Source organism: Diabrotica virgifera, chromosome 5 (assembly GCF_917563875.1).
Source record: "Diabrotica virgifera virgifera chromosome 5, PGI_DIABVI_V3a".
NCBI classification, from domain to species: Eukaryota; Metazoa; Arthropoda; class Insecta; order Coleoptera; family Chrysomelidae; genus Diabrotica; species Diabrotica virgifera.
The window spans coordinates 229348050-229492228 of NC_065447.1; the positions used below are offsets into that span (position 1 = coordinate 229348050).

The window sequence follows — 144179 nt, forward strand, 5'->3', positions numbered from 1 at the left end:
ACTCAAAGTACCAATTTACTGAGTTGTAAAGCACGAGTCGATGTTATTAAAAGCCCTATACAATCAATAGCTCAAATGGCATCATTAATTTTCTTGGCTCGGTAACTTCTTTACGGGCTGTATTGCAATACGAAACCTTAACTGTCAGCCCGAAATGAAATATGTGACTTTTGCTTTCTTCTCTTTAATGAAATATTGAAATATATTGCATGTTCGTGCCTCTGCTGCACCATGTCACTTACAACTATATACAATGTGGATGTGCCAGACAAAACATTGCAGCTTTACTTTGCCTTAACGCTATTTAAGACAAAGACGTTAAATTTGTAACGCAGAAAAACAGTTTAACAAATAACGATTTGCATGTACGTATAGAGTTTCTTTAAAATGTATTTAAAAATATTGAAATTGAAGGTGACAACGTGCCAGAAGCATGGAAAAAGGGCTCGACTGAACAAACAACACTATTTAAACGGAAGACAAAACAAATTATTAATACTTTTTTTATTAAAAAAAGCACTTAAACGGTGCCTTGATTATTTAGTTGCAAAAGATTAAACTAACGAGCAAATTTTCTCTATTAACAATGTTTTGAAGAGGTGTTATTTCAGCTAAAACAGGACATATCGTAAATTTCAGTCCAAAGTAACGAAAGTCAAAAACACACGAAATTAGAGGTATTAAAATCTTAAAACTACTGCTTGTAAAACTACTAACCCAATGGTATTCCTCAATTTTTTTAATCGGCTTAAAAATAGAATACAACATGGAACATGCACAGGTCTTTTAGACATAAACTATTTTTACTAACTCACAAGGTTTTACAATAACTCGAAAGGCTTAATTCTTTTGAGTCTTCTCACTATTCCGTGCTGATCCAGTTGAATAGCCTCTAGGTTTGCATGGATATAAAGTCTGTTCTGCGCCCACTTCCACCCTAGGGCTCTGTGTAGATCCCTACTTCTTATATAGCCAGGGAGCATATACAAAGGTATAGGACGTTTTGCCGCGGACGTTTCGCCTCGGCCGTTTTGCCTCGATCCCGTTTTGCCGTGAGCCCGTTTCGCCGCCAGAACCTTACCAATTGAAGAAATGACTACCTACATAATGCTCACACATACAGGAAAGTTTGATAGTTATAATTAATACATGTAGTCATCAGTAGACGAAAGTAGTTATCCGATAATGTGCCTTAATTACCCGCTGTTGGTCATTAACCATTATTCAAGTATGTACTTGGTATTTTGTTTTGAATAGTAATAGAATAATGAGATGCCACAGTGGAAAGTAACCACCGGATTAGTAGGTGTACTTGATAATTCAATTCAGAGAATTAATTTATTCAAAGGTGAACAAATGTTTTTATGAAATGTGTAACAAACATCTTATATAGAAAACAAAAATAAAAATCAGGTACTACTGTGAAGCCAAACTATAATTAAGCATGGAAAAATTGTAAGTAGGTATTTTATACAGAAAAGTAAGGGTTGACATATATCTTCTTTACCGGGTTGATATCTTCTACCGGGACGCTATTTTTGAGGAACAAACATTTAGCACAAAATTGGCTCGCGGCGAAACGGGCTTGTGGCGAAACGTCCGCGGCAAAACGTCTCATTCCCATTTACAACGCCCTTCAGTAGTTTATTCTGAAAACTTTGAATAATTTTGATGTTGCTCGCACTGGTACATCTCCAACGCTGTATGCCCTATGGCTATACTCGCTTCACTTCTTGCTTATACAATATTACTATCATGAACATATTCTGTATTGGCATCTTCGATTTTCTTTTACCAGAAACCAGTGCAGTTTTCTACATTTGATTTTTAATTCTATTTAAAATCCATAAAAATTACCGCATATATATATTTTTTTTCAAAAATGAATAACCATTTTCAATTTCGTTGCAACACAAAACTACAGCCGCATCATTATTCCAGTTCAATCAGAGAGTGCAGCAAGCACCTCTACCGGTTTCGAAACTTATTAGTCTCTTATCAGGAGGCACATATGCTGCTCTCTCTGACCCAACTAGGACAAACCCCGGCGTGCAGTCACGGATTGCAAAAAACTAAGTTTTCAATCTAATAGCACATAAAACAACATCCAAAAATGTTACTCTACATCCTACTGTAGGGATTCTTTAAAGACAATCGTAATAAAAGTCAGTTTGATGTTTAACAGTTTTAATTAATAAAATAGATGACTAAATTATTGATACTATTAAATTGACGAAATGTAAAAGTGTTTGTGTAATTGCGACAAAAATTTTACGAGTTCTTACAAAAAGAAATGTATTTAGAGATAAGTAATGGCGTCTAAACAATATTATGACCGGCGTGGCTTGTCAAAATATTCGCCTTAAGTGTCTTATCCCCAATAACACGTCTGTCGTCGCTGTGATCTTAAAACCGACTGCCTATACAACCAAAACAGTCTCCTCTTCCCCTCTTTATGCTTAAAATCCGAAACTATTAAAATTCTACTGCAATAAATTTCGATCCCTATTAGTAATAAAATTTGGTTCACAGTGGCGAATGTTATTCTTACTTATAAAGTTAAAAGTAGTCCGCTACCGTCGTAATCCCCAATTCGTTCCACCCATCTGTGCCAACGTAGGTCCATATGTGTGAGACTCTTATCCCGTTCTCGTACTAATAATTAAGAAAAATGATATACAGGGGAATTTAAAATTTAAGGAAAACTATTTACAATTCTACACTACTATATTGAAAAGCTATCGTAGTTTATGTGCTATTAGATTGAAAACTTAGTTTTTTGCTAGCAGTTGCCGCTAGGGCATCCCTGCCATTTCGTTCGTTGCAATCCGTGACTGCACACCGGGGTTTGTCCTAGTTGGGTCAGAGAGAGAGCAGCATATTATGTGCCTCCTGATGAGAGACTAATAAGTTTCGAAACCGGTAGAGGTGCTTGCTGCACTCTCTGATTGAACTGTAATAATGATGCGGCTGTAGTTTCGTGTTGCAACGAAATTGAAAATGGTTATTCATTTTTTATGTACATGTTTATTCTGATTGGAGTACGAAGGGAACTATTCTCGTTGGAACTTTACCGCGCTGAGTAGATGGGACGTGAATTATAAATTGTAAAATTCCCTCATCTTCCTTAGTCTCAGCATCCGTTATGGCTTGCAAATTGTAGAAGTCTCGGAGGTGATACCAGAGAAGATTCCCATTGTTTTCAATCTGGTAGGATGTAGAGTAACATTTTTGGATGTTGTTTTATGTGCTATTAGATTGAAAATTTAGGCTTTTTTATGTTTGTTCCTCTATAGCTTTTTATATTTCATCAGTGATTATAAGGACCTGGTCTAGTGTTGCGTAGTTATTTATAGACCCACCGCTGAATGTTTAACTCATTTTGAAGTAGCTAGTGTCAATGCCCAACTAGTCCAGGGGGCAGATGGCTTAACGTACCTTCCGAAGTACGGTGAACGGCTCGTATCATTTTTCTCTCTGAACATATAATGTTTTTAATAATTCGAAGATATTCATTAGTCCAACTACTTCTTCTTCTTAGGAGCAGCCTTTCTAGCTTTTGGTGAACTTGCTGCAGCCTTGGCTGTTTTCGGCTTGGGTGCCTTTGGTTTTTTCGTAGGACTTCCTTTATTTGATTCCTTCGCCTTGGTTGGTGTTTTTGCTTTAGCCTCTGCGGAAGTCGGAACTACGGATGATGACGCAGTTTTTGGTAAGAACTTCTTTTCAACTTTTTTCGCCTTGGCTGGCTTCTTCTCTGCCTTTGATGCGGCATTTTTAGCATTAGACTCTTTCTTTACAGATTTTGCCTTTTCACCGGTAGCAAAACGTTTGGTAGCGGCGGCAGTTTTCTTCGGTTTAGCTGCTCCTCCAGCTTTCTTTTTTCTCCTGAACTAGGCTTGGTAGTTCCAGAAGACGACGAGGAGGTCGACGCTAACTTGAAAAATCCTGACGCTCCTTTTCCTTTTGTCTACACGTCTGCACCAACGATCCAGTAGCAACTGCAGCTTTTAAATATTTTTTGATGAACGAAGCAAATTTTTCCGCAACCACCTCTTTCTTGGAGACCTTTGATAGCATTGTTCACCATATCAGATGTTGGCGGATGGGAAGGTTTTGCCCGTGGATTTTTTGCCTTCTTTTCCTTTTTGGATGGTGAAGATGTTTGTGGCGTTCCAGAAGCCGACGTAGGCGAAGCAGCTGATGATTGGTTTTATGTATCTGCCATTGCGTTGGGAGATATAAAAAATCGTAAGTTAATATGCAGTATGTGTCGATTCACTGGCTGAAGAGCGAAAACTGAAGACGTTCTCCATCTGATTAAGTTCAGGATGTGCTCCACGAATTGACCTAATAGTATCAGTAGTAACAGTGACACGAGGTATGCAAAAGATGGGTATGTAAGACTGCAAAACTTTTTGTGACGAATAACTTTTTTTTCTTAAACTTAACAATAAAAAATTTTTCCACATATTTGCAACTTACTAATAAGTACATACTGTATAATGTGTGTTGCATGTATATGGTTAGTAGTCACTGATTATTAAAATATTTATAAAGGATAAAATTTAAAACACAACTAAAATTATTATTTTGTGAGAGAGACCATACGCTGAAATAATAACAAATTAGGCCAAAGAAAAATGTCCCGTGTTAATTGGAATTATTATGAAACGAATAATTATTATAATTTTTAGTATAGCAGTTGGCTTTTCCATAATTTATGCATCCCGAATAATTATATTGGCATTACAAAAGCTAAACAACATAAATAATAATCAATTCGCCAAAATAAATTTTATACAATTTTACATTTATTGCTTCGGTTATATTGAGATATTACTTTTATAATTTTGAATAATAAATGCGTAATAATTATTAATTGTTGTAATTGGCCAGTACGGCTGAAATTAACAAATACGATAAACCATCATCTATTTGATCTATGGGATTTGGAATAAAACAAAATTAAAATTGAAATTTATGACCAGTAATTCTACGGTTTATATTAAAAACGACGACAGGGGAAAGACAATAATATGTAGTTTTAGCTTTATATGTTTTTATTTGGCCATATATCAAAGCTTTTGACAACTACACAGTATATAATAGATTAGCTAAGTAAACTCAAAATAATGTCATTGATAGAGAGATTTATCAGGAACGGCTCCCAGAATGATTTTTATTGAACTGGAAGATGCAAAAAAGGATACAATTCAGAATATATTTGCTAGATATTAGTAATTTGTGCCTTTTGCTAACTCAATCCCAAATTCTTAATGCAAACTCATTATTATTCAAATTAAAGCAGCTGTTCAACCAAAACCATTCTCAGAGAAACTAGATGAACATCCATGGAGCCAGTCCTTACAAACTATGATACATGTGTGAAGGCAATCAAACTGGCGTGGCGTCAAGAATGGCCATCCCGATGGTACGTAGAACTAACTATATTCCTTGAATGACTGAAAACATTTGCAAACTCTACAAAAACTTCTGTTTTTAGTAGTACCGTCAGCCAGGACTTCCATTTTTCACGATATTTCCAGTCTCATTTCATCTATATACTGCAGAGCGTCTTTTTCCACTTTCATTCTTCTACTTATCTCTTCATTTAATATCCTCTAGTCTCTTCTGGTCAGGACACAGCATCTTCTCCAGTATTCCATTTCGGTAGCCAGAATGCTGTGTTTATGGTCCAAATTTATGCTGCATATGTCACGATACTTTGTACTATACAAGATGTTGTTTGTCCCATTCTATTTTTTATCACTTCTTCTGTTGTTGCGTTTTTCGACAATATAAAAGCCTAATATGGGGTCAAACACTTACGTCATAAATTCCAAATTTCCAGACACAATCAAACTGCTCAACGGCAGAGAAGAATCACTTTCGCATGGTCCCCATATCGAGCTATGTCAGACATCTTCAAGAGCAACATGCTAAATTATGTGAAAAAGAAGACGTTAGACCAATGTGAGCTTCCGATCATGATTTACAGTACCGTGATACTTTCCTTAACCCAGGCCACTGCAACCAAACTCAGAGTGGCCCAAAGAAGAATGCAACGGTCGTTACTTGGACTGACTCTCAGAGATAGGGGTAGATATGAGGAAGTAAAAAAAAGGACAGGTCTTACATATATCAGAGCTCATAGTATGGCTGAAGTGGGACAGGGGGGGCTATGTGGCCAGAATGAATGACGAGTGGTGAACCCAAAAAGTTACAGTGTAGACTATGAGCAGATAGAAAAAGCAGAAGTGGACTACCTACAGCACAGACAGAAGAAGGCAATATAATCGCTTGGAATTTGCTGTAGGTGCCTCAAGACTCAGACCGAAGAAATAAAGAGAAGAATAAGATTAGCCTGGGCATCATTCGGAAAACTGTCTTATATTCTAAAAAACAGAAAATACCCGCAATACCTAAAGACAAGAGTCTTCGATCAATGTATACTCCCTGTTCCAATATATGGCTCTCAGAAATGGACGTTTACAAAAGAAAATATGGAAAAAATAGCAAAGACAGAAAGATCCATGGAAAGACAAATGCTGAACATTAAACTATCAAAGAGGAAAAGAAACGAATGGATCCGTAACAAAACAAAAGTGAAAGATGTCTCTATCCAAGTAGCAAAGCTTAAATGGAAGTTCGCCGGACACACCCTACGGTAGAATAATGAAAGATGGACTAAGATGATTATACAATGGAGACCGTGGAACCACAAACGAAAAAGGGGAAGGGGCCACAGATGCGATGGTCACATGACCTGAAGAAACACACTGGGTCAAAATGGATGCAAATTGCCCAAGATAGAGAGGCACGGAAGAAGGAAGAGGAGGCCTATATCCAAGGATGGATGTTCAGGGCTGATTAGATAGATAGATAGACCTCAAGACTGTTACGATTGGATGACTGGAAGATTATGGTGGGGCTTATGTTCAACTTTGGGCGCAAAAAGGCCGAATGCGATGATGTTACTATTAAGCTGATATTTTTCGTAAAAAATATGGGTCAAAATAAATAAAGGCAGCGCAGCTATACGATCCTTAAACCCCTTTCCTGAAAAAAAGCCAAATAAAACACTCCATCTACAGTACGCAGATGTACTTTACCATAGGTAATAAAAAACTTGTGGTGTCAAAGGTAAATAGAGTACTTGAGATGAAACTGCAGTAATTAAGGCAGAAACGATTAATTAAACATTTAAAAAGCCAGAAACGATTAATTAAAAATAAAACCGAATATGTATTAATCGATATATAAAAAATAGTCTAAGTAATGAAGCTTAAAATAGGACAAAACCTCGTAATTTTTACAGAATGGATCGATTTCCTTGAAAATTTGAGAATGAGTAGTGGATAGTCTAAGGATCAAAATCTATATGATGCCAAAAGGCGCTTTTACCATGGGGGTGGTTGCCACCCAATTTTGGGGGTGGAAATTTTTTATTATATTTTGACCGAAATAGTTGGAAAAAACATTTATTATAAGCAAAAAACGTTCTATATATTTTTTTGATAAAATTAATAGTTTTCGATTTATTCGTTATCGAAAGTGTTAGTTTTATATCGAAAAATCAATGTTTTTAATCAGTTTTCTGCTAATAATTCAAAAACTATTCGTTTTATCAAAACAACTCTAATTAACAAAAATGTACCTTTTGAAAAAATAAACAAAACCGTTTTTTTTTTAATTTTCTTTAAGACCAATAGTAATCGAGCTATACTTTTTTATATGTCAGCTCTTCTTCGTCAAATTCTAAATATTGTAGTTTCAAAGTCAAAAGACGAGAAAACTATGCACTTTTCGAGGATAACTTGTTTAAACTAATTTAAAGTAATTAAAAATATCTATCTCCAGAAATAAAAAAGTCTCCAGCTCAAAAATTAAGTGACTTATAATGAAAAGAATGTCAGTCCCAATTTTTTTCAGCAAAAAGTGATCGGAAACAACTCCCTAATCACCACCCTAATGAAAAAATTAGTCATTTACGTGATTTGGTTTTATTTAATTATGTATTATTAATAGGTTCTAGAAGTTTGATTGGCTTAAAATGATAAGTTTAAAAAAATAAGTTAAAAGCGAATAAGGAGTTTTTGTAGTTTGGTAAAAAATGCCCCTTTCTTCAGAATAGAAAGATTAGCATCAGAGACACGAAAAAATATTTCAATATGAAATTGTCATTTATTTAATTCCCAAGAACTTGGTTTGCAAACATTTTTACTGCGGCAAAAATCGAGTGAGCTTTTGACAATTAAAACTTGTAATAACATGCAAAAACCACCTTTACCAACCCTTTCAGTGTCACCTCTTTTTGTCACTGAAGATTTTAAAAGCATTTAATATAAATAGACTTATATATCTTGTTAAAACCTACAAAATTCTTTTTTACCAAACTTTCTAAGATAGAAATTAAAAAATTACGGTTAAAAATCAATATATTTTTTTGAAAAAAAAAAGGAGAAATCAAATTGAAAGCATAATAATGTAAGTTAGCGGTGTCTTTAGTCATTGGCCTTATTCATTCTTCTTTATTTATGTATTATTAATAAATTCTAGAAGGTTGACTGGCTTAGATTGATTAGTTTTAAAAAAACTGGAGTATAAATTAAATAACGAATTTTTGTTATTCGGTAATAACAATTGGCCATTCTCTTCAGAATAGAAAAATTAGCATCAGAGATACGAAAAATGTTTAAATACGAAATTGTAGGTTATTTAATTCCCAAGAACATGGTTTGAAAAAAAAATTTCTACGGCAAAAATTGAGTGAATTGTAAATGAGTATACTATCGAAAAACATTTATTTTTTAGATACGAGATAACGAAGATAACGAACTTTCTAAGATAAAAATAAAAAAGTTACGGTTAAAAAATCAATACATTTTTTTGAAAAAAAAAGAAGAAATCCAATTGGAAGCATAATATTGTAAGTTAGCGGTGTTTTTAGACGTTGGCCTTATTTATTCTTCTTTATTTATGTATTATTAATAGATTCTAGAAGTTTGACTGGCTTAGAATGATAAGTTTTTAAAAAACTGAAGTTTAAAGCGAATAACGAATGTTTGCAATTTGGTAAAAAATGCCATTACCTTCCGAATACAAAGATTAGCGTCAGGGATACGAAAAATGTTTAAATATGAAATTGTAGGTAATAGGTAATTTAATTCCCAAGAACTTGGTTAGATAAAATTTGTTCTACGGCAAAGATTGAGTAAATCGTAAATGAATATACCATCGAAAAATATTTTATCAACTTTTGTGGTCAAAGTATAATAAAAAATTTCCATCCCCGAGATGGGGTGGCAACCATTTCCATCCCCATGGTAAAAGCGCCTTTCGGCATTATATAGATTTTGATCCTTGGTCTATCCACTACTTATTCTCAAATTTTCAAGCAAATCTATCCATTCTGTAAAAATTGCGAGGTGAAAAGATTCGGTTCCTGGACTAAAATGGGGATATCCAAAAACTTTACTTAAATTCCTCCAAGAAATTGTTTCATTTTTTGTAGAGCTTAATCGTATTTGTTTTTTCTATCCATCCACATCTTTTCTACATTTTTCAGCATTTTACAGTAGGTTGAATTTCCGTTGGTGTTAATATAGTAGTATGTTTATTGATTATTTAGTTGCTGTAATACATCATCTTTTTGTATCAAATTACTTCGATTTACATGTTGGTAAATATTTAACCATTCCACCCACCTGATTTTTACCTACATGTCATTGCTTAAGTAAATATTGATTGAGGCAAACCCATTTTCTCCTATTATTGCCTACCATGTTGGAAGTCAAATACAAAATTTAATTGCAGTATGTAAGTGAGAAGTGGTGATATTCGATATTTAACAAATAAAAATGTTTGGTGATAATTACATTAGCTTAAGCAGATGTATAATTGCGATATGGAATCTTTATGTTGACACATTTTGTGACCATATTATTTTCAGACTGCTGTTTTTTTGCACCGTATTTGTCTACCATCTTGTTAGGTAGATTTGACAATGCCTAGATTTATCTATAGAGATCAACTAAAAGTTATTTTTATATATATCTTTACTTTAGGATGTTTCCATTACTGCTCGTAACACATACCTAACATGTTTTCGAACGTTCATTTTTTGTTTCTCCAACCTGGCTATATCTTGAACCAGATATTTTTCCCTAATTTATACATTTCTTATACAAATTAGGTATTAGGTAATACATACCTAAATTACTTTATATAATTCAATCAAATTGGGTTTTGCTAGGAAAGTTTTGGGATAGTTCTGATTTCTGTCATTATACAGGGTGTAACAAAAATACAGGTCATAAATTAAACCACATATTCTGGGACTAAAAATAGTTCGATTGAACCTAACTTACTTTAGTACAAATATGCCTAAAAAAAAAGTTATAGTCCTTTGAAGTTACAAAATGAAAATTGATTTTTTCCAATATATCGAAAACTATTATAGATTTTTTATCGAAAATGGCCATGTGGCATTCTTATGGCAGGAACATCTTAAAAAGAAATTATAGTAAAATATGTGCACCCCATAAAAAATTTATGGGGGTTTTGTTCCATTAAACCCCCCCAAACTTTTATGTACGCTCCGATTAAATTATTGTTGTGGTACCATTAGTTAAACACAATGTTTTTAAAACTTTTTTGTCTCCTAGTATTTTTTTGATAAACTAGTTTTAATCGAGTTGTGGCTTCTTTTTTAATATATTTACATAAAAATTTTATGGGGGTTTTGTGCCTTTAAGTCCCCCAAATGTTTGTGTATGTTCCAATTAAACTATTATTGCGGTACCATTAGTTAAACACAATGTTTTTAAAACTTTTTTGCCTCCTAGTCTTTTTTCGATAAGACACCTCTTATCGATATATGGCTTCTATTCTAATATAGTTCAAATTATATCTCAAACTGTAATTTATAAATAAATTTTCATATTACTACCAGGTCTCTTGTCAGTATACAAATATGTGGTGGATTTGACAATTATTCAAAATATCTCGATAAAAACTAGCTTTTAGAAAAAGTACTGAGGGAAAAAAGTTTTAAAAATATTGTGTTTAGCTGATGGTGCCACCAAAATAATTTAATTGGAACGTACGCAAAAGTTTGAGGGGGTTCAAGGGAACAAAACCCCCATAAAATTTTTTTGGGGTTCACAAATTTCACTATAATTTCTTTTTAAGATGTTCCTGCCATAATAATACCACATGTCCATTTTCATTAAAAAATCTGTAATAGTTTTCAATATATCGGAAGAAATCGATTTTCATTTTGTAACTTCAAAGGGCTATAACTTTTTTTGTATGCATATTTGTACGTACTACGGTAAGTTAGGTTCAATTGAACTATTTTTGGTCCCAGAATATGTGATTTAATTTATGACCTGTATTTTTGTTACACCCTGTATATCTATTTTGGGCTGCTGAATCCGAATATGAGATTTGCGGACAAAATTTCGTAACGGAACATTGAGTACATCTTGAAAAAAGCGATAAATTTCTGATTTTTCCCGCTTTTTGCTTAAATCTCGAAAATTAATAACTTTTAGTAAATGGTCTGTCAACGGAAATTAAAGTACTTACAAATTAAACTAAAAGGGAAGTTCCCTAGGTTGGCTGTATACCATATAGTTAAAAAACTCTAACAAGAAGTAAAACCACTTCTATGTAAATTGGTATATTTATTAAAACTTAAAAATCCCAATGGATTGAATAAAATATGTCCAATTCAGAACGTTTTCAGACCTATCGGTCCATCGTCAGTGAATCTACAATAAAATAAGTAATCCCACCATTAGAATTGAAAGATGGTTGAAATTTTTAAAAAGCTAAAAATGTGGTTAGATTACTTACGTGCATACTTGCTAAATAGCCCCAGAACCAAACAATGGTTGAATTTAAAATTCGATTTACATTATTTAAAAATAATATTCAACAGGCTAAACGTCGATGTTACAGGATATTGCCTATGGGAACATGGTGAAACCCTACCAAAACCTCAATCAACCATCTTAGGCCAACTTTGACTATAAAGTGACACTAGTGTGTATGGAACTGTTTGAAGTGACATTGACAGTAGAGAAAAAGGTAGTCGATTTTAAAGTTAATTAACCAATAGGTCATGACCCACAACAAATGATAAAAATTTTAATATCTGAAAATGTCTAACATTTTAAATCTATTGGTTATTGAAAAGAACTTGTGATATACAAAATTAATTTAGAATATAAGATTATTTATATTGACTGCATACCATAACATTAGATTCATCAAATTGATAGAAAGAAAGTTGAGCTGCTGTCAATAATGATAAAAAGATAAAAATAGATGAAGGTGAGAGAAGAGAAAGAATCAGTATTAGTTGGAATGTTATTGTACAAAATGAATAAATTGGTAGGCAATTTAATCTAGTCTATATTGTATTGGTGGTTGTATATGTAAAAGGAAAATATTGTTATTTAAAAAATAAATGTAAATTTTTGTAAATAATGGATTTGAGTTAGGATACAGTCAAATAATTAAAAGTGTGTAATATGTGAATGAAAAAGAATTGTAATTATTATGAGATGTTTTTTTTTTTTTAATTTTATTTCAAAAGTTTTGAGAGAATTCTGAAAACGTTCTGAATTGGACATGTTTTATTCAATCCATTGGGATTTTTAAGTTTTAATAAATATACCAATTTACATAGAAGTGGTTTTACTTCTTGTTAGAGTTTTTTACTTACAAATTCTCTACAAATGTCACTTCACATTTACTTTTTTTCAGACGAACCTTTCGGTCTAAGGTGTAAGTTGAAAATTGCCAATTTTTAACGGTCTCTGCAAAACCCACTTTTTTACATTTAAAACTTTATTTTTTATTAGAATGCTGTCATTTGACAAAATTACATCTTCATCTTGTGGAGGATGCTATTTGTTCTTCCCGAGGTTGCAAGTATTTGTTCTTCTGCAGTTAAAGAAATTTCAGTTTCCCCTGATTAAACAATGCAGAAGTAGTATCACAACCACTCATTGCATGTAGGAATAAGATATGGTTCATTAGGATTTTCAGCAGCCAAATGAGGATTGTAGAAGATTTGCTAAACCTGTCCTTTTCCTGGTTTCAGAAAAAATACATTTTTTGTGTTAGGACTACACAAACACAGGCCAATAAAAATGACCAGAAGGCCGATATCTTCCCTTACCACTGTCACATGTTCATTTGACGATGACATCTCAAGAGCTGTTGTGATAATTAGGATATCAGCACCCACAAAAGTAGTTTACCGTGGGTTCTTATGCGAGCGACTGTGGCCGGCCACAGTCGTTCGTCTGTGATGCACGACGGTCATAGGAACCCAAAAGAACTCATAAGAACCCATAAGAGCCCACGGTCAATAATCGGAAACTACTTTTGTGGATCCACAGAGTGGCCGGCCACAGTCGCCCGTCTGTTATTGACGTTAGAACCGAAACAGACTAGCCACTCTGCAGCGCTACTGAGTGGATCCACAAAGTGGCTTAAACAGGCGATTTTGTAGCCCCAATGATTTTGTAATGGACGGTATAGTGGCGAAGATTGGCGATAGTGGCTGGCGACAGTGGCTGGCCACTGTGGCGTCCATTACAAAATCATTGGCGCTACAAAATCGCCTGTTTAAGCAACTTTGTGGATCCACAGAGTAGCGCTGCAGAGAGGTTCGTCTGTTTCTACGCTTAGATCTTCCGTAATCCAGACTCCTAAGTATTTCATTTCGTCCACTTGTTCAATATCTTCATTTTTTATCTGGATCCTTGTAATGATTTCGCCTCTGTTACTGATAACGATCCACTGTATATTAGATATATTTTGATTATATTTTAAGCTTAATTAATTCACTAAAACTAAATATCTGAGCTAAAGTAATGGTAGGGGAGCAAATTATGGTAAATGTGCAGTCACTCGAGCGCTTTGGGGACCTATTGGGTTGTGAAGAGTAGGTCCTAAAATAAAAAAAAATAAGTAAAGTTTTCCATTTTAGTGGGGACTTTCCATTTTTAATTTAATTTTCCATTTCCAATAATCATTTTTTTTAGATGATAGCGCCATCTATCCATAATTCGAAAAATGTCTCGAATAAAAGTTACTTATTTTTACGTAAGGAATCCAAATCTGCAATAAAAAGTGGGGGCTCCCATTTAAGATTTTAAAGTAACCCCCCAACACCCCTCCGTGGGGGGTCGTGTTTGGTGGCATTCGATAGAGTTTTCAAAAATATTGAATAAGTGGGATTATTACGGATTTTTTACGCGGGATTCGTATTTAAAATATTAAATTTACCCCCCACCCCTCTCCGTGGGAAGTCTTGTTTGGTATCATTTGATAGATTTTTGAAAAATATTGAGTACGTATTTTTTAGTTTTTCGATCTGTCATTCATTTCGCGAAATATTCGCTTTTTTCTTGTGAAACTTTGGGACTCACCCATTTCCTTAAGCCCCGCTCATATCGTCAGATTTTTGAAATATACACTGTTTTGCATGTACTTAACCTTATCTTAATCTGACGATTTCGAGTTTTTCGAAGGATAGATTTTTTTCGGCCCCCTTAACGAATTCCCCTGCATTACAGAGCCAATATATGGTAGAGGTACATTTTCAGGGCACAATATGCATGTTTCCCCATGTAATAATCTGACGCGCTCGAGTAACTGCAAAAATCCCCACTTGGGCTCCCCTGAAATAAGTTGAATACCAAAATAAAAGTAAGCAGGTTCTATCGACTAGATCTTTTCAGATTAATTACCTCAAACAAACATCAAAATAGTAGGAAACTCTTTTGTGATATTCTCATGGACATCACAATAAATCAATTTTACCCTTATACCACCCGATAATATCTCTCCGGATACTATCCAATTACCTCCTTGAATTTCAATACTAACAACTTTTAACCGGTGTACATACAAACGTGAATGAAAGGGCCTAAAAACATGATTAGCCCTCCCGATAACGTATGGGACAACATCACGTGCGCTCCAGTAATCTTCACCCTTTTAAAAAGAATACAATGGTTGTCAGGGTGACGCACGGTTCCCACCACTTATTTTTCATTGTGGCTTGACGGTGTGAAGTGCTGGAAGACATGTCCTTTGCAAACCCCAATCTAATAGATACAGCCCAGTAAATGCATGAATTTTAGTATAATGACGTAACAAGTTTACAGTACGCACATTGATGATATAGTGTATTAAAGAATAAATAATGTGTAGACTAGACACACAACTCCAAACTATGTAGGTACAAAAATAGTAATATCATTTAACAGTCTACACGAGGAAAATCTAAAATAAAATGTAATTTTTCAATTTACAAATATACCTACGTACTTTTCCATCTTTCCCAAATACAAGATCTTGAATTCTTGGGAAAGAAAAATCGTAGAAAGATATTTGGGTTGTGCTTGATGAAGCAACAGGGCAATATAGGATATCTATTGATCTAATCAGCCCTAAACATCCATCCTTGGATATAGGCCTCCTCTTCCTTCTTCCATGCCTCTCTATCTTGGGCAATTTGCATCCATTTTGACCCAGTGTGTTTTTTCAGGTCATCTGACCATCGCATCTGTGGCCTTCCCCTTTTTCGTTTGTGGTTCCACGGTCTCCAATGTATAATCATCTTAGTCCATCTTTCATCCTTCCGCCGTAGGGTGTTTCCGGCGAACTTCCATTTAAGCTTTGCTACTTGGGTAGAGACATCTTTCACTTTTGTTTTGTTACGGATCCATTCGTTTCTTTTCCTGTCTGATAGTTTAATGTTCAGCATTTTTCTTTCCATGGCTCTTTCTGTCTTTGCTATTTTTTTCATATTCTCTGTTGTAAACGTCCATGTCTGAGAGCCATATATTAAAACAGGGAGTATACATTGATTGAAGAATCTTGTTTTTAGGTATTGCGGGTATTTTTTTAAAGGATAAGAACTAACAAAAAGCTCGAAGACTTATATACAGACTCCAACATAATAAAAGAAATAAGGTCCAGAAGACTATAATGGGCACGATACCTCAGAAGACAGGGAAGAAGTCCCAACTGCAAGATAACCACGAGGACGCCCTCGACTACGGTGGCGAGATAATATAGCAGGAGACCTAAAAGCTATGGGTGTGGAGAATTGGATAAATATTGCTCAAGACAGAAAAGAGTGGAGGCATGTTGTCGAGTCGGCTAAAACCCAGGGGTTGTAACGCCACGGAGAAAGTAAGTGTTATACATTTAGTAGTTAAGATCTAAGGCTACTAATGTCTACCTTAGTTACTAATGTTTTTTTATGTTTCTAGAATAATATAATATTGTCACTGTCATTAATTATAAATGAATAAATACCAATGAACTGTCAATCCGTATTGACAGTTCATTGATAAATACTGTTAACATGTCCATTTCTTGTATATAAGATTGGCGACTAGGTTAGTAGAATGGACATTAAAAAGCCAAAAAAAGTACGAGCCTGTTTTCGAGGCACTCTGACAAAAACTGAAAACTGTTTACATGAAAGAGAAATCACAAACGAAGAAATTGAATCCAGATTACAGACGTTAGACGAAATCAATGCCATGCCGAAAAGAAATACAGTCAGATTGATAAGGAAGCGACTGCGATATACTGGGGTATAAATTTTCTTTTTCGTTTTTGCTATGGACGAAAATTTACTCTGATTACTGACCACAAACCGTTAACATCAATCTTTCATCCCCACCATAATCTACCAGAACTAAGTACAATGAGACTTTTTCATTATGCTCATTTTTTATCTGGATTTGATTATGATATATAGTACAGAACAAGCACAAAAAATGCTAACTCAGACTTTTTGTCGCGGTTTCCTGTTGAGAACACAAATACATATGAAGTATATCAACATGGCTTATACCAAATACAACAAATTCAGATATTAGAAATTAGCCCAGAATATAATCGCTAAGAAGACAGAAAATGATATCGAATTACAGAAAATAATTAAAGCACTAAGAACAGGTCAATCTCTGAAACAATATGGCTACAAAGACAATGAATTTACTTTACAAGATGACTGTATTTTAAGAGGAACAAGGGTCGTAATACCACATAAATTTCGTAAATTTATTCTTAACGAACTGCACGCGGGACATATTGGTATATTAAAGATGAAACAACTAGCACGCAGTCATGTCTACTGGAAAAATATTGATAAAGACATTGAAGAAATAGTGGAAGCATGTAGATCATGCCGTTTAGAACAAAATGAACCAGCAAAGACACATTTACATCACTGGGAAGAGCCCGCAGGTCCCTGGGAAAGAGTCCATATTGACTTCGCTGGACCAATTTGTGGTTCTCAACTATTCATTGTCGTAGATGCATATACAAAATGGGTGGAAATTATATCTACAAAAGTAACAACTAGCTCGTGGTCTATAGAAACGCTAAGACAAATATTTGCCACGTTCGGAAATCCATATGTGTTGGTATCTGACAACGGCCGACAATTTGTTTTAGCAGAATTTAACAAATTTCTATCCAATTGCGGTATCACCCATAGAACTATTGCTCCATATCACCCAGCAACGAACGGTCAAGCAGAACGATTTGTACAAACTATAAAAAGGACCCTGCGCAGCTTAGCGGGGGAGAGCAATAGCTTAACTGATAAACTACTTAGAGTACGAACACGTTTACGTCGTACACCAGGTGTTATAACGGTTTCACCCCGTATGAGCTTATGTTCGGACGAGAAATTAGAACGAATCTTCATGCAATGTTAAGAAAACCTTGTAAACACACAACTTCCTTTCCATCAGACAGACCTACACCTGTTAGGGAATTTGCCTTAGGAGACATAGTTCAGGCTAGAAAGTACTGCAGTGATCAACGATGGGTATTTGGTAATCAGACGCATAGGTTACTTATGCCTGGTTGCACCAACAGATCTTAAGCTCCAGCTTAGCTAAGCTCTACTTATAGATAGGGCCTCCTTGAGTATCACTTACGTTGCATCATAATTTTAGATTCTTACCTTATTATCAATTATATCTATTATTATATTATGGTATTCTTTTTGTTATATATTTATTATAATTATATTATATTAATTCTTATGATATTCTCGACTTAAGCTTAAGATCTGTTGGTGCAACCGGGCATTAGTTACTTAAATTATGAAATACGAACAGATGATGGTCTACTTTGGAAACGTCACTTAAATCAGCTGCTGTCAGCACCTCTAGTCTTGTAGTTGGGAATTGGGGCGGAGGACTGTTATATATTTAGTAGTTAAGATCTAAGGCTACTAATGTCTACCTTAGTTACTAATGTTTTTTTTCTAGGTTAATATAATATTGTCACTGTCATTAATTATAAATGAATAAATACTGTTAACATGTCCATTGCTTGTATATAAGAGGAAGTATATAAGTAAACCTTTCCATCTAATTTTATACCCCTAGCATTTTAGGAGATGGTCATGCCAATATGTTGTCAATGTCACGTATTGTGTGAATATTTTTAACGATCGTATGACTCTGTTTCAGAAGTAAATCGGCTTCGTGGGAACCGAACTGATATGCTGAGAGTCTTCAGAATAAGTCTCTCAAGATTTTGGACTTCGAGATCTTTTGTGCATACTTTAATCCAGTTAAACTCAAAACCAATACTTCTAAGGAAGTTGATTAGTCTCCCAGGTGCCTTGTTTCCTATGTCAGAGGGTGCTAGACTAACCTCTTCTATGAATTTTAGTCGTTTGCAAAACAGTGCTAAGCAGTTGCATCGTTATGTTCTGCCGTTCCATTTTAGTTGTTACGGAGAATCGACCGTTCTTACTATCTGATTTACCCATTTTTTTGAGATGATATCTCAGAGGGCAGTGACCAGTGAAAAGGCCATTGATTCGAGAAGGCGGTTTGTTGCAGTAAGCAACACTTTTATGCGCCTTTTTGTTTGCGTTTCTCCTGGTGTGTTAGACCAATATAGTTGTAGTTGATTGAGTTCCTAGGTCCGAAGATCCTCTCTGATATGTTTTCTCGGTAGTTCACAGAATAGTTCTGGACCTTGGAATGGGGTTCTCATATTTCGTTTGCGAGGTTATTAGTGTCCTTTTCTTCTTCTTCTTCTTCTTCTTCTTCTTCTTCTTCTTCTTCTTCTTCTTCTTCTTCTTCAGGTTCCTTCCCCTATCGGAGGTTGGAAATCATCATCGCTATTTTAATTTTATTGGCCGCACTTTTGAATAATTCAAATGAGCTGCAACCGAACCACTCTCTCAAATTTCTTAGCCAGGATATTTTGCGTCGTCCTGGGTTTCTCTTCCCTTGCATAATTAACCTAAGTAATACGTACTTCTTGTCCCTCATTATATGACCCAGATATTGAATCTTTCTAATTTTAACAGTTTTTATGACTTCACATTCTTTCTTCATTCTTTGTAACACATCTATATTAGTTACTTTTTCAGTCCACGATATTCTGTGGATTCTCCTGTAGCACCACGCACCACATCTCAAAGGAGTTTAATTTATTGATTTCAGACTGTTCTATTGTCCACGCTTCCATGCCGTATAGTAAAGTAGAAAAAACGTAACAACGTAGCATTCTTGTGCGGATCTCTAGATTAAGGTTACGGTTGCAAAGTAAGTTCTTCAATTTTATGAACGTGTTTCTTGCCATTTCTATTCTAGATCTGATTTCTTTTGTTTGATCTCCATCTTCGGTTAGCCACGTTCCTAAATATTTATATGTTGTTACTCTTTCGATCGTTGTGTTATTGATGATCAGGTTATCTACATTTTGGGGTTTTTTTTTTGAGAATATCATTGATTTCGGTTTCTTGAGATTCATTTGCAGTCTGTACCTTTCACATGCATTGTATACATGTTGTATTAGTATTATGTACCTACTGTAAATCTTCCATGTCACTTGCAAATATGACCGTATCGTCCGCATATCTAATATTATTAATGCTATTTCCGTTGACCAAAATACCTTCCACAATATCCAATAAAGCTTCTTGAAATATCACTTCACTGTAGACGTTGAATAAGAGTGGTGAAAGTATGCACCCTTGTCGAACTCCTCTAAGTATATTTACTTCCTCTGTCAGTTCTCCTTCGACTCTTACTCTTGCTTTCTGATTTTGATACAATCAGTGTCCTCATCAGTGTCCTCATTTTCTGCAATTCCCTTGTGACCAGGCACCCACATCAAAGTTATTTTGTTGCTTTCCGCCAGCTTCTTGAGGGATTGCTTACAGTCCCAAACCAACTTTGACTCACAAGTAAATGATTTTAGTGCCTTTAAGGCAATTTGGTTGTCTGATGAAATAAAGACCTTTGCCCTAAGAGTGTCTCGGTTGAGACATTCTTGTGCACTAATGTCTATATCATGTATTTCTGCCTGAAAGATAGTTGTGGCGTTTGCAAGAGATTTCGATAGCCTGAAATTGGGCCCAGTAACTCCCTTTCATCTATCTTAGTTCCATGCGTATACCATACGAGTGAATCTTCTTTCAGTTTCGGTTCAAATTCGTTACCCATTTGGTAGTTTTTTTTTGACCATTTTAAAGGGTGTCTCTCGCAGCTTTAAGGTGGTGATTGCTGCTGCCTCCCTCCTTATGCAGAACTGCATAAAGCTTAAGGAAGGAGGGTTCAGTATTGCCCAGTGGCGACGCGTGACTTTTTCTGAAGTGTTACCAAAACCAGATGCAAAAAATTATGGTTAAATGTATATATACACTCACCGGCACAAAATTCCGCCACCCAAAATTTTTGATTAAGGTTGACAATCTATAACTTTATTATTTGTACATCGATTTTAAAGATTCTTTCACCAGTTTGTAGATACATGTATTAGTATCAATTGTTATTATTCCGGTATCAAAAATTTTTTGCTTAGATGGCATTATACGGGGGTGAATATAAGTGTTGTTTTTTCTCATAACTTTAAAAAATTTTGTGGAAAAATTGGAGGGCTGATTTTATTTCATACTCCTTTTGTATTATCCTGGAGGTATCACTAAGGTCTTGTTTTTAGAATTATCTGAATATCTCTTTTCTTGTAAGAGCTGTAATTAAAAACACTGCTGTGAAGGTTTATTTAATTAAAAATATCAAACGCACTAAAATTAACAAAAAAAAAACAAATTTAACAACAAAACAAAACAATTCAATAGCGGTTCCTCTACCAGGGCCATTACTGTACCAAATTTTTCTGGAGGCCTAGGATGACGGTAAATAGCTTTTTTTATTCATCCCATAAATGCTCAATATCATCGAGATCTGGGCTGCATGCGGGCCATTCTAATCTTATCAATCCAACCTCAATTGTATGAGTCAATCAGTGTTTTTATTTACAAAAAATGGTATAGTACCCTCGGAGATCCGTGGAAAAAATTTACACCCAAAATAACAAAATTCAGTTTGGCAACACTGTGCGAATGTTGATACTAACATATCCTTTTTAAGATAAGCACAACGTTAATTTAGTCCAAACAAATTAATATATTTTTTTTTTGCCAACAAAAATGAGATTTTTCAACCAAATAATGTTTCAAATATGATGTGCAAAATAATTTTTAATTGGGTTCTGCTAATGGGCTTGCTTTTTTTGTCATTAAAATAAAAAAAACTAAATTTTACTCATTAAATCAATGTTGTCCGGTTATCGTCTTAATTATTTTAACTGTACTAATATCCGTTGAGTAATTATGAATGATTAATAGGTCGTTAAAACATTTTATCTATAGCGGCTTCTGGAATATCTTAAAAATATCGAATTTCATTGATAAAATGCGCATACACCGATCTTCGCTTCGACAATACAGCTCTTACAAGAAAAAAGATATTCGGATAATTCAAAAAACAAAATGTTGATCATGCCTCCGGGAAAATATGATAGGACTATGAAACAAAATCAGCTATTCCATTTTTCCACAGAATTTCTTAAAATTAGGAGAAAACACAACGCTTCCTTTCACCCCTGTACAATGACATGCAAGCAAAATTTTTTGTTACCGGAATATTACCAAACAATATGAATACATATGCCTACAAACTGGTGTAAGAATCTTGAAAATCGGAGCACAAATAATAAAGTTATAAATTGTCAAACTTAATCAAAAATTTTGAGTGGCGGAATTTTGTGCCGGTGAGTGTAGCTTCAATAATATCATTTTGTATATCACTTGAAACTCTCGAAAAAACAGATGTTGCTAGATGTTGACAAAATTTTTGATCTTTTTTGGCAATTAATGTTAACAATTCCCTGTAATTTCCTGGATTGTCAGAGTCGTCGCACTCAAAATGACCACGAAACGCTAGTTCTTGTTTGGCCCAAAAACATACAGTATCTATTATAAGTGTGCTAAGGATATACCTATCTATTTTTTTAACAAACTTATTATGTTTAGCAATATTTGCTTTAAAAGCTTGGTTTGGTTAAGAGAACTTTTGATTTTTGTTTTGCCAAACTGAATCAAATTGGGTATATATCTTACATGTAGGTAACGGAGAAATTTCATGTCTCCTTTTTAAAAATCTAACACTATTTAAATCGTGAACCTGGTCCACCCATTTTTCTGTAGAAACCAGAAGACATGGCCAACAATACAGTATATTTTTCTTGCAACCATAATATAACCAAGGATTTTCACTGTACCAACTAAATTTAAAATATCGAACTACTTTTGTTGATTCCTTTTTTAAATTGTTTAAAATAGGTCGTTCATTTTTAATCTTATTTTTTTCTTCAAAATTATACAAGGAGAATTACTTTTCACGTAGTTGATCGATTAAGAAGCGACACTCATCCATGGTTAACTGCACGCACACTTTTTATAGGTACTGTCACCAATTTTAAATCTGGTAACAGCGCTACTGATACACATCGCGCTTATGCCGTCGCTTCTTCAAAATTTTCAGTCACTAGCCGGTCCCGAGCGTCAGCGTGGGTATATAACCATTGTAACCAGAAATAACTCTGGTAACAGAGTATAATAAAGTGCAACTGAGTCACATAAACTCGCCAGTATTTTCGTGTCTACGAGTAGTTGGCTATTTAGTGCGAGTTAGGTACTATTACCACATACTATAATAATATATTTCTATTGGTAAAAATATTGGTAAATAGAATTATTCATCGTCATCAAATATTTATTTGCAAGATTTTAACTGTTACCAATGGTAACAGTGGTTAAATGAACGCTTCGCCAGTGGTATCGCCTCTTGAGCTGCAATAGGGCATGTGACATTGCCACTGTAATTCTCAGACAAGCTAGCCCCTTTTGCACTTTTTACCGATGATGGTAATCTGAGACTGTTTCTTTGTGTCATCTCATCTTTTTTTTAAATACCTTGTTAAAGATAAAACACAAATTATGAAACAAATGATTTAATTGAGCTTTCCGTTTACGTTTTATTATTGTTATAGTTATAGAGCCAAAATCAGAGCAAATTGTAACAAAAGGAAGTTGAAAACAATAAACACGTCACTACAATTTTCTAATCCACGGTACAAGTACAAATAACCATTATTCATTGGAATTCTTAACAAAGAACCATTCTCTGTATTTGAACGTCAATTTTTATCTTCGCAATGCCGGTGACGACTGGCCTATTATTACTCATTGTGGCCTCTGACGGTGTGAAGTGGCTTCAGACATGTCCTTTGCGATCCCTCTGCTAATAGATATGCTTTTTAGGAGTCCTTATTAAAATTTCCGAGCAGCTGGCAATGAATAGGATGCAAATTAGTCCTATTTCAAAGCCCTCTCTTCACTTATTTTTATATTCGAAGCAATCACCGCTAGGACGTGGTAGTTTTTTTGGTCTTCAGTCAACTGGTAATTGATTTTTGTCCTGTCGTAGAAATTAGCTATGTGACTGACGACTATTAGAACTTCATTCATATGAAAATTGACATGAATATAGAAATATTAATGACTCACACTCAATAAAGCAAATGTGCAGGTTTGAAATGAAAGAAAATTAAAAGGTTTCTTTAAAGATTGCTAAAGGAAAATGTTCTATTGACTATTTTTTAACGTGTACAAAAGAGGATACCTGTATGTAAAAACCAGTGGCGGCTCGTGATTTTTACAATAGGGGAGGCTATACCTGTAACTGTAAAATATCTAGACAAAAGGCCTAGCCGGGTAAGATGATGAAAAATGCCCCCAACTCGATTTGAATTCCATATAGGTCACCGTTTAGCACATAATATAGAGAAACTCACTTTCTGAAATTTTTAGCCCCCTAGGTGGTCACGTGACCCACCTAGAGCCTAATTAGGCTTTTATGTTTTTATTTTTTATCTCAGCCGCATCGAGAGCTAGCGAAAAATTTAAATAAAAAAATTGTAACTTTCAAAAAAGTGTCCGAAATGAGTATAAAAAAATAAGTAAGACATTCGTTTTCACGAAAAAAATTTATAACGTGTATTTTGGCATGATGTTTAACCCTGAATTTTTTCAGATTTTTAAAATTGGTGAAACGTACTTTTAAAAATAAAAAACCGCCTTTTTTGTTTTCTTTTCACTTCTTGATACAATTTTATAAATCTTGTTTAAAAAAAGGTAACACCGTCACTAGCATAGATAAAAAATTGAAAAATAATTGGGTTGCTTAGTAAAAAATTTTTGTAATGCCATCCATTTTCAATATACAGGGCGTTGAAGAAAACAAAATTTTACACATTTTTTACGATTTTGCCGAAACTACTGGCAGCATTGTAATAAAATTTGGCAGGTTTTAAGAGGTAGTTATTGTGCATTTTTTGACATACAATTAAGAATTTTATATTCATCATTTGCGAGTATAGGGGTAATGGTCTTAACTTTTTAAAGAAAAAAAGATAGTACGCCACTGACCTATTTCAAATTGACAATGATTTTTGAATTCTTCGTTGGATTTGTGACAAAAATATATCTTCCCGTTTTTTCATACAACGCGCCGTTTTCATGCAAAAAATAAAATATCTTAATACTTCCAAAGTATTGGAATTAAGTTTTTATAGTACGAGTTACGAGTATACTAGATGTATAGAAACTAGAAACTTAACATAGTAGTTCGAATACTTTGTAAGGGTTATACTCCGGTCAACTTACGCATCCGAGGCTACAAAAATTACCATCAAGCTGAAAATTGGCAGAATTGTTCAAAATAGCATCATAAATGAAATATAAAAAGTCCTCATAAATCCGACCCCTGCTAAAAATTTTACGCGGGGTCAAAGGTCACCAAATATGGTTTTTAGCGATTTTCAGCGAAACGGTAAGTTTTATCGTAAAATTAGTTCCAACAGAAAATGTAGATTAGATAATTATCTATAAAAAATGTCTTATTACTTTTTTTCCTAAGGGCCACCGTTTTTGAGAGATAACGATTCAAAAAGTGGTAATCGTCATAATATGCGGTCAGGTTTCCACACCACGTTTGAGGTAGTGTTCTTAGCGCGTTTTTTAACGTGGTTTCCCCAGTAGGCCTATTTCACGGATCTGTTACGATTCTGTTTAATTTAAAGCTATTTAATAATTGATATTGGCAAGGGTTAAAAATGATAAAAGGTATATAAAGCGGTATAAATAAAAAAAAGGGAAATTTATCAAACTGGTTCATAATTTTCTAATACTTCTGCTTTCCTTGTTCTTCTTCTCATTGTTCTTCTTCCTCTTCTTCATGTTCTAGTTCTTCTTCTTCTTCTTGTTCTTTTTCTTCTTCTTCTTCTTCTTGTTCATCCTGGGTGCAAGTAAATTGTCCCAATAATGACACATCGCATGGCTCCCCGATAGAATCAAGTGAATCCTCAATTGTTGGTGATTCACCATTGGAGCACGACCGGTTTTGAAAATTAGTGCATGCTACCGAACAAAATAGTCCAACTTGTTTGCAACCACAATTAGCGCTACATCCCTTTTTACAGTTGCAAAAAATTGTGTTCAGGAGTTTTTTCGGCGCAGGGGAATAAAGTTTGAATTGGTTCTAATAACTGTCGACTACTTTCCATCCCCAGTCTTTTGGATCTAGCTGATAACCAAGCCACACTTGAACTTGGTAATATACCCGAAAAAGATGTTGATGAGCAGCCGCTGAGGTTGGAGGAAGACAGGATAACTGCACTTGTTTTTTGTTTCGAGTACTTTTAAAAAAACATGCATATCGAAACTTATCTAAGTACTTAGTTTTCTTAGGCGCTCCATACATAGAGAGAAGAAATCTAATTCCGTTGGAAATAACTTCTTGTGGAGTTGAATTAGTTTTTTTAAAAACTTCAGCACGTTCAAGTAAATCTTGTTTTTCAAACATTTTAAAAACAGTCGTTTTATCCCTCCTGAAAAATGCAGATGTCGTATCACAACCAGTTATGGCGTGTAAAAATAGTATATGATTGTGACATTTTGCAAAAGTAGATAACCTTTTCGATGAATATATTTCCGATTGGTGTTGAGCTTTTCCAGGTTTTAAAAAAAGAGAATTTTTTCGATTGGAGTTCTACCAGTGAGTAATACTAGCAAGTCTACACCTTCACCTACAATAGTTGTATTTGTTAAATTGAATTGCTCTATGGCTGTTTCAATTATCATTACGTCAGCATCATTATTAGCTTGTTTTTCCGATATATTTTCAGCAATAAACTTATCTTTCAGCATTGAAATGAACCGAGATTTGTTGTAAGTATTTGCAAGAAATTTCTGTTGAGTGGTAGATACTGTACCGCCGTACATATCAATTTACTATTTTTGTTGGGATTAAGCCGTAAAATTCAAATAATTCTTATTATTTTGTTGGCACTGTAATATAATACAGCTTATATATTGCATCCCTCGGTAGACCGCAAGCTGCATAGTAGAAACATTATCATATTTATAATCTTATATTATTATGTGTAATATCAGTTAAGTTGACCGATAGAATATTATGTTTACTTGTATTACAGCTTCAGTGCTGTATATACCTGGTGTACTAATACATATTGTATATTATGACGATTAGAAGTCTTTCAACTCTTTGAATCGTTGTATCTCAAAAACAGTGGCTCTTAGGAAAAAAACTATTAAGATATTTTTTATAGATAATTATCTAACTTACATTTTTTGTTAGACCTAATTTTACGATAAAACTTACCGTTTCGCTGAAAATCGCTAAAAACCATATTTGGTGACCTTTGACCCCGCGTAAAATTTTTAGCAGGGGTCGGATTTATGAGGACTTTTTAGATTTCATTTATGATGGTATTTTGAACAATCCTGCCAATTTTCAGATTGATGGTAATTATTGTAGCCTCACTCCTATTTTTGAGTCTAACTAGACCGGTCTATTAAGATGTTTTATTTCTTGCATAAAAATGGCGCGTCGTATGAAAAAATGGAAAGATGGATTTTTTGTCACAAATGGAAGGAGGAATTCAAAACGATTGTTAATTTCAAATATGTCAGTGGCGTACTATCTTTTTTTCTTTAAAAAGTTCAGACCATTATCCGTATGCGCGCCAATGATGAATATAAAATTCTTAATTGTATGTCAAAAATGCACAATATCAATAAGTACCTCTTAAAACCTGCCAAATTTTATTACAATGTGGCCAGTAGTTTCGGCAAAATCGTAAAAAATGTGTAAAATTTTGATTTCTTCAACGCGCTGTATCTTGAAAATGGATGGCATTACAAAAATTTTTTATTAAACAAATCGCAATTATTTTTCAATTTTTTATCTATCCTATTGACGGTGTTCTTTTTTTAAACACCATGTATAAAATTGTATCAAAAAGCGAAAAAAAAAACAAAAAAATGCGGTTTTTGATTTTTAAAAGTACGTTTCATCAATTTTAAAAACTTGAAAAAATTAAGGGTGAAACATTATGCTAATATACACGTTATAAACTTTTTTCCTGAAAACGAATATCTTAGTTATTTTTTTATACTTATTTAAAATTTTAAAATCGTTCTAAAATTTAACTTTCCCGCCAAAAATTAAAAAAAAAACAGACTTATCTTTTTTTCGGACCGATCTTTTTTGAAACTTACAACTTTTTTATTTAAAGTTTTTCGATAGCTCTCGATGCGGCTGAGATAAAATATAAAAACATAAAAAGCCTAATTAGGCTCTAGGTCGGTCACAAACAAAGATAGAGGAACAGGAAGAAGACCAACTGGTCAACCGAGGCATTACACAGGTCGTCAAGATAGGCGCTTTAGACTCCTGGCTCTGCGAGACCGTTTTTCTACTATGCGTCAAATTGCTGACCAATGGTTTGGAGTAGAAGGTAGACTTGTTACTATACGTACCCCATACCGTAGCATTCGAGCCTTTGGACTGGTTTCATTCCGCCTACAAGTGCTTCCTTTGACTACGGATCATTGTTATCAACGTTTGAATTGGTGCAGAGAACGGCAACATTGGGTGGCAGATTGGCATAATGCAGCATTCAGTGATGAATCGCGATTTTATTTAGGTATGCATGATGGTCGTAAGATGATAAGACGCCGCCGTGGAGAGCGACGAGATATCGGGTTTGCTGTTGAGAGGTATCTACACAAGACAGTTGTAGTAGTGGTTTGGGAGGTTATTACCTATGCTAGCCGATCGCCACTTTTGTTTATTCGAGGCAGTATGACAGATGCACAGTATGTTTATGACATCTTACAAACCACTTCACTGTCTTATCTAGACGGCCGTCGAAACGTCATTTTTCAGGAAGAGAACGCACTACCCCATATTGCTCGTCAAACTATGGACTTTCTCCAAGAAGCTGGCGTTAATTTTTTGTCGTGGCTATCCCGTTCACTGGGTTTAAATCCTATCGAACATGTCTGGGATACAGTGATGCCAATCGCATTTCTCTAGATTATCCGATGATCGCTCGAAAAATATCCGATTCGTCACGAAAAGGTACGCTAGGTCAAAAATTATTCTGTTATTAAAATCAATGTTGCCAATGTTATTCTTGTAGTCCCCTTAACAACCATCAAATAACAAAATCCGTTGTTCGTACGCCAATCAGTTGATTGTAATCAATTATCATTATGATAATTAACGTAATTGATTGATTAATTAATTATTAATTATCAATTAACGTAACAAGGAGCGTTCAAGTATTACTTAACGCAATTTTTGAAGATTTTTGACTCCCCCCCCCCCCCCAACCTGTGTTACGTAATACTTGAACGCTCCCTTATTAACATAATTGACTAATTAATTAATTAATCTCATAATTGTAATCAATTATGTTTTCAGCAACCCAATCAAAGTTGACATTGACAGTAATTAAATATTTGATAATGATCAGTTGACTCCATTTCTGATTAGCGTTCGAACAACCGGCCCTTTAATCTACTGGATTCTCTATTTCACGTTTTAAAAATTTTCGTTTATAGATGAAAATCTCGTATCCTAGCTGATTATTACCTAATTCATATATGTAAATACTATTTACTGACTATTATTATATTATTCGTAATTTGTATTATCATAAGTGTTAAATTCTAAATAAATAAATAAATCTAAATATTTCATTATTTGGATCGTTATATTAATTTATTATAAGGTACATTCCATGTCAAATCACTCAGGCAAAAAATTTTGGATCTCCAATTTGTCTGAAAATTGGTATATAGCTTCTACGGGACGTAAAAATAAGATACCTATTTAAGGTCAAAAAATCTTCTTCTTCTTTTTTTCTCAAAATGTTATTTTATGCGATTTTACAGTGATTTGGTGTTTATTTAAACAAATTTGCATTTTCTGTCGTAAAGTATCGATGAAAAACATAATATTTTAATAGAAAGGACTCAAAAATGTCATTATATGGCATTATAACAAGTTATTTTAAATCAAAACAAGTTTTTGATCAAATTTTATAGTGTAAAAAACGTTAAAATACTCATTTTTGCATTTTCCTCCATTCCCAAAATACATTATCATCGATTTGGCTGAAAATTTGCCCACAGATTGCCAAAAGATAGGACTTTAAGTGGTTAGAAGGATTTGAATTATATTACAATACCAAAAAAGTTACATGCAGTAATATCAGACTCAAAAGTATATATTAGTCCAGTCGGGATAGCATTTGACCTTGAATGCCGAGCTGCCCAAAATTTTATTTTTCTGATCTTTAAGGGAGTCAATAGTAGCCTAAATTTAAAATCACGAATGAATTACTCCGTTACGTTAGCAGCCATCTTGATTTTAAAGGAGAACCTGTTTTACTCAATATCTCCGCCATTTTTAAATTTTCGACAAAAATGGTAAGAACTGAAATTGTTCCAAATAAATCGTATTTACAATTATTACAATTTTTTTTTAACAATTTTTGTCGTGAGGTCGATATTTTCGAGTTAATTGTACTTACAGTAGACGCCTATATTTTTGACTATAATATTGCATGTAACTTTTTTGGTATTGTAATGTAATTCAAATCCTTCTCACCACTTAAAGTCCTATGCATTGTCTATCTGTGGGCAAATTTTCAGCCAAATCGATTTTGATGTATTTTGGGAATGGAGAAAAATGTAAAAAACAGTATTTTAACGTTTTCTACACTATAAAATTTGATCAAAAGCTTGTTTTGAATCAAAGTAACTTGTTATCATGCCATATAATGACATTTTTGAGTCCCTTCTATTAAAATATTATGTTTTCCATTGATACTTTACGATAGAAAATGCAAATTTGTATAAATAAACACCAAATCACTGTAAAATCGCATAAAATAACATTTTGAGAAAAAAAGAAGAAGAAAATTGTTTGACCTTAAATATCTTATTTTTACGTCCCGTAGAAGCTATATAGGTACCAATTTTCAGACAAATCGGAGGTCCAAAATTTTTTTTGCTCCAAAATTGAGTGATTTGAAATGGAATGGCCCATAATTATTTAAGTAAAAAAAACAATTTTAAATATTATTTTATTAAAACGTAATAACTATTTAAAACTAGGTACTGGAAAAATAAATAATAAATAAATCAATACAAAATAAACTACAGCTTCATTAATAGCATAGGCGCAAAATTTCTGGTCAATGCTTTTAAAATGCATTATTTTTATCGAGTCATGAGTTACTTAAGCACTGCACTACATAAAATGAAAATAAAACTAAATCGTTCGTGAATTGGCTTTCATAAGTTTAAAGACTAAAAACTAAAAACTCATCGGACGGCAATAAACTCATACTCATCGAACTAATACTCATCAAAACAATAACATCGGACGGCAGACGGTTTTTGAAATTTGAATTGTATTAGTATGCCTTAATTGGATGCACTTGTGCATTTAAATTCTAAACAAAAGAATCGGCACATGTCCTTTTTGTCAAAAGATGAAAAGTATCGGATGTCACTAACATTCATTCAGTATAGGCTATTTATAAAAATTTGGACGGAACCAAACAAAATTAATGTGTTGTTGGTGTTGGGAATATATGGATGAGAAAGTTTTAGTCGATGGTAGATACACTGAAAAATATCCGCAAATATCCGATTTATTTAAAGATACGAAGAAGATACGACAACTCTCAAAAAGGTACGCAAATCGGATAATTATCCGCTGATTGGCAACACTGCTGGGATATGATGGGGACGAGACTGTCCACTTTGCACCATCCTCCACAGACTCTGGAACAGTTAATCCATGAAATTCAAGTTGCTTGGAACGAGGTTCCACAAGCAGACATCAATCATCTCATTTTGTCAATGCCTAGACGTGTACAGGAATGTATTCAGCTAGGGGGTCGCCAAACACATTATTAATTTTATTTTTAATTACATGTCAATAAAAAGTCTTGCCAATGTTATCGTTTCATTCTTGATGAAAATGTACCATGTTGCCAAAAAATAAAGTTCCGGAAATGATTTCTTCTGGGTGTAACACTTCTAATGTCACTGAGTATACAGGGTGTCCAGAAACTCTACCGACAAACGAAGACAGGAGATTCCTCAGGTAAATTTAAGATAATTTAACCCAATTCACTTAGTCCGAAAATGCTTCTTAAGGGAGCTAGAGCTCTTTGAAGTTGGCGTCTTGTAATTAGTTTTTCTTAAATACCTCCAGAACGCTTCTATTTAGAAAAACAAAAATTGGTACGCGTATTTATCTTCAAGATATAAATCTAATCCATACATTGCAAATTTCTAGTACCGATCATAGGTGTCCGTTTTGGGTAGGGCAACGGTTATTTTATCGCATAACTTTTTTATCTTTAACTTTTATGCATTTCTGACACTGGATTATTAAATTGTAAAGTATTCTAGTACTAAAAGGTACTCCTGTTTTAAATCGGTAGGACACACCGTTTTCTAGGAAAATTTTTCATTTTCTGAATTACAAAAAAAAAAATTTCAAAAAAAACTGTTTAGAAAGACGAAAACTGGTACATTTATTTATATTCCAGAGATAAATCGATTTCATTAATTGCGAATTTCTAGTACTGGTCATAGGCGTCCGTTTTGGGTAGGTCAACAGTTATTTTATAGCATAATGTTTTTGTCTTGAATTTTCGAACATTTTTGACACTAGATTATTAAATTATGAGGTATTCGAGTACTAAAAGTTACTCTTACTTTATGTTGGTAAAATACTTCGTTTTTTTGTTGAAAAGTTCTTTCAATTTTTTTTCAAATTCCAAAAACGAAAAATTTTCAAATCGATTTTTCTAGAAAACGGTGCATCCTACCGACTTAAAGCAAGAGTACCTTTTAGTACTAGAATACCTCACAATTTAATAATCCGGTGTCAAAAATGCATAAAAGTTAAGGACAAAAAAGTTATACGATAAAATACCCGTTGCTCTACCCAAAACGGATGCCTATGACCGGTACTACAAATTTGCAATCGATGGAGTCGATTCATATCTGAAAAGCAAATAAGCATACCAATTTTCGTTTTTCTAAATAGAAGCCTTCTGGAGGTATTTAAGAAAAACTAATTTCATGACGCCATCTTCAAAGAGCTCTAGCTCCCTTCAGAAGCATTTTCGAACTAGGTGAATTGGGTTAAATTGTGTTAAAATTATCTGAGGAATCTCCTGTCTTCGTTTGTCGGTAGAGTTTCTGGACACCCTGTATAAAGAATTTTTATGTAATAAAATGTATCTTCTGTCTGTACATGTCCCCCGTTAATAACCCCTAGTGGTTGACGCGGGTAAATTTTTGTAAATAATAAAGAAAAGGTACAAAGCCACTGATGATGCTTAATAAACCAAATGTACTATGCCATGTTTACTGCATTTTTCTTTTTGATATCTAAATATTTACTTAAATTGTTTGGCAAATCTGAAATAAAGTATCTAGCAGCTAATGTTAAGTAGAGACTACGGTCGGACTGTTTTAATCTAATTGAAAAAGGGACACAGCGTAGTATTTCAGCAATTACTTCTCCTTCCCCATCCCCAGCCAGCACATAACACATTTGTTTTAGTGAGCCGTAAAAAGTGAACGAACTGGGTGGCAGTAAATGTCAGGAGCACATTCAAGTTAAAAATTAAAACCCTGGCTGGTGCTCTGATTTCTCGGCCATTTACTGGCTGAATAACGGCTACGATGTGTCCTTTCTCGGTTAATGAAGATAAACCGACGCAGTTGCTTCCACCACATGTGGAAATATTAAATTTGTGTTTGGAACATGTCGCAGAATTACTCGCGAAATATCACTCGACGGTTCACAACATCCGAGGTATAAATTATATAATAAAAAGCCTGTTATCATTTTCCTCTGAATTGATAAATTTATTTCGGGCGCAGTGATGTTCGTCACGCAGTAAATTGGATAATATCGCTCTCAAATTTGAATGGATGATGTAGAAACCCGTAAAAATAAGCCGCAAAAGAATAACCGAACTCGCTTTTGTATGATTTTTTGTATAACTGGACATTTTTGTTTTTTATTCTCCTCTGTATTAAATTAAACAATCTAAACTGCGAATATATTTGATAAACTTTTAATTTTCATTTTTCGGATTCCGAAAGAGGCAGGTTAAAGTTAGGAAGCTTATTTGTAAGAAAAAAAAATGACAAATGGGAGAAAACATGCTCTAAAATAAATACATATCTAGGAGGTAGGACAAGTACAGAAAGTTGGAAAATTGTAAAAAATATGAGAAAAGATATTCATTACTGAAAGACTTTTTTCAAAAGTATATAAATAAATCGGAAGTCCCAGAAGAATGGAAATTATCCTATATATCAACAATACATAAGAAAGGAGATAAAAACAACTGTAACAATTACCAAAGAATTGCTGCAAAAAGTAGAATCTATGGCAAGATATTGTTAGGCGTTAAAAGTCGCTAAAGCAACTAGAAACGATTTTTATAAATCAGATTGTCATAAATTTTGGTTTATTGTCACAAGTACTGGCCTAAATAATTATAAAAATCAAGCTTCTATATTGTCTTGAATACTAGCTGCTATCAAGCCATTTTTAAGTCCGAAATCATATAGAAATCAGGCATGAAGTAGGCTTTAGGTATCAGTGGCGGCTGGTCCTATGAGGCAGGTGAGGCAGTGCCTCACCAGTATACCAATCGACTATTTACGTTATTTCGTTATTTCATCATCAATTCTTTAAATACAATTTAACTGTTTGAAATTTGCTAAATAACTTTATTTTCGTTATATCATCATCAATAATTCTTTAAATACAATTTAACTTTTTGAAAATTGCTAAATAATTTAATTTTTATTATAAAACTATTTTTATTAACTTTATTTTTATGATAAAAAAAATTAGTACGGCCCTGACCCGTTCTTCATAACACACCGATATACCTACTCTACAAGGTACCATTAGAGGCACTGCCTCTGATGGTACCTCGTCTAGCATATTACGAAGCCGACGGAGATCGGCCGGCAGCATGACTGAGAATAATTTTTGGAAGCGCAATTAAGTATCCTTTCAGAGGCAGGCAAAAATATGCCTCTAGCGTGGTTTTGCAGTTTTAGGTAGTTTGTTAGAGCAGTTTGTTCTAGTTACGTGTACTTACTATTAGTATAAGAGATACAATAGATGTTTAGAATATGTTATTATGCTCTGACTGGCTGAAAGTCATTTGCCAATGTCAATTAAATAAATAAATTAATAAAAAAATTAGAAATTATGATTTCTTTCATAATAATTCATTTACTTTTAAGTACGCTGTTTATAAAATAAATAAAAAACCAAAAAAATAAAATTTAACCCTTAGTTTATTTAACATAAAAAAACAATCTTATAATATAACCGTAATTTGCTTAGTTGCTTGTTTCTATTTGCATATATGCATTTACAATATAATAAAATTGGTTCTAAAATGAAATTATCACGTGTTTGCAGGTATATTGTTTGCGTACCATAATTTCATTTTGGCAAGTGATTAATAATAACAGAATCAGTCAACGGCCAAACCAGAATGATCCTAAGGGGGGCTACAACTGGTGGGTCTCTGGGGGTATGGATTTAAGGCTTTAAGGATTTAAGGCATTTAAGGCTTATAACCCCCAACCCCCCCAGTTACGCCACTGGAATCAGTTGTCCGTTGTTTTCATGTAGTATATAATGTAAATTTTGCTTAATATGGCTGTTCAAGTGTTCAACGCTGATGAGCCAACGACGAAACATCTGATTCATGCTGTTTTGATATGTGGTACCATATTAATTATTATTTTTAGCTAAAAAAACAGCTACTATGAGTATGAACCTGTTAGAGACTTAGAACTTTCGTAGCTATTCTTTTGCGAATAAAATTGTTATTTAATATCGTTTGCAAGCCTGAAAATAAATACGGTGCCGTTCTGTGACGTTATGACGTCACAAAATCGACCTTCCGGCTATTAAAGAAAATCAAACCATAATAATAATAATCCTCAAGTGTAGTGTGCCTCACCATCTTGTACTATCACGAGCCGCCCCTGTTAGGTATATATTGCTAAAGTCGGGTCCATAGATATTTCGCCCGTCGGCAAATTCAAACAGATAACATTTGTATTGATATGAAATTCGAGTAAACCGATGTCCCTTTGTGATAAGGCACACGCCGGTATTTTTACAACCGGGTTACTCATTGTAAATCAATCAGTTGAAACACTTGAAAATGTATACTTGGGCATTAGTACAGTTAAAATTGTTAGACGATTATATTTAGATGAAATATTAAGCAATAGAATTGAAACTTTTTTCTACTTTTAAGGACAAAAAGCAAGTTCATTAGCAGAACGTGATTCAAAATTATTCTGTAGATTATATTTGAAGCAATATTTGATTAAAACATCTCATTTTTGGTGGTAAAAATATATTAAATACATATATTAATTTGTCTGGACTAAAGGTGGTAAAATATGGTCTGGAATTATATTTTTGTTTGAATTTGCCGACGGGCGATAGATAGATGGTGTCAACTTTACCTGTCTAGTAAGTGTCATCTCTTTGTCTTTACCTGTCTAGTGTCATATCTTGCTCACTTTTGATTTACGCTTCATGAGGACAAGTGTTGTGGTATGAAACTCCTGGAGGATATTTAATCAGAAGTCATCCAGATAACTAATTAAGAAATATTCAATGTTATGAAGTTGAAGATGGTCTTGCTCAGCAAGGATTTAAAATTTCTGGATATTTAGGTCCTCAAGACCTTTCTTTTTGGCCACACGCTATCTTTAAGGCCAACAATTTTTTTTTCTCTCCAATTCATTTTGATGTTGTCAGTTTTTTTGAAATACCCTTGTCCAGGGTCGATATATACATATATAACCTGTATAACTGTGAAGTATCCAAGTATATAAATGCCGTACGACCTCGTCTACGTGCATAACATCGACAAAAAAAACATAAGGTAGGATCAAACCAATTATTCTCTAAAAAGAACGTTGTTTTTGCCTGTCTAAGCCACCACACCATACAGCAGTCTGACAAATATCTTGGTTTTGTTTTTTTTCTTGTAAATAGTACCTAAATATAATATTACAGAGTTTTAAGAATTTTAATATGGATGTACGCTGAAAAGAATATTCTTAGAGGCAAAAATAAACTTTATTTAAGCTTTTTACTTCTTTCTTTTGGTTTTTTTTTATATTTTCAATTGAGATTAATATGAATTTTATAGTTTTGGTTAATAAAAATAAATAGTTTATGATTCTCTGATTTTTTTGATTTCTTATTATTATTCTCTTTCGTTTGTTAGAAAATAAAAGTAGTTAATTACCTTCGCATACCTTATAGAAAAACTGGTAACATCGGCGAAGAGTAACAATATTAAAAAAGAGAATTGAAAAGGAATATAGTCAAATGGAGGCAGAAGAACAAGCCGGTTTTAGGGAGGAAAGATCAACCATAGACCACCTGTTTACACTAACCCAAATTATAGAGAAACAATTAGCGGGTCTAGGACATTTCGCCGTTGCCGTTTCGCCGTCACCATTTCGCCGTCGCCGTTTCGCCGTCGAGCCATTTCGCCGTCGCCGTTTCGCCGTCGAGCCATTTCGCCGTCGCCATTACTTGTATATAAGTTTTGAATGGTTTTCGAACGAATATATTTCGAACACTTTTGCATAATGAAGTTTTTTATTTTTGATACAGTAAAAACAATTGAAATTGAAATCCCTTTTCTCAATATTGTTTATTTCCGGGAATCTGATAATAGCCATATTTTTAATACTGTATATATTTTATTTTTTAGACGAAAACAATGTATAGTTGAATACGAAAATATAACTTGGTTTAACTACCAACATCAGCATTTTATTTACACTGACATTTAGTATAAAAAAAGTTAGTATGTTATCACGTTCTTGTAAACTTAACCAATGCCGGGATGGCGACGGCGAACTGGCTCGACGGCGAAACGGCCGACGGCGAAACGGCGACGGCGAAATGGCGACGGCGAAACGGCGACGGCGAAACGGCGACGGCGAAACGTCCCAGTCCGACAATTAGCATATAACCAAGAAACCCATATATTGTACGTTAACTTAAAGGCTTACGCCTACGATAGCGTTTGCTTAAGCAAATTCTGGGAGACTCTATAAAGCACTAATATCAATTAGTAATAAAAAAATCGAATTAATAAAAGCCGTAAAATAATTCTACAGTAATAGCAACAAGAATATAAAACCGCCAAACGACGTAAAAATGAGTGGCGCATACAATATTCCAGCTACAAAAGATCTGTTATGAATATTACGTGGCGCGAAAATGTATTTTCATTTTGATGCAAAACAAAATTCTAGTTTTATTTTAAAAAATGTTTCCATAATATTTGCTAAATTTGAAGTAAACGCGCCACAAAAGAGTAACTTTGATCCAGTTTGAATTTTGAAACTCTCTTGTGGCGCGTTTACTTAAAATTTAGCAAATATGGAAAAATCTTTTAAAATAGAACTAGAATTTTGTTTTGCATCAAAATGAAAATACATTTTCGCGCCACGTAATATTCATAACAGATCTTTTGTAGCTGGAATATTGTATGCGCCACTCATTTTTACGGCGTTTAGCGGTTTTTTATTCTTGTATCAGGAGTTTTTCAAAGTTATTTATAAATTAAATGTATGAAGTTGAATGCAATGTTCCTCTATTATACGTTAAGCTTTATAAATGGTCATCTTTGTTGGATTATCTCCCAAATGATCTAGTTTCCATCGAATTTACACTAGATTTTTTTCTATTCGAAATAGATTGAAAAAAAATATTGATATGGCCGGTAAATGAAGTCGGATTGCCCGTTGCCAGATCAAATTTAGCTTCGTAACCACTACAACTACATAAACCATTTCGGGAATAATCTTTAATTGGATTATACTTTTGTAGCTTAATAACTTCTAAACAGCTTAACCGATTTTGATCAGTAAACATGAGTTTGAAACGTATTGACTAGTAGTATCTGATGGATCTAAGGTCAGGTATGATAACTGAAGCTTTTACAGGAATTATTGAGCTTAAGAAACCGTTTTTCCCACAGGAAATAGATTTGATCATATTTATGAAGCCTATAACTTAAAAATTCGAATTTTCCCGGATATGAGGTATACACCGTTAGATTCGTCTAGAGTCCTTCTACAAACGCTCAGTTATTGGCGCAATTCGTAGGTTGAAATTTTGAGTAATTGTCGAAAAAAAAAATTTTTCAAAGTTTAGTGTTTCAGTTTTTCGAGATTTTACTGAGCCGTGTGTATGTCTGATCCTGACGGCTTAAACACCATTTGAAAGCTTAACTCAACACTATTGATTTGATGTATATGCGGTTCTTCTGCCTCTTCTTGATCCGAAGATATGTACCCCCAAAAAATATGCCGTTTTGTTTTTACCAAGTGCTATAGCTGGCTTATGGGTGGTCAAAAGTCACAAACTACACCGGTTCTGAATCGGCCCTGACCCCCTCTTCAAACACAGAAAAAAATTCAAATCGGTTTAACTTTTCCACACACATAGATACGTATCCACAAACATTTTCCCTTTTTTAAATAAAAATTGAGTCATAATTCTGAGCTCGGTAACTTTTGAATGGTATAACCTATTCTCAAAATTAAACATGCGTTGGAAAGGTAATGATTAGTACTATCAGAAGCCGCAAAGGCCGGACTTAAATTATTGAACTTTTTGGGAGTTTTGGGGACGAGAACGAAAAACAGACCCTAAATATAAAGGGCCGTAAAATCCACACCCTTGGACCAAAATGGATGGTTGACATATGAATGGGTAAGTCTTTTCTTGAACTTTAAGATGGGAGTTGGACCAATTTTCAATTCAGTCAGATTTAGAAAATTGAAAATTTCGTGTATATATTATAGTGTCGCATGTAGGGGGGTTTGGGTGTGCGCCACTGGCGAGAACTGCCGTTCTCTGTAAATCGCAAATCAAAATGGGACATAGCGTAACAATAGGATTCGGCATAACAATAGATCTAAAACGGGGATGCTGTCTGTCACCAACGTTGTTCAAAATATACTTAGAGCGGACGCTAGCGACCTGGAAACCGAAATGCCAAAACATGGGCATACCTCTAGGTGTTGATACAATATTATATACACTAATTTGCAGACTACCAAATTAGTATAGCACAAAACATAGACGATATAGAATTTATGACACGCAAAGATGTAGAGGAATACACTATTTGGGGCCTAGAAATGAACGTAGAGAAACAGAATACATGTTTATTATGGGAACACAACCAGGTTTACAACTATCAAATGATCCTAACCTAATTTAATTTTTTAACCTTCTATACGACCTGCTAGACAGAGTTAGTTCGTGTGTTTAGAGAATAAATGAAAATATTATTTACTGTTCGGGGTACATTTTGATGATTAACTATAAAAATATAAAATACGATCCACTATAACCTGTCACAAAACCATTGGAAGTCATAACTGCGAATATATCTCAAAATATTCAAACATACGGGCACCGAGATATAAATTATGTAATAAAAGGCTGTTATCATTTTCGTGTGAATTGGCATATATTTTACATTTATGATTCCATTCGGTCAGGTTTAATGGAATTTCATTCATTTTTCATCGCGAAGCGCATTGAAATTAAAGATTCATTAATGTCTGATGGGACACATCCGAATATTCGACGAAATTCTGTATTTAGCTTCTGTTCAATCTAGATATTTATATTTTATGATGTGTTAAAAAAATACTCTAAATTGAAAGGTTTATAAAAATTTCAAATGAAAGATTTACAATTCTGACAAGTGTTTAAGTGCTTTTTTTAAATATGTATTTTGAAAATATGCATCAACACCAGAAAGTTAAATCTGAAGCTACTTTATATTAAAGACAAACAGAGGGACACTCAGCACCCAGGAATTTTGTAGAAAAAAAGGAATAAATCATAAATCAATTAGCATATTTCTGAGTAACTGAGTATTCCTACCCATTCATTAACAAATATCTTTTCTCTCAGAGTTATGGTCCTTATTTAATAATACTATCAACAACACAATTCTGGCTACTCCTGCACTTGGGACTCCATCTGCCCATTACTGCTCTCCTTAGTTTCCACCATACTTTCCTCAGGTTACTGAAAAACTTATTAAACTTTATAAACACAATCATATTCCTGTCAAAAATTGCAGTTAAGAATGCCAAGACTGTCAAAAATTTGTTTTCTAAAACCAAAACACCCTTGTCCCCTTTGGAACAAGTTAATGTGATCTATTACATACCTTGTGCTGAATGTGACTCATGCTATATCGGCCAAACTGGACGCTCTCTAAAAGAGCGCCTAACCTCCCATTAAAGTGACATCAACTTATCTAAGCATACATTTGCCCTTGCTCAGCATGCAATCAATGAATACAAAACATAAGGTGGACTTTAACGAAGTCAGGATCCTCTGTAATGAACGCTATCTTTCCGAAAGACAATTTTTAGAAATGTGGTATATGCACATTTCTAACATGTATCTGCACATTTTTCAACATGTTATCATTTTCTACTTCATTCATTTTTTGTTTCATTATGCAATTAAAGATTCATTAATGTCTGATGGGACACATCCGAATGTTCGAAGAAATTCTGTATTTAGCTTCTGTTCAATGTAGATATTTATATTTTATGATGAAAATATGCATTAACACCAGAAAGTTGAATCTGAAGCTAGTATGTATTAAAGACAAACAGGGAGACACTCAGCACCTAAGAATTTTGAATAAAAAAGAATGTGTGTGTACTTTGTACGCACGTAAGAAGATATTCTTCTATTATATAATAGGTAATTTAAACGAAGTAAATATACTTAAAAGGTTATTTGTACTTATTTTATTTAAAAATCAAACTAACTTTCTTATCTACCACTTTCAAAAAAGAAGAATATCTTCAAAAATTATATAATAATATACTTACAATCATAAAATCTATAAAAAAATAAAAAAATAATAACTTGCTTGGGGCTTGAACCCACTTCACGTCTACCGCGCCGTATGAAAGTTGACGCCATTTCAAACTGCACCAAACTCTCGTATACGTCATGTGGGAATATACACAAACTAAACGTTTACACTATAAATTTATATGAATTTAATAAAATTATTAGTTTGATTTTTGTCGAAATAAAATACAACAAAATATAGAGTAAGAAAACAATATATGAGATGAAGATTTGTAGAAAGTTTGTTCGTAATCAGATTATGTATATTAAAGCATTGCCTACTAATAGGTAACTACATTATTTTGTTTACATTTTCCAAATAGATAGGTATTGAAACTATTAGGTATTTCCAACTGAAACATTTAGAATTACGTTTGATTTTATTTCTGTCCACACATCAATAAAAACTAATATACAATATTTTTGTTTACCGATAACCTCCATGTTGAACAATTATTGACAGATCATTTCAAAATTTCAACACCCAATCAGAGCCCGTATAACAACTAATACCATACTGTCGGTGTGCGCACGCGCGCGGATCAATCAAATTTTACCCTCAATCGATTCGCCGCTAAAGAAGAATGTCTTCAAAAAAGGAAATAAATCATAAATCAATATGTTTCTGATTAACTCAGAATTTCTACGCATCTTCTTTCATTATCAAATATCTCTTCTCTCAGAGTTTGGTTCTACTTTAAATGACATATCCCAGGGTGACCAACTCAGAGTAATATCTAAACATACTATCAACAACACAATTCTGCCTACACCGAGAGAGAAAAATTCTTGACATAAAGAAACTTTATTAATATTTAAGAAAGATCGACTTGGCATATTGCCTAAGAAATATATCTTTGTATGTAAGATATAATTTTCTAAAATATTTCAAATAAATTCTACTATAGCCAAAGAAATATATCTTAAACATGATTGAACTATCACTTTCTGGCAAACTTCAAACCCATTTACCAGAAAGAAATTACAGTTGATGTTAATTAATTTTATTAGTCATAAAAATATATTTTCTACACATTAGAAAACTATTCTTTCTGAGCAATAATATTTCTTAGTAAGGAATATTATTATTTTAATTTTAATAATTAATTTATTTAATGTTAAGAAATATATTTCGCAGAGATAAACGTATATTTAGAGTTAAGTTAATATTTCTTGAAAATAAAGTGATATTACATACGGCGAAATAAATCATTGTGTTAAGGTAAAATCATTATTTATTAATAAAATAAGATATAAAACGTTATTATTACATACAAATATTTTCTCCACTCTTAAACCACTGGCGTCTACACAATAATAAAAGGATGGAGAGGCAAATCCAACTTCCTCAAATTTTCCTTCTTTTGTTAATAGCACTTTGTATATCAGCAATTCACTAAAACAAAATCGTTATGTAGAAAGAGTAAACTTACTTTTCAAATTTTTTTTATAAAGATATAGATATTTATTTTGACAAATTTAGGAAATACAAAAAAAAAACAAATACACGGCCCTACATAAGAACTATTAATACTAATAATAATCAATCATATTTAGTTCAAACATGGCATTATTTAACCTACATATCTTTGTTTATTTTTTTCTTTTTGTTAATGAAATATTAATTATTTATCTGTATAATATTAAGTCACACAATAAACATTGTTTAGCTAAAACAAGAGGGAAAATACAACCAATGTGAAACATTGAATCAGACATAATAATATGTAATTTTCTTAATGTTTATAATCTAAAAGAGACAGCAAACCTAATCATTAAGAAATTTTATTATGGAAAAGTATTATTAGTTTACATCTAAGTCATTTAATACATATTAACTAATTCACGGTTTTCGGCAATAACATTCCTTAACCATAAACATATATTTCTTTTAGACTAACTGATTTCTTTATCTCAAATAAATTAACAGAAAAAATCCTCAGCGTTGCACCCGCCATGTTTGATATAGCGTTGTATTGTATATTTTTATAGAAGACGATACATTCAAGAAACCTATTATAGTTGATACATAAGTATACAAATTTTTAAAAAGGTACTTACATGTATGAAGTTCTACCATTTCTGGAAGGCCCCGCAGTTGGTTAATAACTCCTTTCTTAATATTGTTCTGAAGCTATATATTATATCATTCTGTCCCAGCTTTAAATTGTGGCATATTTCCCAGTTAGAATAATAAGCTCCTTTATTTCAGAGTCGTCCATCATTATACCTAAAAAGATACTATTATGTTTCTTTTTTAACCATTCGGATACGCAACAATATTATTATTACATCTTAAATTACTCAATTTACTTTTATGTAATGCCTATATATGTACGTACCTTCAAAATATCCATTAATTTTTAAAGTACACCCATAAATCCAACATCCATCTATATGAACATGAACATATCACGCCATCTTGACAAACAATGACGACTAAATCATAAATAGTTAATCTGCGCAATTCTTTTGTGGAAGAAAATCTCTTTGCAAGTAACATTTTGGCATTAATGACAAAGTTTTTATTTTATAACCACAGTTACTACAGAGGGTATTTCTGAAGAATTATTTCTTGTGGTTTAAAATATTTATTTGATTGCAAGAAAATTTATTGTTCACAAATATAAATATGGATTAACTTAACATTATATTTCTAATACTGCAAAATATTTGTAGTTTTCAATTTAAGAAATAAAAACTTTAGGATAAGAAAATTAAATGTAACCATTAATGCATTTCTAAGTATTGAAGAAATTATCTGTAAGAAATTATTGAGTTGTGTTTAAAAAACTCGTTTCTTTATATGTGAACCGGTATGTTTAAGTTAATAGGATATGTTAACTTTTAAGAAATATTGCTCAAAGAAATCGGTGTTTTAGGAGAAAAGAAATTGTTCTCTCGGTGTACTATTTACTTGGGACTCCATCTACCCATTACTGTTCTTTGTAATAACTTTGTAATCACAATAATATTTCTGTATAAAATGATATTAAAAGAATACCAAGAATGTCAAAAATTTGTTTTTTAAAAACCAAAACACCTTTGTAACCTTTGGAACAAGTTATTGTCATCTATCACATACTGTGTGCTTAATGTGACTCATGCTATATCGGCCAAATTGGACGCTCCCCAAAAGGGCGCCTAACGTCTCATCGGAGTGAGATCAACTTATATAAGCATACAATATGTGCCCTTGTTCAGCATGCAATCAATATGAAATAAAAGGTGGACTTTAACGAAATCTGTTCTTCTGATCAATCTAGATATTTATATTTTATGATGTGTTAAAAAATACTCTTAATTGAAAGGTTTATAAAAATTTTAAGTAAAAGATTTACAATTCTGATAACTGTTTTAGTGCTTTTTTAAATATGTATTTTGAAAATATGCATCAACAAAAGAAAGTTAAATCTGAAGTTACAATGTATTAAAGACAAACAGAGAGACACTCAGCAACATTGTATAACTATTCAATTAATGTGGAGGGAATAATTTTGTAGCAAAAAAGGAATTAAAATAAAAAAATTTCGTTTTTGTAAAGACACAAAATGCTCATCATATTAAAAGACCAAATAAAATAATAGCTGGAAAATAGTACCTATTTATTTAGGTTTAACCTAACTTTTAGGTTAACGTTTAACAGTCCTCCTCTAACGTTTAAGGTTTAACGTCCTCCTCTAACTTTTCTCCTTAGTAAGGATGTAGTGATGTAGTGTAATTTCTTTGACTATTTCTGGTCAATTATCTCTCTCCTCTGTGTGTCGTTTTGCTTCGGAGAATGAGTAACCAGTCACGTCCTTTATTTGGTCCGACCATCGTGCTGGAGCTGGAGACCTTCCTCTGGATCTTTCACCCACTACGTTGTCTTCAACTATCATTCGTTCCATGCCTCATCCTCTTGTTCTAGTTATATGTCCAAAATATCTTGGTGTATTTTGGTTAATAATTGTGGTAAGTCTAGTTTTAATGTTCTTCTAGTATTGCATTATTCGTGCGCTGTATGATTCATGGTATGCGCAACATTTTACGGCAGACCCACATTTCAAATGTCATTTTACGTTTCAAATCACCTTTTTTCATGGTCCAAGATTTTGAAACGAAGGTGGCGATAGGAAATAAAAATGCTGGAACAAGATGCAATTTTGTGTTTTTTGTAAGACCAGGTGTTCTTCCACTTATGACCACTTCGTGACCTGCCATATTTCTTATCTCTGTTTGGTTGCTTTTGTTTTGATCGATGACCAATACTTTGTTATTTTTTGTTAATTTGCCATTGTCAAATGAGCTAAAAATGCTTCTTGCTGTTGCTTGAAGTTTGCTTGAATTCAAAATTATGACTTATGTCCGTTTCACACAAATTCTCTCTTATATAGTAGTTCGCCTCTGCTGGAAAACAGTAGAATATTCAAGAGCGTTGATACCTGTTATTAACGGGTGTATCTGCTTCTGGAGTGATCTCGTGCCAGGTAGGCGAGACTTATCGAATGTTCGCAATCCTAGGTAACGGTAAACAAGTCTCGTCGGGCCTGCACATTTACAGGGACTGACATAACGTTACCCCCTCCTTAAAAGATGGTTCACCCTGGAACTGGATGCTGGTATCGGCAACTGGACCCACTTTTACAACTTCCAGTTGTATAAAAGTGGCAAGGGATGGTTTTCGCTTCGAACCATTGTACTATGCGGATTGCAACAGACTAGCACCTGGATGTCGGTGTCTTGGACTGGAACCCTGGACTGCATTGTGCTCTAGCCAAAAAAGATTAAAATATTTCTTCCACCGTATTTCGGACAACACTCCAATCCATTTGACGACACTTTAGCTTTGGCATGGTACACGTTGGACTCAAACATGTGGTCTCTCAATTAAAGTAATGCCTTCCATACATCTTGGTGTGTAGGTTGGTCATGGGTTGCTTTCGTGAATAAATCTTACGCCATTGAAAGGTAACCGACTTATGCATAATTAAATGCTTTGAAATATTTTCCTTTTAAATTGAATAGGTAATAATTTTTGCTACTTATTGGTTTTATATTTATATTTACTACTGTTCTTTTCAACTAGGTATTTAATTTAGGTAGCGGTATGAAATATGTATTCCAAAATAAATATTCCACGAAAAAATTTCTGCACATGAATCAAAGCAGTTATAAAAATAATTTTTTCTGCACGTCTCTGCTTCTCTGCCAGGATAATTTACAGCTTGGAATGCAATAAAAGGATCAGGCCACATATCGCTTATTTTTACACTCCTTAATTTAACGTCTTCTTTTCTTTTCTGTGTGTCATAATATTTTTTCATATTAATGGTACAGAGAATGTAGATGAATTTATTTATCTACGTATGGTGAACATAGATAACAATAATGCTTCTGAAATAAACATAAGATTACTACCCTTCCATTAATCCTATCATCGGCTGACTTTACTGCTCAGGTCAAAATATATCAGTAGAAATACGTCTACGTCTTTCTTTAATTTAGCAAACTGTTTTTCATCAATGTTGCTTCTTATGTTGTTAGAATATTATGATTTCATTGCTCCTCTTCTCTTCTACCTACTATTACTATATGAGAACTACTTCCTGTCATTTGAGTAATGTATCTGTCCTTCCATCTTCATCTTACATTGACTGATTTATGTTGTCTATCCTGCGGGAGAGATTGGAGGAGATTGAATGACCTCCTTGGTCACCAGATTTGTCTCCTCTGGATTTTTATGGGGACACCTAAAAAGTAAAATATATAGAACACCACCCATATCATCATATCTTTAGATGATTCAAGTCAACGAAGTGTCAATATTTTAGGTATTGAACGAAACTATGTATTCTTATTCTTACATAAATATTCCACGAAGAGAAATTTCTGAACATGAATCAAAGCAGTTATAAAAATAATTTAGCTCAGTCGAACAGTCGAAGTAAAAATATGGAAAAGTTATTCGATTGAATAAAAAACACATACATTGTTAGATGCGAAATAGAGATAGATTTTCCAGAAAGTTCTCCCTCAAGTGTTTTTAACCTCCCGAACATCTCTTATTTTCCGTCGTAATTCTTTTCTGCACGTCTCCGCTTCTCTGCCAGGATAATTTACAGCTTGGAAAGCAATAAAAGGATCAGGCCACATATCGCTTATTTTTACACTCCATAATTTAACGTCTTCTTTTCTTTTCTGTGTGCCATAAACGTGGACGCCTATCTAAATCTTAATGCGGGATATGTGGCGGAAAATTTGAAAATGCTACGGCGATAAGTTTCTGCTAAATGAATTATGATTCCATTTGTTGTGGAGTAAGAGCGATAAATTTTTTCGAGGAAATATATGATGCTGATACAGTGTCATTTTTGGGTACAAAATGATCTGAAGCATGTAACAGTTTCCCATTTAAAGTGATAAATGTATCGACTGAACCTTGGACTGCATTGTGCTCTGGCCAAAAAAGATTCACGCTCTTGTTGAATTTTATATTATGATACGAGGGTAGGGTAAGAACAGTTTTATTTCTTAAAATATTATTACGTTTGTTGAAAACGCCCAAAATAGATATTTATTTAGTGTAAAAGACAATATACAGAGCGTTAAAAAATAAGTATGACAAACTTTGAGGGTTAATTCTAGATGAAAAAATAATGACAGTTTGCTCTATAAACGTATGTCCACAAATGCTTCCTTTCCGAGATATGGGGTGTTGAAATTTTTATTTCAAACTGTTAATTTATTTATTGCTCGATGAGCAATGAAAATGAAATTTTGTGGGTTTTAAGAGGTCGTTATTACGCATTTTTCGACATACAATTAAGAATTTTGTATTCATCATTGGCGCGCCTACGGGTAGTGGTCTGAATTTTTTAATGAAAAAACTAGTGCGCCACTGGGATATTTAAAATTTAAAATTATTTTTCCACATTTAAAAAACCTTTCTTGACCTTTTTTATATGGTGTACCGTATTTATGCAAAAAATTAAAACATCTTCAGCCGTATTTTTCATTTTTCAATATATTATCAAGAACTCTTCAATATAATAAGACTAAACTAGAACAATAACAGAAAATATTACTAACAAGATTTTAGGTGCAAAGATACAACAAATGTTTAAAATGACCTTCTTTAGAGATGACAGAAGAATTATATAATTCATCATTGGCGCACGTACGAGTAATGGTCTGATTTTTTAAAGAAAAAAACAGTACGCTACTGAGATATGTCTAATTAAAAATAATTTTTGAATTCCTCGTATAATTTGTGACAAAAAATATATGTTGCCTCTTTTTCATATGAGGCGCTATTTTTATACAAAAAAATAAAACATCTTAACGCTTACAGAGCATTCGGGGTGGTTTCCATCTGGATAGAAACTTATAGTCGGAGATATAGAAGCGGATTTTCCTCGTGATAAGTAAAATGGAAAAACTATACGGGGATATTGTTGAATCAGTTGTGTACATGACTTTCCCCTATGGAAGGAAACCAGAGTGGGGGACGAGGTTAGTTATAAGGGGTCAAAATCGAGGTTTTTATTTTTTTTGTAACTCATAATCGAGATAGTGCACCAAAACTTGGGAATAAGTAGGTCATGGCGTAACTAAGTAAAATCTCCTGGGGCGGAACGCTGCGTGGTCGACAAAGGGGTGGCGACCAAGTTGAATATAAAAATGATAAGGTTTCCGCCTGTTGGGGAAAGCCATGTACACAACTAATTCAACATGTCCCCGTATAGTTCTTCCATATTACTTATCACGAGCAAAATCCGCTCCCAGCTCTTGGTCTATTATTTCAAGTACTTTGTAAACGTTAAGATGCTTAATTTTTCTGCATAAAAACGGCATCTCATATGAAAAAAGACAAGAAAGATTTTTTGTTGTAAATTGAACGAGAAAGTCAAAAATGATTTTTAATTCGGCATGTATCAGTGGTGTACTATTTTTTTTTTCTTTATAAAAATTCAGACCATTACCCGTACGCGTGCCAATGATGAATATAAAATTCTTCTGTCATCTCTAATGTAGATCATTTCGAACATTTCTTGTAGCTTTGCACCTATTTAAAATTTTATTAGTAATATTTTCTGTTATTGTTCTAGTTCAGTATGATTATATTGGCTAGTTGTTGATAATATATTAAAACTTGAAAAATACGCGCCAAGATGTTTTATCTTTTGCATAAAAACGGCGCCTCATATGAAAAAAAGGCAACAAAGATTTTTGTCGTAAATTGAGAGATGAATTCAAAAATGATTTTATTTACTCTATGTCATTTTTATGTATAAGTTTTTAGTTTGTGAAAACTGTCATTATAGATAGCAGTGCGTGAAGTGTTTAAAGTGTGCGTGAAGTAACAATGTATGTATTTTAAATGGGACTTACTTTTTCGCACTGTTTTTGACACACTTTCATATAATCGAATATCTTTAACTTTGGCGTTGTCATGGTGATGACATAATGAGCAATAAATTACGATAAAAGTTTTGACAGTTTTGTGGTTTGAAAGAAGTTAGAATTTTTTAATGTCAATGTCAAAAAATTGTAGAATAGAAATAAATTCCAGTGACGAAGAGTTACAGTTTTTTATTTGTTCATCATAGATAAAATATTGTATGAAACTGTGAGTGAAGTACTTTTTGCGAACTTACGCGATGTATAGCACTCGCTCCGATGTCGCTCGTGCTCTAAACATCGGGTGCGTTCACAAAAAGCATACTTCACGAAGTGTTTCATAAATAACTATTTAATTCGACTATATATGTTTATGCGTTATTTTATTTTTTTTATAACTGTGGAAAAGATTCTTGCTATTGAAGGCTTGATCCCTCTATAGTCATTCGGTGATGTGTTTTTAACCTTTTTTTGATAATGGTGGACATGTAATATAGATTCCACTTCCATTTTTATGTTATCTGACCTGGTAGTTTGTTGTTTTTGTTGATTTCGGCTTCCTCCGTTATTATTCTCTTGTGAGATATACTCCAGTCTATTCTCCTGCAACAATTTTATGTAATGCTTTGTCCAGCCCTTTGTTGTAATTATCTGTATGAGATATTTATTTCGTTTATTATTTCTGATGTTTCTTATTTTTTCCATGCTTCCGTTGATTTGTTATACTATATCCTGTTGTCTATGTCTGCACATTCTCCCCCAGTATTCGTTATTTTCGAGTTTTATCCTTTACTTCCCTTGTTGTCTGAGGGTTACATATTCTTCTCGTGTTCTTGGAGTTCTATTGTTTAGCCATTTATGAAACGTCCTATCTCTCTAACGTCGACACTGTATTTCTCCAAATATTTATTCTCGTATTGTTCAATACTCAGTACTTCGTGCGTCTCTTTGTTTATGTTTTTCTTTAAGTATTGACACATTTGTGTTGCTACATTCGTCGTTCATCTGTAGCATATTCTGTAGTATATTCTGATATAGTGTTCAAATACTAAATTGTTGTTCTACTTTATGCCTCGTATTTGAGACTTTCTTGCATGTCCTCATCTCTCTGGATAATCTCTTTTTGTCGTCTTCCCGTGTATATAAATTTTCCTAATACTAATGGGTGGTTACTTGCACATTCTGCTTGTCTGTATACTCTTACATCGTGTGTTACTGTTTTGCTAGCTTCTCGAACTATTATTAAATCAATTGATCTTTGGTTTCTGCTAAGTTCCTCCCATGTGTGTCTAAGTATATTTTTATGCTGACATAGTGTTGGCTATGGCCAAACCGTAGGTATTCTCGACATATTTCATTTAGTCTACTTCCATAGTCGTTTCTAATTTCGTCTTCTCAGAATTGTCCCACTATAGCACTATACCTTCCTCTTCCAAATCCAAATTAAAAGAATATCTTATATTCTTTTATTCTCGCATTGTCATTCATTGCATATACTCCAACAGTTATTGTTGGTTGTCCAAATATGTTCATCTTAATTTCCAATAAACGGACGTACTTACTGGAGTCAGACAGGGATGTGTGCTTTCTCCGTTTCTGTTTAACATAGCTCTGGACTATGTTCTCTCCAAACTAGACTTCGACACAAAAGGGATACAATGGACGTTAACCACACGCCTAAGTGATCTGGAATACGCCGACGATATCTGCCTGTTAGGACAAAGGTTCCAGGATGTGGCCGACCAATTGCAAACACTATCCACTGAGGCCAATAAAATAGGTTTAAAAATCAATATTGGTAAAACCAAGTCGATGAGAATAAATGCAAGGAACAACACGCTATTTAATATCGACAACAAGCAGATTGAAAATGTGGAGAACTTCACGTACCTTGGAAGTGTCATAACAGAAAACGGAGGTACAGAAGACGATATTCGTATGAGGATACGAAAAGCTCAACAAGCTTTCAGCATGCTTAACCCTGTTTGGAGGTCTGGAGAATATACTACAAGGACAAAGATCCGAATATTCCAGTCAAATGTTATGTCTGCTCTACTCTATGGATGTGAAACCTGGAAAGTGACAAAATACCTTACAGACAAATTGCAGGTCTTCGTTAACAAATGTCTACGAAGAATTGTTCGTATTTTCTGGCCAAACACCATCAGAAACGAAGATCTGCTACACCTGACCCAACAAAAGAGGGTAGAAAATGAAATAAAATACAGAAAGTGGGGGTGGATAGGTCACACACTCCGAAAAGATAGTTCCAGTATTGCAAAAAATGCCCTAGAGTGGAATCCCCAAGGAAAGAGAAAGAGGTCGCCCAGCACAAACTTGGAGAAGATCCATCATGGACGAGATAAGAAGTCAAGGAAAGTCTTGGAATGAGGTGAAGGCCCTAGCGCAAAATAGAACCCGATGGCGCGTTTTCACTGAAGCTCTATGCTCCACTTAGGAGTTCAAGAACATTATATATATATATATATATATATATATATATATATATATATATATATATATATATTTATGCACAGATATCAAAGTGAGGTCCTGACATTACGCGCACTTAGTGAGGACCGGTAGAAAACGTAGACATAATCGTTTCAACTCTTCATAGTGACCTTGACAAGTCAATAGCAATTAAAAAATGACGAGTATACACCAAAAAAATTACGTATATGTGCCCCGTATTGTTCAAGTATATTGCCACCCAAGTGAGGCCATTATACGCAGCTATTAAAGTGAGACTGTATATACTTTTTCGTTATGCGCACAAAGTGAGGACAACTTTACGTGTATATTTCCTTACAGCTCATCAAGTGAGGACCATACAGTGTTGTCGATAAATATGAGATTAATCGTTTCTACTGCCTTTTTCTGTATAACACAGTAAGAATTATTATTGTTTCGATGTTTCAGTCACTTGTAGTTATAAGAAGGATGTGGACTCTTTGTTCTTGCTCGTACTGTTTGTTAATTTTATAACATTTTAGTACCTCAGCATTAAATCACGGTAGCCTTATCGGAGACTAGCGTTAATAAAGAAATAGTTTTATATTTTTTAATAATTTACGTTAAAGATGGATAGGAAAGCAAGAATTTTGAAAATAGCGTTAGTTGAGAACAATAATAATCAAAATGGAGGATACAGTGATAGTTCAGTTATGTGAAATTTATATTGAACTTAACATATAAATATAAAAGCCCGACTTTTGATCTAAGGGGAACACAGTTTTTACGGTACATACATATCTGTCATTTGTCAACCCCCTCCCTTCCATTTCCCCCACCCCTTATTTTTAAATAGGGAAGAGGGGCGTGTGCTAGCTCATTTGAAAAGATATTCAATTCTCTATCCAGTATTATTAACATTGACATAATTATCTATACAGAGTGTATTTTAGTATAGGTACTGTTGCCCCTGTCGATTTTCATTTTGAAACGACAATTTTCCAACCTTAATTTTAGTATACAAGATGATTTACTTAATTTAATTAAACTTAATTTACCGTTTTTACTGACTTCATTTTACAGTTATTCCACTAGATGGCAAATACAGTGAATATGTGCATATGTTTTATTTCGAATAATCATTTTAAAATAGTTTTAGTTTTCTATTTTCTCTGAAAATTGTTGCAAGCTTCTTGTTCTTATACTTAAAATCATGTCACTACAAATTTATACGAGACTACATATTAAGAGTATAGAAAGTATTATAATATATGACATACATGCTTTTTTCCATTTATTGAAGATATTTCACCTTATCCTGAAACAATGCGATGTGACCAAGTGTCCTCAACTAAAAAAATATATCCCACTATTTTGATATTAAATGTATAGTTTGTACTATAAACCGTATTGAAATAGATTGCAACATGTGTGTGTGGTTGGGATATTGACTGCGAAACCTAAGGCTTCATTCGCCTAATCATATTTACCTTTGATTCTTATAACAATAAATAAAATGATTAACATTTTATATCAATATTATAAGTGTTTTTAAACAATATCAGTATGATATATCAGTATGATAAAGTCAAGATAAACAATACTATAACAGAAAGCTTTGAGGTCAAACAAGGACTGCGACAGGGTGATCCATTATCGTCTATAATGTTTAGCATATTACTAGAAAAGATTATACAGGAAGCAAACATTAATAGAAAATAGAACAGGTCTGATCTACCACAAAAAACATCAGTGCTTGGCATTCGCAGACGATTTGGTAATCTTGGCTAGGAGCAAAATATAACTTATAGAAACACTCATGAAACTCGAGGAGAGGGCAGCAACCAAAGGATTGTATATAAATGAAGTAAAAACAAAGTATATGGAATGGACAAATAAGCAATTCGTTCGGGGACAATACATAACAATGACAACAGCGAAGGGAACACAGTATAAATTCGAAGAAGTTGAGAGATTTGAGTACTTAGGAACTGTCTTCACAAGAGATCCTAACTGTGAAGAAAAAATACAAAAGAGAATTATGTCGGGCAACCGCGCTATATTTACTTTTAATGGGTTGTTAAGAAGTAAACATATATCACTAAGGGCAAAACTAAGAACTTACAAGACCGTAATAAGGCCGATAGTAACGTATGCTTCTGAAACATGGGTCACAACAAAAAAACATTAAGAGTTGTTATTAGTTTGGGAGAGGAAAATACTGCGCAAAATCTTCGGTGGGAAAAACTTAAATGGACAATGGGTAAGAAGAACAAATAAGGAACTAACTGAGCTCTATCAAGATCCTAACATACTAGCAGTAATTAAGGCGCAAAGACTTAGATGGTTGGGCCATGTGCAGAGGATGATTCCATCTAGAATTCTCAGAATTGGTACTATCTAGTGCATTGGCAGGGAAAAGACGAAGAGGAAGACCGAGGTCACGATGGAGTAATGGAGTTAGAGAAGATATGAGAAGAATTAACTTAAGGAACTGGGAAACAAAAGCGACTGACAAAAGGGAGTGGAAAAGAATAGTACATCAAGCCATGGGCCTACTAGGCTCGTAGTGCTTACATATTATAATATCAGTTTTCTAATATTATCCAGTTCCATATCCAGTTCCGAATCCAGTGGTTTTATTTCTTCCGTATTGTTTAGTTTCGCTTCCAGTGATTGTATTTTTTTTTCTTGTTTTTTTTTTGAAATATTTATTTATTATTTTATTACTATATTTTTTTATTGTGCTCATAATAGATTGCAACATTGTCTACAGACATGAATGCAGTAACAATAAATAAAAAAATCGGAGATCCACACCCCGGATTTGAAATCGAAACCTCTGCTTTACGAATCCGAGATCCGAGGTCTACCCACTAGGTCACTAGGCTATCGCTCTTAGACAATATTTTTTCCTGAAACGGGGAACTTTTAAAGCCGGGTCTAGACTATGTAACAAAACATGCTAATAACAAAGTTGTACAACAAATTTGTTGTACAACTTTGTTATGTAACTTGTTATAATATAGCATGAGTATCCAGACTATATAACAAAAAACAAAACAACAACATGCGCATAAATTTTGCAGCATTTTAGATGGATAGCTGGTAGGTTAGGTAGTATATAAAATTGCGTCATATAAGTATGGAGGATCTCTTCATAGCAACAGCAGCTTGTGTAATATTGTGGAGGCGACACCGGAGTGTTAAATTAATATTTTAGATGTGTCCTTCATTAGCAGCTCGAGCAAAATATAGGTAGTGGTACAGCTCTTTTAGCTGATCTGGAAAGAGATAACATAGACCCATCGACAGGAGACATTAAATGTGATGGCAGTTTTAAAAACTTCTTAAGAATAGAAAGTTCTGATTTTGAATTTCTTATAAATGAAATCGGCCATAAAATAGGCAGGAAAGACATTTCGAGATGCAATTCCAGTAAGAGAAAGATTAACAGTTATATTATTAGCAAAGTATATTTTTTAAACTTTTTACTCATTGTTTCAGAGAGGAAGTATAACATTTCTGTAAAATTTAATTCCTCAGTATTATCGTCTTCACCTGTTCATGATTGAGTGTCACTGTCTGTTTGAATTGGTGTAGCTGGAGAAGTAGCGGATGTAGGTGTAGTGGACGGAATAGAAAAGCTCAGATGTATTGTATGATTGAGTGCCTGTTTGAGTAGCTGATGAAGCGAATGAAGTGAATGTTACAGGTTTTATGTCTGAACACTCTGCTCTGTAGAGAATAGTATTTATGTCAAATTTAGAGTTGATTTGCACCGATTTGCTGTTAAGGTTCCGCGTACTGCTTTTCTTTTGTTGGCTTCAGTTATAGGCGTACGTGCATTAGTTTTAACTATAGTTTCTGTATCTATTTTCACTTCTATTTCAGTCTATTCATCGTGTTTTTTATTTGTTTTTTAAATCAATAAATGTAGCTCATCCCATAGCAATCCCATAATACTCGTTACTTACGAAATAGCTCAATTAAATGAGTAGTCAGTTCTTTCAAAAATTTCATCGCGTAAATAACCTTACGTGAACAGAGCAAAGAAAAATCTAGCACAATCACTCCAGAATGAACAAGGCGATATGACTCCAACGGTTGCTGCTCGCGTAGGTACTATGCCAGAGAAATGTTTCAATAACATGTTTTTAGGTGTAGATCAGTCGCGGTGCGGTTTTATAACTTTCTTTGATGTTTACCGACATCTGTTGGATAACATAAAACATGCTATATAACCAGAAAAATGTTATACAACACTGTGTTTTAAAACTTGTTTATTTAAAATTGTGTAACAAGTTACAAAACTTTGTTATTTAACATGTTTTGTTACATAGTGTGGACCCGGCTTAACGGTAACTTCTTATAGGTAATACACTACAATTTCTGAATATTTTTTCTGAAATCTATCGAATGGTACCAAACACGCCTCACGGAGGCGGGGGGGAGGGGGAGGTTACTTTAAAATCTTAAATAGGAACTCCTTTTTTTTTATTTCAGATTTGGATTCTTTGCGTAAAAATAAGCAACTTTTATTCGAAACGTTTTTTCTAATTACGGATAGGTGGCGCTATAATCGGAGAAAACGGGTGTTGGAAATGGAAAATTAAATTAAAATATGGAAAGTCCCCACTAAAATGGAAAATTTTACTCAACTTTTTTGGTTTTAGAACCTAATAATCACAACCCAATAGGTCCCCAAAGCGCTCGAGTGACTGCACATTTAGCATACTTTGCTCCCCTACTATATGTATTATAAATAATATGCGAAGTAATTATTAACCCAAACAACCATAATTCAACTTTTATTTACTAATAAAGAACTGGACGAAAGTGTCACATCAGCTTTTATGAAACACATGAATATTTACATAAAAAGGTAAGTGATCTGCTTGAAATCGATATTCCCAAAATCATCTAAAAATTGTTTATACTTGAGTACTTTGAGACTCTTGTATGAAATGTGAATACCGAAATACGATTAGGAATCTCCATTATGTAATTTTTAAATAATACATAATTCTTAGGAAATGAAAGGTATTATACAAACGTGCTAAAAAATACTACCTACTGAAATTTTTTGATGGCAATAAATGATGAATTGGTTTATCGAATTTATTTTTAAGGTGATACAGTAGCGATCAACAGGTAGCCAAAACGCGTTCTAAGATTGAGGCTGTATTTTTGAATATTTTTTCGAGATATTTGGCACACGTATTTGTAATATAATAAAGAATGGCGGTACAGAGCCCAATTTGAAAAATATATTAATATGTGGAAATTACTCTGTAAATAGATACAATATTAAAAAAACGAGTCTGTACCGCCATTACGAAGAACAAAAAAATACACTTTCTTCAAATAAACTTTTTTATCAGATGCCTAGATTTTGTGTCATTTTGGAACTACTAATGAAATAAAAAATTTTAGTAGTTCCAAAATGACACAAAATCTAGGCATCGGATAAAAAAGTTTATTTGAAGAAAGTGTATTTTTTTGTTCTTCTTAGTGGCGGTACAGGCTCGTTTTTTTAATATTGTATTTAATTACAGAGTAATTTCCACATATTAATATATTTTTTAAATTGGGCTCTGTACCGCCATTCTTTATTATATTACGAATACGTGTGCCACATATCTCGAAAAAATATTCAAAATTACAGCCGCAATCTTGGAATGCGTTTTCGCTACCTGTTGATCGCTACTGTTTCCTCTTAAGTAAAATATGTCATTTGGATATTTTTTTAAACTCGATAGATCCTAGGGACATGTCGGTAGATCGGTAGAATCATCACTTTTGGGAGTTTTGGGAATATCCCAATTGACAACGCAATATACACCGACGCCGTCTACAACGAGCGACGAATCAGAGATGCCAGATTGGGGTACTTTCGCCCATTTTTAGGGTAATTTGAAAGCACATGGGAAAATTTTTATAGGTTGAATTGGTTGGGGAATTTTTCGGGAGGAATATTGAGCAAACTGAATTGCAATATAAATGTATGTAACATATAACATTATATTAACATTATAACCTATCGAGTATTTGCTTCTGATTAAAAAAACCGAAAAATGGTTTTTGGAACAACCGCTTTTTTTGACCAGTTATAACCGCCAGGTTAAACCGTAAGTAACAAACCGGTATAACCGAAAACCGGTTTTTTGTTCAACAACCGCCATCCCTACCTTGGTTGTTACAAATACAGTTCGCTGGAATAAGTTTTACCCCCCTTATTAACTTATTTATTTTTAGCACATAAGAAAAACGCTCGGATAGGTCGATTTTTAAAATAATCATAGTATATTATAGCGTCGTTTCGAACTTTACGCGATCCCTCTTCTTCAGGTGACAGGCACAACTTTGATTTTTTTAAATAGGAAAGTAAGTACATCATGTGACACCTCATTTAAAGGCTTTTTTCTACAACCGTGTTAAAAATGCAATTTTTAGAACTCCATATGTGCGTTAAAAATGCTACTTTAAGGCAGGGCCGGTTTTAGGGTTCTGAGCGCCCCTGGCAAAATATAATTTGGCGCCCCTTCATATAAGAATATACAAATTTACTGCAAATATAGAAAAATAGGAAAAAATCAAAATTTTACCAAAAAGAACTATGTAAAAATATATTTATTTAAAAAATAGTAGGATAGTTATTACTTATAACTTATCCAACATAGGGCATAGTATAGCGAGCACATTTTAAGTTCAAGCGACGAAGAGGCGAGGTAAAAGATAAATGCACATTATCAACAACCAGTAAAAAATGTGTATAAATAACTATTTAGATGGAAAATAAGCCACAATTAAATTGAAAAAAATAATTTTATTATCGTTTCGACGCCCAAATCGGGTGTCGTTGTCAAAATACAAAATACTACTAAATTAAACAAAAATGTTGTTGCTTAGTAAAAAATTCGTCTAATAATTTATTTAATCTGACTCATTTATATCGGCAATTCAGACACGTATTATACATTTTAAAGTAGACGATTGTGCATTGAAACATGTTGATTGTGCGCAAGATATAGCTGCATCCCCAATAACTAAATTGAGGGAGTGGCATCCACTTAGCATAAAATAGCATGCGGATATTCTTTGCAAACGCGAGCTTGTACATCTTTATTTTTTCTCTTCCTTTTAGAGCCGTTGTGATATCCTTGGCCTTACAATCATCTATGCAAATTCAAATAAAATCATTCATTATTTTTTTTATTATCTCATGAGCTTTTTATTATCTCTATGACTCGATACCTATAAAACCAAGCTATGGTTTTAGGTATCGAGTTACTAGGACAAACAATATGCTGCATACTAAAATTAAACCCGGTACTGTGGGGTAAGAACATCAGTATAAAAACAAAAAGAAGAATATAATATAACACCATGACAAAAGTATTCTGAATAATGGGTGTGAAAATTGAATAAAAAGTACGAAAACCAAATGCAAAATAAGAGCAACAGAGATCGAATACCTAAGTAGAAGCTGTAGACGGGATAGAATAAATAACATAGAGATTAAGAAAATAATGGTAATGAATTCAAGGGATAATAGACAACATAGAACAAAAGAGATTAACCTGGTATGGACATTGCAGAAGAGCAGACCAAAATCGTTGATAAACAGAATAACAGATTGGAGCCCGATAGGAAGAAGGAAGAGAGACAGACCCCGAAAATCTTTTAGAGATAAAATGGACGAAGCAATATTAGAAAAGAAACCTGCAGGACTGGAAAAACAGAAAGAACTGAAAATAACGGTCAAGTGAAATAATACAGGAAAAACTATGGAAATCCAGGGTGGTCAAGAAAAAACAGGATGATTCTAAATAAATGCGACAAACTTTAAAGGGTAATTCTATATGAAAAAATAATGACAGTTTGCTCTATAAGCGTATGTCAGCAAATCTTCGTTTCCGAGATATGGGGTGTTGACATTTTTCTTACAAACTGACGATTTCTTTATTGTTCTAAAACCGGTTCAGATATGCAAATGAAATTTGATGTGTTTTAAGAGGTAATTATTGCGCATTTTTTGACATAAAATTAATAATTTTATATCTACTGTTGAAATGGTGTTAATTTTTTTAAAGAAAAACATAGTACGCCACTGAGATATTTCAAATAACAAATCATTTTGGAATTACTCGTTCAATTTATGATATATACAAAAATCTATTATTCCTTTTTTTCATACGTCGTTCGTGCCGTTTTTATGCAAAAAGTGAAACATCGTAAGTATTCGAAATAAATTTCTATATATTCATATTATGAAAAAGAACTTGTCAATTCTAATTCATATAGATATACCTGGTTTGTTTTTTTTTATTTCAAATTACACACCCACGGACACACAACAATGTTGATAAAGCAAAATTTACAGAACAGGAAGACAAAACTATTTAACCATTGAGGCTATAATGACAAGCAGCAGTATAATAATATCACTGACTACTCATAAATTTGTTGATACTTCGTAAATCTGATCTTCGTGTATTTTAAGTATGTATGTATAACATTGTAATACCATAAAAGTGATAGGTATTACCTGACAAATGACCTTTAAAAGCCATAACAATTTTTAGGTTGCATTGTTTTTATTAGAGAATTTTTGTGAGCTAGAAATAGTTTTCTTATTGTCACAATTATTTAATATTAATTGTCTTAGGAGTAATCTTAGCCCAAAGATAATCTATAAAGTCCAAAAAAATAGTGAATGTAAAAAATATTATATTTTTTTTTATTTAGCTAATGCCTCGACAACTAATGGCCATTGGCATGGTAGGTACGGTAATTTTGAACAGTTAGGTACCTAGTGTCATGTGTAAGTAGTGTGTGTGTTGAGTAAGTGGCTTGTTACTTTGCAATGTCGACGTCTTTGTCTTTGCAAAGAGACCCTAATTGTATCCGAACGTCTGCGGTCCCTCCGGTGAGAACCGATCCCACGAGGACAGAAACTATATTAATTTATTAATTTATAATAAATGAAAAATTTCCGACCCTGGTGAGATTCGAACCCACAACCTTTCGGATTTTTTCGATCCAAAGGCACGCGCTCTTACCACTGAGCCACGGAGGGGGGTAAATATTATATTTATATATCAGCGTCTCTCAAAATTTGGCGCCCCCAAATTCTGGCGCCCCGGGCGGTCGCCCGGCTTGCCCGCCCCTTTATCCGGCTCTGCTTTAAGGCACTAGTGCTTTAAAAATTTTATGGCACTGCAATTCGTATTGATCGTATAGGCAATTTTGATGTAATGTCAAAAAAATATAAAAATGGAATGTCAGTCAAGTTCAAGTAAAAGTTTTTGTAGATATTGTCCTGTAATTACGTTTGTAGAAAAAATATTGCATGATATGCGTGTTAAAAAGTGCATTTTTAAGGCACTCATGTGAATTGCAGAACTCGCTGTCGCTCATTCTGCAAACTTTCACATGCGTGCCTTAAACGTGTACTTTTAACACTTATATCATAAATAACTATTGAAATACTGATTACAAAAATTTATAGTATTTTAAGCCTTTCTGAGAGCATATGCGCAAAAATTTCGCTCGAATTATTTTTAAATGCGTTCATTTTTTTCGAATACTGAGAAAACCTTAAGTATTTTTAAAAAATTTAAACGCAGAAAGAAATATTACTGTATTATTCATGGTCGAAAGTCCTTGAGAACTTCTATAATATTTATTTTAATAAGTAACAGGGGTGAAAAAAATAGTATGATTTTTAATTTTAAATATATATTACAAAAGAAACTTTTTGTTCATTATAAGGGACTTTCTGCCCTCGGGAATAATGTAGTCTTCTATTTTGCGTTTAAATTTTTTAAAAATACCTATTAGTTATCTCAGGATTCGAAAAAAAATAAATGCGTTTAAAAAGAACTCGACCGAAATTTTGCGCCTACGCTCTCAAAAAGGATTAAAGTATTAAACATTTTTGTACTGTTTGAATTTATGCGACGATTGACGATCCACTGTTTTAAAGATTGGTTGAACAGATGTTGCCAGTTGTATGGTCCTCACTATGTGTATCGTAAGTTATTCAACAGGGCATAGAATATACATGGTTAGAAAATATACGCCAAAGTCAGCGCCTCTATGCGGAAAATCTCTGAACTAAAAATTGATGTGGACCATACAAAGTGAGGTCCCACTTTTTTTTGTAAAAAAACAGTGTTTGCTATCAGTACATGTCTACGAAAAAGTCTTACATTGATTGACTAAGTGAGGTCCGTATACTGGACCTCACTTTGTACAGGACCTCACTTCAACCGCAGTTTCTTTTGATATGTGGCTCACTTCATACGCTGGGAGTATATATATATATATATATATATATATATATATATATATATATATATATATATATATATATATATATTGTTATATTTCTATTTGATATGAAAATTAAATTTTGATAATTATAAACAGAATTCAATTTAATATAAAATATTTTCAATTTTCTCAACCACGGGCATATAAATTTAGAACAACCTGTATACAACAAATTGTTATATTTAATTTTAAGAAGTGATTAAACGAAACTCGGGAGAATGCGCTTAGAATAAACAAAGTGAATGGCGTACCTTTATCGTTGTTCGCGGAAGGTTCGATCATTAGCCTATGCTAAATAAAACTCAAGTGAAATCGATAATAGGTCATTATCGTAGTTCGCGGAAGGTTCGATCATTAGCTTATGTTAAATAAGACTCAGTTGAAGTAGATAATAGATCATTAAATTTTGTAATTAGTAGAAAGTAATTTTAGAATGGGAATTAACTATTTTTCTTTTGAAATCCATTAAGCATATTTAGAAAGATTAAAAATTGGTTTTGAGGAATACTGCGAATGAGAGTTGGTGGTGGAAGTTTGATTTGTGAATCTGGAAGGGATATTTAGAAAGTAGGGGAATGAATGACAAATAGAGATCAGAATGTTTTGAGCTGTCGAGAAGTGAAGTCCAGTAGTAGACGGTAGTGTACGGAGAGTGAGAAAGCCGGTGTAGTTCCGTGAGTGTGGAGTATCTATCGTGGAACGAGAGGTAGGCCAGGTTGAGAGTAAAAGAACCTCCTTGAGCCAAGAGTTCCCGGTAGCTGATTGCAGTTTCGAAAAAGGTAGAACACAGCATCACGACAGAAGCAGGAAACGAGAGCTATACGAGCTAGTTTCAAAGGAGAACATTACTGGAAGCCAGGACGAGGTTTTGATCGCAGCCAAGGATAGCAGGAAACGGGTCTTGTGTGAAGACATTCTCAGTTCACCAGAAAAAGGTCAGTCTCATTTGTTTGGACATGAATGTATGGGTTTTTCGTATTAAATGCCACATTTAAAATTGAAGAAACAGAATCAATAATATCAGAAAAGCTTCATCAAACTTAAATAGAATTGTTGCTAATAAATCATAATAGTTAAATGTTAATAAAAACTTTCAATTGGAAACCAAAAGGAAATAAGATTCCCATGTGTAAATGTTATGTTTAAGAATAATAAGATATAGCAAATATTAAGCAGTGATTGCCATTTAAATAAAATAAACAATATTTTGATTACAATTGTAACCCATATGTGTTATTATTTTACTCTTTTCTTTCCTATCCCGATTAGGAACCATTGAGAAATACTTAGAAGCCACGTAAGTAAGTAATTAATTTTATAAAAAGCCCTGAGATTGAAAACCTATTGATATGTGATCTGGTAAATTAATTAGATTATTATTAATGCATTGATTAAATTAAATGACATATAAAAATATTATCTCATATCAATAATCAAGATCACATCAACTGTCGTCCAACGTGGAAAGCATTGTAAAGTATTTCTAGTGGCAAATTTGAAGGATAGAAAGAGTAAAGCCGGTATTTGAAAATTTATATGCCTGTGGTAAAAAGTGAGATACTTACATTTGATAACATAAAATTTTAGATCTCTTTAGGTACAAATTTTACATAACTGATTTAATATTTTATTTTTACGATATTTACATTTGATATATTTATTGACAATTTATAATATTTGGGTGAGAAAAAGTCGTCTTGGTAACATACTAGTAAAATTTCATATTTGGCGGGGACAGTACTTCTTGAAAACAAATGTCTGTGACAAGAAGACAAAGCAAAGACAACAAAAAACAAAAAGAACATTCAGACCAAGAAGATATTTTAGACACGACAATCATGGCATCAGAACAGCAAGAATTGTCAGGAATAGATAAATTATTACAACTAATGCAACTCCAGTCACAAAAAATGGATAAAGTGGATCAAAGAATTGGAAAAAAGAATCACAAAAATAGCCTGAAGAAGAAAATACAGCACATCGGAAATTTCGAAACAGCAAAAGAAACTATCAGAAACTATCTCAAATATGAAGCAAGCCTATGGTTCGATAGCAAAGAAGAAGAATTCGGCAATTGGCAACAATTTGAACAAAAATTTTTGAATTATTTCTGGGGAAAAGTCCAACAATTGGAAATTAACAAGGAATTGCAAAATGGGAAATACAATGATAGGATGGGTGTATCAGAAAGGACATATGCTTTGCAAATTTACAATAATGCAAAACATTTACAATATAATTACTCATCGGAACAATTAGTCGAACTGATTGCAAGACATTTCGAGGAAACGCTGGAAGACCATATCACATTGCAAAACTACAAAGACATAGATAGTTTATGCCAATTCCTACAAATAAGAGAATCACGTCTAAGAGAAAGAAAATCAAGAAAGTCGCGAGAAGATTACAGGCCCCGAGAAACACAAGATTACAGAGATAGAAATCAAAATAGGAGGGACTATACAAGACGAGATTTTAATCCCAGAAGGGAAAACGAAAATAGAGACAACGGAAGAGGAAATTATGAACAAAGAAATAGGCAATGGAATGAGGACAGAAATCGAGAATAACAGAATAGAAACACCACACGCTCAAATCAAGAAAACAGAAATAATGGTAGACAAAATGAACAGGGATATCGAGAAAACCGAAACAGATCCGACAGACCAAGAGAAAATAGAAGAGAGGTAAATAATACCCAGACAGAAGAATATGACGGAGAGAGAAATTATGACGAAAATATAAACAACGATGAGCAACCGGCGTTTTTTCACGACGGCGCTCACTAAAAACCAAAAATCAAACAGGAATCTTTTGTAACCCCAAGGAGTTTATTAAATTGGCAGGAAACAACGAAAAGAAAAATGGAGTTAATTTAAAATTTGTGGATGGATTTATCAACGAGAAACCAATTAAAATTATGATAGACACTGGATCTGAAATAACATTGGTCAACAGAAAACTAATAGAAGAAGTTAACTTAACAAATTTAATTTACAAAATACCTAGGGTAAATTTAGTGGGCGCAAACAAACGGACATTGGCAACTATAAATGAAGGCATACGAGTAATAGTACGACTGGGTAAGAAGATGTATGCACTACAATGTGTAATAATGCCAAACATGTCACATGACATGATAGTAGGAGTTGACGAATTGGCAGAAAAACATGTAGTGATAGATTTTAAAAATAATACGATGAATCTAACAGAAGAAAAAGAAGAAGAACAGGACAAGGAACAGGAGAAACAAAATACGGACGAATCAGGTAAAGAACAAACAGTGGAAATGAATTTGGCAACGAAGCAAGGACAAAGAAGAAAAGGGAGAAAAAGTCAGAAAAAAATCAAAAGCAAAAGAGAACTGGGATTCCTCAAAAGAAGAGATGAGCTCGGGAGAAGAAGAAATAAAGCTAACAAATGAAAGCGAAAAAGATATGATCGAAACAGTGGCATTTGAAGAGGAGGCATATGAAAACGAGGATGCAGAATACACGGTAAAAGTATGTGAAAAATCTGAGGAAAAAGACAGAAGATTGATATGGGAAAAAGGGAAAGACAACATAATAGCCGACACTCTAACACAGGATGAGGACACTGAAAATAAGGAAACAATTACTCTACAGGTGGGACTAATTAAAGTAATACAAGAAGAAGGGGTATAAGACGTAGATTAAAGTAAGGAAATATACAGGGATTTGGTTTTGCCTCGAGAAAATTTATTTAAAAATGCAGATAAATTTTATCGAATACAAGGCGGGGATTTGTTATATTTCTATTTGATATGAAAATTAAATTTTGATAATTATAAACAGAATTCAATTTAATATAAAATATTTTCAATTTTCTCAACCACGGGCATATAAATTTAGAACAACCTGTATACAACAAATTGTTATATTTAATTTTAAGAAGTGATTAAACGAAACTCGGGAAAATGCGCTTAGAATAAACAAAGTGAATGGCGTACCATTATCGTTGTTCGCGGAAGGTTCGATCATTAGCCTATGCTAAATAAAACTCAAGTGAAATCGATAATAGGTCATTATCGTAGTTCGCGGAAGGTTCGATCATTAGCTTATGCTAAATGAGACTCAGTTGAAGTAGATAATAGATGATTAAATTTTGTAATTAGTAGAAAGTAATTTTAGAATGGGAATTAACTATTTTTCTTTTGAAATCCATTAAGCATATTTAGAAAGATTAAAAATTGGTTTTGAGGAATACTGCGAATGAGAGTTGGTGGTGGAAGTTTGATTTGTGAATCTGGAAGGGATATTTAGAAAGTAGGGGAATGAATGACAAATAGAGATCAGAATGTTTTGAGCTGTCGAGAAGTGAAGTCCAGTAGTAGACGGTAGTGTACGGAGAGTGAGAAAGCCGGTGTAGTTCCGTGAGTGTGGAGTATCTATCGTGGAACGAGAGGTAGGCCAGGTTGAGAGTAAAAGAACCTCCTTGAGCCAAGAGTTCCCGGTAGCTGATTGCAGTTTCGAAAAAGGTAGAACACAGCATCACGACAGAAGCAGGAAACGAGAGCTATACGAGCTAGTTTCAAAGGAGAACATTACTGGAAGCCAGGACGAGGTTTTGATCGCAGCCAAGGATAGCAGGAAACGGGTCTTGTGTGAAGACATTCTCAGTTCACCAGAAAAAGGTCAGTCTCATTTGTTTGGACATGAATGTATGGGTTTTTCGTATTAAATACCACATTTAAAATTGAAGAAACAGAATCAATAATATCAGAAAAGCTTCATCAAACTTAAATAGAATTGTTGCTAATAAATCATAATAGTTAAATGTTAATAAAAACTTTCAATTGGAAACCAAAAGGAAATAAGATTCCCATGTGTAAATGTTATGTTTAAGAATAATAAGATATAGCAAATATTAAGCAGTGATTGCCATTTAAATAAAATAAACAATATTTTGATTACAATTGTAACCCATATGTGTTATTATTTTACTCTTTTCTTTCCTATCCCGATTAGGAACCATTGAGAAATACTTAGAAGCCACGTAAGTAAGTAATTAATTTTATAAAAAGCCCTGAGATTGAAAACCTATTGATATGTGATCTGGTAAATTAATTAGATTATTATTAATGCATTGATTAAATTAAATGACATATAAAAATATTATCTCATATCAATAATCAAGATCACATCAATATATATAATTTCCATTAATCCTGTATATGTTTCCTCCATTTATTTTTTATTAATATGTATTGATACCCATTTTGCTACTCTTTGGTTTGCGAACCCCACTCCATATGTGTTAGTGATGTAACGAATGTCATTTTTTGAGCATTCGCGAATACGAATGCGAATGCGAATATCTGCTACCGACATTCGCGAATGCGGATGCGAATGCGAATATTCAGTTTTTTTTTAATTTGTTTCTATTTTTGTAATGTTTACTAAATTTATAATGAAAAGTTAATTGATATTTAGTGTAAATCAATCTGAATCTTAAGCTTTATTACATAATACCAAATATTAAAAAAAAGTAAAGTAATGTGATTATACAAGGTTAAGTTCTATCTATCTATTGCCCTTCATTTGTCTAAAGTTGAACATAGGCCTCCCCCTTATTTTTCCACTCATCTCGGTTCAGTGCTAATGCTGTCGATCTGGTCCCTGCGTACCTTTTTAGGTCATTCGACCATCTCGTCTGTGGTCTGCCCCTTCCTCTTTTGTAGTCCCAAGGTCTCCAGTGAGTTATCGCTTCATTCCATCTTCCGTCTCTTTGTCTGCTGTTGTGTTCTTCATATTTCCATTTGAGAGTAGCTGCATGTTTGGGGTTAAGTTACCTTTTCTTAATAAAAAAAGATGAGAAGTGAATAGTTTTTGATTTTATTAACCTAATATCTTAAAATCATTTTTTTTTCTGGTTTTCATATTCGCAAAACATTCGCACAAATTTCGCGAATGCGAATGCGAATGCGAATATGCAAAAACATGCGAATATTCGCGAATGCCAATGCGAATACGAATATTCGTTACATCACTAATATGTGTGTATATTTCCCTATAATTTCCTGTCCTTGACCCTTTTTTGTTTCACTTAAGACTATTATATCTACGCGTATGCCTAGTCTTTCGATTTCTGGTAGTATTTCATTTTTTTTGTTGCCTTTCTTTTTCTTCGTTAAGTCGTATGTCCTTGCTTCCGTTCATATTCCGAGGCTGTGAACTAAACTATTAATTTATATCAAAAATTAGCTCTGGCAACAGTGGCAACTGAATTACGAACAAGAAACTCAAAACTTAACTCAAAAATAATAATAGTTTGGCCGTTATGTATTTCCTTGATGTCCATATCGAATCGCATAGACATAAATTTCATAACGACCCAATTAATTGTATGGGTTTTCACAACACCATATCAATAACAATTTTTCTCGGATCACACAACTAATATATCAAGACCGGCCGACTCATTAATGAAGTTGTACATTCATTTTCTACAATAATTTATATCATTTAAGAATATTTATTAATTCAGAACTGAAGGATAATCAATCAAGTAATAAATAATCGACTTATGTTTAGAGCAATAAAAATAATTGTTCACTTAATTTATGCCTCTGTTTTGATCGAGGTCACCATAGTCGTGATAAAAATGTCATAGACAATAAATTTATATGGACATCGACCAACGAGGATTTATTGGTAATTTTAAAATGTCATCTGGTGAAAAATATCATTTAATTAATTAGGGGTCACGTTCAGTTGGTGTCTTAATTAAAAAATCTAATGGAACTTTGACAACAACTGACTAATTTTTTATGTAAAATTAAAATATGGATTCTACAGGTTCCAAAATTTACTAAATTCTTAACGAAATATATCAAAATATTATTCTTTATATATAGTGTGGAAAGAATAATTTTACATAGGATTAAATGGCCTTTTCCTAGGCTTTTCAATGCTAGTTAACATTTTATGCTTGAGCTGGTGAGAATAAAACACTTTGTCACTTTGGATATGAATTGTTCTCAACTTTATATAAAAGTTTTTGTAACTTTGTTACGTACATACTTTAATTTTGTAGGTATTAATGTTTTAGAAATAAGTGTATGGTTGATACTCTGTCTTATTTTACTTGCTTCTTATTTTGTATGTACAGAGTGGTACACATACTTAATTCGAAGAATGAGAAACCAGTGTGTTCTAAATTGAACGTACATATCGCTGCCTCAGTGCAACACTGTACTATCTCAAAATCAACCATTTTGAGAAAAACGGGTTTAAAGTTTTTCATACGCTAAGATTGACTCCTCAGCGAAAATTATTGTTTATTTTCGTTTTTCAGTTAGTTGTTAGTTTACGTAAATTAGTCTTGTACAATTTTAAAAAGCACTAATGTATATATCTTTTAAAACATTTTTTATTTATTGGTTTAAATGAAAGGAATTTGAGTTGTTACAATATTGAACTGAACGTTTCAACAACTTTTAAAACTGTTACATTTATTTGTAGATGTTACTGTTTTGTTTTGGAAATTAAATGACATTAAATTAAATTTTTTCCACAATGTTATAAAATTGTTTTGAATGTTACACTTTAGCTCTGAAATAATATAATATATAATAAAATTATTGAGTGATTGTTGTGTAAGTGTTGTTGGGAAAGTTTTGGTTGGGAAAGTTTTGGTAAAACGCCATTTCCTAATGGAGAATAAATAATATATTTATAGTCACTGCCATCTTAAAAAAACTACGTTTATTTTAGGCTGTATTCAGTACACGTGACATACAACAGAAAGAACTGACTTAATTATCTTCATCATTTTCTTTGGTCTTCACCCCATGGAAAAAGTTATAAGGCGTTGGTATTAATTTTGCATCGCATAAACTTATAATTAAATCCGCTTTTTTCTGAAGTGGAATCCCTGGTGGAGCTCGATATGCTTGTTTGAGTTGGTACTTGTTGGAGTTCGGCGGCTGTTGTTTTGCTTTTCTAGGTTTCTTATGGACTCCTCTAGAAGTAACTGAAGAGCAAGAATGTCCTCTAGACATAACAAGAGAACCATTTTTTCTTTTTTGTTATTTCATCGTCTAGGTTAAAAAACATCATTTCGTTTTGCTTATAAGAATACTTATAAAAAACAGTCGATGGAGTTGATTTCTTTACTTGAAATGATAACGTTCGCCCATACTACTTTCTCTCCTGATATAGAGTACTGGAAATTTTTACCCGGAAAAGAATTTTCTATCGCAGTTCAGTTGTATACATCTGAGGTGTCCATTTCTTTTACATGAAATTGTCTTTTTTCTTTATTTGCCACTTGAACTACAGCGACTAGTTGGCTAGGGACATAAAGAGGGTTCTTGTTAATTGTCTTTTTTAATTGTCATTCAATCGAAGAATGCATGCTATCCCCCTCGTTTTGAGTATGGCCAACAAGTAAGTATTTATGAGTAATTGAAGGAATATCTAAAGTTTGTACTGCATATAGATATATTGATAGGAGAACGTGGTTTTTATTTTGGCCACTGCAGTTGCCAGAATACAAAAGAACCGATTTTCCATTAGCATTTTCTTTTAAAAAATCAAAAAGGAATGAAGCGATTTCTAAAGCTCCACGTTTTGCACACCCTTCATGCCAAATATAGCAATGGCCTTGCTTAGATGTGGCGTCAAAAACCGTAAAATTGAAGGTGTTTAGTTTTCTTTTATAGTAAATTGTTGAAATTTGCCCCTTTGGAAGTTGAAATACAGCTTCAAGATCAAAGCAATCAACAACAGTGTTCGAGTTATGATCCCTACTATTGTTAATGTCTTGCTGTTTATCTGCACGAGCCGTACAGATAACTGCCTACATGGCAATACTACATATTATAACATTTGATTATATTACTGTATTGCTTTGAGTTTTATACAATTGTTCTGGAGCAACACCGTAACATTTTTAGTTATTATTCTATCGCCTTATAATGTAAGGTCTTTAAGCACAGAACTATAGTAACATATGATGGAATTATAAATTAAAAAAAATATTTTAAGATAGTACAGTATTTATCTGAAAAGAACCATCATTCGTTCATAGGAATTTATTCTTATCTCAAAAAAACATACAAATTTTGAGATGTTACAGTATAGCACTGATACAGCGATATTTACACTCCCTTTCTAATGGCCTCATTTGATATAAAATATAGAGCTCATCGTGTGTGTAATGCAGAGAGCGCTTAGAAAGCATTAAATTTTGTTAACGCTCTCTAAAAAATAAAGAGAAATATTTTAAAACAGAATAGGTGTATAGGGATAGGGATATATAGGGATAATCGACATATCCCCATTTTTCTAGACATGCAGTGTATTATAATTTGAAACGTCTATTGTATCTTCTTCTTAACGTGCCATCTCTGCAACAGAGGTTGGCAATCATCATGGCTATTCTGATCTTAGATGCTGCTGCTCTGAATAGTTCGATTGATGTGCATCCGTACCATCCCTCAAGTTACGCAACCGTGAGATTATTCTCCTTCTTACACTTCTCTTGCCCTGGATTTTCCCTTGTATAATTAATTGAAGTATGTTGTCTCTCATTACGCATAACATGTCCCACGTATTGCAGCTTTCTTGTCTTGATGATTTCCAATATTTCCATTCTTTTGTTGACTCTTCTCGTGACTTCGTTGTTTGTTACATGCTCGGTCCATGATATCTTCAGGATTCTTCTATAGGTACTCCCACAGTTCAAATGCTTTCAACTTTTTTACAGTCGACGCGTTAAGTGTCCATGATTCTATCCCGGAAAGCAGAGTCAAGAAAATATAACATCTTGCCAGCGTAACTCTCAATTCAATTTCAGTTCTCTTGCACAAAGTACCTTTCTCATTTTAGTGAAGTTTGTTCGTGCTTTCTCAATTAGAACTTTGATTTCTTTGGAGTAATCGTTTGTATGATTAATTATTGTTCCAAGATAGTTGTGATTTTCAACTTGTTCTAAAGTTTTACCGTTAATTGTCAGGCTTTCAGCATTATTTTTGCTTATTCTTCTCCATACTCAACTATCTTGTTCATTAGCTTTTGGAGGTCTTGGAGGTTGTCCGCCATTATGATAGTATCGTTCGCATATCTAATGTTGTTAATTGGCGTTCTATTGACCTTTATTCCTGCTGTTTCTCCCTCAAGAGCTCTTTTCATAATTTCTTCAGAGTATGCATTGAATAGTAGTGGTGACAATACACACCCCTGTTACACTCCTCTTTTAATTTCGAACTCTTCTGATGTGTGTTCGTTAATGCGTCTTATAATTCGATGGTCATTGTATTGTAATTGTTTTGCTTTGAGGACGTCCATCAGCTCTTTGTGACAAACTTTATCGAAAGCCTTGTTCTAATCTATGGAACAGACGTACATATCTTGGTTCACATCCAAGCATCTCTGGATTAGTACGTTGAATGCAAAGAGATCTTCACGGGTAGGTACCTACGCCTCAACGGAATCTAAATTGGGTTTCTTCGATATCCATATCAAGTGTTTGATAAATGCGTTTATGAATGATCTTTAAAAACATTTTAAGTGTGTGAGACATCAGACTTATGGTGTGGTGGTCGATGCACTCTCTAGCATTTTTCTTTTTTGGGAGACAAATAAATGTTGAGGTCAACCATTCATTGGGTATGTCACCCGACTAATAAATTTCATTAAAGAGCTTTAAGAGGACATCCATGTACTAATTTTCTATTATTTTAAGGATATCAGTAGTCAGTTGATCTGGCCCCGGAATCTTTCCGTTTCTGGTGTTCTTTAGCGCATACAATATTTCTTCCTTTGTAAGTTCTACACTTGTTTCTCTGTCTTCGAAAGATATGTCTTGTAAGGTTTCTGTTTCGTCGTCGAAGAGCTCTTCCATATATTCTTTCCATCGTTTTATCTTTTCGTCAGTCGTTATCATCGTATTTCCATTTTTATCTAAAAGAGTTGTGATGTGGTTCCTTTTTTGCAGCCCTGTCATTTCTTTAACCTTTTTATATTGGTTGAGTAGGTCGTATTTGTTCTGACGATATTCTATCTCTTTACATTTTTCCTCATAGTAAATTTGTTTTGTCTCTCTAATCTTTTTTCTGATTTCATTGTTTATTATTTTGTAATGTTGTTCTGAAGCTATTTTCTTGTGGCATTTTTATAATCAAGTATATTCAAATGGGAAATAAGCCACAATTTTACCTAAAAATGATTTTATTAACGTTTCGACGCCCAAGTCGGGTGTCGTTGTCAAAATACAAAATAATACTGAGTATTTTAGTATTATTTTGTATTTTGACAACGACACCCGACTTGGGCGTCGAAACGTTAGTAAAATTGTGGCTTATTTCCCATTTGAATATACTTGATTATTATTTTGTAATTGTGATTGTCTTTGTTCTTGGCTTGTCTTCGTTGGCCATTGGTCCATCATGGTATTGTATAAAATAGGGTTGGTATTGTACAAAATGTAATGTTGTAAATCCGTTGGTATTGTATAAAATAGGGTTTTCAGCTTCTACTTTACATACTAATAATTCTAATTGTAGTAAATTTTAAAATATTTTTTCTACGAGCGTGCAAAAATGTCTACTTTCGCGCACGCGTTTTAGTTTAGAATGTTTTACTTTTCCCCACGCGTTTTACTTTTCCGCACGCGTTTTAATTTTCCGCACGCGTTTTACTTTTCTGCAAGCGTTTAGATATTTTAATATGGCATTAAAATAATTATAATACATGCAATAAACTAATATTTAGATATTATTTACTATTTTATTTCAAATGTATATTATTGTGTTCCTGTTTTAATGAAATTAACGAGAAAATTCCATGAAATAAAATTATTTTGACATAATATTCGAAAGTCAAATCGGTAGACAATAACAGTCGTTTTGAATCATCGTCATGGAAAGCAAGATCGTCGTCATGCTAACTAATTATATTAAAAGTTTGGTTTTGACAACCTTGTCAAAGAATTAATTTGTGTATGTATTTTCATGTATATTAAATTAATTGATTAAGATTTGGTCATTTTTTAAAGACTCGTAGAAAAAATATTGTTCCTAACTCTTGCAGAATAAAGTCTCTTTTCCGCACTCGACTGCTTGCCGAACTCCCGCTTCGCGTCGTTCGGCAAACTGCAGTCGCGTGCGGAAAAGTATGACTTTCTGCACTTGTTAGGAAAATAACTATATTGTTATATTTTTTATTTTGACGTAACTTTTTCAGATATTAATGATTATTAGTATTATTACATTCCCCAAAATATTTTAACAGCGGTATACCGCAGCTAACAAGACGACAATGTCTGTCGTTTGACATTATTAATCACTTCCATTTTCGCAGTGAACACTGGCTCAGTTAACGTATGATTCCTGCCATCTAGCTCGACGTGCTCACTGAATCAGCAAGTTATATGATCGCTTTTCTAGCACAGCATAGAAATCGTATGCAGGCATAAAGTACTTCAACGCTGCCTAGATTTATGGGTGCTTTTATCAGCATACTATCCTCCCTTAACGATGTCCGTCAGGACGAACCGTTCAGTTTACATGATGAATGATGCCATGTTGCCGCAACACTCGCCGCCGAAGAAGTAGTAGGGGGAAGATGTACGGGGTGTATCATCTACGTTTATGCAAATTATATTATATTAAACTTATTATTTAGGATACACATATGTCATCCATCCACAAAGAAGGCAGGAAGAATCAGTGTGAAATTTACAAAGGAATTGCGGTAAACATCACAATAAGTAGGACGTATGGGAAACCTATTAAGAACAAAATAGAAAATGACTGTAGAGATTACGAAGCAGAGGAGCAAGCTGGCTTTAGAGCTGGGCGATCCACAGTAGACCACCTGTACTCTATTACGCAAGTTATTGAGAAAGAAACAGCCGTCAATAAAAAATTCACCTGGTGTACGTAGACTTACAAAAAGTATATGACAGTGTGCCCCTCAGCAAACTATGGTCAACCCTACATCAAACCAACAATAAACATGGTCTTATCAAAGCAGTCCAAAGTCTGTATAATGAAACGACTGCAAAAATGAAAACTGGATCAAGGATGTCTGAGGGATTTAAGGTCACGAAAAGATTGAAGCAAGGTTGTTGTATTTCGCCTACCCTTTTTAAAATTTATCTGGAACAAGCACTCAAGCTGTGGAAAAGAAAATGTAATGGCATGGGAATCCTTCTCAATGACGAGACAACACTATACACTTTATGTTTCGCCGATGACCAAATTCTGATTGCTCAGGATCATGATGACTTGAGTTACATGACGCGGAAGCTAATAGAAGAATATATGACAAATGTGGTCTCGAAGTCAACATTAAGAAAACTGAAGCCATGTGTATTGGAGGAACAAAGCAGTCCATTACATTAGACGATGGGGTAGAAATTAAACACTGCGATTAATACAAGTACCTGGGCATAAAGATAACTCAAGATGGAACACTCGATGCTGCTATAAAAGACAGAAACATACAGGGTAGAAAAGCCATATCCATGATGAACGGCATTCTGTGGGACCACACAATATCTAAAGCGAACAAACATCTCATACACAATAGCATACTTAAAAGTATGTATAATCACATAGGGCAGTGAGGTTTGGCCACTGAAACAAAGAACGGTGAAAATGGACTAGGACTAGTACTAGTAACAGAAATGGACTTCTGGAGAAGAGCAGCAGGCAAATCAAGAAGAGATCGGATACCAAATGAGAGAATACGAGAAATGATGGGAGTCACACATAAAATAATTGATGACATAAAAACAAAACAGCTCGTATGATACGGCCATGTACAGAGAATGCCAGATGACAGGACCCCTAAGCAGATTTTGACATGAACACGACAAGGACGAAGAAAAGAGGAAGGCCGAGAAGAAGCTGGAGGGAGGAAATTGAACTATACTAAATTTACAATCAAGATGCAGTAGAAATAAACAAAACAAGACACGTTAAATGCTACTAGGAGCACTCCCAAATCATAATTTAAAATTTATATACATTGTCAAACCCAAATCATGATTTCCAAAGTTTATACATTATAAATTATGATTCGGGAGTGCTCCTAGTAGCATTTAACGTGTCTTGGTTTGTTTATTTCTACTGCACCTTGATTGTAAATTTAGTATAGGTATAGGAAAAAGAGAAATCTCTTCAGGTCTATGGTTAAACAGAGAAGATTGGCGGTTAGGAGTCGGAAAGCGTCGGAGAACGCTGTAAACCGATAGTAGTAGTAGTAGTATACATATATGTACATAAGCTATTTGTAATAAATTAAAGCATTGATTGTGTCAAATTAACAAAATTGGATAAGACACTCCATAGTGCTACTATAAAGCATTCCACACTGCCTACTATATAAACCAGATGTATTGTTGTAAGCATAGACTTATCGTGTCATGGTACTATACCAAAATCAATTCACCCCTCATGATATTCCATTCGAGGTTGATGTGAATTGATGTCCACTTATCCTCTACCAAACTCTCGCGGGAAAATTAGAGAAGATTATTATGTGGTATATTAGTCTGATGAGCCACACGGTAAAAGTTTTCTTCGCGCTATTTATGGAAAAATAAGATTGAATAGATTAAATCCAATTTGGCTTTGTGAATCCGCTCGGTACACGATAATCACTACACATTTCTTCCGGAAAATCAGGACTGAATATAGAGAGAAATGACTCATGATCCACTTTATTGTTTAAATGTAAAGGGTAAAGCAGTCGTACGAGTCGATGGGAGATTATAACCGACATCCGATTGCTTCACCTAAAGAGGTATTAGACAGGGATGTATTCTGTCACTGCTGTTATTTAGTATCATCATCATCATCTTCTTTTTCTTAAAATGTCATCTCAAATAATCATCAGGGCTATTTGAGGGGTCTAGAAGCAAAACCAGCAATCTCCACTTTGACAAAAGACCCCGTAGAAACCTTATGGAAAATGGCTCTCTGTCAAATGCTCTGAAATTTTGGGTTCTGGTAGTCCTTGATGTGAAGAACAAAAGACTCAATGGGCGCGTAGCTCCAAAAAATCATGGTTTTAAGATATAAGCCTCTGAAGTTATAGGTACAGTGAGGACGTTTGAGTTGGAATAAATTCATTTTCTCGAGAATGGGCGACTCTGGAGATAAATTACGAATCAGATCGATTTTTATTTTTAAATTATAATTTTTTGGCATATATATCATACTAGTGACGTCATCCATCTGGGCGAGATGACGTAATCGATGATTTTTTTAAATAAGAATAGGGGTCGTGTGACAGCTCATTTGAAAGGTTATTCAATTCCCTATTCAACAATATAAACATTAACATAATTATTTATACAGATGCAAGATTTGCACTTTGTGGATCCGACAAAGTGCAAATCTTGACTTATCAATAAAAAGAATATTAGCCCAGTCACTAATAACCCAATCGATGTTCTAGTGCAAAACTTAAACGTGCTATACGTGGGCACTCGTTAACAGTGGAACAATAACAGGTATTCTGGCTCTGATTACAAATTCCCTTAGTCTTTTTCTAACCGAATTGGCAGTTATTCGAACATTACGGGCTGTGAAAAGATCATTTCGCAGTTGTCTAGCTATATCATGATGTGTACACAAAGTCTGCAGATGCAAATAACGTTTATCTGCGGGGTTCGTGCACCTGGAACGTCCTGGAACTGGTTTTCTTGTATAATATCCTCTACTTTCTCTTCTTCTTCTTTACGTGCCATCTCCGCGACGAAGGTTGGCAATCATCATTGCTATTCTAACTTTTGACACTACAGCCAGAAAGAGTGCAGTTGAGCTGCATCCAAACCATTCTCTGAGATTTCTCAGCCAGGACATTTTTCTCCTATCTATGCTCTATACTCTATACCTACCTATTCTCTATACCTTCTTAAAGCTCTTGAAACGCTGGATTGGTGGATTCCCATAACTTCAGCAAGATATTGATGCGATCGTTCATCTCCAATTAAATCTATAATTTGGCTGCTTGTTCTGACATGATATTATACTAATTTTTTGTAAGAACGCACCACCTCTAGGGGAGTGCAATTAGAACGAAAACATGCATTGTTTCGGAAAAATTCAAACAAGCTTATATTTTTTTAAAACTTTTTGAAGTTATTGAAGTTATACTTCTTTACGGGCGTAATGACGGTGAAATTTTATATGGGAAAACCTAGCGACCGGGCGCATGCGCATTATAACTTTGTTCTGATTGGATGTTCAAATGACATGACAAAAATTATCCAATATGGCAGCTGTGGCACAGCTGTGGGACTGTGCATGGTTTGGTTATAATGTATGCTTGTTGCGTTTTAAAATTTGTAGGAAGAGAAACAACAAACAAAAAGTTAGTTAATGGTTATACTGCCTTTTTAAATAGTTTTCATATTATATTTTTGGACTTATTTACATAGAAGAGATGATTGTTGCATGCCAATGTGAAAGCTCATCAAACTGTGCCTAGTATGAGTGCCGCAGATCTCGCTTATTCAAAGCTAAAGAATCTTTCACTGGTAAGTGTTTTATAAATAGTTGATCAAATTTTGTTATGATATTTGAACATAGCCACTTTGCACGACGCAAGTGATTGCGAAATTTATTAGTCGTTATACGGGCTCCGATACCTACCTTGAACCTACCAAAATACATAAGTAGTATGTAACACTTTTATTTACATAATTTGATTACCATCAAAATTTTTATCAATATTCACCTAATATATTGTCTTCTTACTCTATGTTTTGTTGTATTTTTTCAATTCTAAATCATTTCAATTCAAAATCAAAATAATTTGATTTACATAAGTTAAAAATGTCAAAAGGTTAATCTGTTTAGTTAGACGATCTTCGCACATAATGACAAGCTGTCTCTGTGGCGAAGTTTTAATGCGGGTGAATCCCAATACAACGCAAATACCAGCCGCGTGGTAAGTTGGTTCGAATCCCAATAGAAACTTTTATTTTTTTATTTTTTTTTATACATTTTATGATTGTAAATATATTTATTATATAATTTTATTTTCAGAAAATACGTATTTAGTTAAAAATTTTTCCGACAATTAATGTTCAGAAATCATTTGTGGCATTTTTAATGTGTTTTTTTGGCACTGTTTTAATAAAAATGTTTGAGAAGTAGTAAGTATAAATTAATTTAATATTTAAATAAAATATAAATAAAAAGTATATTAATTTCGTTTATAATCATATAATCATATAATAGAAGTATAACTTCTTACGTGCGTACAAAGTACACACACATTCTTTTTTTTGTTAGTTTATATACATGTTAAAGTAAAAAGTTCTACTCGATCATTTGGCCGCTAATTGTTTATTAATTGTTGAAACAATAACAATTGTTTTGTATTAATAATTTTAAAAATATCCTTAAATTCATCATTTTACTTTGATCAAATATGTTTGTATTTGTATTTTGTTTTTGTTTATACTGAATCCGAATATGGCATTGCAATTTGAAAATTCTTATACAGAAGCTCTTATACAGTATGTCTGCGTAGCTAGGAACCACATGGAAAACTTTTTTATTATCAATTTTACGAAAAAAATTTATTCTTCATAAAATGCTCTGGATAGTCAAAAATCTAAAACTCAACCATCAGATATCAAATTTTATCAATTTTATACGAATTTTGTCAAAAATATGAATTTCGTTAAAGAGTAAAGTACTTTATTTTTCAGAATATCAAAAAATGCTATTATGGAAAGTTGTTTGAAATTAAAAACTATGTTTAAATATACAATTACAATATTCTAATCGAAAAATTGTTTTTAATTTTTTCTCAAATTACGGATACTCATAATTTTATTACAATTATGATAACTATTTTATTATGACTTTTACGAAAAAAAGTTATTCTTCATAAAATGCTCTCCCTGGTCTAAAATATAAGATACAACCATCAGATATTTAACTTTTTTAATTTTATACGAGGTTTTGTAAAAAATATGAACTTTTCTTTAGAGTTAAGTGCCTTTATTATTCACAATATTTTAATTAGAATGATGTAATTGAACACTAAAACAAATTTTTTAATTCGAAACAACTTTTCTTAATAACAATTTTCGATATTGTGAAATTTAACGATACTTTACTCTTGAGCGAAATTCATATTTTTTGACATAACTCGTATAAAATTCATTAAATTTGATATTTGATGACTGTATCTTAGACTATATACGATGCAGAGGATTTTATAAAGAATAACTTTTTTTCGTTAAACTGATAATAAAAAAGTTATCAATAGGTTCCAAGTTACGCAGACATACTGTATAAGAGCTAAAAAAAATTTTTACTGAACATTTGCTATTGTTGAGGTTTATTATTAAATGTATTTTAGGTCAGTTTTACAGGAAATATTTTTGATATAAACATTTTTTTTGCTGCTAATTTTCAGTTTTTGTATTACATTTTGTTATCTTTCTTAATTTTCTCAAAAACAAATAGTCTATTTAATTTCTAAAGTGAAATAATTTAGTGCATTTTAAAGACTACATCGTAAGATTTAAAAAAAGCACTTATAAAACTGTAGTAGATCTGTTCAAACTTGAGTAATACCGTCTTAAATTGGTGGTAATTCTATAAAACTACGAAGATTTCAAAAATTACATTTTTTAAGACGTCATATCATTTGAATTAAATTTTTAAGATTTTTTTTAATGAAACATCATTTAGTACGATGCTTGAAAAGTAAGTTGTGCAAAATTCAGGGTTTTATAAGAAAAATTGTATTAGTTACACATTTTTAAATCATTTTTAAACAAAATTCATCTAAGGGTCAATTTCCGCCCCCACCGTACTTATGCCCATACATTTTATTTCTTTTTATTATAACCATAATATAGCTTAATTATTTTTCTTTTAGGTTCAATTTGTAAAATTTCATTTGATCCATTAGTTAAAGAATTACATTAAAATAACTCAACCGTGCACTTCGTCGTACGCTAGTTTACAGTGCGCCAATATTTGGGAGAAGGGTGACTTTAGCGTTATAAATAAAAAATTATAGAAGATACAGATTTAATTTTAGAAAATATTTTATATAAAGTTTTTTTGCAAAATTTTCTGAATTTTTCAATGGTAAAGTCACTTTTGTTCTAAAATTTATATTTTCGGAGTTATTTAAAAAACATCAAACTTCGTAGTTCATTTGTTTAATAAAAAATGAAGCACCCACTTCTCGAGTAGAACTTTTTGATATGTTGTTTATTAAACATTTCTTAACGAAATTACCAAAAGTACTATCTTGTTTGATTTTTTCCGAAGTGAAAATCTATATGCACTCCCCTACTGATTGAAAACTCAAGCAGACATAGTGCACAGAACAAATTCGCGAACACATGTCCAAAATAAATATTCTCCTTTAACGACGTTTTGTTTATTGTTTTTTTTTCGGCAAAAACACGCTTCAACTTAAAATGTAATGGGTTTGTAGACACCTAAGGGTATGAACATGTGGAAGATATTGTACATGGATGTGCGCGGTGTAGGTCGCAATCGCGCTCGCTACATCGATGTCAAAACAAACCTTCATTTTCTTATGAGATCGTACATACCAAGGATGTGTCACCTGTTCACCCTCACCAATCGTCGCACCCGCACCTATCATCGAGGTTTACAGCGATATCGATGCAAAACAAAATAGTTTGTTTTATATCGCGATGGAGCTGCTGATCGCGTGGTAAATTAAAGTTTATTGGTGGTTTTTAAACCACGTGACATTCGCCGGAGATACGGCTGATATATTTAGTCATTTCTTGTTGTAATCAGGTTGCGACAAGTTTTGGTTATATGGAAACAACAAAGAACATTGAAAGGAAGGTATCTTCGGTATGTTGTGCCCGTCATTGATGTAAACCTCGACCGCGATAGCGACCTACACCACGCTCATCCGCGCTCCCGTATCTTTGGCATGTTCGTACCCTAAAGGAGAAAGAGACGAGTATTATAGCATTCTGTTAAAAAATAAAAATTATTTTGTAACTTTTTTCTAATTTTGGCTAATTTGTATTTGTTATTATAGCCCAGTCGGGATAGCATTTGACCTTGCATTACGAGCTGCCCCAAATCTTATTTTTCTAATCTTTAGGGGGGTCAATAGTAGTATAAATTTAAAATCTCGACTGAATTTGACCGTTGTGTTAGCCGCCACCTTGATTTTAAACGAGAACGGTTGTTGTTCAATATCTCCGCCATTTTCAACTTTTCGACAAAAAGTGTAAAAACTGAAATTGTTAACAATGCGATTTTCTATAATTTTGTTTATTATAATTTTTTTTCGTGCGGTCGATATTTTCCGAGTTATGGGGAAAAATTGTGACGGTTAAAGCATAATTATTGATTTATTGAATTATCACGTTTATTATTAGCTTTACAACAAATTTAAACCTATTAAAAATGAAGAGAATTAAATTTTGTACAATTTTGATCTCTTTCATTTTTTAAATAAAATCAATATTTAAGGTAGTACGTATGCGGTAAAGGCGCGAGCGTAAGACCTGATTGATTTTATCGCAATGGTTTTTGTTCAATATCTCCGCCATTTTCAACTTTTCGACAAAAAGTGTAAGGACTGAAATTGTTGCAATTACGATTTACTACAATTTTTCGAGAGAACCAGTGGCGGGTCTACGAGGGGGAATAGGAAAATTCCCCCCAATAGGGTCCAAAATTTAAAAAAAATTATTGAAATATTAAAATATGTTAGCTGACATGAAACTTAATTATCGACAGACAAATTCAACCAATCAAACCCGCTAGTTAAAAAAACTAAGTGAACTTAATACATATAAGTTTTTATTTATGTCTTTTATGTACTTAGTTTGGTTGGTGTTTCACTGGAAGTTTTAAAAATTGTATAAAATATAATTCTCTTTATTTTTGTTTGTGTACAATTATGTCGTAAAATTAATAATAAATGAGATAATTCAATAATTATGCTTCCTCTCCGCTTCCACCATTTTCCCCCTTAACTCGAAAAATATTGATCGCATAAAAAAATCGTGGAAAAAAATTGTAGGAAATTGCGTCTCCAACAATTTTAGTTCCTATCATTTTTGTCGAAAAGTTGAAAATGGCGGAGATATTAAGCAACAACGGTTCTCCATTTAAATCAATATGGCGGCTAATGCAACAGCGGAATTCAGTCGAGATTTTAAATTTTCACTACTATTGATCTCCGCTAAAGGATAGAATTATAAAATTTGGGGCAGCTCAAAAACAATATTCAATTTAGTAATTATGCTCCCCCCACCACTTTTTACTATTTTCCCACTTAACTCGGAAAATATTAACCGCATGAAAAAAATTGTTAAAAAGAAATTGTACAAAATCATATTTGGGACAATTTTAGTTGAAAATGGCGTAGATATTGAACAAAAGCAATTGCTAGGAAATCAATCGGGTTTTACGCTCGCGCCATTATCGCATACGTACTATCTTAAATATTAACTTTATCAAAAAAATGAAAGATACTGAAATTGAGTAGAATTTAAGTCTCTATATTTTTATATAGGAACATTTTTGTCATAAAGCTAATAATAAACGAGATAATTCAATATTTATGCTCTTACTGTCATTATTTTCCGCCATAACTCGGAAAATATCGACGGCACGAAAAAATTGTAACAATAGAAATGATAGAAAATCACATTTTCAACAATTTTGGTTTTCATACTTTTTGTCGAAAAATTGAAAACTGCGGAGATATTGAGCAAAAACGGTTCTCTTTTAAAATCAAGATGGCGACTAACGCAACCGCGCAATTCAGTCGAGATTTTAAATTTACACTACTATTGACCCCTCTAAAGATTAGAATACTAAAATTTGGGGCAGCTCCTAATGCAAGGTTAGGCCTGTTATTCGTCTAACCCGACTGGACTATTAGTTTTAGGTACGTATTAGAATAAGTTGCCGAAGCTGTAAGTTCTTGACACCATTATAGTTTCCCATTGAAAGTATAAAAATACTAAAATATGTATATCGCTCGAATAAAAACCAATATTCTTTGTGTCACCCTGTAAGCAAAGTATAGAAAGAAATATACGAGGCTTTTCATACTACATTTCAGCAATTTACGAGCCACTTTCCGTCTAGATATAGAAAATGTAAATCGCTAGCCAGTGAACAATGAAAAACTTCGAGATTTATGGTTGTGTGGAAACAATGAATTTATTCGACATGTGTTCTGGAAATGTCGGATATATGATGACTTGTGAATTATTTATTTGACAGGAGGAAGCAGTTAGCACTACTCAGGTGAAATATATCAGTCGGCCGCTTCAGGTTTAATTACTTATCCCGCTTAAACTGCATATCGATGGTTTAAGGGGCTGTAAACGCTGTAATGACAATTTCCTTTGCATTTATTCTGATGAATTTAGTGTTCAATTTGAAAATTACAAAATTTGTAATGATTACAAAACAATTTATTGGTTTAAATTTAATAGTATATTAAGTATGGAGAACGGTAAGGGTTTTATACCGATCGAAGACAATTGTTTGGAGGAGGAGCGGGGCGACGACTCCAATTATTGTCTGAGATCGGTTACCCTTAACGTTCGACATGCTTATAACGTTTTTTGCACGATTGATACCATTATAAATTATAAAATTAAACATTTTCGTCATATTGACTAGTTTCATTCATTTTATCAAGATAGATACTTTGGTTGTTAGGTAGTAACTAGGGTGCATAACAACAATGGAGAATTGAGTTTTTATTTAGTTGTCAATAATTTTAAGTACAATTTTGATTATTATAAATTAAAATATGAGCGAAAGTGAATTTGAAGAAATTGAACGGGCTTGGGAAGAAGGGTGTTCCGCAATTATTCCCGAAAAATCCAAAATCCGTTATCAAAATACCTACCAAAGTTTTAAAAAATGGTGCGAAGGCAAGAATTTAAGAATCGAAGAAAAGACTCTATTGGCATATTTCGTTCAAAGACATATGCAGTTAAAAGCTCTGGAAGCCTCTGGGCAGAATATTCAATGATTAAATCCACCGTTTTTCTTTATGATGGCATTGATATTTCCAAGTTTTCAACTTTGATCGCGTATTTGAAGAGAAAAAATGTTGGCTATAGGCCTAAGAAAGCGAGCATTTTTACATGGGAGCAATTTGAAAAATTTCGGATGGAAGCACCGGATGAAGAATTTCTAGTTCACAAGGTAATATAAGCTAGTTTAGTTAAAAGAAATACTCTAATGAAGATTTTTTCATAATTTGTAGGTCGCAATGATATTGGGAATATCTGGTGCCTGTAGAAGAGAAGAATTATATAATATTACTATGAATGACATCCAACAAACCGATGGTTTAATGATTGTAAAAGTACCCAATACAAAAACGAACATCCAGCGTACTTTTACAGTCGTTAATAAACCAGACGATAAAATTCCATATTTAGAAATTCTGCAAAAGTATATAAAACTTCGTCCATTACAAGTAAAATCAAATCATTTGTTCTTAAGATACGCCAAAGGAAAATGTTGTGCTCAAGTTATAGGGAAAGGGACAATCGGGGGCTGGCCTTCTCAAATTGCCAAATTCTTAAATTTGCCTAATCCCGAGAACTATACTGGCCATTCGTTCAGGAGGACATCAGCAACGCTTTTGGCTAATAAAGGTGTTGATGTCCTCGGATTAAAGCGTCATAGAGGTTGGCGTTCATCGACAGTGGCAGAAAGCTATGTAGAAGATTCTCTTCAAAATAAAATAGATTTTGCCGAAAAACTATTGTGCAATACTAGTAATACTACTAATGTATGCGATTCTGCAGAAGTTTCTGTTAGAAGTGAAACCACAGCCCAAACAAGTGGGATTTCATTTAATAATTTAACAAATTGTACCATAAGTTTCAATATTAATAAATAATTCGTTAGTTTTCTTTATTCTTTCAAAAAATAAATTAAAATTAAGAGATTTTTTAACTCGACGGTAAGTGAATTACTTACCGTCGAGTTGGAGTACTTACCGTCGAGTTGGATTACTTACCGTCGAGTTGCTAGTAAATGTCACCTACTGACGTAAAATCTGTCACGGTAAATAGTCAAAAATGATCAATCGTGCAAAAAATATGTTAAAGAACGAACGTGCTCATTTTGCAGTTTATATCAACCCACCCATGCGTTGTAACTTGAATCTTCTTTAGTTCAGTTTGTTGTAAATTTAGCAGCTCTATATGTTTTCTTTTAAACGACAAAGAAGATGTTACAGTGAACGTCAGTGGAAGCCGGTAGGAAGGCGGAAAAAAGGAAGGCCCAGGACGAGATGGTTGGATGACGTGGAAGACGACCTGAAAATCATGAATATAAGACAATGAAGGAGAAGAACACAAGAGGTCAAGAGAGATCTGAATGGAAGGACATAGCAAGACAGGCAAAGACCCATCCAGGGTTATGATGCCAAAAGAAGAAGAAGAAGATGTGTTTTCTTTTATATTCATCATAGTAACATTCTAATTCTACTTTTCTTAGTTTCCATCTTCTTCTTCAAGTTACATCTCCTTGACGGAGGTCGGCAATCATCATAGCTATTCGGAGTTAAGAGCGGGCTGTTCTGAAAAGTTCATTGTTGGTGTTGTATTAGTTAGTAAGTTGTTCTCCTTTTTAGTTATATCTCTGATTTGTTCTTTGTAATTTTAAGTTGGTACCTACTGTTATCTTTTATAGGTTATTTTGATATTTTGAGGTTGGCTCCACTGAATATAACATGACAGTCACGATGTAATAAAAATTTGTACTTTGAAGATAAAAATTAATAAAAACCATAATTAAATAAAGTAGTTTTTATATGAAATATAAGTAAATAAAAAATAACACTACATGAAAGCAAAACAGTTGGTGTACACTAGTACTATTCTTTCAGGTTGCTTTTATGATATTCTACGTCTTCCTAAGCTTCTCTTTCTTTATATGTCTTTTCCTACACAATCAGTTGGAACGAGTTGCATTTCGCTTCACGTGTAATATGTCCAATTTTCTGGTTTTGATTGTATTTAAGATCTTCATTTCGTCATTTGTCCTTCTCAAAGGTACTTACAAAGATGTTCTGTCCACAATACTTTCAGAATTCATCGATGCACCGACAAAGCGAATGGTTCTACTTTTTCATCGATGTCGCATTCAAGATCCAAGCTTCTATTCCATACACATAGTTTCAAAAGTTATGCATCACCCCTCGTATTCACAATGTTTACGCTTTTATAAATCCGTATCTTTATCACATATTTAATAATCCTTTTTTATAAAAAATATACCTTTTTTGGTTTTTTATTTTATTTGAATACCCATTTAATTGACCTGGTTTTGCCAAGGTGTAAACATTTGAAAAATTTATTCTGGTAAAATTTTTGAAAACGTGATTAAAAATGAATTTAATTCATTAATTCAAACGAATAGGTATTTTTGAAAAATTTAAATGCAGAATGAAATATTAGAGTATTATCGAGAGTGGAAAGTCCCTAAGAACTTCTATAATGATTATTTTAATAAGGCACAGGGGTGAAAAAAAGAGAAAATTTAGTCTGATTTTTAATTTTAAATATATCATTCAAAAGAAACGTTTTGTTTATTCTAAGGGAATTTCAGCTCTCGGTAATAATGTAATATTTCATTCTGCGTTTAAATTTTTCAAAAATATTCATTAGTTTTCTTAGGATTCGAAAAAAATTAATGCGTTTAAAAATAACTCGAACGAAATTTTGCGCCTACGCCCTTAAAATGGATTAAAGTATTATACATTTTTGTAATCAGTACTTCAAAAGCTTTTAAATGAGGTGTCACATGATGTACTTTCCCATTTAAAAAAATCAAAGTTGTGCCTGTCACCTGAAAAGGGATCGTGTAAAGTTCGGAACATTGATGTTATAGTTATAATATACTTTGATTATTTTAAAAATCGACCTGTCTGAGCGTTTTGCTTATGTGCTAAAAATAAATAAGTTAATATGGGGGGGGGGGGTAACATTTATTCCAGCGCACTGTATATTGGCTCTTAATACGGGGGAGTTCGTTAAGGGGGGTCCGAAAAAAATCTATCCTTAGAAAAACTCGAAATCGTCAGATTAAGATAAAGTAAGTTAAGTGCATGCAAAAGAGTGTATATTTCAAAAATATGACGATTTGAGCGGGCGTAAGGCGTAAGGAAATGGGCGAGTCACAAAGTTTCACAAAAAAGCGAAAATTTTGCGAAATGAACGTCACATCGAAAAACTAAAAAATACTTTTTCAATGTTTTTCAAAAATCAATCGAATGGTACCAAACACGACCCTCCACGGAGATTGGGTGGGGGGTTACTTTAAAATCTTAAATAGGCGCCCCCATTTTTTATTGCAGGTTTTAATTCCTTACGTAAAAATACGTAACTTGTATTCGAGACATTTTTTCGAATTATAAATAGATGGCGCTATAATCGGAAATAACGATTGTTGGAAATGGAGAATTAAATTAAAAATGGAAAGTCCCCACTTAGATGGAAAACTTAACTTAACTTTTTTTGGTTTTAGGACCTACTCTTCACAACCCAATAGGTCCCCATAACGCTCGAGTGACTGCACATTTAGCATACTTTCCTCCCCTACTATTACAACTGATGAACATTATTTTTCATTTTTATAGTACAGTTATTATTATTTTTAACAGTGTAATGTGTTAACTTTGATGAATGTTAGCGAAAACTTGCTCGAACGGTTTTTCCATGTGAATGCGAAATAGCCGCAATCTCAGATCCGCATGTAACACACACACATAGACACACACATATAAACCAGAACCAGGCAGGATTCATTGAAGAGCAGCAAGCGGCAAGGACCGTACGTAATTAAAATAATCCTTGTGCCGTTTAGCAGCTTCATTAGTGGGAGACCCCGGCGAGTTTCGGAGCAGGCCCGGCGGGTTACTTATCCCCGACCGACGTAATTAATTCCCACTGAGCACCATAGAGCCCTTTTGTCATAAAAGGCTTTGAACAGTTACTCCCAGCCGCTGTAATTTGCTGTTAGAGGTCAATTCTCAACAAGAAACACACAATTCAATGTGGCGAGAGTGATGCGTCCGAATCAGAGCTCATTATTGCCACCCAACTGGAACAAATTCGATGATTACTGGGCATACCTGTCGGGGAACGTTGGCTGTCAGAATGTGCATTGTTGGTTGGCTGGTTTATAGAGTCCGTCGTTAAAAGTGACGGGTGTACTGAAACGTTGTTGTTGTTGCTGTTGTTTTGTTTGAACTCAATTTAGATATGCTTCTAAACGTATCGTATGAAGGAAATCGTTTAATTATATTTTACATAAATACAGGTGTGCCATGAAATAATATATTAAATATTAGGGACAGGTATAATAAATATACACCACTTTAATAATACCAGTAATTACATTTTTATATTTAGCGTATGGCATGCAATAAGAACCCATAATTCAAAACAATAGAGAACGTTAAAGGATTAGTACAAACGAACATCTAATGTATCAATAAAATTTAAATCATTTAAGGTCGCATTTAGGAACTCATCAAAAATTCCAGGGAACCACCCTCGGGGGCATTCTTCAACAATGTATCTGACAGTCTGTCGTTGCGCACCACAGTAATTCTCAAAAGTAAGTACTCTTCCCCATCTATGTAAGCTGTCAGCATATCTACCGCTGGTTGTTCTGAGTCTGCTCAGCTTCTCCATGCATTGCGGGCAATTCATAGCCTGGTGGTTTCTGATCGATACAGGCCATTTGGTGTATCTCATTTGTCACTTGGTTGGGGAGTCACTCTTCCATCGTCTTCTCCAGGCATTGGTGAGATTGAAATGTTCCTGATTTAAAAGGGTGGCCTTTAACAATGAGGGATATCTAGCGCAGTCTATTAATTTTGATACCAAGCTTGTCATGGCGGGTGGGTAGCTAATGGTTAACTTTTTTTCTATATTCTCTGCGAAGATAATGCTTTTGAAGAAGTTTCTTAGATCTTATAGCTTTCTTAGATTTTATAGCCTTAAGGATTATCAATGGCCTTGTCATAATCGAGTAGTAGTTAATATGGTTCTGCATAAATCAGAATAGCTTGATTCTTCTTAGGGTATTTCGGTTTTTGGTTTAGACATAGTAGCAGTTGCATATGAACTAGAAATATTACTGGTAGAATTGGGTCCAGACATGGTGTTGCTAATAGTGGCTAATGGTTAACCATTTTCTATATTCTCTGAGAAGAGAATGATTTCGAAGAAGTTTCGGCGATGGAAATTGATTTAGAATGGGATGCCAATAGTTCGGTGTTGGTTTAATTGTACTTGATATCATTCGCACTGACTGGTTTAATCTCTGGCTGTCAACAATCTTCGTGTGTACGCTTCATGTGTTGAGCCATACCGGGGAAGTATATTTAGCTCCCAATTCCGAGAGCGGCCGATCTGAGGACGTAGGTTGAGGAACTCCATGTGGTGCCACAGAGCTTTTGGATTATATCATTTCGCACTTTTAATTTTGCAGCCGTTCTTTGTAGATGCGCTTTAAAACTTAAATTTCTATAATTGAGAAAGAAACAGCATATTTTGGTTTTCGTTGCATAAGGCTATAGCCTCCACTTTCGGAAGGATTCTTCAATAGCAAGATCATCCGTTAGTATTGTTTCTATACCATTTATGTTATTGTCTTGCTGCAATGGTCGAGTCGTCAGCGTAACCAAATTTCTACGAAGGTGTTCTAGGGAGGGTCGCGTTGTATAAATTAAATAGTAAGGATACCAAAACATATATCTACGACTGTTTATTGCTGAGCTTCATTTGGACATTTTAAAAATTGTCCATTGTGACTTGAAGGGACAATGTTGAGCATGCTATACTTGATATTATCGGAACCGGGTTCATTTCCAGATTTAACTCAATTTAGATATGCTTCTAAACGTATCAGATGAAGGAAATCGTTTAATTATGTAAATACAGGTGTGCCATGAAATAATATATATTAAATATTAAGGACAGGTATAATAAATATACACCACTATATAAATTACTTTATTAATATCAGTAATTACATTTTTCCATTTAGCGTATAGCATACGATAAAAACATACAGTGTGTTCCAACAAAAATTTGACCCCCACCCCCAGAAACTCAGAAACCAAGAGTATCTTCACAATTTAAAAAAACACGTCAATTTGTATTGAAAGGAGGACGAATAATTTTATGCAAAATTATGTCCTCAAATGTAACCCCCTACTACCCCGCATTAACCCCCAGTTTTTTTTTAAATAGCAAATTTAGTTGAATGGCACATCAGTTGAAAGGTAATTTTTTTTCCTATACGACTCTCTATTTTTTTAATTTGAGGAATGACTAATTTGTTAAGTCTAAAATTATCTTCAAACTTATTACGTAAATTAATAAAAAATAGAGCATCGTGTAGAAAAAAAAAATTCATTTCAAATGATTTGCCACTCGATCACACTTCCCATTAAAAAAACACTGGGTCTTGATCCGGTGCTGTGGGGGGGGGGGGGGGTCCATTTGAGAGCATAAATTTTTCATGAAAATTCGTCCCCCTTCCAATATAAATTGATGTAAGTTTTTTTTTTTAATTTGATGAAGCTCTTATTTTCTGAGGTTCTGGGGGGGGGGGGGGTCAAATTTTCGTTTGAACGGACTGCATAATTAAAAACGATAGAAAACGTCAATAGATTATTACAAACGAACATAATGTGTCAATGTGATCTAAAACATTTTCAGTCGCATTCAGGAATTAATCAAAAACTCCAGGAAACCGCCTTCGGGGACATTCTTCAACAATGTGACGGACAGTATGTCGTTACTTACCTCAGTCACACTTGGAATTCAGAGCTTTTCCCCATCATGTAAGCTGTCAGTACATATCCCGTTGCTTGTTCAAAGCCTAGCGATTTCTGATTGATACTGGCCATTTGGAGTACTTCCTGCCATTGGTCGTGAGTCGCTCTCCCATTGTCTTCTCCAGGCATTGTTGAGACTAAAATGTTCCTGATGTAAGGAGGCGGCATTTAATCATGGAGGATATCTGGATGCTGGATCGCAGTCTATTCATTTTAGTTAAGAAAAATAAGGAAAAATATATCCTGTTGGTGACACAACCCCCTCCAGCCCGAAACCAAATTTTTTGAGGAGTATGGACATCTATAATAACAACCTGTATGTTTCCTGCAGCCGATTTTGATGATATACATAGTTATTAACAAATGAAAATCAATAAACGGTAAATTTTTGCTTTTTCCGTCTATTACCAAAAAGTTAAGCATTTTAAACAAATTTGAGAGTAAGAAACTCATAAATAGTATAAAAAACTTCAATATGGCGTTCGCTGAATATATCTATCCTTATTGGTTGCTTAGAAAATTGCAAAATAAATCATAAATTTTGAGTTTTTATAAATATTCATAACTTATGTAAAAATTAACTTAGAACCTTCTTATTACACGAAATGCTGAGACTTCTGGTGCTTAAGTCATACCCTAAATTTTAAAGCAATTGGTCAAATAGTTTAAAAGTTATTTAATTTGATTATCCCAACTTAATTTTTCTTGCAACACTATAAGTCAGAAAATGATGAAGTTACAGTAATACTTTGGATAGTTTATAAAAGAAGAAGATTTACACTACTAATTTAATTAAAAAAAAATGACAAAAAATAATTCTAAATATTGCAAAATTATTTTGCAAGAACATGTGAATTAAAATAGGGGTGGCTAACTTCGTCCCTAATTGTCCTAGGACAATTGTTTTTCTTTCTAAATGTGTATAAAAATTCAGTCTTTCTATATGTATATGAAAAATAATTTTTTTACGGGTAACGGTTAAAAAGTTATTCTAATTGTTTATAAGTAAGCAAAAAATCGACATATTTTTCGAAATAATTGTACACTGTTTAAAATTATTTTTTGTCATTTTGTTTTAATTAAGTTAATAGTATACATTGTTCGGGATACAAAATATTCACAAACATCCTTAATCGAAGACTTCAACCTCTCACGGAAAAAATCAACGGGGAATATCAAGCAGGGTTTAGGCAAAATAGATCTACCATTGACCAACTATTTACAGTTAAACAAATACCAGCCAAAGCATGGGAATATGACATGGACGTTTACAATCTCTTTGTAGATTTTAAACAAGCCTATGATTCAATAGATAGAACAATTCTACCTAATATATTGGAAGAATTTGGCATACCATCAAAATTAATACGACTAGTGCAAATGACAATGACAGAAACAGAAGCACAAGTATGTATTCAAGGACAGATCACTGATGCGTTTACGATAACGCAAGGACTGAAACAAGGCGACGGACTGGCTCCAACGCTTTTTAATCTTGTTCTTGAATATGTAATTAGACGGTTGACGGTAAGCGGAAATAACATACTTACAAACAAATCTACCCAATTAGCAGCATACGCGGATGATATAAACATAATGAGCAGAACAATGAATGCAGCGGAAGAAACCTACGTTGAGTTGAAACAGAGTGCAGAAGCAGTAGGGCTAGCAATAAACACAAATAAAACAAAACTACTCATACAAACCAGATCAAATAGACCGGCGCAACAACACTTTATTGACGATATAGAACATGTGAGTAGATAACCAAAGCTTTTACGACTATAGAGATAGGGAAATCAATGTGTTAGAGAGAGAAGTACCTTCCCAATGAGTAAGAGTGAGATAGATGCTGACGTCACAAGGAATCTTCCATAATGGAATCTACCATAGTTATTTTCCGCTAGATGCCACCAATCCGCCATTTTTATTCCATTTCAGTATTTTTAGATGGCGGCATAGCCAAAACGGCACTAAAGCATATCTCCGTTGTTATTGGTCCGATCGTGACATGTGAGGTATCATAGGAAAGGGGAGGGGGGTAACGAATACGTTAACACAAAAAAACCAAGATGGCGGCATAGCCAAAACGGCACTAAAGCATATCTCCGTTGTTATTGGTCCGATCGTGACATATGAGGTATCATAGGAAAGGGGAGGGGGTAACGAATACGTTAACACAAAAACAAAGATGGCGGCATAGCCAAAACGGCACTAAAGCATATCTCCGTTGTTATTGGTTCGATCGTGACATGTGAGGTATCATAGGAAAGGGGAGGGGGTAACGAATACGTTAACACAAAAAACAAAAATGGCGGCATAGCCAAAACGGCACTAAAGCATATCTCCGTTGTTATTGGTTCGACGTGTGAGGTATTGGAAAGGAGCGCGTTGGCTCGTGACGTACAAAGGGATCGTTGGAAAGAGGCACGTTGCATATACTATATTTTATCTACGACCATAACACAATATGTTATTTAAACCAATCACGTGCAGAAATCTAAGCTTAACGAGTTGCATGCTATATTTTATCTACGACCGCAACATATTCGGCATTTTTTTTTTCCAATTCGCCATTTTTATTCAAATTCACCATTTTTATTCCAATTCACCATTTTTAGTCCATTTTTCCTTGACATTACGTCGAAGAAATCTACCATAGTTTACCTATTAGCCGCTAGATGACGCCATTGTTAGTCCATTTTTATTTAAATTTACCATTTTTATTCCAATTCGCTATTTTTATTCCAATTTGTCTTGATACCGATATTACGCTGAAGGAATCTACCATAATTCGTTCTAAATATGATCTCAAATAAAATCCCTTACATAAAACAAATTGAATTCATCGATATGAAAAAGAACTTCGACTGAGTTGACAAAGACAAAAAAATCTAGAAGGAAGATATTTAATAGAAAAAGATTGCAAATTTTCAAAGCAAAAGTCTTTTAGAGTAATTCGATTGAGAAAATTATATATACACAAGTAAAAAGAGAGGCATAGACAATAAAAGTTGTAGGTATGTAGTACCTAATGACAAAGACAAAAAAAATCTAGAAGGAAGATATTTAATAGAAAAAGATTGCAATTTTTCAAAGCAAAAGTCTTTTAGAGTAATTCGATTGAGAAAATTATATATACACAAGTAAAAAGAGAGGCATAGACAATAAAAGTTGTAGGTATGTAGTACCTAAACGGCTTAACGTAGAGAGGCATATATTTTATCTACGACCGTAACATAATTTATGTGTAAGCGATGGTGACATCTCATTAGCATTGGTCTGATTGGAGATTGTGGTACGTTAAAGGTGTGGGGAGTATCGAATATGTTATTTAATCCATAAACTAACCGTTACGAGCTGCATACTATATTTTATCTACGGCCATAACATTTGGTGCCACCAATTCGCCATTTTTATTCCAATTCACCATTTTTATTCCATTTCAGTATTTTTAGTTAAACTCGCTATTTTTATTCCAATTTGTCCTGATACAGATATTACGTTGAAGGAATCTACCATAATTCGTTCTAAATGTGATCTCAAAATCCCATACATAAAACAAATTGAATTCATCGATATGAAAAAGAACTTCGACTGAGTGCATTATAAATGACAAAGACAAAAAAAAATCTAGAAGGAAGATATTTAATAGAAAAAGATAGCAAATTTTCAAAGCAAAAGTCTTTTAGAGTAATTCGATTGAGAAAATTATATATACACAAGTAAAAAGAGAGGTATAGACAATAAAAGTTGTAGGCATGTAGTACCTAAACGGATTAACGTAGAGAGGCATAGACGTAAGGAGAGACGTGGACAATAAAAGTTGTAGACATGCCTAAATGGCGTAACGTAGAGAGGCATAGACAATAAAAGTTGTAGGTATGTAGTGCCCAACGGTATGGGCGCACAAAAAAATTTCCTAGATCTACTGACAAACTGGGCATTTCGCAACATCTAGCAACAGCGCCTCCCATAAGAGTCTGTGTATTAGAGTTAGATAGAAAATCAATTTTTCCCCAGATGCTGGGGGAAATTAAAAAAAAAATTTAAGGTCCATTCTGCTCATTTTTGTCTCGTTTTGTGGTGGAGGCCCGACTTTTACGTCACGATTGGACCAATAAAACAGAAGATATAACTAATGCCCTTTTGGCTGTATCCTGAAAATACGTAACTAATGCCCCTGATAACGTATAAGATATAATAGAAGCAGTATTTTGATATGTCCAATCCATCCCTCTCTGAGAGATATGTGAGGTATCATGTGATTTAACAAATTGAATAATATAGAAAAATTAAACATAACATCATGCCATAAAGACATTAGATACAAATGATTTAACCACCAGACACAGAAAAATCAAATAGAGCAGAATGTTAAAAAGGAGTTCTGTATCTTCGGTCCTCTTGGTGCAATAGGGACATACGAATTCTCAAATGATACGATTTAACCAATAGAGTTCAGTGACAGAAAAATAAAATACATCATGTCAAAAGGGTCTTAGATACGTATTTTCCGTCCAATCGCAACTTACAGTACCTCAACCAATAAAATACAATGGCATAAAAATCAAATACATCAGCATGTCAAAAAGGCTTTAGTATTTTCTTTTCTACTGAGAAACATCCAAATCTTTCGTAAAATATTATACACGGGCGTTCTTTCTATATGTCCAAACTAGTAAACCTCTTATTTTTAACACGCAACTCTCAATATTTACATTATTTCTTCCTAGAAAATATCAGTGTATCAAAATGGAATACAAATATATGCAAACCACCAATTGCTAAATCTATCATTATATCGCTAATACCTAAAATACATATCAGATAAATTCTTTCGCTAAGTCCAAACCACCGATATTTCTCACATTATTTTCAAACCAGATTTAGAGTTCTAGTCAAGCATAAAAATCAAATACATCAGCATGTCAAAAAGGGTTTTAGTATTTTCGTTTCTACTAAGAAACATCCAAACTTTTCGTATACTATCGTGTTGTATACTTTTGTACACTATTGGTTTTTATAATTTGTTTAAATTTTTTTAATAAATGTAGCAATAACTTCGAAATTATGGCATTTAGTTGTAGGGAAAATAACATGAAAAATAATCAGTATTTCTTTAGGACTTCAAAACTCAAATAACGACTTCTTGTCCTATTAGAAATACGGAATTGGATTTCCAGAAAAACGGAAAATCTGACAACAATGTAATTGTCACTATAATATAGACCGCCTCAGAAAATTCATACCCATCAAAATCTATAAAAATCTTGCAAGCCGTTTCCGAGATAATTGAGTGTTTCCATACATAAAACTCACTCTGTATGCAAACCAGATTTAGAGTTCTAGTCAGACATAAAAATCAAATACATCAGCATGTCAAAAGGGCTTTAGTATTTTCGTTTTTACTGAGAAACATCCAAATCTTTCGTACTCTATTATACACAGGCGTTCTTTCATTATGTCCAAACTAGTAAACCTCTTATTTTTACCATGCAACTCTCAATATTTACATTATCTCTCCCTAGGTGCAAAATGTCAGTATATGAAGCATAAATATATGCAAGCCACTAATTGCTAAATCTATCATTATATCGATAATACCTACAATACATATCAGATAAATTCTTTCGCTAAGTCCAAACCACCGATATTTCTCATATTATTTTCAAACCAGATTTAGAGTTCTAATCAGTTGGAGAATACAAATTTTTGTTATAAAGTACGTTTTAAATGTGATCTCAAATAAAATCCCATGCATAAAACAAATTGAATTCATCGATATGAAAAAGAACTTCGACTTAGTGCAATATAAATGACAAAGACAAAAAATATATCTAAAAGGAAGATATCTAATAGAAATAGGTCGCAAATTTTCAAAGCAAAAGTCTTTTAGTATAATTAGAGTAATCCGATTGAGAAAATTACTTATTATGGGTATACACAAGTTAATAATAAGCAAAAAAAGAACTTCTATTGATCCAATCAAAAAAAATCAAATACATTTGTACTATGAGAATGATCTCCGAAAGGGAAATCGATAGGTCAAAATAAACTAATTTTAAAGTAAAAATGTGGCTTATTCACAATAAAAATAATAAATAATAAATTTTCTTGCGCTCCTTATTGTTTTACGAAAGATACAAAAAAAAACACGAAAAATACACGATACGTAGGTAGAAAATAATGTCATTATTAATTATGACTTAATCATTCTTTCGAATGTTTTTAGTACGCATGACTCTAAGAATTTACCCTGGTATGATTCTGGTTTCGAAGGATCTTTGGACGGTTTTAAAATAATTCGAACTAGGTTTCGAAGGATCTTTGGACGGTTTTAAAATAATTCGAACTAAATATATTCTTACCAACCATCTGGAAACTTAAGGTGTGTGTCGATATAATTCTTTATTTGCACTAACGCCATTACTACAATCGGAAATTTTCTTAATCATTCTATAAGTACAGTATTTTAATTGCATTTTAAACAGGTTTCTAATTCACTTATGGAAAAATTAGAATTAGAATCAGAATCAGATTAGAACTTTCATATTGTGATACATTTGTCTATGGAAGAAAATAATACGGTATGTATAAGATACAAAATTCAAGCATTGGAAAAGCCATACAAGAGGCACACCAAATTCAAAAATCTTGACTATTTAGTCTAAACATGAATTAAAATTTCTAGTTCTATCTTCTAGCTTCTCATCCAGCTTGAAATAGGATATTAGTATTCATATTTATTATTTCAAAAATTTTAAGATATCGTGTCTTTTGTTGTAGGTATACTGTCACATTTTCAATACATATTACCCAATTTTTACTTACCCATCATCGAGTTAATTTATAAATGCAATAAGTAACTCCTTAAGATATTATGCTTTCAAAAAACGCTACCAACCAATCTCCTTCATATTGGCTAGTTTCAAATGTATTTCTACAATTACACCATTATTTGCCGAAATATTTTAAAGCAGTGTTGACAACGTCTAAAAAACTGTACATAATTTGGTACATAAATATCAAAAATGATGATCAAAATTGCTTTTATTAGATGATTATTAGCTCTCTTTATCCAGCTAAAATAAAATAAATAAAGAACTTACATCGTCATATCCATATACTGTTTTGAAAACCGAGGACTTGGAAGCTCCAATAAGTCATAACTCGAAGTTTGAAATAGTAAATAGTATATCAGTGAATGTTTATGCTTTGGAATTAAATCAAGTTAAGGAAAAATAATTTTACGAATTAGTGCCTGCTTGCCTAAACAAAACAAACTTGATAGACATGTAAATTTGAATCTTATTCAGGATAAATATTTTCTAAAATTAAATGATTACCTACGACTCTCATCGTAGTGACGATGGAAATATTGAAATAAAATATCATTACTACTGGAAAAAAAGGTGTCTAGGTTGTTACACTATATAACCAAAAAAGAAAACTAATTCACCCAGATTTATTGGAAAAATTTACTGTTTCACCGTATCATTAAAATCTTACAAAAAAAGAAATATCGAATTAAATAAACAATACATAATAGAACTAAGAAGTAAATTACGAATATCAGAGTGCATGAGATACGAAATAAACATCTTACAAGCAAAACTATCGATACAACAAATACATATTATATACATTATTCACTTGAAAATTTTAAAGTAATGTTGGCTGAATGTCCAAGAAACTGAGTATATTTAGCCTCTTTTACAATATTTCTGAAAAACTTCAACGAATTTGTCTATTTAGCGAAAAAAAAATCTAATTCACGCAGTTTTATCGGAAAACTTTGCTATTTACCATTTTTATTCACTGTCTTTTTAATCTGTTGAGTAACATCTTTAATTTATTTTGATTTTTAAGAAGTTTTCTAACCTCCTCTAATTACGATTTTTTGTAGAATTTGGACTGGTTGTATTGAATTATGATAGGTATGTGTATCTGATTACGCAATAATTTCAAAGAGACATTCTTTGTAGCTTAGTATAAATTGGTCTTCTAATACTAAAATATTATAAAAAAATAATAGAGTAAAGCAATACAGGAGACTTAAAAAAGGTTTAAAATCTCATGAAATCTTGTTTATTTAGTCTAAACATGAATTAAAATTTATATTGTTCATACTTATTATTTCAAGATTTTTAAGAACGTTTCTAATTATCCATCATCCAGTTAATTTATAAATTATGAAATAGGTATCACTATGATATATTATGCAGCAATAACTATGTTTTCAAAAACTATACCAACCAATCTCTTTCATTCTGACGATGTATTTATACAATTACAACATTATTTACTTAAAAAGTTTAAAGCAATGTTGGCTGAATGTCCAAAAAACTGAGTATATTTAGCCTATTTTACAATATTTCTGAAAAACTTCAACGAATTTGTCTATTTACCGAAAAAAAAATCTAATTCACACAGTTTTATTGGAAAAATTTACTATTTCACCATTTTATTCACTGTCTTTTTAATCTGTTGAGTAACATCTTTAATTTATTTTGATTTTTATGAAGTTGTCTAACCTCGTGTAATTACGATTTTTTTGTAGAATTTGGATTGGTTTTATAGGATTATGATAGGTATGTGTATCTGATAACACAATAATTCCAAAGAGACATTCGTTGTAGCTTAGTGTAAATTGGTCTTCTAATACTAAAACATTATAAAACATAATAGATTAAAGTAATACAGGAGACTTAAAAAAGTGTTAAAATCTCATGGTACAAAAAAGAAAATGTCTCGAGTGTGAATTTAAAAATGGAGTTACTACAAAAAAGAAGATGGTACATACCTTTGAATATTAAAAAATATTTGAAAAATTTTAATTTTTTTTTTGTAGATTGTGTAGTTAATACTAAAAATTAGTAAGGAAATAAAAATGATTATAAATTAAAAAAATCTTCGACGTTTGTTCTTAGAGCATGTGAAACATTAATAATTACCAAAAAAATTTCAGTAGGTACCTTTAAATATTAAAAGTATTTGAAAAATTTTAATTTTTGTAGATTGTGTAGTTAATACTAAAAAATTAGTATGGAAATAAAAATACATATCAATTAAAAAAAATCTTCAGCGTTTGTTCTTAGAGCGTAGTTCGAGTATGCCCGAACTTTCCCGATCCCCAATATATCTACTTCTTCTTGTAGTGCTCATCCATTTTGGATGTTGACGATTATCCTAGAAATATATACTTTGCATACTAATGTACTGAAAAGATTTGTAGTTGTTGTGCTGCACCACATATATAGATTTTTTAGCCAGAAAATCCTTCACCTTCCTGGTTTTCTTCTACTTTTCTCTGTAAAATTAGTTGCAGCAGTTCATATCTTCGCTCTTTCTTACAATGTGTCGGATGTATTCGATTTTAACTGTTTTATTGTGGGTACCAGCTCTTTTTCTTTTTTAATTCTTAATAAAATAATCTAATTAGTTACGTGATCTGAGTAAGATATATACAAAAATAAGAAAAAAATGTTTTATTTCTTTGGAATAAAATAAAAAAGCCAAGTTGGTTGACTGGTTTAAAGTATTGCAGTGCAGGGGATTTGAACCTATGATCCAACACTTACTTATTTTCAATGCAATGTAACAAAGTCTTAAATCGCTCGACCAACGTGGCTTTGGAACTTTGCTCTAAAAAACAACGATGATATTCACATGTTATGACATTCCTATTGACAATAAAAAGAAATAAAATGTTTTTCAAATAATATTTTATTCAAAATACTGTTATTTAGAGTGTGAGCTTTATGATTATAAATAAAAAAATCTTTGACGTTTGTTCTTAGAGCATGTGAAACATTAATAATTACCAAAAAATTACGGTACCTTTAAATATTAAAAGTATTTGAAAAATTTTAATTTTTGTAGATTGTGTGTGTAGTTAATACCAAAAATTAGTGTGGAAATAAAAATAAATATCAACTAAAAAAAAATTTTCAGCGTTTGTTCTTAGAGCGTAGTTCGAGTATGCCCGAACTTTCCCGATTTCCCAATATTAGCTGTGAGTTTTGGCTTAGGATACCCATATAAAAAGCATGGAAAACGAAAAGTTTCAGCGTTTGTTCTTAGAGCATAGTTCGAGTATGCCCGAACTTTCCCGATTTCCCAATATTAGCTGTGAGTTTTGGCATAGGATACCCATATAAAAAGCATGGAAAACGGAAAGTTTACCTTGGACAAGTGACGCCACTTGTCCAAGGTAAACTTTCCGTTTTCCATGCTTTTTATATGGGTATCCTATGCCAAAACTCACAGCTAATATTGGGAAATCGGGAAAGTTCGGGCATACTCGAACTATGCTCTAAGAACAAACGCTGAAACTTTTCGTTTTCCATGCTTTTTATATGGGTATCCTAAGCCAAAACTCACAGCTAATATTGGGAAATCGGGAAAGTTCGGGCATACTCGAACTACGCTCTAAGAACAAACGCTGAAAATTTTTTTTTAGTTGATATTTATTTTTATTTCCACACTAATTTTTGGTATTAACTACACACACAATCTACAAAAATTAAAATTTTTCAAATACTTTTAATATTTAAAGGTACCGTAATTTTTTGGTAATTATTAATGTTTCACATGCTCTAAGAACAAACGTCAAAGATTTTTTTATTTATAATCATAAAGCTCACACTCTAAATAACAGTATTTTGAATAAAATATTATTTGAAAAACATTTTATTTCTTTTTATTGTCAATAGGAATGTCATAACATGTGAATATCATCGTTGTTTTTTAGAGCAAAGTTCCAAAGCCACGTTGGTCGAGCGATTTAAGACTTTGTTACATTGCATTGAAAATAAGTAAGTGTTGGATCATAGGTTCAAATCCCCTGCACTGCAATACTTTAAACCAGTCAACCAACTTGGCTTTTTTATTTTATTCCAAAGAAATAAAACATTTTTTTCTTATTTTTGTATATATCTTACTCAGATCACGTAACTAATTAGATTATTTTATTAAGAATTAAAAAAGAAAAAGAGCTGGTACCCACAATAAAACAGTTAAAATCGAATACATCCGACACATTGTAAGAAAGAGCGAAGATATGAACTGCTGCAACTAATTTTACAGAGAAAAGTAGAAGAAAACCAGGAAGGTGAAGGATTTTCTGGCTAAAAAATCTATATATGTGGTGCAGCACAACAACTACAAATCTTTTCAGTACATTAGTATGCAAAGTATATATTTCTAGGATAATCGTCAACATCCAAAATGGATGAGCACTACAAGAAGAAGTAGATATATTGGGGATCGGGAAAGTTCGGGCATACTCGAACTACGCTCTAAGAACAAACGCTGAAGATTTTTTTTAATTGATATGTATTTTTATTTCCATACTAATTTTTTAGTATTAACTACACAATCTACAAAAATTAAAATTTTTCAAATACTTTTAATATTTAAAGGTACCTACTGAAATTTTTTTGGTAATTATTAATGTTTCACATGCTCTAAGAACAAACGTCGAAGATTTTTTTAATTTATAATCATTTTTATTTCCTTACTAATTTTTAGTATTAACTACACAATCTACAAAAAAAAAATTAAAATTTTTCAAATATTTTTTAATATTCAAAGGTATGTACCATCTTCTTTTTTGTAGTAACTCCATTTTTAAATTCACACTCGAGACATTTTCTTTTTTGTACCATGAGATTTTAACACTTTTTTAAGTCTCCTGTATTACTTTAATCTATTATGTTTTATAATGTTTTAGTATTAGAAGACCAATTTACACTAAGCTACAACGAATGTCTCTTTGGAATTATTGTGTTATCAGATACACATACCTATCATAATCCTATAAAACCAATCCAAATTCTACAAAAAAATCGTAATTACACGAGGTTAGACAACTTCATAAAAATCAAAATAAATTAAAGATGTTACTCAACAGATTAAAAAGACAGTGAATAAAATGGTGAAATAGTAAATTTTTCCAATAAAACTGTGTGAATTAGATTTTTTTTTCGGTAAATAGACAAATTCGTTGAAGTTTTTCAGAAATATTGTAAAATAGGCTAAATATACTCAGTTTTTTGGACATTCAGCCAACATTGCTTTAAACTTTTTAAGTAAATAATGTTGTAATTGTATAAATACATCGTCAGAATGAAAGAGATTGGTTGGTATAGTTTTTGAAAACATAGTTATTGCTGCATAATATATCATAGTGATACCTATTTCATAATTTATAAATTAACTGGATGATGGATAATTAGAAACGTTCTTAAAAATCTTGAAATAATAAGTATGAACAATATAAATTTTAATTCATGTTTAGACTAAATAAACAAGATTTCATGAGATTTTAAACCTTTTTTAAGTCTCCTGTATTGCTTTACTCTATTATTTTTTTATAATATTTTAGTATTAGAAGACCAATTTATACTAAGCTACAAAGAATGTCTCTTTGAAATTATTGCGTAATCAGATACACATACCTATCATAATTCAATACAACCAGTCCAAATTCTACAAAAAATCGTAATTAGAGGAGGTTAGAAAACTTCTTAAAAATCAAAATAAATTAAAGATGTTACTCAACAGATTAAAAAGACAGTGAATAAAAATGGTAAATAGCAAAGTTTTCCGATAAAACTGCGTGAATTAGATTTTTTTTTCGCTAAATAGACAAATTCGTTGAAGTTTTTCAGAAATATTGTAAAAGAGGCTAAATATACTCAGTTTCTTGGACATTCAGCCAACATTACTTTAAAATTTTCAAGTGAATAATGTATATAATATGTATTTGTTGTATCGATAGTTTTGCTTGTAAGATGTTTATTTCGTATCTCATACACTCTGATATTCGTAATTTACTTCTTAGTTCTATTATGTATTGTTTATTTAATTCGATATTTCTTTTTTTGTAAGATTTTAATGATACGGTGAAACAGTAAATTTTTCCAATAAATCTGGGTGAATTAGTTTTCTTTTTTGGTTATATAGTGTAACAACCTAGACACCTTTTTTTCCAGTAGTAATGATATTTTATTTCAATATTTCCATCGTCACTACGATGAGAGTCGTAGGTAATCATTTAATTTTAGAAAATATTTATCCTGAATAAGATTCAAATTTACATGTCTATCAAGTTTGTTTTGTTTAGGCAAGCAGGCACTAATTCGTAAAATTATTTTTCCTTAACTTGATTTAATTCCAAAGCATAAACATTCACTGATATACTATTTACTATTTCAAACTTCGAGTTATGACTTATTGGAGCTTCCAAGTCCTCGGTTTTCAAAACAGTATATGGATATGACGATGTAAGTTCTTTATTTATTTTATTTTAGCTGGATAAAGAGAGCTAATAATCATCTAATAAAAGCAATTTTGATCATCATTTTTGATATTTATGTACCAAATTATGTACAGTTTTTTAGACGTTGTCAACACTGCTTTAAAATATTTCGGCAAATAATGGTGTAATTGTAGAAATACATTTGAAACTAGCCAATATGAAGGAGATTGGTTGGTAGCGTTTTTTGAAAGCATAATATCTTAAGGAGTTACTTATTGCATTTATAAATTAACTCGATGATGGGTAAGTAAAAATTGGGTAATATGTATTGAAAATGTGACAGTATACCTACAACAAAAGACACGATATCTTAAAATTTTTGAAATAATAAATATGAATACTAATATCCTATTTCAAGCTGGATGAGAAGCTAGAAGATAGAACTAGAAATTTTAATTCATGTTTAGACTAAATAGTCAAGATTTTTGAATTTGGTGTGCCTCTTGTATGGCTTTTCCAATGCTTGAATTTTGTATCTTATACATACCGTATTATTTTCTTCCATAGACAAATGTATCACAATATGAAAGTTCTAATCTGATTCTGATTCTAATTCTAATTTTTCCATAAGTGAATTAGAAACCTGTTTAAAATGCAATTAAAATACTGTACTTATAGAATGATTAAGAAAATTTCCGATTGTAGTAATGGCGTTAGTGCAAATAAAGAATTATATCGACACACACCTTAAGTTTCCAGATGGTTGGTAAGAATATATTTAGTTCGAATTATTTTAAAACCGTCCAAAGATCCTTCGAAACCTAGTTCGAATTATTTTAAAACCGTCCAAAGATCCTTCGAAACCAGAATCATACCAGGGTAAATTCTTAGAGTCATGCGTACTAAAAACATTCGAAAGAATGATTAAGTCATAATTAATAATGACATTATTTTCTACCTACGTATCGTGTATTTTTCGTGTTTTTTTTTTGTATCTTTCGTAAAACAATAAGGAGCGCAAGAAAATTTATTATTTATTATTTTTACTGTGAATAAGCCACATTTTTACTTTAAAATTAGTTTATTTTGACCTATCGATTTCCCTTTCGGAGATCATTCTCATAGTACAAATGTATTTGATTTTTTTTGATTGGATCAATAGAAGTTCGATTTTTTGCTTATTATTAACTTGTGTATACCCATAATAAGTAATTTTCTCAATCGGATTACTCTAATTATACTAAAAGACTTTTGCTTTGAAAATTTGCGACCTATTTCTATTAGATATCTTCCTTTTAGATATATTTTTTGTCTTTGTCATTTATATTGCACTAAGTCGAAGTTCTTTTTCATATCGATGAATTCAATTTGTTTTATGCATGGGATTTTATTTGAGATCACATTTAAAACGTACTTTATAACAAAAATTTGTATTCTCCAACTGATTAGAACTCTAAATCTGGTTTGAAAATAATATGAGAAATATCGGTGGTTTGGACTTAGCGAAAGAATTTATCTGATATGTATTGTAGGTATTATCGATATAATGATAGATTTAGCAATTAGTGGCTTGCATATATTTATGCTTCATATACTGACATTTTGCACCTAGGGAGAGATAATGTAAATATTGAGAGTTGCATGGTAAAAATAAGAGGTTTACTAGTTTGGACATAATGAAAGAACGCCTGTGTATAATAGAGTACGAAAGATTTGGATGTTTCTCAGTAAAAACGAAAATACTAAAGCCCTTTTGACATGCTGATGTATTTGATTTTTATGTCTGACTAGAACTCTAAATCTGGTTTGCATACAGAGTGAGTTTTATGTATGGAAACACTCAATTATCTCGGAAACGGCTTGCAAGATTTTTATAGATTTTGATGGGTATGAATTTTCTGAGGCGGTCTATATTATAGTGACAATTACATTGTTGTCAGATTTTCCGTTTTTCTGGAAATCCAATTCCGTATTTCTAATAGGACAAGAAGTCGTTATTTGAGTTTTGAAGTCCTAAAGAAATACTGATTATTTTTCATGTTATTTTCCCTACAACTAAATGCCATAATTTCGAAGTTATTGCTACATTTATTAAAAAAATTTAAACAAATTATAAAAACCAATAGTGTACAAAAGTATACAACACGATAGTATACGAAAAGTTTGGATGTTTCTTAGTAGAAACGAAAATACTAAAACCCTTTTTGACATGCTGATGTATTTGATTTTTATGCTTGACTAGAACTCTAAATCTGGTTTGAAAATAATGTGAGAAATATCGGTGGTTTGGACTTAGCGAAAGAATTTATCTGATATGTATTTTAGGTATTAGCGATATAATGATAGATTTAGCAATTGGTGGTTTGCATATATTTGTATTCCATTTTGATACACTGATATTTTCTAGGAAGAAATAATGTAAATATTGAGAGTTGCGTGTTAAAAATAAGAGGTTTACTAGTTTGGACATATAGAAAGAACGCCCGTGTATAATATTTTACGAAAGATTTGGATGTTTCTCAGTAGAAAAGAAAATACTAAAGCCTTTTTGACATGCTGATGTATTTGATTTTTATGCCATTGTATTTTATTGGTTGAGGTACTGTAAGTTGCGATTGGACGGAAAATACGTATCTAAGACCCTTTTGACATGATGTATTTTATTTTTCTGTCACTGAACTCTATTGGTTAAATCGTATCATTTGAGAATTCGTATGTCCCTATTGCACCAAGAGGACCGAAGATACAGAACTCCTTTTTAACATTCTGCTCTATTTGATTTTTCTGTGTCTGGTGGTTAAATCATTTGTATCTAATGTCTTTATGGCATGATGTTATGTTTAATTTTTCTATATTATTCAATTTGTTAAATCACATGATACCTCACATATCTCTCAGAGAGGGATGGATTGGACATATCAAAATACTGCTTCTATTATATCTTATACGTTATCAGGGGCATTAGTTACGTATTTTCAGGATACAGCCAAAAGGGCATTAGTTATATCTTCTGTTTTATTGGTCCAATCGTGACGTAAAAGTCGGGCCTCCACCACAAAACGAGACAAAAATGAGCAGAATGGACCTTAAATTTTTTTTTTAATTTCCCCCAGCATCTGGGGAAAAATTGATTTTCTATCTAACTCTAATACACAGACTCTTATGGGAGGCGCTGTTGCTAGATGTTGCGAAATGCCCAGTTTGTCAGTAGATCTAGGAAATTTTTTTGTGCGCCCATACCGTTGGGCACTACATACCTACAACTTTTATTGTCTATGCCTCTCTACGTTACGCCATTTAGGCATGTCTACAACTTTTATTGTCCACGTCTCTCCTTACGTCTATGCCTCTCTACGTTAATCCGTTTAGGTACTACATGCCTACAACTTTTATTGTCTATACCTCTCTTTTTACTTGTGTATATATAATTTTCTCAATCGAATTACTCTAAAAGACTTTTGCTTTGAAAATTTGCTATCTTTTTCTATTAAATATCTTCCTTCTAGATTTTTTTTTGTCTTTGTCATTTATAATGCACTCAGTCGAAGTTCTTTTTCATATCGATGAATTCAATTTGTTTTATGTATGGGATTTTGAGATCACATTTAGAACGAATTATGGTAGATTCCTTCAACGTAATATCTGTATCAGGACAAATTGGAATAAAAATAGCGAGTTTAACTAAAAATACTGAAATGGAATAAAAATGGTGAATTGGAATAAAAATGGCGAATTGGTGGCACCAAATGTTATGGCCGTAGATAAAATATAGTATGCAGCTCGTAACGGTTAGTTTATGGATTAAATAACATATTCGATACTCCCCACACCTTTAACGTACCACAATCTCCAATCAGACCAATGCTAATGAGATGTCACCATCGCTTACACATAAATTATGTTACGGTCGTAGATAAAATATATGCCTCTCTACGTTAAGCCGTTTAGGTACTACATACCTACAACTTTTATTGTCTATGCCTCTCTTTTTACTTGTGTATATATAATTTTCTCAATCGAATTACTCTAAAAGACTTTTGCTTTGAAAAATTGCAATCTTTTTCTATTAAATATCTTCCTTCTAGATTTTTTTTGTCTTTGTCATTAGGTACTACATACCTACAACTTTTATTGTCTATGCCTCTCTTTTTACTTGTGTATATATAATTTTCTCAATCGAATTACTCTAAAAGACTTTTGCTTTGAAAATTTGCAATCTTTTTCTATTAAATATCTTCCTTCTAGATTTTTTTGTCTTTGTCAACTCAGTCGAAGTTCTTTTTCATATCGATGAATTCAATTTGTTTTATGTAAGGGATTTTATTTGAGATCATATTTAGAACGAATTATGGTAGATTCCTTCAGCGTAATATCGGTATCAAGACAAATTGGAATAAAAATAGCGAATTGGAATAAAAATGGTAAATTTAAATAAAAATGGACTAACAATGGCGTCATCTAGCGGCTAATAGGTAAACTATGGTAGATTTCTTCGACGTAATGTCAAGGAAAAATGGACTAAAAATGGTGAATTGGAATAAAAATGGTGAATTTGAATAAAAATGGCGAATTGGAAAAAAAAAATGCCGAATATGTTGCGGTCGTAGATAAAATATAGCATGCAACTCGTTAAGCTTAGATTTCTGCACGTGATTGGTTTAAATAACATATTGTGTTATGGTCGTAGATAAAATATAGTATATGCAACGTGCCTCTTTCCAACGATCCCTTTGTACGTCACGAGCCAACGCGCTCCTTTCCAATACCTCACACGTCGAACCAATAACAACGGAGATATGCTTTAGTGCCGTTTTGGCTATGCCGCCATTTTTGTTTTTTGTGTTAACGTATTCGTTACCCCCTCCCCTTTCCTATGATACCTCACATGTCACGATCGAACCAATAACAACGGAGATATGCTTTAGTGCCGTTTTGGCTATGCCGCCATCTTTGTTTTTGTGTTAACGTATTCGTTACCCCCTCCCCTTTCCTATGATACCTCATATGTCACGATCGGACCAATAACAACGGAGATATGCTTTAGTGCCGTTTTGGCTATGCCGCCATCTTGGTTTTTTTGTGTTAACGTATTCGTTACCCCCTCCCCTTTCCTATGATACCTCACATGTCACGATCGGACCAATAACAACGGAGATATGCTTTAGTGCCGTTTTGGCTATGCCGCCATCTAAAAATACTGAAATGGAATAAAAATGGCGGATTGGTGGCATCTAGCGGAAAATAACTATGGTAGATTCCATTATGGAAGATTCCTTGTGACGTCAGCATCTATCTCACTCTTACTCATTGGGAAGGTACTTCTCTCTCTAACACATTGATTTCCCTATCTCTATAGTCGTAAAAGCTTTGGTTATCTACTCATGTGAATAGATTCACGTACCTAGGAATGGATCTGGTTGCAAGCAATGAAGAAGAACCGGAAATAAATAGAAGGCTTGTGCTGGCAAATAAAGCCTATTTTGCGATGGGCCACATATTCAAATCGCGAGACGTACACCGGAAAACAAAACTCCGGGTATATAAAACAATAATCAGGCCCATAGTAAGTTATGGCTGCGAAACATGGGTGGTGACACAAAAATCTGCCAATGCATTAGATGTGTTTGAAAGAAAAGTATTACGTAGGATACTGGGCCCAATAAGTGAAAATAACAACTGGCGAATTAGGTATAATAGAGAAATATACGAGCAATATAGCGAACCAACTCTAGCACAACACACTAAACTGCAGAGATTACGGTGGGCAGGGCACGTGGTCCGCATGCATGAGAGTAGAATCCCCAGAAAATTGCTGAATGCAAGAATGCAGGGAAGAAGACCTGTTGGAAGACCTAAAAAGAGATGGGAAGACGAAGTCGATGAGGATGCCAGGAACTTTCTGGGAACGCGTTCATGGAAAAGAACAGCGGTAAATCGAAATGATTGGAGAAGCTTATTGAAGGAGGCCAAGGCTCGATTTGGGCTGTAGTGCCATTGGATGGATGGAATAGTATACATGTTCTTCTTTCATAAACTGTCCGAAGTGTTATTGTAACCACATAATTTTCTGACTTCTGGTGTTGCAAAAAAATGAATTTGGGATAAACAAATTAAATAACTTTCAAACTATTTGACCAATTGCTTTGAAATTTAAAATATAATTTAAGCACAAGAAGTCTCAGCATTTTGTATAATAAGAAGGTTCTAACTTACTTTTTACATAAGTTATGAATATTTATAAAATCTCAAAATTTATAACTTATTTTGCAATTTTCTAAGCAACAAATAAGGATAGACCTATTCAGCGGCCATATTGAAGCTTTTTATATGATTTATGAGTTTCTTATTCTCAAATTTGTAGAATGCTTTACTTTTTAGTAATAGACGAAAAAAGCTAAAACTTACCGTTTTTTGATTTTCATTTGTTTATAACTATGTATATCATCAAAATCGGCTGCAGGAAACATATAGGTTATTAATATAGATGTCCATGCTACTCAAAAAAATTTGTTTCGGTCTGGAGGGGAATGTGTCACGAGAAAATTCTTATTTCTCTGGACTATTTCGTTATCAAGCATGTCATGGTAGCTTTTCTTAGCTTTTTCTATATTCTCTGAGAAGAGAATGACTTCTTTCAGCAGCGTCATTTGAAATTTTGATAGGGGGGGCAAGCATTATATATACAATACATTTATATGCAAACATAATACAAAATTGATCTATTTTTTGAACATTTCAGTAATTTTCAGGGTTAGGGGGGCCAATGCCCCCCTGCCCCCTATCAAATGACGCCCCTGACTTCTTTATAGTTTCAACAATGAGGTTTGAATCAGAATGGGAAGCCAATAGTTTGGTGTTGGTCTAATATAATTGTACTTGATATCATTAACAGTGTCTGGTTTAATATCTGGGTGTCAACAATCTTCGTGTGTTGGCTGTTGAGCCACACCGGGGAAGCATATTTAGCTACCGAGTATACAAGTCTGAGAGCGGAGAATCTGAGTACGAAGGTTGAGGAACACAATGTGGTGCTACATAGCTTTTGGATTATATTATTTTGCGTTTTTAGTTTTGCTGCTATTCTTTGTAGGTGTTCTTTGAAATTCAAAGTTCTGTCATCAGTCACTTCAAGATATTGTTGTGTTGAATCATGACACAGTAGTCTGTTTTTAAAGTGACCGGAGAGTTTTATGTGGGATCCATTTGCACATAACCCAAACTGTAACTTCAATACCTATATTTCGAACTAGATGACTTACTTCGCATTTGATGTTGTTGACTAAATCCATACTAGAAAACTCCGGTAATTTTACCCCTAAGATATTACAATTTTTTTTGGATGATTTTGATTCAAAACTTTTGACGCTGCTTTGTAAAAATCATTACGAAAGTAAATGGTAACTTTTTTTATTCATTAGTAAAAATAATTTCGCTATAAGTTCAACTGGTTAGTGGAACCAGTATTTATACACCAGCTAGTATATACGAATTCAAATACGAAGAACAAAGCATAGGGTAAAAAAATTTAAACATATTATCAGCTATACACACGTCAGTCATAATCCAGTCTTCTACGTCTACGGCAATCGCATAGCAATTTCACTCTGCGATTTGTCGAAGGCTTTTGACTGCGTTTCACATGACATTTTGCTCCACAAATTAAATTATTATGGAATCTGAGGTATTCCTCTTAAGCTTATCTCTTTGTACCTATGTGGCAGACACCAGGCTGTAGTATCTAAAGGTCATCTCTCCGATTTTAGACCCGTAAAACATGGAGTCCCACAAGGTTTGGTCTTGGAACCTCTTTTAATCATTATCTATGTCAACGATTTGTATCAATTAATATTTCCGTACAAATCAGTACAATTTGCGGATGATACGACATAGGTAATATCAGGTAATAATAATGAGGATTCAAAAATGGCTTACGAGGAATTTTCTGATAAACCTAGCACATGGTTTTGTGCAAACAAACTAAAACTTAATTCTGATAAAGCGCAGGACTTGATTATATCTGCAAGTGATTAACATGGCGATCCAGATGACGAAGAGACTGCTAAATTAGGAATACCCATAGACAATCGATTGAACTGGTCGGTTCACATTTTACAAGTAAAGAAGAAGCTGTCTAGTTCATTGTTTCTTATTCGTAAACTAGCGAGGGTTGTCAACTTTGAGACATTAAAAGTGACATATTTTTCTTTATTTCACTCACACCTAAGCTATGGATTAATATTATAGGGCAATTCAACAAATGCTCTTCAAATTTTCATGATGTAAAAGAAAGCTATCCGGATTTTAGCAGGGGTTAGTTATCCAAACATTGCCGACCTCTCTTCATCAAATTGATGTTGATATATCAAGTTCTGACTGAAATCCACAGAAAATGGGCCCTTTTAATAAAGCAGTCTGATGTTCACGTTCACAATACGCGTAACTCTCACTATTTCCGAACAAATCGCTGTAGATTGCGTCTTTAAGATAAAAATTGTCTTAATTATAATTATTACAATATTTTACCAAAAGATATTAAACAGCTAAGCTGTAACAGTTTCAAAAAAGTCATAAAAGTATCTGAAAGCACTGAAATGCTTACAATTTCTTGCTTACAAATTACATTTTTAATATATGTACTACAAAAACAAAAATTAGTTTATCAGATCTGACTATAATAATTTGAAATTCTGATATGGTCCTATGACCCCTAACAAGACTCGTTTAACAGATTCTTGCCTCGTACGTCACTGGTGAAATGAATCTTTCCGATTGACCAACACCATACCGAGAACTCATCAGCTATTAACGCTCTTTTAATGTGCTAATTACATTATGTTCTTTGTTAAAATATGTTTCACGTACTCCTTCTAATTAATGCTTTTTACAAGTGATGAATACCTCCAAGATCGGCCGGCCGATAATTAACCCAACTATTTTATTAAAGAGAGGGTCTTAAACGGACATGGAATGGACGGCACAGAGTCGTTCGTTTAAATGGGGGGTATTTTGACAAAATAGAGACCGATGTTATATGACATATTTAGGCATTAGGTACTGAATAATTTTCCGACATACCTTCATCATTTTATAATTTACCTAGAGTAAGAATAAATAAATACAAATTGAAGAGTCTCAGATGCAGAATCCACCAAAAATGGTAAATAGTTATTTAACCCTTAACTACAGACATCCGGTATTTTTTACCGGCGGGCATTCCCAAAATGTGGATTTCGTGGTAACCTCACAACTTACAAGTTCATGTGTCTCTGTACCTCTCGGGCAGTTTGTATAACAATGCTAGTCAAAGCGTGTATTGTGTATTGTCAATATTTTCTTTTCTGGTACACATCAAAAATCTTAACCGGTAAAAATTACCGGATGTCTGTGTTAAGGGAGTATTTTTATATGAGTACTATATTTGTAAATCTGAAATGTTTACATTATTTTTTTGCGTTTTTGGGGAAAAAGTAAAGAAATGGACTGTGGAAGACATCCTGGACCTTCAATGAAGGTTAAATTTGAAGATAAAAATTTTGAGGCCACTTTGCAAAAATGGAATTGCCATTTAATTTTATTACAATTTTACCCCTTGCAGATTTTTTTTCATGGATGTAAAAATTTTCGTGGATGCTATTTTATATTTCCTTTGTGATTCTATGTTACGTTTATTTGTTAAAAAAAAAAAAAAATTTGTCCATAGCATTTATGGCCGTTTGTTTCAATAGACCAAAAATGTTACCAAAATTCTGGTTTAATAGATTATTGTTCAAAAATCTTGTAGTATATTATTAAAATCACTCATTTTACCATTTTTCCCATATCTAGAGACTCCATAAAAACACATAATGCAAAACGTTTTTGTTTTTTATTATTAGCTTTATATTTTGACTCTATTTTATAATGACCGGTAAAAAATACCGGGAGTCTGTAGTTACGTGCTAATATTGGGATGTCTGTAGTTAAGGGTTAAATCTGAGACTATTCGTGTTGAAAAGTTCTTTCTGGTACATCCTTAATCTGCGACTTTTTCAATGAATAAGACCGCAGACGACGAATATAGAAAACGAAAAGGAAACGATCACATTCCGTTTTCATTCGTCTTGGGAAAAAGGACAGAAGAGGAACTTTCAGTTCTCAAATCCGAGTAAAGATAGAAAAAAATAATAAATGATGGTTTTGCTTGTTTTCGATTCAGAGGGATGCACACCCGCTGGACAGGCTGTTTCTACCATTACAGGCGTCATCAGCAGCGTTCGTTAGCGTGCACTCCTCTGAATCGAAAAACAGCCGGACCATCAATTTAAATTTTCAACACGAATAGTCTCAGATTTAAATAACTATTTACCATTTTTGGTGGATTCTGCATCTGAGACTCTTCAATTTGTTAAGAGATTTCGCTGTATCGCGTCCTAATGGGGATTTTGAATTATCTTTCAGATTCCCTTTAAATTGATGGTCCGGCTGTTTTTCGATTCAGAAGAGTGCACGCTAACGAACGCTGCTGATGATGCCTGCAATGGTAGAAACAGCCTGTCCAGCGGGTGTGCATCCCTCTGAATAAAAAACAAGCAAAACCATCATTTATTATAATAAATAAATAACCTAGAGCAGCGTTTGATTGCATTGAATTGGTTAATTGAATTGGCATATTTAACAGATATTTTTAACAAGGTCAATGAAGTTAGTCTCTCACTTCAGGGAAAGACAATAACTGTCTTTAACGTCAATGATAAAATACAAGTGTATAGGAAGAAATTAATTTTTTGGGCAGAATCAGTGAAAAATAAAAATCTGGATAGCTTTTCACTAATCACAGAATATAGAGAAGAACTGGAATCGGACATACCTGAAGCTGTCTTTAACGAGTTCCACACTCATCTGCTAAATTTACTTGAAAACTTCCATAATTATTTTCCTGAGGAATTCCACGATAAAATTAAAGAAAACTTCTGGGTTGCAGGTCGATACCTTGCAATGTTAAAAAAACCAGCTTCCTTAACATCTCAGCAGTATGAATGTCTGATAGATCTGACATCGGATTCTGCGATAAAAACATTTTAAAAGTAAATCGCTAGTAGATTTTTGACGTCAACTCAAAGACGAATTAAAAATTCTGTCAGATAAAGCGAAAATAATTTTTCTCCTTTTTGCAACAACATACTTATGTGAAGCAGCATTTTCTGCCTATGTGGCCACTAAAACAAAATATAGATCTCGACTGAATGCTAAACCTGGCATTCGATTGCAGTTATCCCAAATTCAACCGGATATTACTAACCTGTGCAACTCAAGGCAGTCTCATTCTTCACACCAAAATGAAGACATTACGTTTTATAAGATTTTAGAAATAGGATCTGCGTAATCATTTTATTTTTGTAATTCGTTATATGAAATAAAGTTTCTTATGTTTGCGATTGAAAAAATAAATTAAATAAACTGAATAGAAAATGTAATGGTTCCCCCTTCCCCCAACTAATAAAATCTCTCGTTCTCTGTGGCACCTATGTAGGTTTCAGGTGCAATATGGTAAGTGCTCCCTACAGAATTTCTGCCCTGAATAGTGCTCCTCGACCAAAAACCGTTGGAAAACGCTGACCTAGAGTAATAAAATAAGAGAATAAGAAGAAGCGTAGGTATGCCAACCACGGAAAAAATGAAATGACAAAATATCATGAAGTCACAATCCTCCTCATCATTCCTTGGGCCCGTGTCACGTCGTGGTGAGACTCTAAAATCTTCTTCTTCAAGTGCCATCTCTGCGACGGAGGTCGGCAATCATCATAGACATTCGGACTTTGGTGACGGCTGCTCTGAAAAGTTCATTTGATGGTACATCCGTACCACTCTCTCAGGTTGCGCAGCCACGATATTCTACGTCTCACTATGCTTCTTTTTCCTTAAATCTTTCCTTGAATAATGAGTTGAAGCAAGTTGTATCTATTTCCACCTGTAGCATGTCCGAGATATTCCAATTTTCTGGTTTTGATTGTATTCAAGACTTCCATTTCTTTATTCATCTTTCTTAGAACCTTTTTGTTAATGACGTGTTCTGTCCATGATATTTTCAAAACTCTTCTATACACCCACAACTCGAATGATTGCAGTTTTTTCATTGATGCCGCATTCTAGGTCCAAGCTTCCATTCCGTAAAACAAAGTCGAGAAAACGTAGCACCTAGCCAACCTTACTCTTAGCTGTAACTTCAGATCTCCGGTGCAGAGCACTTTTCTTATTTTGTTAAAATTCGCTCTAGCCTTCTCTATTCTAATTTTAATATCCTGTAGTCATTGTAGTCTATCTTCTTTGATTTCAGGACATTCATTAACTGTTCATGTCGTACTTTATCGAAAGCTTTATTATAGTCAATAAAACAGACATACCGGGTGGTGAATCGTAAAACGGGCCATAGGAAACTCAATGTAAAATTCGATACTGTTGAATTCCTGCTTCAATAATCCTGAAATATGACGTCAAACAAAAGTGATCTCCGGAGTACCTGGTGCCCAGAGTACCTGCTGTACCTCGTCTTGTGAAGTTTTTGGCAAATTCGTTAAAAATTAGTCAAAAATCATTACTCAGGGGTTTTTGGGGCCGCTAACGACGAATATGACATCGGAAGTGATTTTCGAAGTACCTGGTGCCCAGGGTACCTACAGTTTACCTCTCTTGTGGAGTCTTCGGCATAAAATTTATTAAAAAGTTAGTCAAAAATAATTACTCGGGGGTTTTTGGGATCGCTAACGACGAATATGACATCGGAAGCGATCTCCGGAATACCTGGTGCCCAGGGTACCTACTTCTTATGGAGTTTTCGGCAAATTCATTAAAAAATTAGCCAAAAATCATTATTCGGGGGGTTTTGGGTCGCTGGCGACGAATATGACATCGGAAGTGATCTACGAAATACCTGTTACCCAGGGTACCTACTGTTTACCTCGTTTTCTGGAGCTCCGGCAAATTCATTAAAAAATTAGTCAAAAATCATTAGTCACGAGATAAACAGTAGGTACTCTGGGCACCAGGCACACCGGAGATCACTTCCAATGTCATATTTGTCGTCAGAGACCCCTAAAACCCCTGAGTAATGAATTTTGACTAATGTTTTAATGAATTTGCAAAAAAATCCAGAAAACGAGGTAAACAGTATGAACCCTGGGTACCAAGTAATCCGTAGAGCACTTAAAATGTCATTTTTGTGGTCAGCGACCCAATAACCCCCGTGTAATGATTTTTGGGTAATTTTTTAATGAATTTGCCGAAAACTCCATAAGAAGTAGATACCCTATGCACCAGGTACTCCGGAAATCGCTTCCTTAAAGTTTGTCATACTTATTTACTAACACCCTGTATAAATGGAAACAACCTTGTCTTAATCCGCTAACTGCAATATCAATAAATACTTATCGCTCATTATCGTATTTAACTTTTCTCATAACACAAATTTGTACAAATGCTGATTCTTATTTAATCATCCATTAATATACCTGTTCTGTTTGCACAAAACTTTCCCAAGCTATTACTCATATATCTACTAAATTTTTAATCAACTATCCTCAACTCATTAAGCCTTCTAATACCAGCCATAACTATTAATACTTTATTTCATTAGTAATAGTCGATTCAATTTGCCGCTGAAAAGCAATTATCAAAGTTTTTGCATCTTTATTTGTTATTAACCAGTCACTATTTATGGGGTAATTCGTAATACACTCACCGTCACAAAATTTTGCCACTCAAAATTTTTGATTAAGTTTGACAATTTATAACACTTTATTATTTGTACTCCGATTTTCAAGACTCTTGCACCAGTTTGTAGGTACATAGTACATGTATTGATATCGTTTGTTATTATTAGGGTAACAAAAAAATTTCCTTAGATTATACGGGGTCGAATGGAAGAGCTTTATTTTCTACTAACTTTAAAAAATTCTGTGGAAAAATTGCTGGGCTGATTTTGTATTATCCTGGATGTACCCCTAAGATTTTGTTTCTTGAATTATCCGAATATCTCTTTTCTTGTAAAAGCTGTAAATAAAAACACTGCTTTGAAGGTTTATTTAATTAAAAATATCAAATGCACTAAAATTAACAACACAGAACAAAATTAACAACAAAACAAAAGAAGTCAATAGCGAGTATGTCCATCTCTCGCTGCAACAACTGCTCGCAATCTTTTTGGCATCGAATAGACATGTGTTATCCTTGCCTGGGAATTGCCCGATATTCCTCTGTCAGGGCCATAACTGTACCAAATTTTCTGGAGGCCTAGGATGACGGGAATAGCTATTTTTAATTCATCCAATAAATGCTCAATAGACTTGAGATCTGTGCTACATGCGGGCCATTCTAATCTTATTAATCCAACCTCTATTTAAGATATTTTTATGAGTCAATCAGTGTTTTTAGTTACAAACAAGCTGAAAATGCGAGCATTATCATAACGAAAACTTTGTTTATTTACGTATTTTAATTCGTAATATGGAAAATTGCTATTATGAAAAGTAGTTTAGCATTAATAATTATGTTTTAAAGTGCAATTATATCATTCTAATTTAAATGTTATGAACTATAAAGATAGTTTACTCTTGATCTAAATTTATATTTTTATATACCTCGTATAAAATTAATAAAACTTTATATAGTATGTTGGTTGCATCATAAATCTTAGAACATGAATAGCTTTTTATGAAGAATAACTTTCCTTCGTCAAATTAAAAATAAAAGAGTTAAATGAAAATGTTGGTATCCATAATTTGACAAAAATCTTCACATATTTTTTTCCATTAGAATTGCACATATCAGACCATAATTTTTTATAACAAACAATATTATTTCATATACTGTCGGTTCGCTAAACTCAGACACAACTGGCAAGTGATTTTAGTCAATAATTTTGCCAATTTGACAAAAAAAAAATAATTACTAATTACCTACCTAGTTAATAATTACTAAATAATTAGTAATTTTGCCAATTTTTGCAAAATTCGCAAAAAACAAAAAAATTACCTACTAAAATCACTAGCCAGTTGTGTCGAGTTTAGCGAACCGACTATACAAGGTGTCCAGAAACTCTACCGACAAACGAAGACAGGAGATTCCTCAGATAATTTTAAGAGAATTTAACCACATTCACCTAGTCCGAAAATGCTTCCTAAAGGAGTTAGAGCTCTTTAAAGATGGCGTCTTGTAATTAGTTTTTCTTAAATACTTCCAGAACCCCAGAACGCTTTTAGTTAGAAAAAACGAAAATTGGTACACATATTTATCTTCCAGAGATAAATCGATTCCATCTATGGTGACTTTGGGTGGTGGTTTTGCGTGGGGCAACGGTTATTTTATCGCATAACTTTTAAGCACTTTTGATACTGGATTATTAAATTGTGAGGTATTCTAGTACTAAAAGGTACTCTTGCTTTAAGTCGGTAGGACACACCGTTTTCTAAAAAAATCGATTTGAAAATTTTTCGTTTCCTGAATTTGAAATTTTTTTTGAAAATTAAAAAAAAAACGGTGTATTTTACCAACTTCAAGCAAAAGTAACTTTTAATACTCGAATACCTCATAATTTAATAATCTAGTGTCAAAAATCCTTAAAAATTAAAGACAAAAAAGGTATGCGATAAAATAACCGTTGACCTACCCACAACGGACGCATATGATCGGTACTAGAAATTCGCCATTAATTAAATCGATTCATCTCTGGAATATAAATAAACGTACCAGTTTTAGTTTTTCTAAATATTTTTTTTTGAAATTTTTTTTTGATATTCAAAAAACGAAAAATTTTTTAATCGATTTTTCTAGAAAACGGTGTATCCTATCGACTTAAAGTAAGAGTACCTTTTAGTACTATAATACCTTACACTTTAATAATCCAGACTCAAAAGTGCTTAAAAATTAAAAACAAAAATGTTATGCGATAATATAACTGATGCCCTGCCCAAACGGACGCCTATGACCGGTACTAGAAATTTGCAATTAATGAAATCGATTTATCCCTGGAAGATAAATATGTCTACCAATTTTCGTTGTTCTAAATAGAAGCGTTCTGGAGATATTTAATATAAACTAATTACCAGACGCCATCTTCAAATAGCTCTAGCTTCTTTAGGAAGCATTTGCGGACTAGATGAAAAGGGTTAAATTGTCTTAAAATTATCTGAGGAACCTCCGTTTGTCGGTAGAGTTTCTGAACACCCTGTATTTTAATTTCATAACAAATGGAACAGTCCATTTATTATAAAGGGTAGGCCGTATACTCGTAAATATATACCTACTTAATAAATTATTGCTTTTAAAATATACTCAAATTGTATTTTTGAACATCTTATTTATTTTATATAATAATTAAATTCACTATCAAAGGTCATTGATGTTTTGTTGTTTGTTTGGGTTTATATATCATTGATGTTTTATTAAGAGGATCGGTACGTATTTTCGGCTGCAATGCTATTCATATGGGGATTCATTTTTTTCGAATCCTGAGAAAACTAATAAGTATTTTTGAAAAATTTAAACGCAGAATGAAAGATCACGTTATTAGCGAGGGCCGAAAGTCCCTGAGATATTATATAATGTTTATTTTAATAAGTTACAGGGGTGAAAAACTAAGAGAAAATTTAGTGTGATTTTTAATTTCAAATATATCATTCAAAATAAACTTTTTATTTATTCTAAGGGACTTTCGGCCCTCGGTAATAATTTAGTCTTTTATTCTGCGTTTAAATTTTTCAAAAATATTTATTGGTTTTTTCAGGATTCGAAAAAAATAAACACAATGCCGTGGTAATATTTTCCAAATCTATCTTTGTCTTACAACGCACTCAGCCGAATATAATATTGTCAGCATATATTGTCAGTCAGACACTGACAATCAGTGACAATTTTAAGTATTTGACATTGCATCGGGAATATGTTGAGTTATTGATTAAATATTATTGAAATATAGTGTATTTGATAAATAATTGATTTAAGACGTGAATTTAATAAAAAGTTATTTATTGTGTATTATTTGTGAAAGATCCAAGCAGAGAATACACCAGGATAGTATATTCTGTGATCCAAGTATTTTGTTGTTAAAGATGTTCAAAATTGTAAGCGTTCCATAACAATATATTATTAAAAAATCACTTTAACACTTTTCCTCTTTTCTCGATTGAGTATTAGTCTATTTTGTACAAATAAATTATTACAATCACTGAATTCATAGTTAGTGAAAAAATTATCACATTTATTAACTGAATTAATAATTTCCAATTATAAAAATAACAGTTATCCAAGAACATTCAAAACCCATCTCTTTAAATTAATGATGACATTTTCAAGTAGAATGACATTCTAGTAATGTTTACATATCCATACCAGTGTGAATTTTACTATACACGTAATTTGCCGTGTAAAGACAGAAAAAGTAGGGATACACGTAAAATATTTGCGAATTATGTACCCATAGCCTTAATACTTAATTTAAAATTTAGTTTGACATTCACGAAGTGTCAAACTCAAATGTAAATAAACTATGCTTTGCTGAATAAATTGAGATTAAAAAAGTAGCCTACTTCCTAATCAACCATTTGAGCTGACGTTTAGTGCGTCGCGGTCGGTAGGAAATAACCGGATTGTGACGTCACATTTTAGACTTTGAGGTCGATTATCTCGAAGACGGTTAGAGATATCGAAATGCCGTTTTCAGATTTGGATTCAGAAGGCAAAACTTCATAAAAATCCATCGATACACCTGCTCTAAGTATTGCAGGAGCGGCAACGCAATAACACACAGACTTTTGCAAATTTATAAACGAAAAGTTTTCGTTGAAAATTGTACAGCACTTACGGTAGAGGAGCCCAAGCGGGGATTATTGCAGTTACTCGAGCGCGTCAGATTATTACATGGGGAGAAACTGCCTTGCAGTTGCAGTCTAATTGGACGCTTTCAAATTTACCCCACGGTTCAAAGGATGTAATTTCTATACATACCATTTCAATGTCTTAACCTACGACAGACATCGTATTACTCTTTCACAAGTTAGTAAAAAGCAGTTTACAGATTGAAAGTGCATAGACCTCAGTAGCATAGCTTTTGTACGCTGACGGAAAATTAAAAAAATAATAAATTAAAATTTAAAAAATTAAAATAATTAAAAAATATATTACAGTCTTGCATGGTTTATGCGGAGAATCACAAAAAAAATTCTTAATAAAATGTATAACATATTATTGTAGATGAGTGTAGAAAAACGGAGTTCAAATATTTATGAGTTTGCTATTAATGACTTCGCTTAACTGCAAGACTTTATATTTTTAATTTAAAGGAAACTTTCGCTTTAAGTAGTAGTAATTTAAATTAATTAATCAACACTATTTATACATTATTATTATGGATAGTAAAACTAAAGTTGAAATATTTGTGATTCTTCTTCTTCTTCTTATGCAATCCACTAATGGATGTTCGCGAACACGTTTGACCATTTTTCTCTATCCCTTGCAGTATGTATTAGGTCTCCTATGTTTTTTAGTCCTGTCCATTGTTTGACATTACGGAGCCATGACATTTTCTTCCTGCCCACTCCCCTTCTTCCTTCGATCTTTCCGTCAATTAAGGTTTGCAGAAACTGATATATCTTTCATTTCTAATTATGTGTCCCAGGTATGCCGTTTTTCTCTGTTTAATTGTGCACATCAGTTGTCGTTCTGTACCAATTCTTCTCAGGATTTCTTCATTTGTTATTCTTGCTGTCCAGGGAACTTTAAGGATTCGTCGATAGATCCACATCTCAAATGCCTCTAGCTTATTCATTGTGTTTATTTTTAAAGTCCATCCTTCCATGCCATATAGGAGCACCGATCATATATAGCATTTTGTGAATCTTAATCTTAGGTTTAGGTCAAAGTCAGAGTTCGTAAAGACGTTTCTGAATTTCATGAATGCACTTCTGGCTCTTTCTATCCGACATATAATTTCCATATCCGACATCCAGTCTTCACATAGCCAGGTTCCCAGGTACTTAAACTTTCTTACGCGCTCTACATCTTGGTTGTTATATGGGAGCGTTCAAGTATTACGTAACGCGATTTTTGACCCCCCTGCGTAACGCACTCTAATGGGCGTTTAACAATTGCGTAACGCAATTTTTGAAGATTTTTAACCCCCCCCCCACCTGCGTTACGTAATACTTGAACGGTCCCTATGCTAGTCTTGCATTTTGATGTTGACATAATTGACGGCTGATTATAAGGAACTTCGTCTTTTTTATGTTGATGCTAAGTCCCATGTTCTCGCTATGCTCTCCAATTTTATTAAGAAGGTTTTGGAGGTCTTCTATATTGTCTGCTATTAAGACCGAATCATCCGCATATCGTGTATTGTTGACCCAGGTACCATTCACTTTGATGCCGCTTTCGCATTCCTCAAGAGCTTCCTGGAAGATACTTTCTGAATATAGATTGAACAGTAGCGGGGAGAGAATGCATCCCTGTCTTACACCTCTGAGAATTTTTTGAGCTTGCGTTGTTTCATTATCCACCTTGACGACAGCTGTTTGATTTCAGTAAAGAGCCTCTATGTAACGAATGTCTTTTTGACCTATGTCGAGTTGTTTTAGTATATGTGCGAGTTTATGATGTTGTACTCGATCGAAGGCTTTTTCATAATCTATAAAGCACATCATTACATCTTTCCTTTGATCGTAGCAGTTCTGAGCTAGCACTTGGGTTGCAACTAGTGCTTCCCTGGTACCCAGGCCTTTTCGAAATCCAAATTGTGAGCAACCAATAACCTTATCGCATTTTGTGGAGATTCTGTAGTGAAGAACAGTTTAAAAACAGTGTGATTAGAATTTTAAAAACAAATTGTAGGAATTTTTTATAGCTTATATTGTACTGTTATATTATACAGTGAGACGGATACTTGGAAACTAAAATATAAATTATACGAGGCCACTCATAAACACCAGAGTCCACCATGATACACTCACCGCCACAAAATTCCGACACACAAAGTTTTTGATTAAGTTTGAGAATCTATTTAATTATTTGTACTCCGATTTTCAAGATTCTTGCATCAGTTTGTAGGTACATGTATTGATCTCGTTTGTTATTATTCCGGTAACAAAAAATGTTTGCTGATTATACTAGGATGAATGGAAGTGTTGTATTTTCTCCTAATTTTAAAAAATTCTGTGGAAAAACTGGAGGGCTGATTTCATTTCATACTCCTTTTGTGTTATCCTGGAGGTATCCCTAAGGTTCTGTTTTTGAATTATTCGAATATCTCTTTTCTTGTAAGAGCTGTAAATAAAAACACTGCTTTGAAGGTTTATTTAATTAAAAATATCAAGCGCTCTAAAATTAATAAAAGAAAACAAAATTAACAACAAAACAAAACAATTCAATAGCGAGTATGTCCACCTCTTGCAGCAACGACTTCTCGTAATCTGTATGGCATCGAATAAAGATGTGTTATCCTTGCCTGGGGAATATTCCGATATTCCTCTACCAGGGACCAATAGTCCGATAGTCCTCAACCAAATTTTCTGGAGGCTAGGATGACGGCGAATAACTTTTTTTAATTCATCCCATAAATGCTCAACAGGATTGAGATCTGGGCTGCAAGCGGGCCATTCTAATCTTATCAATCCAACTTCTATTTTATCAGAGCCAATCAGTGTTTTTATTCACAAAAAATGGTACAGCTCTTACAAGAAAAGAGATATTCGGATAATTCAAAAAACAAAATTTTAGTGATACCTCCGGGATAATATGACGACTATGAAACAAAATCAGCTGGTCCATTTTTCCAAAGAATTTTTTAAAATTAGGAGAAAATAAAACGCTTTCATTCACCCCTCTATAATGCCATGCAAGCAAAATTTCTTTGTTACCAGAATAATACCAAACGATATCAATACATGTACCTACAAACTGGTGCAAGAATCTTGAAAATCTGAGCACAAATAATAAAGTTATAAATTATTAAACTTGATCAAAAATTTTGAGTGGCGGAATTTTGTGCCGGTGAGTGTGTTTGGTAATACAGGGTGTAACAAAAATACAGGTCATAAATTAAATCACATATTCTGGGACCAAAAATAGTTCGAATGAACCTAACTTACCCTACTACAAATATGCACACAAAAAGTTACAGCCCTTTGAAGTTACAAAATGAAAATTGATTTTTTCGAATATATCGAAAACTATTGTAGATTTTTTATTGAAAATAGACATGTGGCATTCTTATAGCAGGAACATCGTAAATAAAAATTATAGTGAAATTTTTGCACCCCATAAAAATTTTATGGGGATTTTGTTCCCTTAAACCCCCCCCAAACTTTTGTGTACGTCTCAATTAAATTATTATTGTGGTACCATTAGTTAAATTCAATATTATTAAAACTTTTTTGCCTCTCAGTATTTTTTCGATAAGGCATTTTTATCGAGTTGAGGCTTATTTTTCAATATGTTTACATAATGATTTTATATGGAGGTTTTGTTCTTTTAAACCCCCCAAATGTTTGTGTATGTTCCAATTAAAATATTACTGCAGTACCATTAGTTAAACACAGTGTTTTTAAAACTTTTTTGCCTCTTTGTATTTTTTCGAAAAGGCACCTTTTATCGAGATTTGACTTCTTTTTTAAAATTGTTCAAAATATCCCTAAAAATGTAATGGTAGGGGAGCCCAAGCGGGGATTTTTGCAGTTACTCGAGCGCGTCAGATTAGCATATGGGGAGAAACCTGGTACTCTGCAGATGTACGTCTACCATATATTGGCCCTTAACACAGGGGAGTTCGTTAAGGGGGACCCGAAAAAAAAAATCTATCCTTAAAAATACTCGAAATTGTCAGATTAAGATAAGGTAAGTTAGGTATATATGCAAAAGAGTGTATAGTTCAGAAATCTGACGATTTGAGACGGGCGTAAGGAAATGGGTGAGTCCCAAAATTTTACAAGAAAAAAGCGAATATTTCGCGAAATGAATGACAGATCAAAATACTAAAAAATAAGTACCCAATATTTTTTAAAAATCTATCGAATGATACCAAACACGACTTTCCACGGAGAGGGGTGGGGGGTAAATTTAATATTTTAAATGCGAATCCCGCGATATTTCGCGAAATGAACATCAAATCGAAAAACTCTAAAATACACTCACTCAATATTTTTAAAAAATCTATCGAATGGCACCAAACACGACCCCCCATGGATGTGGGGTGGAGGGATACTTTAAAATCTTAAATAGGAGCCCTCATTTTTTATTGCAGATTTGGATTCCTTACGTAAAAATAAGTAACTTTTTTCGAAACATTTTTTCGAATTATGGAGAGATGGCGTTATAATCGGAAAAAACGATTGTTGGAAATGGAAAATTAAATTAAAAAATGGCAAGCGCCCACTAAAATGGAAAACTTTACTTAATTTTTTTTTATTTTAGGACCTACTCTTCACAACCCAATAGGTCCCCAAAGCGCTCGAGTAACTACACATTTAGCATACTTTGCTCCCCTACCATAAATCATAAATAAATAATGTTCGTATTATTACCAAGTCTCCATAATCGTACTTAACCATATACAAATATGTATGTGGTGGATTTGACAAATATTCGAAATATCTCGATAAAAACTGACTTTCGGAAAAGTACTAAGAGGCAAAAAAGTTTTAAAAACATCGTGTTTAACTAATGGTACTACAATAATAATTTAATTGGAACGTACAAAAAAGTTTGGGGGGGTTTAAAGGAACAAAACCCCCATAAAATTTATATGGGGTGTCCAAATTTCGCTATAGTTTTTTCTTAAGATGCTACTGCCATGAGAATGCCGCATGTCTATTTTCAATAATATATCTCCAATAGTTTTCGATCATCATCATCATCATCAGCCTCTCTCAATCCACTGCTGGACATAGGCCTCCCCTGTTTGTCTCCAAAGTGTTCTATCTTGTGCTTTTTGTATCCAGTTTTTTGTTGTCTTTCGTAAGTCGTCTTGCCATCGTATTGGTGGTCTTCCTCTGCTACGTTTATCGGCTCTTGGTCTCCATTCAACTAGTTTACGAGTCCATCTTCCGTCCTTCATTCTGGCAACGTGTCCAGCCCATTTCCATTTTAAGTTACAGCTTCTTTCAATGACGTCTATGACTTTGGTCTTAGCTCGTAGATCTTCGTTTCTAATCCTGTCTCGCAGAGTGGCCCCTATCATTGATCGCTCCATTCTTTTCTGCGCTACTCTTAGTTTTTGTGCGTTTTTCTTTGTGAACGATAATGTTTCTGCACCATAGGTCATCACCAGTAGCACCCATTGGTCGAAAACTATTTTCTTCATGTTCCTTTCAAAAAAATGTCCCTAAGAGCTCCGTATGCTGCCCATCCTTGTATTATTCTTCTGGATACTTCTGTTGTCAATCAATGCGGCTCTCGTTTAGTGCTTCTATAACACTGTCGAGTTCTACTGAGTCGAATGCTTTGTGGAAATCTACGAATGCTAAAACTAAGGGCTTGTTATATTCTATGGATTATAGTTTTCGATACATTCGAATTAATCGATTTTCATTTTGAAACTTAAAAGGGCTGTAACTTTTTTATGTGCACATTTGTACTAAGGTAAGTTAGGTTCAATCGAATTATTTTTGGTCCCAGAATATGTGATTCAATTTATGACCTGTATTTTTGTTACACCCTGTATTCATTGGATTTTGTAAAAATGCTGAAACCGGTTCGATTTTTCTTCCAAGGGGTTCATCATTTAACAATATAGACATGTCATTTGACAATCTGCTCTTTTCCAGTTTCCAGGACCACAAACCCTTAAAAGGAGAATAGATTATGTGTGGCATATTTAATTAATTAAACAGGTATTTCGCGGAATAATTCAGGCATCCATAATTTTTCTTTTCAAAATAACTTACGTGAAAAAGTATAAAATTATTAAATTATTACACCTCTTCAAAAATAAAAGTAATGGCTATGCATAATTCTGGGTACACCTGCTTATCAGCACCAAAAATCCATTTCCAAAACAAGGAGTTCTTGTTCCGTTCTCTTTGAGAGTTACCAGTTGATTCACATCCATAAAATACAACCCTATTAAACATACTGTTATATTGTCTTCCCAAATTGTTATTTTTGTTATTTTGTTTTTGTAAGTATAGATACCCCTTGGCGGCTCTATTGTCTTTGGGTACATCGCTAAAAATGTAGACAAATTTTCCAGTTAGTGCAGCGATTCTCAACCTGTGGGGCGCGCCCCCCTAGGGGGCGCGCTTTTAGTAATGGGAGGGCGTGAGCATATGAAAAAGTCACCAACATCATTAACTAATTTGTTAAAATCAAAGCAAAACAAAATTCTGACAAAATAAAAAATAAAATACACATGAACACTGATGAGGAGTTATAATCATAAAGAGCACTGAATACTAAAATGTAAGATTTTACTGTTTTTGTTAAAATACTCAAGGTACAATATTATTGCACAGATATACTGGTATTGAACGAGGGGGGGCGCGGTGAAAATAATTTTGGAAGATTGGGTCGCAAAGGGTAAAAGGTTGAGAAACGCTGAGTTAGTGTGATTCCCTTGCTTTTTTTTGTTTCTATAATGATAGATACAAGTGGTTACAAGTAAGTCGATCAAGAGGTATGATATTAGAAAACTGAAAGATCCCAATGTTCAACTGAGGGTGAGTGAAAACCTCAATACAAAGATGCTAAAATGCAGAAATGCAGGAACTATAGATGGAAGTTTAACCATCATACAAGAAACAGTGAGAGAAATAAAAGAACAACATCTGAAGAAAGATACAGAGAAACGGAAATCATGGATGACCGATGAAATACTCGAGCTTATGGATCAGAGAAAAAAGAACAAAGAAAATCTCAAAGAATATAAAAGAATACATACCATCGTCAGAAGAAAGATAAGAGAAGCAAAAGAGAAACAAAAAACAGAACAATGTCAAGAAATAGAGGAGTATCAGAGTCGATATGACAATTTCAATGTCCATCGAAAGGTGAAGGAAATAGCTGGGAAGTTCCGAAAACGCAGCAGCGGAAAAATAACAGATGATGAAGGCAATCTTGCCATAACCAAAGAAGATAAAAAGAAAGTATGGGAAGAATACTTGGGGAAACTTTTCCACGACCTTAGAGCAGGAAAAGAACCCACCATTGAAGATAATTCAGGTCCCGAAATCCTACCAGAAGAAGTAACCACAGCCATCAGACAAATGAAGGATGGACAGGCACCGGGACTTGATGAAATACCTGCAGAACTGCTAAAGCTATTAGATGAAGCACAAATAAAAATAATAACTGAAATATTTAATGACATATATAAGGCAGGAAAAATACCAGCAGAGTGGCTCAAATCTGAGTTTGTACTGTTGCCCAAAAAACCAGGAGCAAAAGTTTGTGAAGACTATAGGACGTGTGATGTATAGGTTGTGATGCCTAATGAGCCATCTTCTCAAGCTGTTTTTAAAAGTCATCCATAATAGAATTTACCGAAAATGCGAAGAACAAATTGCGCCCAATCAGTTTGGATTTGTGAACGCCGTTGGTACGAGGGAGGCTTTATTTAGTGTGCAGGTGTGGTTTCAGAAATGTAGAGATGTCAGTTGTGATGTTTTTGCATGCCTGATTGACTACAAAAAGGCTTTTGATAGAGTCCGACATGAACAAATGATGGAAGTGCTGAAGAGGACAGGAATTGACGGAAGAGACCTGAAAATAATAGCTAACCTGTATTGGAATCAATCAGCAGTGGTCCGAATAGATGGAGGATATACAGATCAGATCAAAATCTTAAGGGGAGTGAGACAGGGATGCTTAATTTCACCGCTGATATTCAATCTGTACTCAGAGCACATTTTTGAAGAGGCTCTAAAAGATATTGATGAAGGCATCTCAATAAATGGAGTCAAGCTCAGTAACCTGCGATATGCAGATGATACAATAGTGTTTTCCAATACCATAGAAGGGCTGCAAAACTTAATGAATAAAATAACTGAAACCAGTAGAACATATGGACTAGATATAAACACCAGCAAAACCAAGCTAATGATCATCAGCAAGCAAAACATAACTGGAGTAAATCTGTATGTGAACCAAATGAAAATTGAACGTGTCTCACAATACAACTATTTGGGCACTATAATCAATGAGTCGTGGGACAATACTCAAGAGATTAAATGTCGCATCGGAAAGGCAAAAAGTGCATTCTTGACTATGAGCTCTGTGTTCAAGAGCCATGACATCACTCTAAAAACAAAGATAAGGCTCCTTAAATGTTACGTGTACTCAGTGCTTTTATACGGAGTAGAAACGTGGACCTTGAAGGCGGAAACTCTATCGAAACTTCAAGCTTTTGAGCTATGGCTGTACAGAAGGATCCTGAAAATACCATGGACAGACAAAGTCACCAATGAAGATGTACTAGGGAGGATGAACACAACCGCAGATTTAGTCAACATCGTGAAGGGCCGTAAGCTGCAGTACTTAGGGCATATAATGAGAAATCAAGGCAGATACCAGCTACTCCAGTGTATTTTACAAGGTAAAATTGAAGGAAAAAGGACCCCAGGACGAAGAAGAATATCCTGGCTTGCTAACCTGAGAGCATGGTATAGAAAGACCTCAACTAAACTATTCCGTATAGCAACTAACAAAGTCATCATAGCCAGAATGATCGCCAACGTTCGGAACGGACAGGCAGCCTAAGAAGAAGAATGATAGATATCGATAGTTTTTGTTACTCTAGCCCTTTAGTAACTTCTCCCATTTACCTCTCCAGTCCTGTACGTTTCATGTGGCAAAATTCACTGTCATGTTTCGTCGTCGTGGTCGTCATCTACATGTTCCATATGGAATTTTCTTATAGTCTGGGATTCGTTGCCATAATTTTTTACGGGGGGGGGGGCTCTCCTGGGGAGGTGTGCTTCAGGTTTCGAACACCCTGAGAGCTTTTCTCAGGGTGTTTTTCTCATATAACGTTTGCCTTTCAGGACTTTGAAGATCGGCCTTCCCTTTAATATAATTCTGCCTTTAGAACCATTCAGTCGAACTTCATCTGCTCCAGTGCCGGTTTAACCTAACTTCGGGCCCTGGGCACTAGAGATTTAGGGGCCCCCTTTATTGCTATTCGTTGTCAATTTTTTTAACAAAAAAACACATGCATTAGCTTGCATTAACAATAAACGTTTATTGTAAAACCCATACATTTTTAAAGATTTTAAGAAAGATTTTCGAAACGAACTAGAAAAATAGCAAAATAAATATATTCCAAAAAATACATTTAAAAATATAAAAAAAAAACAGAAAGTTCTACAGAACAACACATGACAAACAAAAAAACATATTCTAAAAAATTTGTTAGAAAAAAATTAGCTCATTTTTTTCTTGACTAGGCATTAGCAAACTGCCATATTAATACTATCAAAATTCAGTTGCTCCACTTCTTCATTTTTTACAATACGATAATGCGTATATGTTTAGCGAGTGATAATGCGTCTAGGTTTTCTTGATCCTTTGACCTGCAATATATGTATCTTTATTCTTTTAAAGCCAAAAAAGACCGCTCGCCTGACGCATTAGAAATTGGTATCGTCAAATAAACTTGCAGTAAAGTTAAAAATTGGCAAAAGTTTTCTTTACATCCTGGATGACACCAATTTTTCAAATGTTTATTGAAATTTTGGCATAACGTTTAAATATATAATGAATAATTTCATTATGCAAGTTCTCTTTGGTTTCATCAACATCTTTTTCTTATTTCTCGCATAAAATATTAATTCACTTTTTGACTTCTTCCTTATTTAACGTAGAAAAACATCTAACAGCTGATGTAACATCTTTGTAGCATTATATTCTCTTTTAAAGATCTTGAGAAATATTATGGCATATAACATTAAATAGGCACTTCAATTCTGAATATCTCTTGCCCCTTTAAAATTGTTTTTTCTTTGTTTTTTGAAGACCAATTCTATAGAATATGTTTGAGATTATTGCCTTCACAAAAAAATATTTTTTCTTTCTAGTTCAATTTCGCTTAATTTATTTCTTACGTCTTCAACAAAGCTCAAATGTCATTAATTCTACTCCAATTGACACGTTCAAGTTCACAGTTTCTAACGTTTTGCTTGTTGCATTCACTCGTTTTAAAATTCTTGCCCAAATCAGTGTCAATGGAGTATCCAAGTTAACCTGTCTCAAAGGTATCCATTTTAGTATGCAGTGCCTTGGCTTTACTTTTAACTGCTGATTTTTTGTCTCTATTATTGCTTAACTGGAAAAACATGTTTGATGGATCCGTAGTTTTTAAGTAAAGAATTTACAGCGTCAAAAGTTTCTACATGTTTTGTTTTCATCGCTTCCAGGAATTCATTGCAAGTTTGGTCAGACAGATAGCTAACTGAACCTATTTCTTTATTCGCATTCCGCTGTAAATGCTGAGCTAAGAAGTTGTTAAAAGCAAAAGCAAAGTATACAAGACAACTTAAGTAACTTCCCTTATGACGACTCGTTAAATTCTCATGGGAAAAAGAAAAGCTAGTCCTTGAGAAGCAAGTAATTTAATGGTGACAACAACTCTTCTTAGGTCTTAGGACCTTTACTCAATAGTCAGTTTCGCGTTCTACTTGCTCTTTCAAGCCAGCGTCTACAACTCCAATTTAACTGATGATCCATCTAACTCCAACTGATGATCTTGTTATTAATGTAACCATAGAGTTCAGATGAAATTAACTTTCTTCGTGAGATTTGAGTAAACTATTCAAAGATTTCTAGTGGGTAAAATATACCCTAAATCAGTTAAACTATTTTTTTTTCAATTGAAAATAATTTGCGCGGGTAACAATAAACAGCTTTAACACTTCTCTTCGCCTCCATTGGGTTTTACTCTATAAGAGTTGCTTTCATTTAATCTTATAATAAGCTTTGTCTCCAGCTTCATACATTTTTTTTACAATTTTCTAAGGAATCGCTCTTTGGTTTAAAAGCTGTCACAGTTCTTATTTATCATTCTTAAAATCAGACCATATCGAAATCTCAGGCATTTTTCTCTATTTAAAAAAATATGGTCCTCGATTATTAAGCGGACTTTAATTTGTTATTAATAAAAGGAAGCGTCCCTACGGGCCCCTCCGGGGACCGGGCCCCTGGGCGCCCGCCCCAAGCGCCCAATGGATAAAACGGCACTGATCTGCTCTATTCGCCGTTAATCTTCGTCTGCAAAACTAGACAAGGGACCCTCACAAAGTGCTCTCAGTCTGGTCTTTTATAGAGGTTTTACTTCCCTCTATATTCCTCCTCTTTTTCCGAGTTCGGATCGGCTGTTTCGGTTGTAGAGCTACTCAGTTCACCTCACAACTAACACAGGCAGTGGCGGCTCGTATAACTTTAGGAAGGTAGTGCCAGAATCCAGGCAGCTGCCTAAATTTTTTGTGGCGGTTTTACGATATGGTCAAAAAGGATATAATATATAAATAAAAAAAAAATAGGCGCAGATATTTTTATCTTATATCTATATATTTACTATTTTTGGGATGCCAAAAAATTTACCAAAATTTATCAAAACAGTTCCGTAAATTAAGTAATTAGCAATAAAATAAATTCAACTTCCCACCAGTATTTACTGCTGATGTACTTTTTTTTTTGTTTTTTTCATCACTAGGTGGGGAATCTGCAAACAGACGTCGGAGGTAAACATTTCCAACAGTGCTGGGTTCCTGAGCTGAAACCTCATCAGTGTCACGTCGACCAGTTTGGCCCTAAATCGGACCTCCCTGCCCTCCGTAACTCCGATGTGGCAGGGACCAGCTAAACCTCACCCCTCTCATACTAGGGCATCAGGGTGGAATCGCCCGTGGCATCAGGGCATGACTTCTCCCCGATGTCCTTCTTTTGCCCGATTCTCAGTCGCTCGTCATCACGCATCAGCTTCCGTCTCTCACACTCATCCGACCACCACGTCCTTTAATCCTACGCTGTCAATGTTTCATTCTTCCTACCACTGCTGATGTACTTGAAGTTTGTTGTTACGATATGGTCTCTAGAGCCTATTTAGAAAATTATAAAAATAACACTATTCTATATTCTATTATTTACACACACGCACAAAGTTATTTAATATCACTTTTAAAGTTTACGATATGTGAAGTCCATCATTCTTTCTTTTTTGGAGGCAAAGTTTTCAATGACTTTATTATTAAAATTGTCAATGCCATTTACAAAATGTCTTTCTGTAGACAGCATACCTAGTGTGACCAACTCCAATTCAGTCGAATCCGGGACAATGCTGAAAAAAAATACCTAAAATCCGGGACTTTTGAATGAAAATCGGGCCATTTGTTATTTTTTTAAATATAGGACTCTAATATCATCATTTTATTGGTTATTTAACATTTTTATGTTGACAATGATATTTTTGATGGTCTTAATCAAATGATACGCTCAAACACCTTCCCGAGCTGCTGTCTCTAAATCAATGCTCGATGAAGCTGTTGGCTTGAAAAATTGAGTCAATTTTTTGCTGCTGGACGCGGAGCAGATACCTCTTCGGTGTTTTTCACTTTTGATGTGACTTAGTATATCCGCTCTACCACTGTGGGCGATCGAAAATTCCGATCCACAAGTATCACACTTCATGTCACTGTTAGAGTTACTTTTTTTTTCAAAAATAGAAATTCTTCTTCCAATATTTTATTGAAAGTGCAATATCGTTTTCTGTTTTTACTTTCGTGTGTTGGTTCCATATTCATATTAACAATAATAATATATTGGAATGAAAAAGTCGGGTCAAAAACAATAATTCCGAGATGGTCACTAATCGATTTTCGGATTCAAACTGATTACTGTACTGACAATAAAATAAATGTTTAGATAAAAAAATCATATTGCAACGCAGCAGATTTGAATTTGGCTCAAAGCATGCAACGGTTTGGAAATTAATCATATTTCGCGAACGAACTCAAGAGGTTTATCTACTTAAAGTAGTTGACAAAACCGAAAAAAAAGATGCATCAGCAATCATTACATTACATCGTTCGATGCGGCATGCGTGCCTAGGCATGATTTATTGTGACATGAATTATAATTGTTTTTGAATGGTCTTTTCGGAAGACGATAATTAAAACACAAATAAAAAAAATTCCACAGTTTTCGTTTTCTTTCATAGAACTATTAAAATTTATACCACGATAAAAATTTTTTTTTCGTCTCAACAATTTAATTTGATGTAAATTCTTAGAATAAAAACGAAAATATAGATTTTTACCAAAAAGTTGAAAATTCGGATGGCCCGGAAGCCTTGTCCTGGACGCCGGGACTCAACTTCGTAATTCGGGTCATGTCCCGGATTTTTCGGGCTAGTTGGTCACACTAAGCATACCTAAAGCACTTAGTCGTTCTTCCTTCATGGTATTTCTGAGGAATGTCTTAATTCGTTTTAGCATTGAAAAACAACGTTCTGCTTCAGATGTTGACATGGGAATGGTTATTAATATACTTAAAAGTTTAACGGTTTCTTCAAATGTACATTTTAAACCTTCATCATTTAATAAAACAAATAACGGAACAGCCCCAGAGGTAGTACTTAATTCGTCTCGCTGATACAATACTTGTAATTCAGTTTTAAGTCGAGTTTTGTTTAAAAATAAAAATTGTGTGCATGTTTCATTAAGAAATGATTCGGGGAAGTTATCCTTATAAGCAGAAAACTTCTCTGACATAAATAAATGAGAAGCAACTAAATGTCCGGAGAAGGTAAACCTTGTTTTTATTTGCAACAAAACTGCATCGCATATCTCTAAGGCTTCCCGTTTTCTGCTGGGCCTGTCCTCTTCAATTCGCGCCTTTTTTTTATTGGTTCATCATTATCGGTTTGTCTCTGTGACGTGTTTATTTCTTCTTGAATACTATCCATAATGACGTCCATTTGCTCCCTTATACCTTGAATTGCTGCTGCAAAATTCTCCAAATCTTTTTTCACTTTGACAGAATCAGTGCATACTTTTTGCAATTGATGAAAAATAATTTCTACGTGAGGCATAATTTTATTAAAAATAAATAGCCAAAATACAAAATCTTTATCCTGGAGCTTTAATTTGTAACCATTTGCTTGATTAATGGAAGACAAATCACGTGAAGTACTTTGTATAATGTCCATAACTGCAATGAGGTCTTTTCTATTTTCATGAACAGTATGAACACTTCGTGATTGAAAATTCCAACGTGTTTGGGAAGATTTTGGCAACCTGCGATTAACCACCTCATCCAAAATTTTTGTTCTTTGAGGGGACGTTGAAAAGAATGAGCACAAACCAGATAAATTAGAAAAAAATATCCTAGCCTGCTTATTGATGGAACATGCACTTGTCATAATTAAATTCATTTGGTGTGCATAGCAGTGAACGTAATTTGCAAGAGGATATGTCTCCTTAATAATTTTTTGCACACCATTTAAGCCACCACTCATAACAGATGCGCCATCATAACTTTGAGCGATTAATTTGTTTGGAGTATGTTTTAACAATGGATTTAAAACATTTAAAATACATTCAGCGATTGACTTAGCATCATGTCCGCCCGGCACGTAAAATCTCCAAAATCTCTCAACTGGTCGTCCTTTACACAAATATCGAAAGACTATAACTAATTGAAATTCACCAGCAACGTCTGTGGTTTCATCGGCAATCACTGCAACATAAGGAGAATTTTTAATTTCTTTCTTAATTTCCTCGTGGTAAACATCTAACATGCACTCCAGTAGTTCATTTTGTGTTGTTTTTGATGTACCTTTAAAAGATTTGGAACTTTGAATGTGAACCTTTAAGTCGTTGTCTAATTCAGCGCTAAAATTGACCAGCTCCTTAAATATGCCTCTGTTGTCTGAATTTTTCGTTTCGTCGTGACCTCTTAGAGCTAACTCAAAAGCTCCACAAAACCTTATACAATTTATGATTTGATTCAAGACATATCGATTCTTATCTACCTGTTCATTATGTTTAATTAGAGTATCACGATAAGCTGAATTTAATTGGGTTTTTATATTTAACTTACCCAGCATTGAAAAGCTAAAAACGTTATTCATGTGCACTTTAGATTTTTCATGGGATTTCAATTTCTCCCATATATGTACAAGATCATCGGTGCCTTTATTTGACCAAGTCTCGTCACCTCCAAACAAAACGCATACAAAACAGAAGAGTTTATTAGTTTGTTCGCAACCACACAACCAGCTATTTTTATCATAAATAATTTTATTAAACTTACGACAGCGAAGTTTTTGTCCATTTCCACTTTGTTTTTCAATTTTTAAATCGGGTAAAGGCCGACCGAGTTCTTTAATTTACCACCAAAAGAGTTTTTTAATATACTAATTTGATTCATTGTCAATAAATAAATTAAACGTAGAAAATAATCAAAATATTATTTTTATACCTACGACACCCACGATCACAACGCACTAACTAATAATTACAAATTAAAAAATATAGTAGAGTATAAACACAAATATACAATACAGTAGTAGACAATAAACACAATAGCGTCAGGCGAACGCGTAAAGAAACTAGAAATATGTAGATCTAAAACATTGTATCTTAAGATCCACTAACTTCCTTTTCGAGATTTCGAGCCTGGCACGGAGACTCCAATTTAAACATATGTTAAAAGTGCAATACCGCTCTCTCTCTGTCACTTACACAGGATGCTCATACAATCTTTCTCTTTTCTCACGAGCCACTATGCCGTTCGGCACTGGGATTTTTATGATTTTCATCCTTTATCCGGTCAGCTGTGGGTGGCCAGAGTCGGTAGATTTGCATTGCGCTACACAGTTGCCAGATTTGATATAATTTATAAAAATAAAGAGAAATATTCACAAAAAAAATAAACAGGCATTAAAATGTTTTTAAGATAAAAAATATGTTTCTGCATAGTTAGCAAGGTAGTGCCATGGCTCTATGGCACTACCTCACGGGCCGCCACTGAACACAGGAGCAGAGTTATCTACATAAACAATAACCTTCCAATAGAAGGTGAACCAGAAAATATCCTTCTGAAAACAAAAGAAATAAGCACATGTTCTACCTAGGAGATGAATTTAATGTAACAGAGAGACGTCAGAGGAATCAGGAATCGAAAAACACAAACCAGAAGAAAATACGGTGCCTAAACTATCTTGGAATACTGTAGAGCTCTTCTGACATTAGCTAATATCGGAAATATAGCATCTACAAAATCTTTGCGGAAAGTAATTTGACCTATGATGCAGAGACTTGGAAAATCACAAAATATAACCGAATTAAGCTTGAAGTGGCAAAGATGGGTATGTTTTGACACATAATTAGAAATAATGATATACTTAGTGACATTAGAAGTGTTACAACCAAAGGAATCATTTCTGGAACTTAATTTTTTGGCAACATGGCACATTTTCATCAAGAATGAGACGATAACATTGGCAAGAATTTTTAGTGACATGTAATAAAAAAAAAATCAATAATTTGTTTGGCGACCCCGTAGCTGAATACACTCCTGTACACTATGCATTGACAAAATGTGATGATTGATGTCTGCTTGTGGCACCTCGTTCCAAACAACGTGAACTTCATGGATTAACTGTGCCAGAGTCTGTAGAGGATGGTGCAAATTGGACAGTCTCCTCCTCATCATATCCCACACAGGTTCGATAGGCTTTAAACCCAGTGAACGGGGTAGCCACGGCAAAAAATTAACTCCAGCTTTTTGGAGAAAGTCCATAGTTCGACGAGCAATATGGGGACGCGCGTGGTCTTCCTGAAAAAGGGTGTTTCGACGGCCGTCTTGATAAGGCAATAAAGTGGTTTGTAAGATGTCATTAACATAACGCGCATCTGTCATACTGTCCCGAATAAACAAAAGTGGTGATCGGCTACCATAGGCAATAACCCTCAAACCATTACTCCAACTGTCCTGTGTAGATGCCTCTCAACAACAAACGCCTCTCGTCGCTCTCCACGGCGGCATCTTATCATCTTATGACCATCATGCATACCTAAACAAAATCGCGATTCATCGCTGAATGCTGCATTATGCCATTCTACCACCCAATGCTGCTGTTCTCTGCACCAATTCAAACGTTAATGACAGTGGTCCTCAGTCAAAGGAAGCACTCGTCGTGGGCGCAATGAAACCAGTTCGAAGGCTCGAATGCTACGGTATAGGGTGCGTATAGTAACAAGTCTACCTTCTATTCCAAACGATTGGTCAGCGATTTGACGCTTAGTAGCAAAACGGTCTCGCAGAGCCAGGAGTCTAAAGCGCCTATCTTGACGATCTGTGGTATGCCTCGGTTGACCAGTTGGTCTTCTTCGTGTTCCTCTACCTTTGTTTGTCCACACACGACACACTCGCATACCTGTCATTGTCGTACAATTAACATGACGGCCAATTTCGCGATCCTACAAACCCGTATCTCTATAGGCAATAATTCTACCCCTGTCAAAATCGCTAAAATGGTAGGTAGTAATTTTGGTGTCTTCGAACTCGAGACATATTCTTGCAATGAATACAATTAGACTGAGGAATAATAACTAAAAATTTCTATGCCAACCGGTCTTCCTAAATTGGTCTTTTCACAAAAAAATTTAAAGATAAAACTTTATTTTTAGAAAAACTATAAAAGATAAAACATTGATATTGTTATCATAGCATGCTTGAAATATATGTAGTCATTGTGCTGCCAAAAAATTAAGTTAAAGAAATGATTCCTTCTGGTTGTAACACTTCTAATCTCACTGAGTATATAAGCGGTCGAATCATTAATAGTCGGAGAGATAGAAGCGGATTTTGTGCGTGATAAGTAATATGGAAAAACTATACGAGGATATGTTGAATTAGTTGTGTACATGACTTTCACCAACTACCGGAAACCAGAGTTGGGGCCGAGGGTAGTTATAAGGGGTCAAAGTCGCGGATTTTATAATTTTTTTTATGACGCTCATGATCGAGATAGTGCACTAAAATTTGGGAAAAAGTAGGTCATGTCGTAACTAAGTAAAATCTCTAGGGGCGGAACGCTGCGTGGCCGACAAAGGGGAGGGGGTAGGGGTGAATATAAAAAATATAAAGGGTTTTTTGCGACGTTCGTGATTGAGATAGTGGACCAAAATTTAGGAATAAGTAGATCATGATATTACTAAGTAAAATCCCCAGAGCCGGAAACCAGAGTTGCGGGTGAGGGTAGTTATAAGGGGTCGAAGACGCCGTTTTTATTATTTTTTTTGTGACGCTCATGATCGAGAGAGTGCACTAAAATTTGGGAATAAGTAGGTCATGATGTAACTAAGTAAAATCTCCAGGCGTGGCACGCTGCGTGGCCGACAAAGGGGTGGGGCGGGGGTGAATACAAAAAATATAAGGGATTTTTTTGCGACGTTCGTGATTGAGAGAGTGTACCAAAATTTGGGAATAAGTAGACCACGAAATAACTAAGTAAAATCCTCAGAGCCGGAAACCAGAGTTGGGCATGAGGGTAGTTATAAGGGGTCAAAATCGCCGTTTTTATTATTTTTTTTGTGACGCTCATGATCGAGGTAGTGCACCAAAATTTGGGAATAAGTAGGTCATGAGGTAACTAAATACAATCTCCAGGGGTGGAACGCTGCGTGACCGATAAAGGGGTGGGGGTAGGTGTGAATATAAAAGATATAAGGGGTTTTCTGCGACGTGCTAGATTGTGATAGTGCACCAAAATTTGGGAATAAGTAGACCATGAACTAGCTAAGTAAAATCCCCAGAGCCGGAAACCAGAGTTGGGGATGAGGGTAGTTTTAAGGGGTCAAAGTCGCAGTGTGTATTATTTTTTTTGTGACCCGGCACAACATTTGTCCCCCACGCAGCGTTCCGCCCCTGGAGATTTTACTTAGTAATGTCATGATCTACTTATTCCCAAATTTTGGTGCACTATCTCGATCACGAACGGCAAAAAAACTCCCATATATATTTATACTCACCCCTGCCTACCACCCCTTTGTACCCCAAGCAGCGTTCCGCCCCTGAAGATTTCACTTAGTTACGTCATAACCTACCTACTCCCAAATTTAGGTGCACTATCTCCATCATGAGCGCCACAAAAAAAAATAATAAAAACCGCGACTTTTACCCTTATAACTACCCTCGTCCGCCACTCTGGTTTCCGCCTTTGGGAATATTACTTAATTATGTCATGGTCTACTTATACCCAAATTTTGGTGCACTATCTCAATTACGAACGTCGCAAAAAACCCCTTATATTTTTTATATTCACCCCTACCCTCACCCCTTTGTCGGCCACCCAGCGTTGAGCCCCTAGAGATTTTACTTAGGTACGTCATGACCTGCTTATTCCCAAATTTTGGTGCACTATCTCTATCATGAGCGTCATAAAAAAATAATAAAATCCGCAACTTTGACCCCTTATAACTACCCTCGGCCCCAACTCTGGTTTCCGGCCGTTGGTGAAAGTCATGTACACAACTAATTCAACATATCCCCGTATAGTTTTTCCATATTACTTATCACGCACAAAATCCGCTCCCAGCTCTTAGACTATAAAAATAGATATTAAAAATAAATAACAACTACTTTTGTATGTGGACATGTACAACGAATGGAGCAATAAAACTAAAATTTGCCATGTAATGGATACCACCAAACAGTAAAAAATGGGGAAGGGATAAGAACACACAGAAACAAAGGATAATTAAAGTATTGAGGGCTAGAGAAAGAGAGCAAATGGCATAATGGAAACTAGTGGAAGTTTTGCATCTTAAAACCGTTTTTCTACAACCGTGTTAAAAATACAATTTGTAGCACTCCATACGAGCGTTAAAAATGCTACTTTAAGGCACTAGTGCTTTAAAAATTTTATGGCACTGCAGTTCGTATTGACCTTATAGGCAATTTTGATGTAATGTCAAAAAAATATAAAAATGGAATGTCAGTCAAATTCAAGTAAAATTTTTGTAGATATTGTCCTGTAATTACGTTTGTAGAAAAAATATTGTATGATATGCGTGTTAAAAAGTATATTTTTAAGGC

At 33.5% G+C, this 144179-nt stretch overlaps 1 protein-coding gene across 1 annotated transcript; it reads right to left on the reverse strand.

Annotated features, from left to right (window-relative positions):
• Positions 1–3524: 3524 nt before the first annotated feature.
• LOC114332642 (histone H1.4-like) lies at positions 3525–92989 on the reverse strand. The gene is made up of 2 exons (XM_050652184.1): positions 92840–92989; positions 3525–3890 (listed from the first exon to the last, which is right to left on the reverse strand). Exons 1-2 carry the CDS (start codon positions 92987–92989, stop codon positions 3525–3527), a joined length of 516 nt encoding a protein of 171 aa, XP_050508141.1.
• Between the last annotated feature and the right edge of the window lie 51190 nt (positions 92990–144179).

What these genes read in the sequence shown, in the direction of transcription:
- LOC114332642 (XM_050652184.1), bottom strand. Translation starts at nt 92,989, where the DNA reads ATGCCTGGAGAAGACAATGGGAGAGCGACTCACGACCAATGGCAGGAA. An exon ending in GGAAAAGCTCTGAATTCCAA is followed by an intron (nt 3,891 to 92,839) that starts GTGTGACTGAGG and finishes TACCAAGCCTAG; the next exon opens with TTCAGGAGAAAAAAGAAAGC.